Raw genomic sequence first — 144,179 nt, 5'->3', positions numbered from 1 at the left:
AGCCAAGCATGAGCTGGAGTTACTGATTGCTCTGTCTTCAGCTTCCTAGTGCTGGGACTACAGATGTATGTCACCATGCCTGGTTCAGTTTAATTTTGAAAGACCTCTACTCTGATTATAACAGCTGCAGTAGTTAACATCTTCATTAACAGGGAATAAGCATTTTTCTTTCCCTGCATCCCTCCCATCTCTGGTCATGTATATTTGCAATATAAATGTCTTTTGTGTTCAGATATCCATTTTTCTCTATATTTGAGAAATTTTCTGCTATAATTTATTGAATTGATTGTCTAAGCCTTAGGTTTTTATTTCAGCTCCCTTTCTATCCTATGGATCCTTAGGTTTTGTCTTTTGATCATCTCCTAGAGACCTGGAAGCTATGGTGGTGATGCTCAATAATTTTTTGTTTGCTGCTGTTTGAATGTAGTATTTTTTGACCTTGCCCCCCACTACTGATATCCTGCTTGTCAAGATTATTGGTCATTCTTTTCACTGTGTTTGTTCTTTTGATTCACTGAGTTTTCATTTCCAACATTTCTATTTTCTTCAGAATTCAAGTTTTCTGTTAATTTTCATATTTCATGTTGCTGACTTTTTGGTCCATATTTTTCACCCATCCTCTAATTTTTTTTCCCTCTCTGTTGCTGCCTTTCCTTTCTGGGTTGAACTCATGTGCATGTTTGTGTCAGGCATATATAAACCTCCCTTTGATGTCACTGATCACTTTTTTATAATAAATGTTTGATCTCTTCTTGCATTTTACCTATTTTAGTATCTTTGAGTTCAGTAGTTAAGACTTTCTGATCATTGGAGGAGTCATGTTATGTCCTGGTTTGGCTATTGCTTCAGTTTAAATACAGGTCCTCTCTTTGGGGAAGCCACCTTGTGAGGTCTCAATTCTCAGTACCATCCAGGGAACTAAAAACATGAGACCAACCAAAATATTGAAATACATTTAAAAATCAATGAGGAGCCAATAATACATCATCAGAAACCGTAAAATAGACAGTGGGAAAGGTGACACAGCATGTGCTATGTAGATAAAGCTATTTAGGATAAATGTGGAAATAGGACTGGAGAGATGACCCATGGGTAAGAGCTTGGCTGCTCTTCCAGAGGTCCTGAGTTCAATTCCCAGCAACCACATGGTGGCTCACAAGCATCTACAATGAGATCTGGCACCCTCTTCTGGCATGAATTCATACTTGCAGATACAGTACTTATACATCAAATAAAATAATCTAAAGGATGAAGGATGTAGACATAATAAATGATAGAGATAAAGGTAGAAGCCAGGGAAATGGGGGAAGCAGTCCAAGCTATGGGAGCAGAAGGAAGAGGCAGAGAAGAATGTTCTGGAGGGCAAGAGGAAACCAGGAAGAGGAGGCTCATGTCAATCACATCAACTTGAAGGTTAAGGAAGAAGGATACAGAGTCCAAGTTCAATCTGAGACCAGCCTGGCTGTATAAGAACCCTTCTCAGGAAAAATAACCAAACAAAAGATGAGCTCTGATGGCTCACACTTGTAGTCCCAGCACAAGGCCAAAAAGGGCTACATATGGGATCTTCTCTAATAATAAATAAATAAATAAAAATAAAGAAATGAAAAACAAACAAAACAAAATTGAAAAAAATAAAATTAAAGGGGCTGGAGAGATGGCTCAGAGGTTAAGAGAGCACTGACTGCTCTTCTAGAGGTCCTGAGTTCAATTCCTAGCAACCACATGGTGGCTCACAGCCATCTATAATGAGGTCTGGTGCCCTCTTCTGATATGAGGCAGACATGGGGGCAAAATGTTGTATACATAATAAATAAACAAATCTTCAAAAAAAATAAATTAAAATTAAAAAACCTCCCAACAACAAAAAGAGAAAAAGATTTACAAGAAATGAGGAAGTTTGAAAGTAAAATTAGATAAATATAAGACATTGCATGAAAAATAAAAACATGAGGGGGGCTGGAGAGATGGTGCAATGATTAAGAGCACTGACTGCTCTTGCAGAGAACATGGGTTCAATTCCCAGCACCCACATGGCAGCTCACAACTGTCCTTAACTCCAGTTCCAGGGGATCCAATACCCTGGTAAAGACATTCATGCAGGCAAAACACCATTGTACATAAAATAAAATAAATAAGTTAAAAAAAAACATGAGGCAGGAGAGATGATTTGGTGGTTAAGAATGAACATTCCTTTTCTAGAGGACTTGATTTCTATTCCTAGCACTCACATTGAGTGGTTCACAATACAAGTCTAACTCCTCCAGTCTGACACCCTTGATCCCTGTGAGTAGGGACACACATACACACACACCACACACGCGCACACACACACACACACACACCACACACACACACACACAGACAAATAATTTAAATCTGTGGCTGGAGAGTTGGTTCAGTGGTTAAGAACCCTTAAACATAATTAAAAATAATTTTTGGCTAGGTAGTGGTGGTACATGCCTTTAATCTCAGCACTTGGGAAGCAGAGGCAGATGGATCTCTGTGAGCTCGAGGCCAGCCTGGTCTACAGAGCAAGTTCAGGACAGCCTTCACAGCTACCGAGGAACCCTGTCTCAAAAAAACCTGAAAATAAATAAATAGATAACAATTTTAAAAATTATGAAGCACAGGTGCTAGAGAGTAGCTGAGTGGCTTCAACTCCAGAGGACTAAAGTTCAATTCCTGGCACCCACTGAATGGCTCACAACTGTCGGTAGCTGCAATTTCAGGGTTCTAATCCTTCTTGTCTCCTCAGGCATCTGACACACACATGGTGCACAGACAAACATGCAGGCAAAACATCCATACACATAAAATAAAATAAGACATACTTAAAAATCATACACACACATAAACAGAGGCTGGAGAGATGGTTTAGGATAGTTTAGTAGTTAAGAGCACTTGCTGTTCCTCCAGAGGATCGGGGTTCAATTCCCAGCACCCACATGGCAGCTCAAAGCTGCCTGTAACTCCAGTTCCAAGGGATTCATGGCACCCAGAATGCTTGTGGTGCATGAAGGCAAAATATCCATACACATAAGATAAACAAATCTCAAAAAAATAAAATAAAAACACAATACACACATGCACAAAAAATAAGATGACTAGGGTGTTGTAATTTAAGAAAAGCAACATGAGAAAGATGCCATGCAACAGGGTTCAAGCATAAGGAACTTTTTATTTTGTTTTGTTTTTTCGAGGCAGAGTTTCTCTGCATTGTTTTTGACCCTGTCCTGGAACTAGCTCTGTAGACCAGGCTGGCCTTGAACTCACAGAGATCAACCTGCCTCTACCTCTCGAGTGCTGGGACTAAAGGTGTGTGCCACCAACACCTGGCAAGCAGAGGGGTTTTTATTGGGGAAGGGGATCATAAAAAAGGGGAGAGGGGAGACCGGCCTCCAGAAACAGGAGTAGCAGGAGAGAAGAGAAAGGAAAGAAGGGGAGAGATAGAAGGGAACAGACAGAGAGAAAGAGAGAAGGATGGGAGGTGGGCAGGGCCCTTTTTTTTTTTAAATTAATAAAATATTTATTACCATTAGTAAATAAAATAAAATATAAAAAGAAGAAAAAGAAATCCTGAAATACTGATAATGTAAACAAATGGCAGCCTCAAACCATCAACCCAGAAGAGACAACAAATAGGAGCAATACTTTCAGTATTTGGTACCTAGATACAGATTTGAAGATGAAAAACCATGGCATTTATTGATGGTAAAAATGACTTTTCATTCCTTTATCTTTTTTTGTCTAGACATACTATGTAAAAATATGTACAAAGTAGTATTAGCTTATTTTAAGAATTTAAAATAACTTTTAAAAGGAATCAAAACACAATACCATCATAACATCAAGCGACAATTTTTTTAATTTAATTTATTATTTTACATGTCAATCCCAGTTCTCTCTCCCTCCCTCCCTCCCTTTTACCCTCTCTGCCCTCTCACATGCACCCTAACCACCCTCCCCTCTCATCCCCCCACCCCAATTCCATATGTAGGGGAATGCCATCCAGTTGGGGTCATGTAGATCTGACAGGTCATGTGAATTAGGGACTAGGGCTTCTCTCCTGTCTCTAGGTTAAGGTTAAGACAGTTATCCCTCCATGGGGGTCCAGGATAGCTAAAACAACCCTATACAATAAAAGAACTTCAGGAGGTATCACCATTCCTGACTTTAAGCTCTACTACAGAGCTATAGTTCTGAAAACAGCCTGGTATTGGCAGGAGAATAGACAGCTGCTATCCTGTTACTAGCATTTCTTGTTGGCTAGTTCTGTCTTAAATATTAACCCATTTCTATTCATCTAAATGTTTCCATATTAGCTAGGTATGGTAGTGCTCACCGGTATTCTCAGCACTTGGGAGGAGGGTCATGTCAAGTCCCAGACTAGTGTAGTCTTCATAGCAAATTTCAGGACAGCCAGGGCTACATAGCAAGATCTACAAACTAAAAAAGAAAACAAACAAAAAATTATACTGTAGAAGCTCAACATTTGGAGAATAAAAAATTGTTCACCCTTGACCTTGTTACTGAAGGGAACATGAACATGTATGCCTCTGGAAGGCCTTGCCTTTCTTCCCATTCCTTCTACCTTGCTAAAAACCATTAGATTACACTCCTAAAGTAAGCCATCAAGATTCACTCCCTTATTTGGCCACTTCCTCCTCCTGAGCATGACTTCCAAAGTTCAGCAATCTGAAGCCCCCTTTGACTCATCTAAATAACATGCCTAATTAAAATTAAATACTTCATCCTAACAGGGGTTTCCCCCTTTTCCTTTATTTATTTTTTGTTTTGAGACAGGGTTTCCCTGTGTAACAGTCCTGGATGGCCTGGAACTCGATTTGTAGAGTAGGCTGACCTCAAACTCACTGAGATCTGCCTGCCTCTGCCTCCCATGTGCAGGACCACTGCCTGTTATATGCAGCAAGAGGGACCTTGTGGATCCAACAGTGGTTGAGGGACGAATATGCCAAGCAGACAGAACTTATATGGGTTTTTTATTTTTTGTTTTAGATTAAGTGTATGATGTTCTGTCTGTATGCATGCCTGCCCAGAAGAGGGCACCAAATCGCATTACAAATGGTTGTGAGCCACTATGAGTGTTGCTGGGAATTGAACTCAGGGCCTCTGGAAGACCAGCCAGTTCTCTTAACCTCTGAGCCATCTCTCCAGATCCTACATGGAAAGTTTTATTGAGAAAAGGGAAAGGAGTGGGGGAAGGAAAGGGAGAGAGTTGAGAAAGACAGGGAAAGAGAGAGACAGGGAGGGAAAGAGAGAAAGGTAAAAACCTCTTCAGAGAGACAGCAGGAAAAAGAGAAAGCAGGAGCTTGTCTCTTAAAGGAACCTTTTGTGCTTGTGTAGAGCCAGTGTACTGCTTGCCATGTGCAAAGGGGTGACACACTGTGTCAGGTCCCCAAGGGGCTTGGCCAAGGTGTGCCAGGATGTTAACACCACCTGTCCCCCTTTTCCTTTATAAGCCACTATTTGCCTATGGGCCACGCATGTATCCTCTCTGTTCTGAGGCCGTCCTTTTTCTCTTCAGGACAAATATCCCTGCCCCCTTTCCTTGTCCCCTTCTGCTTCTCCCTTGTCCCGTGTCTCCTTACTACAGCATCCTAGTCCTTTCTAACACAGACCTCCCCTTCTTCTCAAGACTGACTCATGCAAGGTCATGTTGTTCTTCTGCCCAGGTCAGAAAGCAGCCACCTTAACTATCTATAAAAACACATGATTGGGTGTGGTTTATGCCTAATCCAAGGCCTAGAAGGGAGCCTCCACTGTGTGGGAGTCCTCTTCAGTTGCCTTCTTCATACAAAGCCTCTAGAAAAACAAAACAAAGCATACCTAGGCATAGGATAGTGACTTAATTCCCCATAATATTAATTTCAGAAGAATTTTAAGACTCCACAATTCTATTTAAAATGTTCTACTCTGGTACCTGAGGATATAGCTCTGTGGTAAAGTACTTGCCTAATGAAGACCTAGGTTCAGTCTCCAACACCAAATAAACTGAGCCTATGATCCCAGAAGCCTAGAGATGGAGGCAGGGGGTTCAGAAACTCAAGACCATTCTGCCTTTCACAGTGAGTCAGGTCAACTTGTCTCAAAACGGGAAAAATACTAGTGTGGAACAGAAGGTATACTTTAGTGGTATAGCATGTGCTTTGCATGTATAAGACATTTGTTGAATGTCCTTCCTCAGTAGGCTGTGGCAAGGGGCTCATAGGTTCAAGGACACACGGAAGAGCTCAGATCAAGTCTCAGAATAATAGGCAATGAGCTGGGAGCCTAGCTCATACAAGTATGTGTGACAAACCATGAGAGAGAGAAAGATTTTTATACTAGAAGATGGAAAAAGTTCTTTTTTTTTTTTCAAGATTTATTATGTACACAATCTTCTGCCTGAATGTATCCCTTCATGCCAGAAAAGGGCACCAGATCTCATTACAGATGGTTGTGACCTACCATGTAGTTGCTAGGAATTGAACTCAGGACCTCTAGAAGAGTAGTCAGTGCTCTTAGCTTCTGAACCATCCCTCTAGCCTAGAAAGAGTTCTTAAGACAGACAAGAGACACAAATGATAGCCATTAAAAATTGGTGACATTAACTTTTTTGAAGTTTGTTTTGACTTTGCTAACAAAAGACTCAATAAAAGACAGTTCATCAGGCTTGGTAGCACAAACCTGTAATCCCAACACCTGAGAGACTGATGAGGCCAGCTTGGGCTACACAGTGTACACTGGGCCATCCTTGGCTAAAGAGTGAGAACTTATCTCAAAATTTTAATGAATAATTAATAAAACAAAGAATAAAAAAGCACACATTGCCAAATAAGACAGTGGATGAGAAGCTTCCAACCAAGAATGAAGAACGGCTGGTGAAGTTGAAGGAGAAACCCTATGCCAGACATAGAAAAGGGAAGAGTGCTGGAAATTCACAAAAGCACTGTAAAACAACTGCCAAGTTGGGGGGCAGTGGCTAGGGTAGGGAGGCAAACAATGTACAGAAAGATGGCAAAGCTGAACACAGCTCCAGCCAGAGGGCTTCCTACAAGGATGAGGAGAAGCATAAGCCTCATCCACAAGGTAGACCAGATAGCTCTGGTAATAGATACTGGGTGTCCTATAATCAGACAAGCACTACCCCTCACCAGCCTCGAAGCCAGGCCTGAGTTTTGGGGAGATAGTGATTATTCTGGCAGATAGAAGAAGGAGGATATCAGATATGATCAATTTGAATGTTTAAAACTGAACAACCCCGGAGGACCTTAAAAGAGAGTCGGGAAGCCTGAATTTAACCCAGCACACCTCCAGGCCAGAGACAGCCCAGAGAAAGTACAAGCCAAAACAAGCAGGGGGCTCAGTTCAGATGATGCATTTATTGCATAATAATACAACCTCATTAGCTGAAAATGAGCCAGAGTAACTTTTGGTCTGGTTTTCAATGTATGGGTGCTCACAGGGTTCCTATGAGTGTGGAGACAATCTCAGGTGTAGTCACTTTTTTCTGTTCCTTTGTTTAATTCCCCCCATTCCCTTTTAAAGACAGGGTCTCACTATGTAGCCCAGGCTGATCTGGAAATCACAGAAACATGTCTGTCTCTGTTTCCTGAGTACTGGGATTAAAGGTGAGACTGAAAATGAAACAATTGCTGCCATTACAAAAGCAATACTTTCTAAATACTTTCTAGAGAGTAGACTGTGGGGGGGGGGTAATCACTTTTCTTGAATTAAAACTTTTTGTTGAATGATCATTTTTCTTTTTCTTTTCTTTTTCTTCTTTCTTTTGGTTGTTTGAGACAGGGTTTCTCTTTGTAGTTCTGGCTGTTCTGAAACTCACTCTATAGACCAGGCTGGCTTCAAATTCATAGAGATCCACCTGCCTCTGCCTCTGGGATTTAAAAGCCTGAACTACCACTACACAGATGGCTTTAAATCACTTTTAACTTCAATTCTTTTTTTTTTTTTTTAATGTTTAATTTTTACATTCCAATGCCAGTTCTCCCTCCCTCCTCTCCACCCACTCTCCCATCCTTCCCCCACCCCACCTCCCATCTGCTCCTCAGAGAGGATAAGGCCTTCCCTAGGATGTCAACTAAGTCTGCCCTATCATCTTTTTGAGGCAAGACCAAGGCACACTTCCCACCCCATGTCTAGGCTGAATAATTTATTTTTCCATAAAAAATGGGTTCCACAAAGTCAGTTTATATTGCGGTAAATAAGGATCAGGATAAACAAATAGGCCGAATAGATGTTTATTCAGGGAGAAATAACTTACAACCTAGACAGATGAACACCAGGAAATTCAACCCGATCCTCTCCTGTCCGAGTCACACCAGAAAGAGAGCGCCTTCCTGGCCCCCTCCGACCTCCTTCCTCAGGTCACCTCCGCCCATCGCTCCACCCCCCCAATGGGCGTGGTCAGTGCTACAGAAGGACTACCTCACTACAATTCCCCTTTTAGTCTAAAGAAAAGATTTAGGCTTAATACAAAACTATAAACAAAACAGTGAATAACAAGTGTGCTCTAAGAAAAGGAAAATCGAGAACAAAATGACCTACATATCTAGTCCTAGGGTGAGGGCATAATGGAGTTTACAATAGAGTTGTCCTAAGCTGGAAAACGTAAGTCTAGTACCTAATATATCTAACTAGGAAGAGAGAATAATAGTTGTGATAGTTTAATCTTCAACCTCATCAAGACCTGAGAAGGAAAATAACAATACTAGAGTAGACAGGAAATGCGGATGGACAACTTCCAAAAGGTGCAGCAAGGACAGAAACAGCAAGCCACCTGAACAGTCACCCTAGGTCTCACAGCGACGTTGGTACACCCAGATTTGGCTAAGGCCAAGAGAACTTGACAGACCACAACAACAGCAGGGAAATAGAATGGCTGTCTTACCCTGACTTGGCAAGGTCAAGCAGTCTTCTATATTTGTCTCCTGCAAGCACATAGGACTGCATGTCCAAATCAGTGGTCAAGGTGGGGGCAATTCTATGCCCAACAAGTTTATGCATTATAGTTAGATCTTGGTCCCACTGCTAGTGGGTTCACATACTGCCAAGTCACACCATTGTCATCTATATTAAGATATTAAGGGAGTCTAGTTGGGTCTTATGCAGGTTTCCCATTTGTCAGACCTGAGTCAGTGATCTCTTACTAGCTCAGGTCAGCTGATTCTATGGATTTCCCCATCATGACCGTGACTCCTTTGTTCATATAATTCTCCTCCCTCACTTCGATTGTATTCTGGGAGGTCAGCTCAATGCTTAGTTATAGATCTCCACATCTGCTTCCATCTGTTTCTGGAAGAGGAACTTAGTCTCTCTGGGGTTGTGGATTATATGCTGGGTATCTTTTGCTTTATGTCTGGTATTCACTTATGAGTGATATACTATATTTGTCTTTCTGGGTTTGGGTTATCTCACTCAGGATGGTTTTTTTTCTAGTTCTGTCCATTTGTTGCAGATTTAAAGATGTCATTATTTCTTACCATTGAGTAGTATTCTATTGTGTAAATGTTTAATTTAAATTCTAGGAGAGCTAATGTTCTTTTTTGGCTCCTGTGGGCACCAGACATACATGTAGAATACAAGCATACATGTAAATAAACATGAATACTCACTTTAAAAATCTTTTTAAACACTTAAAATATTTCCAAATATATTTATCTAGCACAGGTCTGGAAGTATAGCTCAGTTTGTGGAGTATTTTCCTAACATGCATAAACCTTTAGGTTCAATGATTAACCATGCATTAGACAATAGTTGTAATCAGCACTGGGGAGGCAGAGGCAAACAGATCTCTGTGAGTTCGAAGCCAACCTGGTCTACAGAGCAAGTTCCAGTACAGACAGGAGAAACCCTGTCTTGGAAAGCCAAAACCAAACCAAACAAGCCCAAACAAACCCCAAAACAGTAGCTGTAGTTTACCAATGTTGTCACAGCATTCTGGAGGTAAAACAAGGAAGGTTGGAGTTGAATCATTGGTTATCTTGTTGAAAATTATCTTAGTTAAGGTCTTTATTGTTATAATAAAACGCCACAACAAAAAGTAACTTGGGGAGGAAAGGGTTTGCTTCATCTTATAGCTTGTAGTCATCATCTAAAGAAGTCAGGGTAGGAACTCAAGGTAGTAAATGACTGATATTGGGGTTCAAACTGAAGATCAGAGAAGCAAAGCAGCTGGCCACTAGCTCTTACTGGCTGAAAGGGCTGTCTTGTCCTTAGTATGGCTGTAGAATAAATCTCCAAGACTGACTTTGCTACTTCCTTTTATACTTCTTACATCCTGGAATTAAAGGTTTGTAATCCCAAGGGCTGAGATCACCTTTGTGTGAGCTGTTTCTCTTTAGGACTGAATCAATTTTGTGTAGCTCAGTGTGGCCTTGAACTAACCATCAGGAAACTCCTTGGTGGGGCCTCTCGAAGGCCCCCATGTCACAGGTGTTCTGAACATTCCCAGTCACAGTGGAGGACAATCTCCCACAGGACAATTAGAAAATTCTGTGCCTATTATAAAAACTCATACCACTCTGGATGACAAACTAGTGACAGAAGTTGAATCAAACATGACAGAAGGAAATAAAAAATGTATATTTTGGCAAACCTCTATAAATAGTCAAAGGCCTAGATTGATAGTTAAGATGAATAACAGACTGTTTGATGGGATACTTGACACGGGGTGAACGTAACTATCATAACTAATAAATCTTGGCCTCGAAGATGGCCCCTGCATGAGATAAATGTTCAATTCTTAGGGATTGGAATCCTGTCTCAGGTAAAACAGAGCTCAAGATGGATTGAATGTATAGGACCAGAAGGACAGAGAGGAAGGTTGAGACCATTTGTGGCTGATGTAGTGATAAATTTATGGGGTCATGTTCTATTACAGCAATGGAATACACAGATTAACATTCCTCCAGTATTAGATAGGAACCATAAACGACCTCATGATTGTGGAAAAAATATTATAAAGTACTATACAAGACAGATACCAAATATCCAGAATACAAGTGCTGAATAAACAGAGGAACCAAAAGCCCTACCTTTAAAATGGCTAACAGAGGAACCTGTCTGGGTAGGACAATGGCCTATGACCTCTGAGAAGTTAGAAGCTTTAGAAAGCCTGGTTCAGGAACAGCTAAATGCTGGACATATCAAGGAATCAATCAGCCCTTGGAATTCTCCTGTATTTGTGATCAAAAAGAAATCTGGTAAATGGAGAATGCTTACAGACCTGAGAGCCATCAATAAAGTTATCCAGCCAATGGGCTCTCTACAGCCTGGAATGCCCTTGCCTTTTTTGATACCTAAAGAATGGCCTATTATAGTTATTGATTTAAAGGATTGCTTCTTCACTATACCTTTACAAGAACAAGATAAAGAGAAATTTGCCTTCACGGTACCTAATTACAATAATCCTCAACCGGTGAAGAGATATCAATGGAAGGTTTTGCCACAGGGAATGCTAAATAGCCCCACCCTGTGCCAATATTTTGTACAAAAACTGCTAGAAATAATTTGTAAACAGTTTCCACAATCCATAATCTATCATTACATGGATGATCTATTGTTAGCTGACTCTAAAGAAGAAATATTAGAAAAAATGTTTGAGAAAGTAAAGGAAGTTTTACCTCACTGGGGATTACAAATTGCACCTGAAAAAATACAAAAAGGAGAGTCTGTCAACTACTTAGAATATAAAATAGGTCTACAGAAAATTAGACCACAAAAAGTACAGATCAGGAGAGATCACTACCAGACTCTTAATGATCTTTAAAAATTACTAGGAGAGATTTCTCAACTGCGAACCATTATTGGAGTAGAAGGAGAGGAGAGCATCTGGTGGAACTTGCTGGTGTTCATCTGTCTAAGTTGTAAGTTATTTCTCCCTGAATAAACATCTATTCAGCCTATTTGTTTATCCTGATCCTTATTTAACCGCAATAGAGATCCATCTGCTTGTCTTCTGAATCCTAGGATTAAAGGTGTGTGCCAACACTGCCCAGCTCTATGACTAGCTAGTTTGGCTGATGGGATTAAATGTGTGTATCACCACTGCCTGACCTGTATGGCTTGTGGCTAGCTTTGCATTCTGAATCCTCAGGCAAGCTTTAATAAATCATAAATACTACTTTACCACAAAGTGATGCAGAGGCCATGAAGTAGTTCTGCTTGCTGGCTTGCTCAGCCTGCTTTCTTAGAGAATCTAGGACTACCATCCAAGTGGTGGTTCCACTCATGGTAAACTGTGCCCTGCCACATGAATCATGAAACAAGAAAATGCAGTTAGTGAGGGCATTTCTCAGTTGAAGTTCCCTCTTCCCAAATATGTCTAGGTTTGTGCTAGCTTGACAAAAGCCAATCAACACACACACACACACACACACACACACACACACACACACACACACACCTCCCTCTGTTGTGGAACACTGTCCTCCAGACATGACAAGGTCATTGTCTTCTCAGCAACTATGATTTCTTGCATAAATTCTTTACAAGACTGCTCTATAAATGTTCCAGCAAGGACAGGACAGAGGAGCACATGAGTTATTCTACCAAATGGGTATAAGAAGTTAACTGTTGTTGGGGTAAGGGATTTCCTTTTTTGTTGTTGATGTTACATTTTGGCAGGCATATGTGTGTGTAGGTGTGTGCTCATACAAGCCATGGTGCACATATGGAGGTCTGAGGACCACTGGATTTTAGAATCTTTTTGCTTCTTCTTCCATAATATTCCCTGAGCCTTGAGGGAGTTGTTTGATAAAGAAATCCCATTTAGGACCAAGTGTTCCAAGGACTCTCACTCTTTAAACATTGTCTAATTGTGGGTGTCTGTTTTAGTTCCCATCTATTTCAGGAGGAAGCTTCTCTGGTGATGGATGAGTGAGACCTGATCTATAGATATAGGAGAACATTGCTAAGAGTCATTATATTGCTATGTTCCCTTAGCAGTTCAATAATACTTGGTTTTCCCCTAGGTCCATGGCCTATTTACTCTCAGATTTTTGGCCCAAGACAGAGATGGGTGGATCTTTGTGTGAATTCAAGGTCAGACAGGGTTATATAATGAGTCTCTCTCTCAAAAATAAAGATGAATTCAAAAATGAACCAAGGTTTGAGATCTCTTTGAGTTTGGGGCCAGCCTCATCTATACAGCAACTTCCAGGCTGGCCAAGGCTACTTATCAAGATCTTGACTCAAAACAAAAACACCCAAGAAATGTCAGGCATGGGATCCATGTCATGGAGTAGGCCTTAAACCCAATAAGATAGTGAATGGTTACTCTCACAATATTTGTGATGCTGTTGTACCAGCATTACCACAAAGTCAGGTCACTATTGTATATCAAAGGGTTTGTTGCTGTGTTGGTGTTTGCCTTTCTCCTTTGGCAGTGTATGAGTACCTTCCAGAATTATGAACACTAGTCATTTGGGGTGAAGTCTCTAGTTAGGCACTAGCTCAACTTCCCTGTGTTCAATAAGATATGCAAGTATTGTCTTCAGCAATTGGGCCTTACCATCAGTTTGTGGAGAGCAACTGACAGGCTTGGAAATAGTCTGAGTTCTTTGGGGGTTTCCATGGGATCCTTTTGGCCAACAACTCAACTAGATGTAACACATTTCCTGGCACTGGAGGTTTTACTTGATGGCAAGAGAAGTATAATTGGAGCTTTGTCTCCCTATTATTTGGTGATTACATTTAGGTTTCCTTCATATATGTAAGTGTTTTGAGAAGCTTCTACTACGGTAAGTTTCCATATGACCCTTCTAAAGCCCTTTAGTTTTAGTTGTGCCTCCTGTATTCCCTCTTATCCCTCCTCACTCCTCCTTTCCATTTAATCCTCTCATTATAGTCCCCCCTCCCCAGTCTTTTTGTAACTAAATGTTTCCCTTCCTTGGAAGATCCTCCCCTCCCCTCATAGTCTCTTACTCTATGTACCTAACCTCTGTGTTTATACGGATTGTAGCATGCCCATAGAAAGCTTAACCACTAACATCTACATATAAAAATACAACCATATTTGTCTTTGGGGGTCAGGGTTACCTCACTCAAATGATTTTTTTTAAAGACTTATTATATATACTGTATATTGCCTCCATGTAAGCCTGCATGCCAGAAGAGGGCACTAGATCCCATTATAGATGGTTGTGAGCCACCATGTGGTTGCTGGGAATTGAACTAGGATATCTGGAGCCCTTAACCTGTGAACCATCTGTCCAGCCCCAGATGATTCTTTTCTAGTTCCATCCATTTACCTTTGAATTTCATGCTTAAAAAATAGTAATATTTCCTTTTTAACTATACCACACTTTCACTATTCATTCTTCAGTTGATGGGCATCTAGGCTCTTTCCAATTTCTGGCTATTATGAGTAAGCAGCAATGAACATGACGAGACAGTATCTCTGTAGTAGGATGTAGAGTTCTTTGGGTATATGCCCAAGAGTGGACTAACTGGATCTTGAGGTAATTCCCTTCCCAGTTTGTTTTTTGGTTGTTTGTTTGTTTTTCAAGACAGGGTTTCTCTGTTGGAGCCTGTCCTGGAACTCCCTCTGTAGATCAGGCTGGCCTCTAACTCACAGAAATCCACCTGCCTCTGCCTCCTGAGTGCTGGGATTAAAGGCATGTGCTACCACCATCTGGCCTATTCCCAGATTCTTGAGAAACTGCCACACTGATTTCCAAAGTGGCTGTGCAAGTTTGTACTCCTATCAGCATACCCTCAACAGAATGAGCTGTCCTCTCTTTTATTGATTTTAGCTATCTGACTGGTGTACGATAAAATCTCAATGTAGTTTTGTTTGCATTTCCCTGACAACTTATGATGTTGAACATTTCTTTCAGTATTTGGCAGTCTTTGTGTTTCATTTTTTCAGAACTATCTGTTCAAATCTATATCCCATTTTTAATTGGGTTATCTGTTTTCTTGATGTCCAGGGTTTTTTGGATTTTTTTTTTGGTATTGTTTTAGTTCTCTAGATAATTTATATATGAACCCTCTATCAGATGTGTAATTGGTAATGACTTTTTTCCTATTCTGTGATCTGCCGCTTTGTCTGAATGATGGTGTACTTTGACATACAAAAGATTTCTAGCATCAATGGTCTCATTTATTAATTGTTGGTCTTAGTGCCTGTGCTAATGGTGTTCTATTCAGAAAGACTTTTCCTGTGCCAATGAGTGCAAGGCTATTTCCCGCTATTTCTATCAGACTCAGAATATCAGGCCTTATGTTAATGTCCTTGATCCATTTGAGATTAAGTTTTGTGCGGGGGGGTAATAAATATGGATCTATTTTCATTCTTTTACGTGCAGCTGTCCAGTTTGACAAGCACCATATGTTGAAGATGCTGTCCTTTTTTCCTTCTATTCCTATTTGTGGCTTCTTTGTCTAAATTCAGTTGTCAATATGGTGTGTGGATTTATGTCTGTGCCTTGAACCCGATTCCATTGATTAATTGTATCTGTTTTTATGCCAATACCATGATGTTATTGATGTTTCTATATCCTGATGCAATAAATCAAATCAGGCCAAATTAAAGTCCAGGTTTTAATCTGAGCAAACCATTCCCAGGTGGTCTCAGGGGACGAGGAGAAATCACGAGGGAGAACCATGTGGCAGGTGGGACCAAATCTTAAATAGCCTGTAGGCCTGCTCTTGAGCAGCTCAGGGGGAGGAGCTGACCCTTGGCTGGCTTTCTCAGGGGCGGGGTTTGGAGAGGGCAGCTCTAGGGGAGGGGCATCGCTTGGGGCACTGTGGAGGGGTTTGGAGAGGGCAGCTCCAGGAGAGGTAGGTAGGTCCCCTACAGTTGTTATTACTATAGCTCTATATTACAATTTGAGATTGAGGATAGTGATGCCTCCTGCAGTTCTTTATTTTTCAAGATTGTTTTTGCTCTCCTGTTTTTGATTTGTTTTGGAATTTTTTGGTTTTTTTTTTTTCTGTTTTTTTGTTTTTTCTTTTTTGGTTTTCAAGACAGGGTTTCTCTGTGTAGCAGCTCTGGCTGTCCTGGAACTTGCTCTGTAGACCAAGCTGGCCTCTGACTCACAGAAATTTGCCTACCTCTGCCCAGCCTCTCAAGTGCTGGGATTAAAGGTGTGTGTCAGTAATGCCCAGCTTGTTTTTTTTTTTGTTTGTTTGTTTTTTTGTTTTTTGTTTTTGTTTGTGTTTTTTTTTTTTTTTTTTGAGACAAGTTTTCATTATGAAACCCTGGAACTCATTATGTAGATCAGGCTGGTCCCAAACTCAGAGATCTATCTGCCTCTGTTCCTTAGTTGCTGGCATTAAATTATTTATGGGACTACAATTATTTATATTTTAAACATGTACACACACATACACATATCTGATTCTACAGTTAGAATGATGGTAGGGCATTTTTAATAGTTTTTCTGTAACGTGATATTAGGCTTGTCCAATGATGCAGAAGTAAAAGGGCAGGTACATTTGAGCAAAGCAATCCTGGGGTGAGCAGTCATGAGACAGAGCTAAAGGAAGGAGCACACATACCCTTTAGGTGAGCCCCTGCAGCTGCCAAGAGCTCAGAACTGGTCTTTGGTCACCTTTTCTTTGTGTGGAGTCTCTGAGTGGGTGGGGTTTGGAGAGAGAAGAATGGGGCTTTCTGGATCAAGTAGGCGGGAGGTACAGGTTCCAGCAGAGCAGTTCTAAGTAAAGCTTTAGTTTTCTACCAGCTTACTAACCTGCACTCTTACCAGTGCAATACACATAGATGACCATACCTCTTTCCATGCCTTTCAGCAGCGCTGGTTGCTCATTATCTACCCTTCACCTCCCTTCTTCCTATTGGATTTGCATTCAGCTTCGTTGGAAATAAGGAATAGGTAGACAGGATGGCTCATGCCTGTGATCTCAGCACTTGGGGAGGCTGAGGTAGGAAGATCATCAAGACTTCAAGATCCAGCCTGAGCTACAGAGCCAAAAACACTCATCACAAGATAGCGTCTGTCACCCTGTCATTAGTCACTTACTCACATTCAAGTCTACATCAGTTTCAACCCCTTTTTTGGAAGGATACTTGAAGGATTTATCTCATATGTAGCCTTAGGTGAGAAATTTGGATTTTTTTTAAATGAAGAATTTTATAAAAGGAAAAGCTACCTATGGTGATGCTCACCTGTGGTTACATCATTTGAGAGACAGAGGCAGGAGGATAAGGAGTTCAAGGCAAGTCTTTGTTGGGTAGTAAATTCCAGGCCACCCTGGGATACAGGGGATCCTGTCCTGAAAAACAAAAACAGGGCTGGGTGTATGCTTTTAATTCCAGCACTCAGGAAGTAGAGGCAGGTGGATGTCAGTGAGTTCAAAAGCAGTCTGATCTACATAATGTGTCCAGGACAGCCACCCACGGCTATGTAAGAAAGACCATGTCTAACAACAACAACAAAACAAAACAAACAAAAAACAAAACAAAAACCCCCAAAAACCAAAACCAGAAAACAAAAAATGAAAATAAGTCAATCCTGTTCTCTAAGACAAAGTAAACAAACAAACAATAACAACAAAACAAAAACCAAATACTACTTTCAGGGAAATTATAAGAATGTAAGAAGTTGCCTAGAAGAAATTGCAGGCTTGCAGTTTGTCATCCAATAATTCTAGAGTGTAGGTCTTCCAAGGAAACTGGAGATGAAGATGGATTGGTAGTGTGCTTAATATTTTTTCTTTCTATTAAAGGTAATTTGTCTGCCAAAGGCCATCAAGAATCTCCCCACCTTATAAAGTTTTTACGCAAATCTTTTAAGGTCTCCAGCTTAAAAAAATCTCCCTGACCCATGGCGAAGCTCCCAACCCCTTCCCTCTCAGCAGACTTTGAGGTCAGACCCCAGCCAATATTGTCACCACCTACATTAGAAAAACAATCAAATGCACTTTCCTACCCTGGTGCTTTGATAGCCATTTGGATTCTGGCACACTCTTTTTGGAAAAAGAATTGCCTAACTCAGGTACTTTTGCTTTGTTTGTGTGTTCTATTTGTGCAACACTGAGATAATTCTTTGTTTCTAACAATAGGGCGAATGTTGAAGAACTTGGGAGCCCTGTGTGGTGGTATACCTTATAATCCCAGCATTCTTTTTTAAACTTCTCTTTTAAACTATTTTTTATTCTTTAAAAAGTTCACACATGCAGCCAGGCGGTGGTGGCACACACCTTTAGTTCCAACACTCGGGAGGCAAAGGCAGGCAAATCTCTGTGAGTTCGAGGCCAGCCTGGTCTACAGAGCTAGTTCCAGGACAGCTCCAAAACCACAGAGAAATCCTGTCTCGAAAAACAAACAAAACAAAAAATTCACACATGCACACAAAGTATTTTGATCATATCTACTTCCTGCTATCTTCCTCTACTTTGTATTGTGCATGCTATTTCTTTTTTCATGAGCAAAATTAATTTGTTGATGATTTTTTTGATATCAGAAACTTGTTGCCTAAAATTAAAGCTAACTCTTACATTCTTGAAGTGACTTTCTGTGGTGCCATTTTGTTTATGATCTAATAAAGCTTGCCTGAAGATCAGAGTGCAAAGCTAGCCACAGCCATAGAAGCCAGGCAGTGGTGGCACATACCTTTAATCCCAGTAGCCACACTAGTTAGCCATAGATGCTGGGCAGTGGTGGCACATGCCTTTAATGCCAGCACTATAGAGATACATAAGACAGGAGCAGGGTCTCAGAGCTGGCAATTAGTCTCCAGCCATGTTGAGGACAGGATCTACCCTGCCTTGGTAGAGGTAAGAACTCTCTGGTGACTTGACTGCTTTGCTTTTCTGAGCTTCATCTTGAACCCCAACATCTGTCTCTGGGTTTTATTATTTGTGCTACACTTTCCATGTGTTCTTCAGTAGCCACTGTCCCTCTGTCAGTCAATACAAAGTTCACACTTTCTCCACTGCCATTGCTGTCACCTGACAGGAGTCTACTTAAGCCTGTTCTTTTCCTGAACCCTCAGTGTGCTGCCACCACCCCAATAAAATGGCCAGAATTGTGTTCTTAAAATGTATAGAATATTGCATTACCTTTCCACTTAAAGCCCATGCTCATGAGTTTCCATGCACTACAGGAACACTCTGTCTATGGCAGGACTTGCAAGACCCCCAAAGCATAGGTGCCAATGCTTGTGAGCCCCTCGCAGGCCCTTCTTCTCTGTGGATATTCCTCCTTTCCTCCCATTTCTTTCTGCCCAGGCATCACTCCTCTGGTTTCTTCCAGTTGTTGATGCTTGTTATGTTCACCCAATTTTTAAAAATTTTTATTTTTAATGGTCTGTGTGTTTTGGGTGCGTACACACACACACACACACACACACACACACACACACACACACCAGAGTGCAGGTGCCTGCAGAGTCCAGAAGAGGGTTTTGGATCTTCTGGTGCTGGAGTTACAGGCAGTTGTGGGCCACCCAACTCAGGTGCTTAGAACCAAATTACCTAATTTGGTTCTGCAAGAGCACTATGTGCTCTTAACCACCAAGCCAGCTCAGCATTTCCAGATCTCCATTGTTACTCTCTGTAAAAGAGCTCTGTTTACTAAGCCCTCACACAGTTCACACCATTCGGTGTTCACCTGAAACTATAGTATTCATTTTGATGATTCTTTGTGTGTTGTGTGGTATTGCTTGTGGGTTGCAGTGTGGACAGGAATGTAGAGACTAGAGGTAGACACCGACTGTCATTTCTCTGTTGTTCTCCACCTTTATTGTTTGAATCAGAGTTTCTCACTGAACTGGAAACTCCTAAATTGGCTAGGCTGGCCAGCCAATGAGCTCCAGGGATCTTATTAGTCTTGCTCCTTGGATACTGGGGATGTGGGTTCCAGGGATCTGAACCCAGGTCCTCATTCCTGTGCAGTAGGCGTTTAACCTAATGAACCATCTCCACCAGGGATTTCTTTTCTTTTCTTTTTGGATAGTATGGTGAAACTATGTGATATGTATACTGTGTGGAGGTCAGAGGACAACTTTGAAGAATTGGTTCTTTTACGTGGGTTCTGGGAATCAAATTCAGGAGTCACGCTGACTCTGCAAGCTCTTGATTCTTTATCTGATGAGCCATCTTACCAGCCCCCCCCCTCTCATTTTCCTTGTTTTTGAGGCATGGTCTTACTCCAGCCCAGAGTGACTTACTTACTCTGTAGTTCAGGCTGGCCACAAACTCAGCAGTCTCCCTCCCTTGCCTGCAGAGTGCTGGGATTGCAGATGTGAGCCTCCACAACCAACTAGATTCTTTCTATTCATTGGTTGTTTGCACTGTTAGGGATTGAACCTAGGGTTTTGCATAGGCAAGTCCTCACCATGGAGTTGCATTCCTAGCACTTTATGATTCTGTTTATTGTCATTTTCTAGTCTAACAAATTCCATGAAACAAGGGACTACATATATGTTATCTACTGTTCTGTCGTTAGCACTTATATATCTAAAATAACGTAGATGTTCAATATTAGTAGAATGAATAGATAACAAAGCTCAGAATAAAAATCTACACTGAGTGGGAGCTGGAGAGAGTGGTTAAGATCATTGGCTGCTTTTGCAGAGGATCCAGGTTCAGTTTCCACGCATGGTAGTCCACAGTCATCTGTAACTCCAGTTGCAGGAGCTTGACACCCTCTTTTGATCTTCATAGACACCAGGCATGCACATGGTGTACATACATACAGATAAAACACTCATTCACATGAAATAGGTAAATATATGTGTGTGTGTGTGTGTGTGTGTGTGTGTGTGTGTAGATATATATGTACATATTTATATGCATGTAAGGAGTATGGGTTTTTCTGCCTGCCTCCCGGTCTTGTCCCACCGCCGCGCCAGCCCCAAATAATGCACAGAGACTCTGTATTTGATATAATGCTGTTGGCCTGTTACTTGTTTCTTATCGGCTAGCTCTGTCTTAAATATTAACCCATTTCTATGTATTTCCATGTGGTTTCACCTACCAGGGAGTGGGGCAGGCGTCTGTTCTCCCCAGTCTCTCCATGCTGACCCCTCCTTCCTGACCCTTCCTTACTACTTCCTCTTTCCTCCTCATCTCCTAGTCCCGCCTATCTAGCTTTCCTATTGGCCAACAGTGCTTTATTCATTAACCAGTATGAGAAACATATTTACAGAATCACATCTCCCATCATATGTATATATTCTATGTTGTGTTAATAGCAATTACTAATTGTTAGAATCACCATGCAAGGGCCTAGCCTGGAGAGATGGCTTAGTGGTTAAGAGCACTGACTGCTCTTCAATTCCTAGCACTCATGGTGGCTCACAATTGTCTAACTCCAGTTCCAGGGGATCTGACACCCATGGCAAAACACCAACACATATACTTTTTAAAATGTGTTTAGTTTTTGGTTTTTTGAGATATGGTTTTGTTAGGAGTATGTTTTTCCTGTTGGCCTGGGCCCACCATTGTCCCAGCCCCAAATAACACACAGAGATGCTGTATTAGATATAAGGCTGTCGGTCTAATACTAGCATTTCTTAGTCTAGCTCTGTCTTAAATATTAACCAATTTCTATTAATCTAAGTATTTCCACATGGTCTTATCTTACCTGAGAGAGGGCCCAGAATACTACCCTGTTGATTCTACATCTTGAAACTCCTCCCTACTACTTCCTGAATCCTCCTTGTCTCATTGTCCCACCTATCTTGCTTTCCTATTGGCCAACAGTGTTTTTATTCATTAACTAATAAGAGAAACATATTTACAGAATGACATCTCCCATCAGGTCCTCTGTAGCTTTTGAGCCTGTCCTGGAACTCACTCTGTAGACCAGGCTGGTCTTGAACTCAAAGAGATCCACCTGCCTCTGCCTCCCAAGTACTGGGATTAAAGGCATGAGCCACTACTGCCCAGCACATATAAAATTTAAAAAACAAGTTAATTAATTAAAAAAGAATCACCAGCCAGGCAGTAGTGGTGCATGCCTTTAATCCCAGAACTCTTAATCCCAGAACTCGAGAGGCAGAGGCTGGCAGATCTCTGTGAATTCGAGGCCAGCCTGGTCTACAAGAGCTAGTTCCAGGACAGCTTCCAAAGCCACAGATAAACCCTCCTGTCTCAACACCCTCCAACTCCCCCCCCCAAAAGAAGAATCACCATGCCAACATTTAAAGAATGATGATCAGAAATGGGATGAGCACATTTGCAATCCTTGGCAAAGTTTCAGGTAAGCACGGGGTAAATAAGATTCTGACTGTTAAAAAAAGAAGAAAGAAAGAAATATAATTCAATGTAGAATGACTTCCTTACTAGCACAGATGCAGTTTCTTAACAGCCTTTCCAATACAACCATTTATTTTGTCATACCACATAAGCAGTGTAAGTGTACCTAATGTCCCCTCTCCCTGCCTGTTCTCAGGTGCCAATTGTGTTGAATGTCACTTACCCAAGAGTGTGTCCTCAGATTTGACTTCTTACCAACCTCTTACTGGCAGAAGGCAGCTACAGTATGGTGCTCTTATTAAGATATATCTAACTTGGTTCTGCATGTATTTCTTCTTAAGGTCTTTCTCCCCTATCTATCTTAGTTTTCTATTGCTGTGATAGAGTACCCTGATCAAGAAAGCAACTTGAGAAAGAAAGAAGGCCTTGTTTCATCTCATATTTTCCAATCCATCATTGGGGAAGTCAGAGGAGTAACTCAGGGGCAGCAACTGAAGGAGAGACTCTGGAGGAACTTTGTTGATGGGCAGGCTTGCTCAGCCTGCTTTTTTATACTGTCATGCCCTCCTGCCTAGGGTGGACCTGCCCACATGAGTCATCAATTAAAGTGCCCTACAGGCCAATCTGATGGAGACTTTTTCTCAACTGAGATTCCTTTTCTCAAATGACTCTAGCTTGTATTGACTTGACTTGACAAAACAAACAAACAAAACCAACCAGGACTCTAACCAGCAAGAGCAAAAGGAGGATGATTATGTTTCTCTGGGACAATTTTATTTTTCTAAATATCACCAGTTCTTTACAGAATCTCTTCTTTACTCTATCCATGCCCATTAATGTCACATGACCTCAATGAAATACCTGTGGCAGCTAATTTGGTAAGGAACATCACAAGCTGAAAGGCCAAAGGCTGTGGACTCTAACAGGATCTATAGTGGATGGCAAGGCATGGGGTTAAGGAAGAAACCACACTAAAACAAGAAGCTAGAGCAAGACCTGGGTGGGAGGTGGTATATGGGAGGTCTCTGTCTTTCCTCCTTTTCTCCTTTGATTTTTCAAAACAGAGTTTCTCTGTGTAACAGCCCAGGTTGTCTTGGAACTTACTCTGTAGAACAGGCTGGTATTGAACTCCCAAGTGCTGGGATTAACTTACCTTAAACATATTTAAGCACAGTGCAATTTGGTGAAAGCCGCCCAGCTTCATTATTTATTTATTTATTTGGTTTTTTTGAGACAGGGTTTTTCTGTGGCTTTGGAGGCTGTCCTGGAACTAGCTCTTGTAGACCAGGCTGGTCCGAACTCACAGAGATCCGCCTGCCTCTGCCTCCCGAGTGCTGGGACTAAAGGCGTGCACTACCACCGCCTGGTGCTTCATTATTTTTTAAGATCATAAAATTTAATTGATTAAAAGGATCTCTGAAATAATCACAGATGGTATTCTCTTTTACACTGTGAGTCTGAGAAGCTAGAGAAATGGCTCAGCAATTAAGAGCACGTGCTGCTTTTGTAGAGAGGACCTGGGTTCAGTTTCCAGCATTCATGACCTGGCTTTGGTTTCCAGCAACCACATGGCAGCATATAACCACATGTAACTCCATTGTCCTCTCCTGGCCTTCACAGACACCAAGAATGGACACAGTATGCTTACATACATGCAGGCAAAATGTAACAGGCCCCAGGCTAGCACAACTGACTCCATGATGGAAGTACCATTCAGGTCATAAAACTCAGCATGGAGAAAACACCACCTGCCAAAACTAAAACAAAGACCTAATTCATCAAAGTCCATAGTTTGGGAAAGTCTCTAAATGTACTAATTTTGCTTTTTGACTTTTGTAGTTCTACTTCTGGGTAACTGTTGTTATTAACTGAACTATGTTAACCCAGAACATAGTTTTTGTTTTTTTAATAATTTAATTTTAACATAGTTTTTGTTTTCGTTTCTTTAATAATTTATTTAACTTTATTTTCTGTGCATTGGTGTGAAGGTATCAGGTCCCCTGGAACTGGAGTTACAGACAGTTATGTGCTGCCCTGTGGGTGCTAGCAATTGAACCCCAATCCTCTGGAAAAGCAGCCAGAGTTCTTAACCACTAAGCCATCTCTCCAGCCCCTCAGAACATGTTTTTTTGTGCTTAAAAGGTCATCTGAGAAAGACTTGGTGCTATCCTAGGATTGGGAACATTAGTTTAGTTGCTGACTAGCTAATAAAGACTTCTTATTGGCTTAAACTTGTATCTGATCAGTCTTCTCTGGTAGATACCCCATGACATTTTTGGAGATCCTGCTGAGATCCCCAGAGACCAGGCCTTGAGATACTGGGGTGGGGGTGGTGTGCTCAGGGCCCCTTGGATCAGGAAGACTGTGGTGGCCAAGGAGCTCCCATGGGGTCTACAACCTAAGCTCCAGGTTCCCAAGGCTCCCTTTGATGAAGCACTGCCTAGTGCTTTGGAGTAATCTGATACCTCTCTCCTAAAAGGAAACAAACAAGAAAGTCACCTGGTCTGTCACCTGTGGAGGAGAGTCTGGTTAAGACTCCTTCTGTTTGGACACATAGCAGAGGTCAGATGTGGCTACTGGTCCAGTGTCTGGGTGGATTCCCTCTGTCTGTTCAAGTGTGTGGCTGTGTGGTGGCCGCCCCAGGCTGTCTTTATTGTGTGTCTCTCTGTGTTTCTGTCAGCTCTGTTTTCTACTGACCTGTGGCTTTCTCTGGTGTGAGAACCCCCTGGCTTAAGAACTGTGCCCCTCCTGTTGGGGACCTGAATCCTTTTGGCACTGCCAGGTCACCCCAGAGAGACCAAACCAAACCAAACCAAACCAAACCAAGCCAAACCAAACCAAACCAAACCAAACCAAACTAAACAAACCTCCACTTGTCCCACCATGGGAGTAGGAATGCTTACTTGTTTCTTTGTTTGACTCCTGCTCAAGAGTCAGGTTTGGTCCCTATGTGGAAGTGGGAGGGACCAGGCCTCTCATCCTGGGCCACCTGCCATCTAAGCAGATTGTACACAGGTGAGCATCCCCCTCTGCTTCACTCCATGCCTGCTCTAAGCAGCCCCTGGGAAGGGGAAAGTTCACCTGAGCCTGAGGGAAAAGGGAAAGTTCCAGTCCTTTCTCTTTCACAGTTATGACTTCTTTTTAAGAGAGAGAGAGAAAATTATGTCTTCTTTTAAACTAATGATCCACATAACTAAAAACCATTCTTTAAAAAATGTCGAAAAATGCCGGGCAGTGATGGTGCACATTATAATTCAAGCACTCAGAAGGCAGCGGCAGGTAGATCTCTGTTAGTTCAAGGCCAGCCTGGTCTACAGGGCAAGTTCCAGGACAGCTAGGACTGTCACACAGAGGACCCTGTGTCAAAAAACAAACAAAAACAAAACAAAACAAAACAAAAAACAAAAAAACAAAACAAAACAAAAAAAACCCTGCCCCTGGGCTGGGCAGGGGGATTCACTGCCAGGCAAAGTAGCCTGGACAAAATGGATTGTCCCTTCTGTACAACATTGAATAAAGAGACTTAATTTTTTTGGGGGGGCTAGGTCCTTTTTAGAAGGATGAAAGATAGATGATTTGCCTTGACATCCAGTCGGCCCCAGATAGTGAAAAAAAATTTTAAAAATTTAAAAAAACTTAAAGATGTAATTAGGTTCCAATTGCTGGAGGTACTCAAAAGGTGTTTAACAACAGAAAATGGAAAGGGACAAGACCTTTTGCATAACCTCAAAGCCTCATCATCTTCTCTGATGAAGGGATATAGTCAGACTTACAGATACACTGCACAGTTTTGGTGCCTACCCTCTTTCAGAGGAGTATCTCCTAGCTGAGAGTTCTGCCTCCAAACAAAAGACACAATTGGTCTATCTCTCAGACTGACGACAAAGATTTCTGAGAGTATGGGCAGAAACCAATCTCCCAGGAGTGGCCCAACATCAAGGTCCTATGATTGTTTAACTAACCAGTTCAGCTACCCCATCCAGATTAAATAATACCCAATGATCCTGGAAACACAGGGGGGAAAAATTGCAGTGCACATTGCCTGGCTTGGAGAGACAGGCATCCTGGTGCCATGCCAGTCACTGTGGAGTACACCTCTCCTGCCTGTGAAGACACCTGGGACCTCTGATTTTCATGAGCCTGATTCTTCCAGAGACACAGGTGTCCACTGTCTTGAACCTGAAAGATGTGTTCTTCAGCCTCCCATTGGCAGAGGTGAGTCAACCCATCTTTGCTTTTAAATGGGCAGACCCAGATGTAGCATGAATTCTAATTGGTCTTAATAATAAAAACTCAAGAGTCAGCTATCAAGTGGTGAAAGATGATCAGAGAAGCAGAGTGGCCAGCCACTAGAGGTTTTTGTTGTTGTTGTTTTGTTATTATTTTTGTTTTTGTTTTTTGAGACAAGGTTTCTCTGTAGCTTTGGAACCTGTCCTGGAACCCGCTCTGAGGACCTCAGAGATCCACTTGCCTTGCCTCCCAAGTGCTGGGATTAAAGGTGTGTGTCATCACTGCTTGGTGTTTATGGCTAACTAGAGTGGCTAGTTCTGCACTCTGATCTCCAGGCAAGCTTTATTTGTTAGATCACAAACAAAACATCACCACACTCAGAGGGAGGGTACAGTGGGCAACTTACATGAACCAGCTTTCCCCAAAGATTTAAAATTCTTTAACCCTGTTTGATGAGCCAATAAATGCATACTCCTCCCTTTCTGTCAGAGGTTTCCCAGGAAAAGGATTCTAAAAGGGTCACTGAGGGATTGATGCAAGAGTTAAGAGACCTTGAGCTACAGAAGAGCAGCTAAGAAAGCCCAACTTTGTATATCAGGGGCTGCCTATCTTGGCCACCAGCTGAGGGGAGGCAAAAGAAACCTGTCTCAGGGTAGGATTACTGCCATCCTTCAGATGCCAACTCCAAAGACTAAGACACAGGTTCCTGAGTTCCTAGGTGCAGCTGGATATTGCTGCCTCTGGATACCAGCTTCTGTGGAAATAGCAAGGCCTCTGTATGTCAGCACAAAGGTGGAGGGGGCCACTAAGCCCCTGGTCTGCACTGAGACGGAACAAAAGACAAGAGGGGTTTTAACTCAAACTTTGGGACCATGGAAACACCCTGTGACATATGTGTCCAAATAATTGGACCCTCTGTGTAGCCATAGGATGGTCTACCTGTCTAAGAGCTGCGGCAGCTACTATTAGTTTCATGAGAAACAAACAAATGAGTTAACTCCGGGTCAAGATCTTATAACTTGAATCACTCCATGTCATTGAGGCCCTCCTCTGAGGAACACTAATACTGGCTGTCTAATGCCTATGTGACCCATTACTGGGCCCTACTCTTGGACTACTCTTGAGTCCGATTTGAGAAACCCACTGCCATCAATCCTGCTGTTCTCTTGCCTTATGACAACCAAGTATGTGGGACCTGCAGTATTTATTTGAAGTGATTTGGGCCTGGGGTGGTTTGAATAGGTGTGGGCCCCATAGACTCCTGTGTGAGTGCTTGGCTCACATGGAGTGGCACTAGTAGGAGGTGTGGCCTTGTTGGAATAGATGTGGCCTTGTTGGAGAAAGTGTGTCACTGTGGGGGTGGGCTTTGAAATCTCACATATGCTCAAGCTATGCCCAGTATGACACATAGTCTCCTGTTGGTTTCAAATCAGGATGTAAAACTCTCATGATGCCATGCTTCCTGCCATGATGATAATGGATGAAACCTCTGAAACTGTAAGCCAGCCCCAATGTGGCTATGGTGTCTTTTCACAGCCACAAAATCCAACTAAGGCAGGGACCAAGTCAGGTACTTCAGACCAGACAGCAGAGCAGATTGATCTGACCCAAGCTCTCAGACAGGGAAAAGTCAAGTCCACCACCATGTACGTGGACAATCTTTTTACTACTGGGTACATCCACAGTATTATAACCTGTAGAGGAAAGGACCTTCTCACTTCTGGAAAGAAAGAACATTAGGAAACCTCCTAGAGACCATTTGGCTTCCCTTGTGAATTTTTGTCCTCCACTACCAGCTGCTAACCTGGCCTTAAAAACAGTGGGGCCTATTGTCTCTGTGGTAAAGAATAAATGGACAGTTTAATCCCACACATTGATGGAGAAAACTAGAAGGAAAGACCATTCTCCTAGAAACAACTGGCAGGACTCTGGCAACTGACCTTCAGGCTGCACATTTGGGGTCCACAGAACTTTCTGAGTTGCTCAGACCAAGGTATGTTATAACTGTACTTGACAGCCTAGCACATAATATCTCAGCCAGATGCCAGATTTATGCTCAATTAATCCAAAACAGAGATCCCTTTAAGATTAACTTGCCAGAGTCAGGCCATGGTGATACATGCCTTTAGTCCCTGTGCTCAGCAGGCAGAGGCAGGTGGATCTCTGTGAATTCAAGGCCAGCTTGGCCTACAGAGTGAGTTCCAGGACAGCTAGGGCTATACACACAGAAACCCTGTCTCAAAAAAAATAAACAAAACACAAAGAAAAAAGATTAGCCTTCCTGGGGAGGATATAAGTACTTGCTAGTTTTTGTAGATACCATTTCCAGGTAGGTGGCAGCATTTCCCACTGTCTTAGTTAGGGTTTCTATTGTTGTGAAGAGACACCATGACCACAGCAACTCTTATAAGGAAACATTGACTTGGGGATGGCTTACAGTTCAGAGGGTTAGTCCATTATCATCATGGCGAGAAGCATGGTAGCATGCAGGCAGACATGGTCCTGGAGAAGGTGCTGGATTGGCAGACTGCAAGAAGAGAATGGGACATTGGCCCTGACCTGAGCATCTGGGACCTCAAAGCCCACCCAACCCCAGTGATACTTCCACCAACAAAGCCACACACACTCCAACAAGGCCACACCTCCTTCCTAATAGTGCCTATCAGGCTCATTTCATTCAAACCACCACATTCCACTCTCTGGCCTCCATAAGCTTGTAGCCACATCATAATGCAGAATGCATTTAGTCCAATTTCAAAGGCCCCGTAGTCTGTCATAGTACTAGCACTGTTTAAAAGTTCAAAGTTCAAAGTCTCTTTTGACTCACACCATCTCTTAACTGTAATCCCCTGTAAGATCAAAATGAAGAAGCAGCTTACATTCTTCCAACATATAATGTCACCCAATATACAGTATTTTCCCAAAGGGTCCAAAATGAAAAAAACACAGGACCAAAGCAAGACCGAAAGGCAGCTGGGCAAACTCTGCCCTCCCTATCTCTGTGCCTGATGGCAGTGCTCTTCAGGTCTCCCACCCCGTTCAGCTTTGTTGACTGTAACACACGTCTTGCCCTTGGACTGGCTCCACTCTCTGTTAGCAGCTCTCAGCTCTTCCACTGCTCTGGCATCTCCAGTGTGTTCCGGTCTCTTAGCCAATCCAGGCTTCACTTTCACAGCTTCACACAATGGCCTCTCTGGGCCTCCGTGCAAGGACACCCCTGACACATGCCTGGTCTCAGTGACTTTCCTTAGTTGCAGAGGGAGATTCTATAACCCCTTTCTTATATCCATGACTCTAAAGGCAGAATCATGTGTCTGAAGCTGCCAAGTTCTGCTGCTTGCTGGGGCCAGAACATGGCCTGTACCTGGGAACTAAGAAAGACAGCCACAGGGGAGGTGATACCAGATGTAGCTACAAAACAGTAACCCATATGCCATCTTGACCTTTACTTACTGATGCCCACTCTTTTAGTTAGGGTTTCTATTGCTGTGAAGAGATACCGTGACCATGGCAACTTGCAACTCTTCTAAAGGAGAATATCTAATTGGGTGACTTACAGTTCAAAGGTTTAGTCCATTATCATCATGGTGGGAGATGGTGACATGCAGGCAGACAGGGTGCTGGAGAAGAAACTGAGAGTTTTACATTTTGATATGCAGGCAATAGGAAGCGATGTGGGACACTGGGTGTGGTTGGGCATGTGTATGACCTCAAAGCCCACTCCCACAGTGACACAGTTCCTCCTGTAAGGCCATACCTATTGCAACAAAGGCACACCTCCTAATAGTACCACTCCCTGTGAGACTATGGGAACCAATTACATTCAAATTACCACATCCATTTTAAGTGTCTGGTTGTATCAGAGAAAGGAAAGATGCGGGAGTTAATCGTTTGAGATAGGAATACAGAGTTTATAATTCTATGCTGGGTCCCCTGTTGTCAGGAACAATGGAGTTCCCATTGCAAAAATTAGAGGCTTCCTGAAAAATTCCTTAAGAAAGATTCTGGCCTTTTGAAAATGGAAAACCTGGGGAATCAAATTCTATGCCACAGGAAGGGATCTTGGGAATAGAGTTAATCATTCCTAGCTGCAGGGCTGTGGTGGTACATGCCTCTAGTCCCAGCACTTGGGAGGCAGAGGCAGGCAGATCTCTGTGAGTTTGAGGCCAGCCTGGTCTATAGATCGAGTTCCAGGACAGGCTCCAAAGCTATAGAGATGCCTCAAAAAACCATTAAAATAATCATTCCTAGCCAATAATTGGCCAGGATTGCTGATTACATTGCCAGCCCACTGACTGACAAAACTCATTGTGACTAGGAAAAGCCCAAATTAAAGTAAAAGGACTTACAAGGGACTGTATGAAACTTGTCTAATATCCAAAACATTTCATCTAGGCAGTTCTCCTTATTCTGACCCCTGCTAATCCACTGTGTTGCTTAACACATCTGAGCAACAGCAACATTACTGGGCACCTGAGACTATATGGTGGGTCTGTACCAATGATCACTAAATGTGCCTCTTCAGATGCTTTCCAACTGGCTAACTTGTTAACTGACTATGTCAACCAAGGACATGCTTTGTGTGTGTGTGTGTGTGTGTGTGTGTGTGTGTGTGTGTGTGTGTGTGTGTGTGCTTCAAAGTGCACACTGAGAAAGTGCTATATTGCAATCCCAAACCCCCAGGCTAGTCACCAGCCAGGTAATAAAATCTTTATATTGGCTTAAACCTGTGTCCAAGCAATCTTCTCTGGTGAATACCCCATAACACAAAACATTCCTAAACATTAAGTAAATGTAAATAACTCTCTAAAAATAATAAGACCACAAAGAAGAAAAGGAAAGGATACTAGGAATAAGCTAGAAGGATGAGAAAGAAATGCACTGGGATCCACAGATGAGGACAGGTAAGAAACAAGGACACAGGATGTGTGATTCTCTCATTTAAGTGAAGAAGCTCAGGCTTCAAAAGATTTAGTTACTGCTAAAGTTAGAATGCTTTTCCTTTCCTTTAGAACTCAGGGTCGCCATGTCTGTCACTCAGGAAATAGAGACAGGACAATCAGGAGTTCAGGGTTGTCCTCTGTTATACAGTGAGGTCAAGGCCAGGCTAGGCTACATCAAATTTATTTTCAGAGACAGAGAGAGACGCAGAGAGAGACAGAGAGAGACAGAGAAAGAGCACCTCAAGTTTAAATTGAATTGCTATTGTGACAATACTAACAGGAGTTTCCATCATGGGGGTTCCCGAACCTTAAATATTTATTAGTGCCCTTATGGGCACTAGTTCCTTATCTAGGAGTGTGGCCACTTATGTGCTTTTTTGGGTCTCTGCTCATGTGTCTCTGTCCACATTGAGGCACAGGAAGGCTCTCTCCATCTGGCATCTTGATGAATTTCCACAAATCTAGAATGAACCAATAAATTTCCATTCTTTTTACATTTTATTTATTTTTATTTTATGTGCATTGGTGTTTTGTCTTCATGTATGTCTCTGTCTGTGAGGGTGTCAGATCTTGGAGTTAAAGACAGTAGTGAGCTGCCGTGTGGTTGCTGGGAATTGAATCCTGGTCCTCTAGAAGAGCAGTTGGTGTGTTTAACCACTAAGCCATCTCTCCAGTCCCCAAATTTCTATTTTTATAAAGTATGCAGGCTCTGGCATTCTGTCCAGAACAGACAGACAGCCACAGGGTTAACAGTCAGTGGTGTCAGCCTTGGCTTCAACTGTTGAGGTATTCTTCCAGGCATCCTGACTCTTGTTTGGAAGTATTTTGTTTGCTTTTGCTTTCACAGATAAAGGCTTGCTTGATTTCAGTCCCTGATTTATACTCACCCTGGCCACTGTGTACATACACAAGACACAAACTTCATTTCTTGCTTTCTTCCTCCAAACAAAAGGAATCTAAGGTGCCCTTCTTAGGCAGAAGGCCTCTTCTTCCTGATTGAGAACTCCTAAGCTGGGAGTTTCCCCAGGGGCCTTGTGGAATGATTAGAATGTTCAGTGAGGATCCCCTTCTGCTCCGTGAGCAGCTATGATACATGTGCCATTCCATCTTATTAGATTCATAGAATCTGAAGCCCACATAGGACCTCACCCAGATCACCTTTAGAGACATTCAAAGCCAGGCTGCAGTCTTCCCTTACCTGGGTTCCAGGGTCATCCTTCCCTGGAGCACAGGTGTTTTTATGGATACTTACAGGCTTGTGGATGAGCAGGTCTTATTGGATAAGATTCTGGATGCACTGGCAGAGTTGGCATTTGATTTCTTTGGTCTCACTAGAGATGAAAAGCTGGCCCTGATAGTCTCTGCTTCCCCCTGAAACTTTACAATCCAGACTTCCATCATCTGTACTGCTCTCAACATACCTTTCTTTCAAACTCTCACAACAGTGCTTTGAGCTCTGAACACTAAATGGCTTTTCCAGTTCAAAGTCCCAAATTCCTTCCACAGTCTTCTCCAAAGCAATAGGGTCAGGCCTATCATGGCAATACCCCATGGCAATGCTTTCTGTATGGTGCAGGCCTGGGGATCCAGCACTTGGGAAGAGGATGCAAAAGGATCAAGAGTTCTATGTAAGCTTGATTTGCCTGAGACTCTGTTTCAAAGAAAAGCAAAATGGAAAAATGAGACTTGACTGATAACTCTGGAAGCTGATGGATATGTACAACACTGGACTCCTTGACCGTTCCAACATTGTAAAGTAAGGGAGCCAGCCTTACTTTACAGTGGTCTTGCTTTCTAAAAAGCCATCCCTGAAAGTGCTCTTATACTGCAGCAATTGGTCTCAACCTTTGTAATGCTGAGACCCTTTAATACAGCTCCTCATTTTTGTGGTGACCCCCCAACCATAAAACTATTTTGTGGCTACATCATAAATGTAATTTTGCTACTGTTAGGAGTGGTAATGTAAATATCCAATATGCAGAATGGTCATAGGCAACCCCTGTGAAAGGGTCATTTCACAGGGCTTATGTCCCACAAATTGAGAACCACTTCACTACAGAGACTAGCATCATCCATTCATGAAAGTAGAACCTCCCATGGCTGCCTGCTTCCTCCTCTCACAAGGTCTTGTATAACCCAGACTATTCCTGAATTTACTATGTAACCAATATTGGCCTTGAATGCATAATTTTCCTTCCTCACCCCCGCCCCCCTCCCCCCCAGACAAGGTTTCTCTGTGTAGCTCTGGCTGTCCTGAAATTTGCTTTATAGACCAGACTGGCCTTGAACTCAGATTCAGTTGCCTCTGCCTCCCTCTCCCCTACTGGAATTTAAGGAGAGTGCCTCATCATTGTCTGGCTTGCCTCAATTTCTGAAGAGCTGAAATTACAGGTGTGTTTTATGAAGTCCAACTCAGGGATAGGATTTCTATGTAATAATCAGCCAAGTTAAACGTGTTTCAGTATTTCTTCTCCTACCTCACCCCTCTCAAAAGGGAACCATCTGGGTGGCTTTAATCCCAGTACTCAAGAGGAAGAGGCAAGCAGATCTCTGTGATCTACAGAGTGAGTTCTAGGGCAGAGAGGTCTACACAGAGAAACTGTGTCTCGGAAAAACAACAACAAAACAGCCAAAACCAGGCAGTGGTAGCTACTTCCTATACTTTGCAGCTCAATATCTTCATCCTGTTACCTTACCAGGCACATTCACTAGTGACATAAAACTTCAAATGAAGTAAAATAAGAATTAAGAATGTAGTTAGGAGTTGGGCAGTAGTGGCATCACCTTTAAACCCAGCATTTGGGAAGTAGACAGGTAAATCTCTGTGAGTTTGAGGCCAGCCTGGTCTATAGAGCAAGTTCCAGGATAGACTCCAAAGCTAGAGAGAAACTCCAGCTTGAAAAACAAAACAAAACAAACAAATAAACAAACAAAAAGAAAAAAGAAAAAGTACAGTTAGGGCTGTAAGATGACTCAGTATTGCAAAGATGCCTGCTGGGAAGCCTTACAAGAATGCAACCCCCTAGAACAGTGGTTCTCAACACATGAGTCTCCAGCCCTATAGGGGTTACATATCAGATATTTACATTATGATTTTTAACAGTAGCAAGATCACAATATATGAAAATATAATTTATGGTTGGGGGTAATCACAACATGAGGAAATGTATTTAAAGGGTCATGGCATTAGGAATGTTGAGCACCACTGTTCTAGAGAGAGGTACAAGGCAGAAAGTTATCCTCTCACCTCTGAAAACTAAAGAGTCGAATGCACATCTACCCTCATATGCACATAAAATCAATAAAAATATATCAAAAAATATACAATCATAGTCGTTCATGGATTTAATCCCATAAGGCAGGCAGACAGATCTCTGTAAGTCTACAAAGCAAGTTTCAAGCCAGCCAGTGATGGGAGATGTCATTCTGTAAATATGTTTCTCATACTGGTTAATGAATAAAGCACTGTTGGCCAATAGGAAAGCAAGATAGGCAGGACTAGGAGACAAGGAGGATTCAAGGAAGGAGTAGGGAGGGGTCAGCATGTAGAGACTGGAGAGAGCAGACGCTGGCTCCACTCTCCAGTAAGATGAGACCACGTGGAAATACTTAGATTAATAGAAATGGATTAATAATTAAGTCAGAGGTAGCCGATAAGAAACAAGTAACTGGCCAACAGAATTATATCAAATACAGAGTCTTTGTGTGTAATTGGGGCTGGGGCTCGTAACAAGCCAGGGCCTTGCAGACAGACCCTGTCTTGAAAAACCAAAAACCAACCAACCAACCAACCAACCAACCAACCAACCAACCAACCAAAAAAACAAAACCAAAAAACAAACCACCACCACACCAAACAAACAAACACAAAAACATGGCAAAACCGATTTGTGAGAGCATTCACTTTCATTTGTTCTCATTCCTAATGTGATTATTCCTCTATTTGGGGGTCTTGGCTACTTTAGACTCACCAATTAGCTAGGGAGACATAGCATCCCCTGAGTTCTTCCATGGTATGTCTTTCCCTTGTGCTATTTTTCTTGAAGACTTGGTGGTTCTGTTTCACCCAGTGCACAGCTGTAGGTTCCACAGCACTTGAGAGTTTTCACAATGCCGAGGCTGAGAAGTGATGGCACTCAGTGAAATCCTTTCCATGCAAGCATGGAGAGGTGAGTTCAGGTCTTCGGAACCCATGTGAAAAGTCAGGCCTAGTGTTGAGTATCTGCAGTCTTAGTACTTGGGTCGTGGAGACAGGAGGGTCACTGCAGTTCACCGGTTAGCTATTCCAGTAGTTTTTGGTGAGCTTTGTATTGGGTGAGAGACCCCATCTTAAAAAAAATAAATAAAGTTTTTGCCAGGTGTCGTGGTGCACCCTTTTGATCCCAGCACTAGGGAGCTGAGGCAGGCGGATCTCTATGTTCTCCTGACATGACTTAGTCCTTGCATTCTCAGCATCTGTAATTACTTGTGCAAGACCTGTGCGTGATTTGGCCCATTACTCTCTATCATATTAGCCGTAAGAGGTTTATAATCTCCTACCTGTCTAGATACATGGACAGTTAACAGTTGTTGAGGGGGGGCTCATGAAACCCTATCTCATCCCAAGAATATATAGCCTGTTAAAAGCTGGTGGGGAAGGGGTTCACAAGGGACCATGCCTTCCTAAGAAGTAGATAGTTAATAGTTTAATAGTTGCTGGGGAAGGGGCTCCAGAGGTGCTACTCTCCAGAAATAAAGTGTTCACAGTTGCTGGGAAGACTTTTCTTCAAAGAAGTTTTCTTCAAACACACGTTGTCTATGTACCTGTAAGCATTCATAATTAAACTCATTCATTCACCAAGTTCTACTTGTGTGGAGTCATTTCTTTGATTTGTCTTTACTACTCTACCTGGGATTAATGGGCTTTTGTTCCTCTCTCTAGGAAAAGTCCATGTAACATCTAGTTCAATCAAAATTTTTATAACTGGCTGGCTACAGTGGTATGCACCTTTAAGCTTAGCACTCAGCAGGCTGAGATAGAATTTCTGTGAGTTCCAGGGGTGCCTGGTCTACATATTGCATTTCAGGACAGTCAGGTAACACAGTGAGAGATTATCTTACAACAAAATGAAATAGAACTCTGATAAGTTGTTAAATTTTATGAACAAAGTATTGTATCTAATCTTCCACATAATTTTAATTTTTAAAATTATGTCAATGCACACACACATACACATGTACATGTATACATGGATGTTCTTGTAGTGGCACATATTTGTAATTCTTGAATTTAGGAGGTTTAGGAAAAGTCAAGAGTCCAAAGTCATCCTTAGCTAAAGTGTAAGTAGAGCAGCCTGGAGTGTATGAGGCATTTGAGCAGGGTACCTAGGCTCATGCTTCTACTTGAATTTGGGAGGTAGAGGCAGAAGGACCAAGAATTCAAGGTTTTCCTTAGGTACATATTTGAGTTCTATGCCATCTGGAGTGTAAGAACTTGTTTCAACTAACCAAATAAACACTTGAATATTTTCCAAGAAGAGTCATGCACACCTGTCTTCCACCGCATTGGTTCCAGGGATTGAGTTCAGGTTGTCACCAGAGATTAGTGAAGTATAAAACAGCAATAACATCAGGGAATTGATAGCAGTGTAAAGCTGTTCCCATGTGAACAGCATGTGGCAAACCAATCAGCCTACCATATGAAAACACTTTTAACCATCAATTCAGTGATGGCCCTAATGTCTTCATCAGATCCCTCCCTCAAGGCCCAGGGATGTATTCAGCAGACAACAGATTATAAGAGTTAGAGGTGGTGGATGACTCCAAGGAAACAACAGGAATGATAGATACACTTATGACCTCTCAGAGAGGCTGGGACAGAACTCATGGGACTTGTAGGGGTTCAGGTTCTGGCATTGTGAGGGGGAAGTGGGCCCTAGGGTCCCACTCCTAACCAAGAAGGTATTTGCAACTAGTAGCTGTTGGCAAATGGAAAATCAGTTTTCTCCAAGGGAGTGTCAGCGTACGCCAGGTGCCCAGGAGTAGTTGGCCACCACGAACAAACTCCATGCTTTTTTAAGTGGACCTTTTGTTCTGGCATGGTTTTTCAAAGACAGGCTTTCTCTCTGTGTGTAGTCTTGGCTGTCCTAGAATCTACTGTTACCAGGCTGTCTTCAAACTTGGAGATGTATCTCACAAGTGCTCGGATTAAAGGCATTTGCCACCATTCCTTGTCATGTTTTGACATGTTTTTGTCTTACTGGTTTCCTTATTTTTTTTGAGAAAACGAACAGGAAGTCAGGGTAGTGAGGTTAGGAGGCTCTTCAAAGAGGCAAAGGGGGGAAACATAATGAAAATATATTGTATGAAAACAGTTTTAAAAAAATAAAGGGATATGGCCCTAGATGGTAGCAGAAATAGATACTGCCACATTCTCAGCGAATTATATTTCTTCACATTTATTAACAGGATGTTCCTGTTGTGACAATGACATCTAGCATGCCAATGTAAAATAATATTGTGTAGTATGAAATTTCACAAGAATGTTTTAGTGTACTGAAAACAATTTCTTTTTATGAATTTCCTGAAAATTGTTCTTTGAAAACTTGAGTCAAATGCATGTAGGTCTTTTTCAAGTAGTAAAAGAGAGAAGTGGATGTATGGAATTTAGACACGGGTGAAAAGCACTTGGTTTAATTTTTTTATTGAGAATAAATCTCAATTTCTACCAGGTTATACTTTGTAAATGGTATCCACTAAAGTTTACACATTAGTCTTTAATCGATAATTCACCTCATTAAAAATTTTATGTTCATTATCATTCTGAAGAGCTTTAAAATGTAACGTCATATGTGTCATTAATAGGCAGTATTCAGAAACTGAGGTCTAATTCACTCATCCATTTGGCTGGGGAAGTAACCAACAGTATCAGTTGTAATCCCGCTAACAACCGCCAGGGCGAGGCGCATCTCGTAGGTCTTCACTGGAGTCCTGGAAATCCGGCACCATTACATCCGCCGAAGACGTAGGTGTAGACGAGGAACAAAAGACCCTCGTGCCTCCCTCCCCAGGCTCCGCTCAGAAGGCGTCCGGCGGGGCTCCCGGGCGAGAGTCGCTGCCCACGGGGCACGACGGGCAGGAGGGGCGAAGGGCGCGCGGTGGCCCGAGGCCCCGTCAACGTAGAGGACAGACGCCGGGCAGGCCCGGGAGCGCGCGCTCTGCCGGGCACCGACGGCCGAGCCCGCTCAGCCCGGGACCCGGGGCGCGAGCCCGCTAGGGGGCCCGCGGCTTCCGGCGGCTGCTCCTGGGCCCCCGCACCGTCGTGCGGCCCCGCGGCAACCTAGGCGCGCACGCCCTTAGCAGCCGAGCGCATGGCCGATGGCAGAGCGAGGTCGGGGTTGTCCCGGGCCAAGTTTCCCGGCCCCACGGGGTGCGGTTCTGATGGGCACCAAGTTCTCCCAACAGATCCCACAAAATGGAGGACGACGTCTCCTCCCGCCGCAGCCATGGCGGAGGTGGGGGGCCATTCCCACAGGCGAGGCAAGGTGGAAGCGCCCGCACGGCCGCCAGTGCCCTGCAGCCACGGCCCGTCCCGTCCCCTCGGCCCGCCGCAGGCACTGCGGGGCTCGGCCGTCTCCCGGGCCGTGGGGGCCTGGACAGGGGAGGACGCTGGGGCCTCGAGGCCGCGTCTGTCCTCGGACAGAGTCGCGGGGGACCGCGGCGACCGTCTGGAGGCCAAGGCCCGGTGTCCCGATCCCGGCCCCGCGGGAAGCCTCGACGGAGATCCCCCCGCCCCGAGGCCGAACCGCGATCCGTACTGCGGGCCTCGCCACTCGGGCTCCTGACCCGGGCGGACCCGGCGAGTGGGGGCGGGGCGGGGCGGGGCGGGGGCACCGAGGGAGGGAGGGAGGGAGGGCTAAGCCCGAGGCTGGCGGCAGGGGGAGGGAACGGCAGGCCCGAGGGCGTGGCGCACGTTTGACGGACAGTCTGTCCGACTACCTCACCGAGGAGGGTCCTGAAAGAAGGCCGACTGAGCCAATGGACATGCCCGAGGCGTTCCGGGCCGCCTTCGGCAGCAGCCAATGAGCGTGCGGAGGGCGGGGCGTGCCCGGGCTCCGCCGCGCCGCCGCCTCCTCTACCTCCTCCTCACCAGCGCTAAAGCCGGGACTGGACCGAGCGGAGTTGTGCGTGTCGCCGAAGGGGGGTGGGCCGGGGGAGGGGAGGTCCGCTCCGCGGAGCTGCAGCCAGAACCGGGTGAGGCTTATCCCCGCTGTCTTTCCTGTCGAGGGCCGCGGAGAGTGGGGGTGACTGGGAGCAGCGCAGCCTCGGGAGGAGGAGGCGGAGGCGGGGGCGATTGGGGAGGCGGAGATGGGTGAGGGCAGCCTCGGGAGCCTCCCACCGACCCGGGCTCAGCAGCCCGCGGCGGCCGGTGTCGCCGCTGCTGCGTCGGGCCCTCGGGGTGCGCTGGGGGCCGCGCTCATGTCCCGGGCGTCTTCGCGTGCGGCCCGAGGGCTGAGGGAGCGCGGGCGCGGCCGGGCGGGCTGGGTGAGGCGGACGCCGGGGCGGGGGGCGCGGGGGCTTGGGGCGCGGGCGTCGGCGGCCGGAGGTCGTGGGGTGTTTTCTTTTCTGTGCTGCGGGCGGGCGGGCCGGGGAGGGGCCCGTTGGTCCTCCCGCCCGGGGGCCGCACTCCCACCCTGTCTGCCTGACCAAGACCCCAAGTTTTCGAAGGCGAGGTGCGCCGCCTGAGTCTCGCCGGGTCCTCTTCGTCGCTGGTCTCCTCCCCGGCGCTGTGCTGCGCGGCTCTTGCTCCTCACGTATTGTTTGGCTGGGTCTCTAATGGCGGACGGGGAGGCAGCGCTGCCGGTCGCGGACTGCAGGGGGGGCAAACCTCGGGCCCAGGGCAACTGCTTGGGGCAAATATGGGCAATATCAGCCCAGCGCAGACAAGAACTGTTTCTTACCTGTAAATTGGTGCTGAGTTTTACTGCAATGACGGTGGCTGGTCAGATTTGTGAGGGAGTACAAGTCCCTGCTGGCGTCGGGGCAATGTTTGCCTCCTCCCCCCCCAAGCAAGCTTGATGCCCTCTGGTCCCTTCCCCAGCAGCTTGTGGCTTTCCCATAGGTTTTGGCCCCATATAAATATTTCACTCACTTGCATAGGAGTGGGCTGTTTTGCGTGGGCTGCGGGTAATAATAGAAAGGCCGAACCTCCTTGACCTCTTAGTCCCTTCTCTGCCTCCTCCTGGTGAAATAGACTTGGTGCTCCTACCAGATTGGGTGTTCATCCATTTTCCTCTCCCTTTTTTTTTTCTTATCCCAGGACCAGAAATTTCGTTCAACCCTATCTGGTACATCTTTGGGAGAAAGTGAGGAAAACAACCCCATTGTGAGTCCTTTGCTTCCAATTTGTTGCTTAATACAGAGGGCATCGTCAGGTTATAGGGGTTCAGCTATGGGACTTGGTTCTCCTGGTTGTTTTCAGGGGGAGGAGCCTTCGCTTGGGTGGCAGCTGCTCCCTGGGAGAAGGCCGAGTGATGCCTGGTGAGGCAGCTGGGAGTGGGCGCTGCTGTTTCCACCGCTGCAGACATCGCTTCTGCTGCTGCAATACCAACCTCAGCAACCAGACGACGGGCTTCTGCAGCTGCTCACGTTACCGGGGAGGAGGGGTGTTGTGAAGGAGGGCATATTTCTGGTGCCCTCTAGAGTTGCAAAGTAGGAATTAACGTTATTCCTTTTGAAGTGCATGCAACCATTTTTGCCATTTTTCTTGTCATAATGACTAATTGATCTAAGGTATTGAAAAACTAGAGAGAGAGCTGCTTAACTTTTAATGTCTGATTTAAATCGACAAAATTTGATCCTTACTGTGAATGGTTTTTTACATCTTATCTTTGGTTAAGAAAGGACACAATATCTGTTCCTTTAGCGTCTACTGTTCTACCTCTCCAAGTAGATGCTGCTCAGAGTTGTGTAGTCTTCCATTTAGTCTTTCATCTCCAGTGTTGACCAGCCTTCCATGAAGTCATTCTTTTTTTAATTGCTAAAACTTTTTATTGTGTGTGAGTACTTGATGTGTTTGTGTGGGTGCACATTCCACAGCACCAGTGTGAAGGTCAGGACAGGTTTTGGAATTGGTTCTACTCTTTGAGCTTACTGGGTTCCATGGAACCAGCTCAGGTTTGTTAGGCTTGTGCAGCAAGAACCTCTACCTACTCAGGTTTTGCCAGCCCTGTCACTTGTTTTGAGACAGGGTCTAATGTATCCCAGGTCGACCTTGAACTTTGGTTGTATAGCCTATGAGATGATTTTGAACTTGGTCCCTCTGCCTCAGCTTCTTAAGTGCTGGAATTATAGGTATGTGCCCTCTTGCCAGGGTTATGTGGTGCTGGGAATCAAACCAAGTGCTTCCTGCACCAAAGCAAGCACTCTACCAGCTGAGCTACATCTCTAGTCCACACATCTTTCTTGAGCCCAGTACAGCTTGTTTGTAATTTCTACACTTTCTGGTCAGGTTTGTTTTTTTTTTTTTTTTTTTTTTTTTTTGGAGACAGGGTTTCCTCTTTGTAGCCTTCACTGTCCTGGAACTAGCTCTGTAGACCAGGCTGGTTCGAACTCAGAGAGATCTGCCTGCCTTTGCCTCCTGAGTGTTGGGATTAAAGGTGTGCAACACCACTGCCTGCCATAATCTGTAGACTTTTAAAGATGTGTTACAAATATTGGTGCTTATGGTTTCTTTTGGTCTTTTTTATGTGTATGGGTGTTTTGCTTGCATAAAAATATGTGTGCAGCACATGTATCTGGTGTCGAAGCATGTCAAAAGAGGGTATTGGATCCTGTGGAACCAGAGATGGTTGTAAGCCACTGTGTGAGTGCTGGAGACTGGATCCACTGCAAGAGCAAGTGCTTTCCTTTAACTGCTGAGCCATCTCTCCAACCAGTGTTTAGCCTTTTTAAACGTGTATCAATTTAATACACAGGAGAATTTGATGGCATAGCTAATATTTTTCCCTTTTGAAATATTGTTTTCATTCCTAATTTACAGAGAAGTAAATGGGTATAGAAAGATAGGGAATATTTAGTAAAGCAAGGTTTGAACTGAAGCAGTGTGATGGAGCCCAACATCAGCAACTGTATTTATTATACTCATGACATCTCAAATCTGAAACTGAGTTAAAGTGATCTTTTCCTGTTTGGAAGGAGAAACAAATGCTTGAGTCTGTTGAATGAATTCTTTTTAAAAAAATAAGAGAATTCCAGGAATAGAAATAAGAGAATGCCAGGCATTAGTAACAAATGCCTTTAATCCCAGCACTCAGAAGGCAGAGACAGGCAGATCTCTGAGTTTGGGGCCAGTTATGGTCTATAGAGTGGATTCCAGGACAACCAGGGCTGTGCAGAGAAACCTGTCTTGGAAAAGATAAAGAGGTCAGGGGCACACCCACACTTAACTTACACTTATGTATTTATTTAATTTTAATTATGAGTATGGCCCAGGCTGGCCTTGAATTCACTGTGTAGCACAGGATGTCTTTGGGTTGTTCTTTCTGCCTCTCTTTCCTAGTTGGTGGTATTATCGGCATGTGCCACCATGGCCTACTTCATTTAAATATTTTTTTACTACCTCATCAGAAACAAAGCTGCTTGTATCAGAACTTTATTATTATTATTACTGTTACTATTATTTGAGACATTTTACTATATAGTCCTAGCATTCACTGTGTAGACCACACTGGCCCTGAACTCAGATTCATCGCCTTCTCAGCAGACCAAGTGCTGGGATTACAGGTGTTTGATACTATGCTTGGCTTGAATATAAACTTCTAATGACTGTAAAGCTCTTTTTAGGAATTAAGTTGTTTGGATACTACATTACAGGACCTTTCAAATGGATGATATTTATCATATTCTCATGAAAGATTGATTCATCTTCCCCGGCCCCTTTTTCTTAGGTTTATTATTATTATTTTCTTAGGTTTATTATTATTATTATTATCATTATTAATTAATTAACTTTTTGAGACAGTCTTGCTCATACCGGCCTAGAATTTGCAGCAATTCTCTCCACTTAGTCTTAGTGCTAGGGTTACAGGTGTACATCACCTGACATGGCCTGTTTGTGTCCCTCATTTGATTAGTCAGTTTTTTATCAATCACTTTGGTATTTCATAGAAGCTGACATTTCCAGCTTGCATAGATATGAGCTTGCCAGACCATAGATTTGTATAACTGGATTCATTTTGTAAGCTTTTACTCTGTTTTGCTTGTTTGAGGTACAGAAGCATACAAACAGTGCTTTGTGACAGAGTGCATCTTTGCCTGTAATAGGTTGCTCTGGTATTACTGTTATAGAAAAAATAGGGAGCCAGGGCATGTTGTCGTTCACCTTTAATCCCTGTACTCAGGAGGCAGAGGCAGGTGGATCTCTGTGAGTTTGAGGTCAGCTTCGTCTACTGAGTAAGTTCCAGGACAGCCAGGGCTATTTCACAGAGAAACCCTGTCTTGAAAAACCAAAAGGAAAAAAAAAAAATTAGGTATGAAATGCTGAAATTCTTTGTTGTCAAAAGTTGTGGCAGTTTTAATTTTGTCTCTTTATGCATTGATATGTGTCCCCATTTCATTGATACCATTAACATGTAGTTTATTGTGTTCAAGGGACTTCTTACAAGAGATCTTAGGCATATTTACTTCTGTGTGTCTTTAAGAACTGTAAGGAAAATTCAGACTATTATCCAGTCTGACTGAGTGCGAACATTATATGCTTATATGTGTGAGCTATTACAGTGGTAATGGGGTGTGTGTATGTCTGTCTTTCTCTGGAATATCTGTCATTAGGAAACAGACTCAATGCTTAGTAAATTTTAATTTTAGTTCATTAATTTTCTTCTATTACTAAGAGTATACAACAAGGATTTTAGAATTGACCATACTCAAACCTAAAAGCTGTGCAGATCACGATACATAATAATTCATAAAGTTGCTATAGAGAAAAAAACGCTGTTATATAAATGATGTTTTAAGTATGAGGTTTAGAGCAACAATTGAAGTTTATTATTTTTTGTATACCATCCAGGAAATTGTTTTACATGGTTGGAGTTGGAAATTTATATCTGTAGTAGTCCCATCTTTTTTGGCCAGTAAGAGGGGAATAACCTAAGTTCTCATGCTAGGCAAGAGCTCTACCAGTGAGCTACAACCTTAGCCTATTCTATCTTAGTTTTAAAACAACTGTCTTAATAGTTATTTATTTATTTATTTTAATTATAACAGTAGCAATAGCATCTTCACTGATGGTAAATTTGTGGTAAAAACATAGTTGATAACATTACAGTGAATTCAGTTGTGAAGAAGCCTTGTGCGGTGGCACATACCTTTAATCCCAGCACTTGGGAGGCAGAGGCAGGCGGATCTCTGTGATTTTGAGGCCAGCCTGGTCTGCAGATCGAGATCCAGGACAGCTAGCCATGGCTGTTGCACAAAGAAACTTTAATCTCGAAAAACCAAAACCAAACAAACAAATAAAAAAGGTAGTTGATCATCTCAAAGGGTGAATTATAACACACCTTTTATTTTGTTTAAAAACATAAATTTACAAATGAAGTTTAAGTAATAATAGCACTTTTGTTAAACTGTAGAATAAAATTTTTGTTACCCATTAAAAATCCCTTTTGACTTAGACAGTGAGGTAGTATCACACGGTAGTATCACAATCACATAGTGTGATTAAGTGAGGTAGTATTACACTTAATCACATGGTATGATTTGTGATTTTTTTTCATTATTTTTTTTTTTGAGATATAGTGCCCTAATTTGCTTCTCTGTTACTGTGATAAAGCACAGATTAAAAAAAAATTAGGTATAGAAAGGCTTTGTTTTACATTTCTAGGCCACGTAGTCCATCACTGAGGGAATTCAGGAGGACAGGAACTCGAGACAGGAACCTGAAAGCAGGAATGTAGAGGAATTCTGCTTGCTGCATTGTTCTCTTTCTCTGTCTCTCTCTGTCTCTCTGTCTCTCTCTCTCTTTCTCTCTCTTTTGCTTGCTGCATTGTTCTCTCTCTCTGTCTTATCTTTTCTTCTCTTGTCTTCTTATTTGGTTTTTTGAGACAGGGTTTCTCTGTGTACCTTTGGAGCTTGTCCTGGAATTCACTTTGTAGACCAGGCTAGCCTGTAACTCAGAGAGCAAGATGCCTCTGCTTCCCCAGTGCTGGGATTAAAGGCATAGGCTGCCATACCAGGTTTATTTAGTTTTATTAAACGGCCCATGTTGTGTGATATTTTGACCACATTCAGTCATTCCCAAGATTGCCAATAAAATTTGCTTTGAATCAGAGGGTGGAGATAGCTACTAGTGGACCAAATTAACCATAGAGATTTTGGAGGACTGAGGACAGAAAGACACAGGAAGTAGTAGGGTGGGGCTTAGAGAGGGTATTTCCCTTTTTGGATCAAGGAATAAGAGTGAGGGAGACAGACAGACAGACAGACAGACACACACACACACACACACACACACACACACACACACAGAGAGAGAGAGAGAGAGAGAGAGAGAGAGAGAGAGAGAGAGAGAGATATCGAGGAGCCAGAGATCACTGGCCACTTTTCTGATCATTCAGGTTCTTACCCCAATATCTGACTCCCAAGTTTTTATTGATAAAAAAATAATTAGATAAACCTTTAAGCCCAGGTCTGCCTGCCATAGACATGGTGTGTTGTTGCCCACATTGTGCTGGGCCCTCCCATATCATTCACCTGTAGTATTGTTCCCCAGACAGGGCATAGGCTAATCTGATTTGAGCAGTCTCAACTGCAACTCCCTGAGTTTACTCTGGGCTATGTCACATTGACAGTTGAAGGATATCATTATTGTCTCTGTTGTAAGTCCATTGCCAATTAGAAATAATAATTTCTTTCTTTGGCCAAGAATAAGCTTTTCTTCATGGCTATAAGTTGTTTGTATGTACATGTACGTTTGATAGTGTATACATACATGTGTGTACGTATGGAGTTCAAAGGTTGATGTTGGGTATCTTTCCCAATTGTCCTCCACCATAGGTTTTCTTTTTTCCTCTCCAGGTTTTTGAGATAAGGTTTCTTTGTAGCCATGGCTGTCTTAGAGCTCACTGTATAGACCAGGCTGGTCTTGAACTCAGACATCCACCTGCCTCTGCCTCCTAAGAGCTGGGACAAAAGGCGTGTGCCACTACTGCCTGGCTTCCACAGTAGTTTTTGAGGCAGTCTTTCACTGTTATTTTGGGTGTGGCGGTAGTTGCTTCCTATAGATATTGTGCTTAAAATTTAGTGTGTGAGATACTTAGAAAAGGTATCAATTTTGGGTGTGGCGACATAGACCTTTAATTCCAGAACTCTTGAGGCAGAGGCAGGTGGGGCTCTGTGAATTCAAGGCCAGACTGTTCTACCTGAGTTTCTGCTAGCCAAGGCTACATAGTGAGATCTTGGGTCAAAAGTAAATAAAAATAAAAACAAAAAGGCATTGTAAAGGGCCTGGAGAGATGACTCAGTGGTTAAGAGCACTTCTTGCTCTTTTAAAGAACCACACACTAAGCCATACTTTGACCCTTATACAACATACATAAATAAAAAAATCTTACCAAAAATATAACTTTGTTAGTATAATATTAAGATGGATGCTCATTAGAGTCTGTATTTGTATTTATTTAATACAAATGATTCCTAAATGTTTTGTTTTCTTTCCTTGGTAGCTACTGACCCCTTTCCCCCAACAGCAGGTAAAGGGCCTGGCTGTCCTGGAACTCACTTTGTAGACCAGGCTGGCCTTGAACTCACAGAGATCTGTGTTCCTTTGCCTCCTGAGTGCTGGGATTAAAGTCGTGCATTACCACCTCAGTAATTTTTTTTTTTTAATGTGTATGGGTGTTTTGCCTTCAAGTATGTATTGAGTGTCTTGTGTATATCTGGTATCAATAGAGACCAGAAGAAAGTGTCTGATTCTTTGGAGCTGGAGGATTACAGATGTGGTATGTAACAGTGTGGGTTCTGGGAATAGAATCTGGATCCTCTGGAAGAGTAGCCTAGTGTTATAGCTCCTGAGTCATCTCTCCAGCTCCCCTTGGTAGCTATTTTCAATAGTTTATGTTCATTTTTAATTGAAATATACTTTTGGTCTCTTTCCTGGTGTACTACTTCTGAAATTTATGAATCGCCAGAATGATGTTTATGCCAACAAGGTTTTTAGATGTTTAGAGTCCTTTGGTTTTAGAATGTAGGCGGGGCAAGGGGTTGGTAATTGGAAAGACTGAACTATAAGAAGGTTGGGATTTTTCAGTTTCAAACTGTTACCTCTCAGGAAGGGAAAGAGTTGATAGTTAACTTTATCATCAGTGTTCACAAACTTCTTTGAAAACCTAAAAGGAAAGAGAACTTTTGGTTAGATGAACTTTTAGAGAGCCCTGTAGGATTGCACCCTAGATGGGGCATGGGCTTTTTGACTCTTGGGTTCTTTTGATCTCTTCTTCTATAGACTTTAAAATGTCATTTATATAAACAGTTAAATGTAAATTCCAAATTGAATTTTATGGACACGCTTTAGCGAAGTTTGGGCCTAACTAGAGGATCTTGAGCTCCCAGTTTTAGAGCTGATTAATCAGAAACACAAGCTCAAACAAAGCTATCACTTGCAATCTGAAATGGAAGGTACATGAGTTCTCAACCTATGCCATATGATGTTGTCTGTAGATAGATGGTATCAGAGTTAAGCTGAATCAGGATATCTTGCTCAGGGAAATCTTTACTGATTTTTTAATGGAAGTATTGGAGAAACTTCAGTGTATCTTTCCCCCCCATGACTTCCACAATTCCTATAATGAAAATTTTAATTGGTGTGGCTTGCTTACAGTTTCAGAGGTTCAATGTATTATCATTGAGAGCATGGTGGCAGATGTGCTGGAGTAATAGCTGAGGGTCCTATATTTTACAGGCAGTAGGAAATTGACTGAGACACTGGGTGGTATCCTGAGCATAGAAAGCCTCAAGGCCTGTCCCCAGTGACAAATTTACTCTAACAAGGCCATACTCACTCCAACAAAGCCACACCTCCTAATAGTGCCACTCCCTATGAGTTTATGGGGAGGCCAGTTTCATTCAAATTACTTCATTGGTCACTCTGCCTCCCTCCCCCACCATGTAATTAGTTATCCTCCAGGTTTTCCCTTAAAAATTCCTGTGACAGCCAGGAGGTGGTGGCTCCCAGCACTTGGGAGACAGGAGGATCTCTGTGAGTTTGAGGCTAGCCTGGTCTACAAGAGCTAGTTCCAGGACAGCTTCCAAAGCCACAGAGAAACTGTCTTGAAACCTCCCTCCAAAAAAAAAAAAAAAAAAAATTCCTGTGACAGTGGGTGGTTGTGGTGCATGCCTTTAATTCCAGCATTTGGGAGGCAGAGCCAGGTGGATCTCTGTGAGTTCAAGGCTAGCCTGGTCTACAAAGTGAATTCCAGGACAGCTAGGGCTTTTGCATAGAAACTCTATTAAAAAAAAAATTCCTGTGATATTTAAAAAGATACTATTAATTAAAAAATTTTAAGGTTTATTTATATTTATGTGTATAAGTGTGGCTGGTTCCCTTGGAAGCCAGAAGAGGTCATTGGATCCTCTGGAACTGGAGTTACTGATAATTACCACAATGTAGGTACTGGGAATTGAAGCTAGATCTTCTGCAAGATAAAGGAAGATCGTAACTCACTAAGCCATCTCAAGCTTCTGTTTTATTATTTTTAATTATGTGTTGTGTGTATGTATGTTTGTGTCCGTGTGTATGTATGTTTATGTTTGTATGTACACAATGCCTTCAAAGGCCAGAGAAATCTCATCAGCCTGGAGCTGTTAGAGGTGGTTTTGAGCAACCTGATATGAATACTGGTTATTGAACTTATGTCATCTCTACTGAGCCACCCTCTTGTGTTGATTTAATGTGCTGGCTCACACCTCTAATCCCAGTACTTAGAAGGCTAAGGTAAGAGAATCACCAATGTTTGAAGTCAGCTTGGACTACATGTGAATTCTAGGCTAATCTGGGCAACAATTAATACCCTTTCTTAAGAAAATATAAGCAAAACAAAGTTACCTTTTGTTTTTGCTGTGGCAAAAATCAAGTTTAGGGCCTCATGCCTGTTAGGCAGGTAGGTAGGTACCCTACTAGTAAACAACATCTTCAGTCAAATTTCCCTAGAGTAAGTACTTCATCATTGAAATCATATAGTATTTTTTTTTTGTGTGTGTGGGTGTGTGTCTTTTGTTTAGCAAAAATATTTTCAGAGTTCTGTGTTGTATTTATAAAAGATTAACTCATTTTCAATGCTGAGTACTATTCTAAATATTATAAAACAACATTTTTGTTTACTTAAAAATTTGGTGGTGGACATAAATGTAAACATTGTTTCTACTTTTTGGTTCTTATGAAAATGTTCCTATGATTGTTTTTGTATTTTCCATTTGATTCTTTGCTTGTCTAGTACTGTTGGGGGATGTTTGACAGAAAGCTGTCAGACTCTTTTCCACCATGCTATAATATTTTACAATTAATTGGCATGCGAAAATCTTTAGTTTCAGGGTATTCTTGTTTGTACTGGTTACTTTACTTTAAAAAAAAAAAAAAACATTGACAGGCTAGAGAGATGATAGTTCAGTGATTAAGAGCATCAGGTTTGATTTCCCAGCTCCCACATGGAGGCTCACAACCATCTGTAACGCCTATTCTGGTCGATCCTACACCCTCTTCTGGACTCTGGGGACACCAGTCACGCACATTGCGTACAAATATACTTGGAGACAAAATACCCATACACATAAGATTAAAAAATATTTCACCCCTGTGGGCATCAGCAAAAGAATATTATCTTTCTTACTAAAGTTGATAATTTTTTTTTTTTTTTGGACTGGGTCTTGTGTAGCTTAGGCTTGTAACTTGTATAGCTTGCTGTGTAACTAAGGCTACCTCTACTTCCCAAATGCTCGGATTATAGACATGTTCCCCTTTCCTTTAACATTTTTAATTCTTATAAAAAATCCACATAGTAACCCTTCTACTGACCCTGGTGTTGGTGGCTCATGCCTTCAATCTCAGCATTCAGGAGGCAGAGACAGGTGGATCTATAGAGCTAGTTCCAAAGCAATCAAAAAACAAACAACAATTACAACAACAAAAATAGCCCTCCTGCTGGAGAGAACCCAGGGTCTAATGGAATGCTGATTAAGCATTTTATCACTGAGCTGCATGTATCCTAGCCCTATGTTTTGCCATCTCACTGTGTAGTTCTCCCAAGTCTGGAACTTGCTACATACCGGTGCATTGAAATTAAAGGTATATGTCACTCACTATATTTGGCTTAAGAGTACAGCTCAAACAAAACTTATACTGCTGGGTGGTGGTGGCAGCGGTGGCCGCAGCTCATGCCTTTGGTCCCAGTACCAGGCAGAGGCAGATGGATCTCTGTTAGTTGGAGGTCAGCTTTGTCTTGAGAGTTCCAGGACAGCCAGGGCCACACAGAGAAACCCTGTCATGAAAAAACAAAAACCCAAAACACAAAACAACAACAGCAAAAATCCCAAACAATCCTCACAAAAACAAATCTTAAAAAAAAAAAACGAAACAAAACAACAACAACCAAACATGTAAATCTAACACTTGGGAGGCAAAGGTGTGAGATGACCTCTCCCCCAAAACAAAAGCAATGCTGGAAAGTGATGGTGGTTGGTGGGATCGGGGAGGAAGGAAATGTTAGCAGTAGCTCTTCAGAAACTTTCTTTTGCTCTTGTAAAATCAGAACTAACATTAGTTCCACATATCGATCTCTTGTAGCAACCATTTAACTTTCGTTTAGATTAATCTGACCATTATAGGTGGGTCAAGTGAGATCATAGGCAGTTTGTCTTTTTTTTTTTTTTTAAGATACTCTAGTTCTGGTGCTTCTGTACTACAGCTTCAATATTTTCCCATTTTGTAGATATATTATATTTTGTTTATTCCTTGGTAGACATTTGTATCTTGGCATTTGGGACTAATACTACTATGAACATAGATGTACAAATGTAGCTTTACATTTCTACCTTCATGTCTTTGGACATATATCCAGTGGTACAATTGCTGGATCACATAGTAATTCAATGAAAAAAAAAAAATGCTTAGAGGGGCTTGGGCAGTAAGGTGGCTCAGCAGGTAAATGTACTTAACATTAAGACCTGCATGTTGAAAGGAGGGAACTGATTTCTTTGACCACTATATTGTACACACTGTATGCTTCTATGTGCACACATATCCATAGACACACACACCCATATATATGCACACTCCCGTGCACACATGCATAATACAACTGTTAAAAAATTGTTGAGGTTTCTTCATACTTTGAAATTTTTTAAAAAATTTTGAGCAGGATTTCTCGATGTAGCCCTGGCTGTCTTGTGTAGCTCAGGCTGGCCTGAAACCTGCTCAATTTGCAGAGCTGAGATTACAAATAACATGCCATCAAATTGAGATCTCTTGGTTTCATGTGCATTTGCCTAGTGACTGATAATGTTGGACCATCTTTTGATTTGGTTATTGGTTGTTTGTGTGTCTTTTGGCAGAGTGTTTTACTTAAGTATGGTGTTCAAATTTCCACTTACCTACCTACATTATTTCCATGTTGATCTTTGATTTGGAGGTATTTCCCTCTGCATTGTCTTCATTTCCTTATAATTCTTTGCACAAATACTGCAAATCTTGAGCAATTTAATATGTTGTTTTCTTCTCTGTGTTTTTGATGTCATCCAAAAAGTGAATGACAATCCAGTGGCATGAAGTTTCTCTTGTTTCCAAAAGTTTTAGTTGGCTTCTATTTAGGTCTTGATTATTTTTGAGATTTATTAATTTATTGTTCACGGTTTAAGTAACGGACTAGTTTTGTGAGTTTTTTTTCTTCAGGTTATCATTTTATTTTTGTTTTCATGTATGAAAGAAGGCATATGACCAGCTATGATTATTTTATTTAACATGATTTCCTCTAGTTCATTCATTTTCCTATAAATAGCAGAATCCCATACTTCATGCAGGAATATATTCTCTGTATCAGATATTCTTTATCCATTCATCTAGTTACTTCTCTGTTACGGACTTTTGGATCTGTCTTTGTTGTTTTTTTATGTGAGACAGGGTCTCTCTAGTCTTGGCTGTTCTTGAGTTTAATAGACAACTAATACTGGTCTCCAATTCACTGAGATCCTTTTTTCTCTACCTCTTAGAGTTGATGTTAAAGGCCTCTGCTACTAGGTCCAGCATGGATTTGTCTTTGTGAAGATTACTATAAATTGCCTGTGAAGTGTTTGCCAGAATAATATATTCAGGTAATTCTGGATTTAAAAAGGGAGTTTGGAAATGTTCCCCTTTTCATTATTTTTGGGAGAGTTTTAAGAATGGTTGTTGGTCATTTTGAAGTGTTACAGAATTCATAACTAAAGTTACCTATCCTAATTTTAATTTTTGCTGAGATGTTTCTGATTACTGACTTACTGGCTTAATCACTTTGCCTAATTTAGGTCTGCTCAGATTTCATATTCTTTGTGTGAATTTTAAGGATATTTTTCATTTCATCTTAATTTTCCAGTTTGGCATATAATGAAATTAATTGCTCATGGTAGTCTTTAAAAATTCTATTTCTGTAAGTTAATAGTTACATCCCCATTTTTAGTAATTTGGAGCTTTATTCTCTCTTCTCCAATTCTTTGCTGTGTATATATATGATATATACATATCATATATATATGTTATTTATTTGTATAGTATTTTTTTATTATTTCCTTTTATGAATTTGGTCTTAATTTTCCTCCACTTTATTTTTTCCCCTTTAAAAAATATATTTATGTATGTATGTATGTATGTATGTATGTATGTATGTATGTATGTGGTATTTTTGAGACAGGGTTTCTCTGTATTGCCTTGGAGCCTGTCCTGGAACTAGCTCTGTAGACCAGACTCACAGAGATTCACCTGCCTTTGCCTCCTGAGTGCTGGGATTAAAGGCATGTGCCACCACCGCTTTTTCACATTTTTTTTTTTTTGGTTGCTGTTTGGTCACTCTTTATTGATATAAGAGGTTTTGTTATTACTATTTTACTACACAAAGTTTCTTGTAGCCCAAGCTGTCCTCAAGCCCTCCTGCTTATAGTACATACAGTAATAGAATACTTTTATCCTTTAAACCTGAATTGTCTTTTTTCTTTTAATGACTTTATTATGTATGCAGTGTTCTGCCTGCATGCGTGCTTGCATGCCAGAAGAGGGTACCAGGTATTACAGATGGATGTGAGCCACCATGTAGTTGCTTGCTGGGAATTGAGCGTAGAACCTCTAAAGAGCAGCTATTCTTAATTTCTGAGTCATCTCTCTAGCCCACCTGGATTGTCTTTTAACAAGGGATTTAAATTAATGGGAAAATAGACGGGTAGTCACAAAAATCTCATGGTAACATAGCTTTACTTATTCTGACACCAAAGAGGTAAAATAAAGTTTAGAATGAAGATCTTCCATTACTAAAGCCCTGGGTTGATTTTATTTATTCTCATTTAGTGGGAATGATCAGGTTTCTCTGGGTATAGCCACTGTATTACCACTGTAAATCTATTAGCACTGCTGAACACTCTTGTTGTGTTGAGCTGTCGCTGTAAACTTTAGATTTCTTGCAATTAACAGTTACTCAGTTATAAATTTCCAACTATGTTTTGGAATAGTTTCTGATCATCAACTGTACATTTTTCTATTGCTATGTCTCTCTTTTCTTTTTTGTTTGGTTTTTCAAGAGAGAGTTTCTCTGTGTAGCTCTAGCTGTACTGGAAGTAGCTCTATAGGCTAAGTTGGCCTCCAGCTCAGAGATCCACCTACCTCTGCCTCTGGAGTGCTGGGATTAAAGATGTGTGCCACCATAACCTGATACAAGTGTCATCCTTCTTAAGGTTTAAAAAATGATGTATTTGAAAGATTTTCTAAAGCTTTTGATTTCTTTTTCAAGGTGGAATATTGTTTCTGTTCCTTACAAACTGCTGTTCTTTATTTTAACTGGTGCCATTTCAGTCATCTGGTCGTGTTTATAATTCTTCAAGGGTCTTCTGTTTTATCTTCATTATTGTACTCAGACTATCTCTGACTAGCCATTAGCCCTCTAGATAGTTGTTCTCAAAATTGCTTATTAAAGTCTCATGAAATTGTTTTCTTGTAGGATTCCCATAACTAATATAGACCATGACCGATTTCTTGTAGCTTTGTTACTGTTTTGTGTTGTGCTTTGGTTTTTGTTTGTTTTTAGACTAGGTTTCATTATGTAGTCCTGGGTATCCTAGAACTTTCCTCATAGACCAGGCTGGTCTCAGACTCACAGAAATTTGTCTACTTCTCTTTCCAGCATGCTGGTGTTAAAGATATGGGTGGGCCCAACCAAGCTCAGTTCTCTTACTGATTCTTTAAGCTCATAGACTTGTTGATACTCCTTCATTCTTTGTCAGTTGTTGAGAGCTATGATCCGCCCAGAGATTCTGCTGCACTGTCATGATCTCTCAGTCTTTCAGAATGGCTTTAGCATCTGCAAATGCTTTCCCAGTTGTGCTGCTCACTTCCAAAGGAATACCTCAGTTCCCAAAAAGAAGAGCTTACTGCTAGGCATCAGGTAGAGGAGGTTTCCACTTTCTCATTCCTTTCTTAGTCATGTGCTGATAACTGAGGCTTGAATGCCAAAGCCAAAAACAGCCTTTGTTTAATAATGGCTCTTCTGCCTTCTCATTATAGGTTCTGGAATTACAAGTGGGTGCTACTGCCCCTGTTTATGTCATGCTAGGGATTTGAACTCAGGATTTTGTGCATGCTAGGCAAACAGTCTACCAACTGGGCTACATCTTTATACCTCTTTCTGCTTTAAACATTTTAAATTTACAACCAGACATGATAGTTTACATCTGTAATCCTAGCCCATGGGAGGAAAAGGCAGGAGGATTTCCATAAATTCAAGATAAGCTTGTACTGCAAAGCAAGGCCCTATTTAAAACATAAAAGCCAAGCGCCTTCTCCCAATTACCTTAAAAAATGAAAATTATGTGATCCAAAATAAGAATGTGATAAACAGTGAACACATTCTCTACCCGTCACTTATGTCCTTTATCCTAGTAACTCTTTGTACTTTATGGTTTTAAGCCAGGCTTTTAAGATTTAACACAACCAGGGCCTGGGCTGATGGCTCAGATGAGAAAATAATCAGGACCTGAGTTCAAACACCCATAAGAAGCTGTGTGTGGTGATACATGCCTGTCATCCTAGCAGTGGAGAGGTAGACATAGCAGAATGTCTGAAACTCGCTAGCCACTCATTCTAGTCAAATTGGTGAGCTCCAGGTTAAGCAAGAGATTCTGTCTTAAAAATTAAGGTTGAAAGTGTTAGATGACTCAGTGATTAAGAGTGCTTGTTCTTCAGAGGATTTGAGTTTGTTCCTAGCATCCACTTTGAGCAGCTTACAACTGCCTGTAACTCCATCTCCAGGGAATCTGATGCCCTCTCTTGGCCCCTGTGGGTATCTACACACATGTGGCATGCACTCAGTACACATACACATAAATAAAAAAATATATTTTAGTAAAAAAAATAATGTAAAGAAGCCGGGTGGTGCATACCTTTAATCCCAGCATTTGGGAGACAAAGGCAGGTGAGTTCGAGACCAGCCTGGTCTACAAGTTCCAGGACAGCCTCCAAAGCCACAGAGAAACCCTGTCCAAAAAAAAAAAAAAAAAAAAAGTAAAGAGCTGTCTTAGGGTTTCTATTGCTGTGAAGAGACACTATGAACATAGCAACTGTTATATTTTTGATTGTGAACCTAGCCTTTAACAGCTGAGGCATCTCTCCAGCCTGAACATGGCAACTCTTACAAAGGAAAAACATTTAATTGGGGTGGTTTATATTCTCAGAGGTTTAGTCCATTATCATGGCAAGACATGGTGCTGGAGCTGAGAGTTCTATACCTTGATTGGCTGGCAGCAGAAGAAAACTCAGCCACTGGGTGTGGCTTGAGCATAGATGATACCTCAAAGCCTGCCTCTACAAGTGACACAATTCCTTCAACAAAGCCACATATCTTTATAGTGCCACTCCTTAAGAACTTATGAGGGCCAATTACATTCAAACTACCATAAGACCCATTGAGGAATAAATGCATGTTGACTTCTGGCCTCTGCACACATTGTATGCATGCCTATATATGTGTACACTCATGAATGTGCATACACACACAGACCAAAAATACCTGTATAGCTATTGTCTCCTGAAAATAAAATTGCCATCTATAAATCACTTCATTTTCTCCTGTCATGTCTACTTATAGTATATGCTTTCTATTCTTCCCCACTCTGCTTGGTCCACTGATGTCTTCTTCATCTCTTAAGATCTCAAAACATATGCTCAAGAACTTTGTCCTAGTATTTTTTTAAGCTCTGCCTTCTCTTTGGCTTCAGCATAGACATTATGTTAGGTATTCAGAGAATTTTAATTGGAGCTGGATGTGGTGGCTTGTGCCTATTAACCCAATACTTGAGGCTGAGTCAGGAGTATTGCCATGAATTTGGGTTATAGAGTGAGATCCTTTTCTAAAAGCAACAACAAATGAACAGAAATAGTTGAATGTAGCAGAGCAATTGGAAGGCCATGGACTCTTGAGTTTAGAAGCTTGTATATTCATACTATGTGCTTGGACAAATTAGCCTCTCTAAGTTACAGTTTTTTTTTTGAGAGAGAGAGAGAGAGAGAGGTATAAACTTTGTTATTTTTGATGGGCATAGTGGTAGATGCCTTTAATCCCAGCACTGGTGTACAAAGTGAGCCAGGGCTGTCATACAGAGAAATCCTGACTCGAAAAAACAAACAAAACAAACAAAAAATTTTTTTATATGTGGGTCTGTATCATGTATGTGGCCTGTTGTCTATGGAGACCAAAAGAAACCATCTGATTTTCTGGAACTGGAGTTACAGATGGTTGTGAACCACTATGTGGGTGCTGGGAATTGAACCTACATCCTCTGGAAAAACAGCCAATAAATTGCTGAGCTACCTCTCCAATCCCTAAGCTACAATTCTTTTCTTTTTTGGGGGTAGAGGTGGTTTACAGTGTTTCTCTGTGTAACTATGGCTGTCCTGGAACTTCTGTTGACCAGGCTGGCCTTAAACTCAGAGATTCTCTGCCTCTGCCTCCTGAGTGCTGAGATTAAAGTCATGTACCATCCCTTGGCCTTCCTTTATATATAAAGATATGGTTTTATTTTGTAGTTCTAGGTCACCTGGAACCCTATGTAAAAGCGGGTTGGTCTGGAACTCTTACGTGCCTTTGCTTGGAATTAAAGGCCTGTGTCATGTCTGGCCTGCAAATTCTTAATCATTATAATAGGATACCAATTATACCTTGATTAAATGTTGTTTGGGGAATAACTGAATAGAGAAATGGATTATTTGGGTTTCTTGGGGCTGCTGCAACAAACTACAATAAACTTGGTAGCTTAAAACAACAGAAATTTATCCTGATAGCTTTGGGGGCCAGAAATCTGGAATCATTTCACTGGATCAGATCAAGGTGTCAGCAGTGCCACACTTGCTTTGGAGGTGCTAGGACCTGTTAACCTTCTTAAATTGGATGGTTGTGAGAAATTTGTTTATAAAAGATTTCTGAATGTCCAAATAGCAAAAATTCAGTGAGTTCTAGATTTAGTGAAAGAATCCTTAAAAAAAAAAAAAAAAAGTTGACAAACCCGATGTTCATCCCTTTATAGTATCGTGTTTGTTTTGGATTTTCTATTGACACTTAACATTTACGGAGTAAATACTCCAGAAAGAAGGTGGTAATGGGAGTGTTGTACATATGATTACTGAGAATTGGCTGTGTTGATTGTTCCTCTGCATGTAGCTATATGGATATGTAAACTATAAAATGCTTGACCACAGAATATATTACCAGGAGTCTTATAACAGAAAATAAATGGATGTATCTTTAAAAATAATATTACATACTCACATTTATATTTTATTTTCCTAAACAGGTTCTTTGGTATGGACACAAGTTCAGTGGGAACATTAGAATTGACTGATCCAACTCCTGTTTTATTAGGAAGTACAGCCATGGCAACTAGTCTCACAAACGTAGGGAATTCATTTAGTGGTCCATCGAATCCTTTAGTGTCTAGGTCTAGTAAGTTTCAGAATTCATCAATGGAAGATGATGATGATGTTGTTTTTATTGAACCTGTACAACCTCCTCCATCTTCTGTTCCTTTGGTTGCTGATCAAAGAACCATAACATTTACATCTTCAAAAAATGAAGAACTACAAGGAAATGATCCCAAAATCCTTCCTTCATCAAAAGAGTTGGCTTCTCAGAAGGGCAGTGTAAGTGAGACAATTGTCATTGATGATGAAGAGGACATGGAAACAAATCAAGGACAAGAGAAGAATTCCTCAAATTTTATTGAAAGGAGACCTTCTGAAACTAAAAATAGAACAAATGATGTAGATTTCTCTCCTTCTACTTTTTCAAGAAGTAAGGTAAACACAGGAATGGGTAATAGTGGTATTACCACAGAACCAGACTCTGAAATTCAGATTGCTAATGTTACAACCTTAGAAACAGGTGTAAGCTCTGTGAATGATGGCCAGATAGAAAATACTGATGGGAGAGACATGAACTTAATGATTACTCATGTAACATCACTCCATAATACCAACTTGGGAGATGTCTCTAATGGACTTCAGTCAAGTAACTTTGGTGTTAATGTACAAACATACACCCCATCTTTAACTTCACAGACCAAGTCTGGAGTAGGACCTTTTAATCCTGGTAGGATGAATGTTCCAGGAGATGTATTTCAGAATGGAGAGTCAGCACCTCATCATAATCCTGGTAAGTAGTAGTAATCTACTTCATGTAAGAGAATTTAATATTAATTTTGTCCAATTTCTTTTTCATTGTAATAAGAGGGGCTGCCTTGTTTAATATCTAATAGAAAAGGTTTTAATTTTGTTGACATTAAAGTTCAAAATTTTAATGAGTTGTAAAACAATGTGTAGTATTTGTGAAGTAGAATATTAATAGCAGTGTGATTTTATGTTTAATAAGTTAAAAATAATGTGTAAATATAGCATCTAGTTATTGTTTTTGCTAATATGTATTGTTTGAATGTGTAAATTAGAAGAAAACGATTAATTATATCCTTAAAAACATTACATAATAAATAGCACTTATAGTCTCTTCTTTTTCTGCATAATTTTCATATGTTTATTAAAGAATTGACTAAGGTATCCTTTTATTTCCTATCTTTGAAGAAAGTGTTTTTTATTTTTAAACTATTTTGAGAGATGATTGACATGCACGCATTTACTATATTCAACTCAATGACTTTAAGGTGCTTGCTTGTGGTTTATTTGCTTGTTACATCTTTGTTCTTTTGAGCCAGGGTTCTCACCATGTAGCCTTGACTGGTTTGGAACTTGTTATATAAACCAGGCTGACCTTGGACTCACAGAGATCTGCTTGTCTCTGTCGCCAAAGTACTGGGATTAAAGGCATGTGATAGCACACATGCCTTGTGTTTGGTTTTGATCAGCTACCTCCTTCCTTCCTTCCTTCCCTCCCTCCCCCCTCCCTCCCTCCTCTCCCCCCCCTCCCCCCCTCCCTCCTCTCCCTCCCTCTGACAGGGTTTCTTGATATAGCTTTGAAGCCTGTCCTGGAACTCACCTTGTAGACCAGGCTGGCCTTAAACTTACAGAGATCCACTGGCCTCTGCCTCCCAAGCACTGGGATCAAAGGTGTGTGCCACCACCTAGTGTTCCCCCCACTCAGTGTTTTCAATAAGCACTTCATTTATTTTTGAAAGTTGGTATGGTTCTTGATTATTGGATGTCACTTTCTCTGAGCTGCTTTGTTCTTTGAAAAATATTAAAATACAGAGGTTATAATAACTGTGTCCATAGCTAGGTATAGTGGCACATACTTGTATTCCAGCACTTGAGAGAAGACAGAAAGATTAGGAATTCAAAGCCACCTTTTGCCAAATAGCACATTTGAGGGCATCTTAGGGCTACAGTGAGACACTATCTCTAAAAACTCTCCAAACCAGCCAACACATAAAACTGGCCTTTTCACAACAACAACTGTTTATATTCCTCTCCATGTTCATCTCATCTCTGCACATAGATATGCCTCTTCCTATCTCACTTCCTCTCTGTGTCTATCTCCACTTCATTATTTAGTCTTATTAGCAACCTTAACACCCTAGGAATTGTGGAGGATAAATTCGAGTTACTAAAATGAAGATGATAGGCAATGCTCTTTGATTTATATGCCAGTTATTTATTTTTTAAACTTATTTAATGTGTATGAGTATTTGCCTGCGTGTATGTATCCACACCATGAACTCAAGGAGGCCATTTTTATAGATGGTTGTGAGCGCCCATGTGGGTGCTGGGAATCTTGGGTCCTCTGGAAGTGCAGCCATTTACTCTTAATGTGTAAACCATTTCTCTAGCCTGTTATCTTTTGTTTACTTACTTAAGCATTAGTATCTGATTAGTAAAGAATGTTTGGAAAATCCATAAGGGACATTTAAGAATGAGGGACAGAGTCCCCTATACTAATGGATGTGATCATTGTTAAGTGCTCTTTGTAGTTATCTTTAAATCCTTTTTTAAATAATTAGCCTAGTTGAAACAACTCTGTATACTATTTTATTTTTTTAATATTATTGTTAGGTTTATTATTTTGTGTCTATGAGTGTTTTGCCTGCATGTATGTCTGTGCATCAAATGTGTGCCTAGTGCCCAACTAGGCGGCAAGCTAAAGATTTAACCAAGGCAAGAACAAGTGTTCTTAACCACCAAGCCACTTCTCCAACCCTTATGTTGTTTGTTTTTCCCATTTAATGTTATGCTTCTCACAACATGAACATTTTCTGTATGGTTTGTGGGGAGTAGTTGAGACGGGGCAGGTCCCACTTTCTATCTTTGAACTCATGGTGATCTTCCTGTTTCAGCCTCCTGAGTCTGCTGGGGTGCACCATGGCACCTAGCTCTATTTATGTGTGTTCAGGACTAATGGGGATTCGTGTCCATTTCTACTTTTGTGTTTTTCTATTTACCATATTTTGTTCTTATTTCTGGTTATTTTCTTAGCATATATTTCTAGAGGTGAAGTTAGGACATGGTTATCACCATACTTTTTAGTTTGGGGAAAAAAATGGAGCTGGTTGTAGTGCTGTATGCCTTCAATCCCAATACTTGTCAGTCAGAGGCAAGGCAGATTTCTGAGTTTGAGGCCACTCTGGTGTACAGAGCAAGTTCCAGGACAATCAGGGTTACACAGAGATACCCTTTGTGGGTGGTCAGTAAGTTATAATAGACCCCAACTGCTGTGATTGATTAAGGGTTGTATGCCACCACTACCTTGCTAAAAGAGATGTTTCTTATTACTCAATTTAGAGATTTGTTTCAATACCTTTTCCCATACATTATGCATTCGTGCATAATGTGTAAATACATGCATACATGAAGGAGGTGCATGCATATGAGTATTGTTATGTGTGTATTTATATGAGTTGTGTTTTTCACTATTCTGTTGCTGTGAAGAGACCATGACCAAAGCAACTCATCTAAGAAAGAATTTATAATTGTATGGTTTGTAAAGGGTTGGTCCATTATCATCATGGTGGCACACATGGCCCTGGAACAGTAGCTGAGAGCTACATTCTGATCCACAGGGAGAGAGAGGGGACAGACAGACAAATAAGAGACATTGGGCTTTGTGTGGACTTATGAAGCCTCAAAGTCCTCCCCCAGTGATGTACTTACTCCAAGAAGACCACATCTACTCCAACAAGTCACACCTCCTAATCCTTCTCAAATAGTGCCACCTCCTGGTGACCAAGTACTCAAACATATGAATGTACAATGGGGGATGGGCACCTTCTTAATGAGACCACCAGTGTCTGTGTACACATTCATTTAGAGGCCAGTGGTCACTGTTGAACCTGTTGTTCCCCAACTACTCTCTTATTTTTGAGTCAAGGTTTCTAAGTGAACCTGAAACATATGAATTTGACTAGGCTAGTTGGCCAATGAGCTTTGGGGGTCCTCCTGTCTGCCTCTCTAGTACTGGGATTACATGTGTACTTAACTGTACCTGGGTTGGTGTGTGTGTGTTGTGTGGTTGTGTGTGTGTGTGTGTGTGTGTGTGTATTTTAGGTGATGAAACTTGGGTCTTTATTCTTATGTGGAGAGTTCTTTACCCAGATCTATTTCTTTTTGGAGGTAGATTTTTTTTATATAGTTTATACTTGGGTTCAGTATGTAACTAAGGATGATCTTGATCTTCTAATTATTTTTGCTTTTAAAATTTTTGTGTTTAGGGATTACAGGGGTATGCTACCACCATGCTCATTTTTCTATTTTCTCCTTTATGGTAGGTACATGTTAGGAAAAGCCTTCAAAAAGAAAAAAAGAAAACTTAAACACACTCTTTGTCTCTCTCTCTCTATATATACATACATCTATGTGTATTTGCACGCATGCTGTCTTAATTACTGTTATATTGCTGTGATAAAACACCAAGACCAAAAGCATGAAGAGGGTGAAAGGGTTTATTTCAGCCTAGAGTCCTGATCACAGGAATAGAAGAAGTAAGAACAGAACTTAAGACTGGAATGTGGAGGCAGGAGCTGATGCAGAGGCCATGCTATACTACTGTTGGTTATTGGCTTACTCTCTCCTGACTTGGTCAACTTGCACTCCTACAGTACCCCAGGACCACCTACCTGTCCAAGAATGGCACCACTCCTAGAATGGGCTTAGGCCCTACCGTAACAGTTAATAATAACACTTGCCTATAGGCAGATCTTATGAAGGCATTTTCTCACTCAAGTCTCTCTTCTCAAATAACTTGAGCTTGTTTGTCAGGTTAACACAAAACTAGCCAGGACACAATCAAAACCATGTAGGAGTCAGGTTTTCTTTCCTTCTGCCTTGTTGGACCTAGGGCTTGTTGACAAGTGCCTTTCCTTCTGAGTCTTCTCACTTCTTCATGTTTAGGTTTTGCAGTGTTAGGGATCTGCTATACAGACTCTACTAAGCCATACCCCCAGACTGAGCTTTTTTGACTTATGACTTTGACTTATGGCTTGCCAGAACACTTTTTAAGTTTATACTCCCACCGGGTATCTGTTAGTATATTATTCTTTTTCCCCACCCTAAAGTCAGAGTTTCTTTGTGTAACAGCCCTGGCTGTTCTGGAACTTGCTCTGTAGATCAGGCTGGTCTTGAACTCACAGATCCGTCTGCCTCTATATCCCTAGTGCTGGGATTAAATATGTGCGCCACCACCACCTGTTTCAGAGTAGCAGTTTTTCTAATCATTATAACTATGTTAACAATATTAGTTTGAAGAAGCAAAAATAACATTTATTATCACCATTAAGAAGAATTAATTACTTTAGTAGGGCTACAAAGAGCAACCCTGTCTCAAAATAAGAGTGAATTAATTAATAGTATCTGTAATTCATAGAGTAGTAGGTATGGTTTTGGAATTTCTACACCATTCCTTTAAATACCTAACTTTTTCTTAAAAGGTTTATTTTTATTTATGTCTTTTGTGCCTGTTTGTTACATGCATGTGCGTATGCAAGTGCCTGTAGAGGCTAGAGGAGGCATCAGTTCTTTTGTAGCTAAAGTTATAAGGAGTTGTGAATTACTTGACATGGGTGCTGGGAACTGAACTACAGTCGTAGAAGAGCTGAGCCATCATTGAGCCCCCACAGTAATTCTTAAAGCTTGTCCAAGTCAAGTGTATTTGTATCAGTTCTTGTCTCTACTTAGTTCTAGTTTTTAAATTTAGTTACTCTCAAAATCTGTGCATGTATCTTGTTACACTTAGGAATATTGATGGGCCATAAAATTATGTACTATTTGTGTACTACCAACTTAAGAAAAATTTAGAGGCTGGCAAGATAACTCATGCAATCAAGCCATCCCTGGAATTCATGTGGTGGCAGAGGAGAGCTGATTCCCAGAATGAGAGAGCTGACTTCTTCAAGTTGTTAAACAAACCTATACAATATAATCAAACTGATGTGATTTCTAATTAGCTCTTGCATTTTGGGGCTGTTTTCATTTGTAATAAAGTATTGTGGTGCTAATCTGTATTCATAGCATTTGAGAAACTAAAGATAGGCATCAGTAATTCATTGCCAGTCTCAGGTACATAGAGAGTTGAGACCACCTTGACTCAAAAGAGTGTTATAAAAAGTTTGCTATTTATACCAATTATTCTACTGGTGTTATTTGGAAAAATGTAACTGTTATCCTTTATATGTTTATATAAAACTGAGGACTTAAATGATTACCATTCTTGCCTATTCCTAAAATATTTTTAAATAATGGAGGAAGTGAAAACCTGAATTAGGGGAAATGTTAGAGCTGATATGTAAAGAAAGGCATACATTATTTCTACAGTCATGAAGCCAAATAAAATCTTAAAAGCTCTGTTTTCCTGAAGTAAGTACAGAATAAATGCTCTTGTTTACAAAGTATGTGATCAAAAGATGATCCTATGACATTGAAAATCTTAGTGATCAGTATTTGTATTAAAAACAAAACAATTTTTGTTGTTTTTTTGGAGACAGGATTTCAAGTCTGCATTGCAGGATAGCCTGGAACTCTTAATATGCCTACCTTGCTCTGCCTTCTAGAACTTGGATTAAAGATGTGTGCCACAATACCTTTCTTTAAAATCCTCTTTTTTAAGTATAATATGCTTATGAATTTTGCCCTTATTTATTTGTTTATTTATTTATTTTTTTGAGACAAGGTTTCTCTATGTAGTCCTGGCTGTCCTGGATTTTACTCTGCAGACCAGGCTGGCCTTGGACTCAAGAGATCTGACAGACATGCACCATCACCGCCCAGTGATTTTTGGCTTTGTTAAAGATTTGTATTTGTGTATGTGTGTCTGTGTAGATGTGGGAATGCCTGAGGAGGTCAGAAGAGAGTTTATGATCCTATGAACTGGTGCTAGCTACATGTTGTTGTGCGTTTCTTGATATGGGTGCTGGTTCATCTGAAAGCAGAAAGTACCCTTAACCACCTAGCAATGTGTTCTGCCATATATATATATATATATATATATATATATATATATATATATATATATATATAGTATTTTTACCCATTTATTAAAATTGATCAGTTACCTTGATGTTATCAAGAAAACAGTTTCAGAATGTACTGTTCACTCTTTATATGTGTGTGTATTTTGAGACAGTCTGTCTGTGTGTTCATATGTATTCTCAAACTAGTTGAGATCTTGTATAGCCTACTTTTAATCTGTTAAAATGGGTCCATCTGTCTTAAGTCTCTCCTGTGTGGTGGAATGGTCAGGCATGCACCACCAAACTCAGTTTAAAGTTTTGATTTTGAAGATAGTATGTTGTTGCTCTGGGATAAAATACCACGAGCACAATCATCTTAAAGAAGAGTTTATTTTGACTTATAATTCCAGAGGGGAAGCTGTCTGTAATGATGGGGAAGGCATGGTGGCAGGAACAGGAAGTGGGATGAGCCTGTGAACTCTAAAGACCTGCCCCCAGTGATTTATTTACTTCAGGAGACTGCACATCCTACATCTCATAATTTCCCTAAACCGTCACACTAGTTAGGAACCAAGTCTTTAAATGCATGAGGGACATTGCTCATTCAAATCACCTATCACCCAGGGTTTCACATAGCCCTGGCTGCCCTCAAAATTTACTACGTAAAGGAATTTTTCTTTTATTTTTATTTAACATGAGTGAATTTTGCCTACATATTTGTATGTGTACCACAATGCATGCCTTATGCCATTAAGACCAGAATATGGCAGATTCCCTAGAACTGGTGGTTGTTAGCCACCTAGCCACCATGTGGGTACTGGGACCTGAGCTCTAGTCCTCTGTAAGAGCAGGGTTCTTAACTGCTGAGACATTTCTACAGCTCCATGATTCTTCTGACCCCACCTTTCAAGTGCCGGAATCATCAACTTGTGTTATTGTGCCTAGTTTTTTCTTTTGGTGCTGAGGACCTAGCCTGGGCTTTATGCATGCTTAGCAGGCACTCTACCAGTCATGCTACATTGCCATTTCCATTCTATTTTAAATTTAAGAGCACTAATATAGTTTAGTAATATAAAATCTGACTGAAAAAGTATGTAATTGCTTGAAACCATTGGGCTGATAGAACCAGTCCGAACCAAGAATTCACTCTTAAATGTTTTTATAGGTATATAGAAGTTTCTCCCAAGTTTTGGTACCATGGCTGCCTGGCTGGCGGTAGAGGCTGGCTTAATTAATGGTTTTTCAAGACAGGGTTTTTCTACACTTCCTATCTCATAATGGCATAATGGCTTTTTTTTTTTTTTTTTTTTTTTTTTTTAAGTGCTTTCTGTATGCTAGTCACTGCTTTGTATTATGTATTATCACATTTAATGTTTGGTGCTGTTTCTATTTTAAGGAAAAGCAAGATACATTTTTTTTTTTCTCAGTAGTATACCTATCTTAGAAGTGGTAGAATGCAAACTATTACTTTAAATTTATTTTTACTTACTGCTTTGTTCTGTGCATATGCATGGGCCTTTCAATAAGGTACATGTACACTCCTTTGGATGCCATAGGTTAATCTTGAGTCCTCAGACACTGTCTATCCTTATTCTTTGAGATAAGGTGTCTGGACATCACTAAGTTGGCAAGGCTGGTTGGACAGTGAGCTCTGGGGATCTATCTGTGCCTCCTCAGTACAGGGATTATGAGTGTGTGTACCAAACTTGGCTTTCTTTTCTTAAAAAAAAAAAAAAAAAAACTATTATTAGGTGTATTTATTGTGTATATAGTGTTCTGTCTGCATGAATGCCTGCATGCCAGAAGGTAGCACCAGATCTCATTATAGATGTTTGTGAGCCACTTTGTGGTTGTTGGGAATTGAACTTAGGATCTCTTGAAGAGCAGCCAGGGCTCTTAACCTCTGAGCCATCCATCTCTTCTAGCCCCTTGATTTGCTTTTTACAAAACAAAACAAGCAAACAAAGCAAAAAACAAATCCATAAGTTCTGTTGAACTCAGATTCTTATGCAGCAGGTATGTTCCAATTGAGCTATCAGATCCTTATGTAGCAAGTATGTTACCAATTGAGCTATGGTCCACCTCCATTCTTTTTTTAAATTTATACTGACAAATAGAAATAATATGCTTTTTTTCATGAAGAACATGTTGATGAGACGTATGTATACATTGTAAAATGGCTAAATCAAGTCTATCACATATTATACCATATAAGAACACATGAAATTTTTTTGTTTTGTTTTTTGTTGATAGCTCTGGCTGTCCTGGAACTCACTCTGTAAACCAGGCTGGCTTCAAACTCACAGATTCACCTTCCTCTGCCTCCCAAGTGCTGGGATCAAAGATGTGCACCAACACTGCCTGACCTTTTCTTGTCATTTTTAAGACTGTACTATATTGTTTCTAGAAAGCAGACAATCTTACCCACAGGCACTCTACCTCTGCAAAATTGCTGCTTCAAGCTTCATTAGCATCTGAGACAGGTTTTACTTTAGAGTTCAGGCTTGTCTTAAATTCATGCTAACCCTTCTGTTTCAGTTTCCCAAGTGTTGGGATTATAGACATGAGCCACCATGTGTGGCTTTAATTAGTATAAACTTTGGCAAATTGGAAAAGTAAAACTATTTCTCTGATAATAAATTTCAGTGTCTTTATCTATTTGATTATTCTTTCTGTATTTTCTCTTTTAAGATTCTTGGATCTCTCAGTCAGCATCATTTCCTCGTAATCAGAAACAACAAGGGGTGGATTCATTATCACCAGTGGCCTCACTTCCTAAACAGATATTCCAGCCTTCCACCCAGCAACAACCCACTAAACCAGTTAAAGTCACTTGTGCAAACTGCAAAAAACCTCTGCAGAAGGGACAGACGGCTTATCAACGAAAAGGATCAGCTCACCTCTTCTGTTCAACCACCTGCCTTTCTTCTTTCTCTCATAAACCTGCTCCAAAGAAACTCTGTGTTATGTGTAAAAAGTAAGACTAACCTTTCGCACAATTTCATGTGGTCCAACAATGTCATAAAAGTCTTTAGAAATTTCATTGAGACTCTTTGAGATGAATTCATGTTTTAAAATTATAGGTTGGACTTCCTATTTGGTCCCTTGTAATTATTTTGATTGATTTCCAGTGGATCCCGTGAATTTGAAAAGAATGTGAATATTTACATTTTTTTTAAACAGCACTAGGGATTAAGCCTAGAGTCTCACCTCATAGACGCTCTCTACTACTAAATGCATTATTAAGGATGCATTATAAGAATATAGCTTAATGTTAGACAGTTATGTATTTGTATTTATGATACAGAATATATATATATATGGTACATTCTGTATTAAAATAAGCTGCATTTTACACTGTCTTTGTTCTGTGGTTATTTTCAATTGGCAAATCTTTGGGTTTTTCAAGTATTTGTTTTGAATGTTGTCATAGTTTCATGACCCAGGTACCTTTTTTTGGGCTATTCTTAGAAATACAGTTTCTGTCCTATTTTAGATTGTTCGTAATGATAGCAAACAAAACTGGATGATATAATGTATTGCAGGGTCAGATCAGATGGATTTTTCTGTACTCCCTTGGAGCTGCTTAAGTCTGAGGCTATATTTAGGTATCAGACCTCTGGGTAGGGCTTAGTGCTTTATTCTTGAAGTAAATCTAAGTACAGAAACAGTTGTTCTATAGTGCTTAGATTATTATTTTTCTAAAATTATTTTTATCTTATGTGTATTGGTGTTTTGCTATGGATATTGGGTCCCCTGGAACTAGAGTCACAGACAGCTGTGAAGCTAGCTGCCTTGCGAGTGTTGGGAATTGAATCCAGGTCCTCTGGAATAACCCTCTCATCCATCTCTCCAGCCTGTGTTTAGATTATTTTATAATACACTTAAATACTGTAATGGAGAGTCTAGAAATAATTTCTTTAAAGTTTGTAGTGTCATATTTGTTATTTTAGTTTTTTTTTGGGGGGGGAGATAGATATTCTCTAGGCTATCTTAGAACTTTATTTAAGACACTCTGGCTTCAAACTTGTGACAGTCCCATTATTTCTCTCTAGTGCTGGGATTACAGGTGCATGCCCCCTTATTGTATTTACTCATCATTTTATTTATTTATACATTAATTAGTTAATTCATTCATTTAAAGACTTATGTTCCTACAGGGTCTCATGTAATCTAGGGTGGCTGTATACTGAGGACCTTGAACTCCCATTCCTTTTTACCTCTACCTTTTAAGTGTTTGGATTATAGGTGTGAGCCACCTGGCAAGCTTTTAAGTAGAAAATATTTCATGTAAGCCTGGTGGTGGTGGTGGTGCACACCTTTAATCCCAGCACTTGAGAGACAGAGACAGATGAATCTCTGAGTTTGAGGCCAGCTTGTTCTATGGAGTGAGTTCCAGGGCAGCCAGAGCTGTTACACAGAGAAACCCTTTCTTGAGCCCCCCAACCCCCCAAAAAATTTCATGTAGTCTTTTTTGATGTTAAATTCCTATAATCTAGGAATCTTATACTTACACCCATTAGTCAGGAAGAAGAATTGAACAGGCACCATCACTTGAAATAAATTTAACTTTAATTCCACGTAATTATGGTAATTTTATTTTTACTGTTTCCAGTATCTGAAAGCCTTGTTAGTGCATTTGAAGATAAATTATTAGTGACAGCATCAAATATTCTGACTGTTTAGTCTTTATTGCCAAGAGTTCACATTTTATACTAAAAGTGATTTCCTGAATCTAAAAATGGTGTTTGATTTCCATGAGTCAATTTGTGGAAATTAAAAATATCAGTTATAACCTTTATTTTTGGTTTCTTTTGAAATGGAACTTTGTAAGTTGTACCTCTTATTTTTCAGAGATATAACTACAATGAAAGGAACAATTGTTGCTCAAGTGGATTCAAGTGAGTCCTTCCAGGAATTTTGTAGTACGTCTTGTCTGTCTCTCTATGAGGACAAGCAGAGCCCTGCAAAAGGGGCTCTAAATAAATCAAGATGCACAATCTGTGGCAAACTGACTGAGGTTTGTACTTCTGTATTTTTTGCTTGTTCTCATGTGAGATCATTTTAGATGTTGACCCATTTCCCTCTACTTTTTTATGTGTGCATGTGTCATTAGAAGTGAGCATATATAAACTTTTAGAGTATTCCATTATATAATCCTAGTCATCAAGAAAGCTTATTCAGGAAAAATTACCTTGTTTATTTTATCATGTTGAGAGAGCAGTCACAGAGAGTCATAGTATTATGATTGTTCTTATTCTTTTTTAATTGATCTAATAATATGTTTATACAAATAGGCTAACTACACAGGAAAGATAAACACAGGTAAATAGAAGTGGAAGAGTTTTCAAAAATAAACATTACCTGTATATGCATACCTTATTTGAATTGCTTGTAGTAATGGCTTTTCTTCCTTGCCTAGTGCAGTGTATTTTATCATTTCTTTTGGAGTTGTCTAAAGATTTATAATAAATCTGTTTATGAAATGTAATGTTAATACTATCCAAATGTGGTTTTTCTGTCATTTTTAATCTATTTTTACAGAAGTTTGTAGTGATAATCACTATTGCCATTTATTGTTTTCAGTGCCATGCATGTGTGCGTATGTTTTGTATATAAACAGTTCAAAGACATAGGAAATGTATTTTGATTTTTCTTTTTCCTCAAATTAGCCTTCTTGTGGTATTTTTTGTTCCTGTTGGTTCAGCTTTTTAGCTACTTGAAAACAGATACACTCTTTAAAGTTTTCTTTGTTTTTCTTTTAGATTCGCCATGAAGTTAGTTTTAAAAATATGACTCATAAGCTGTGCAGTGACCACTGCTTCAATAGATATAGAATGGCCAATGGTCTGATAATGAATTGTTGTGAACAATGTGGAGAATATTTGCCCAGTAAAGGTGCTGGAAATAATGTTCTAGTGATTGATGGTCAGCAGAAAAGATTTTGCTGTCAGAGTTGTGTCAGTGAATACAAACAGGTAATTTATGTGCTAAAACACCTGAGATATTCTTTTGGGTGGGTTTAGAAGCATTGCAGTAGTTCTAATATAAGAGGATTTAGCCATATTTATCTCAGAATCTCATTTAATTTCATAATTTTCTTTATATAAAGATGGCCTACCTCAAATGAATCAAGAAATATATGTTGGTTGTTTGAAATTAACTTGTGATTTTACATATAATAGTAAATGCTACTTTTGAATTTTGTTCTTCTGGGGGGGGGTTGAAGAGGAATTTTCAAATTGTAAAGAGTTTGAGTTGGAAATGATTACCTTTATATTTAAACTTTAAGATTAATTTCCAATTTCACGTCTCTAGTTTGAGTTTGTAAATTTAGAAGTAAAATATGCATAATAAGATAAGCTTTAGTTTAGCTGCTAATTTGTTTCTCCTTGATTCTTATCCACTATTTGTAAGTAGTACTTTTTTAGTCTACCGTTTAGTGTGTATATTTTTTGAAAAATTAAGAACATACCTAACTCACTGTTAGTTTAACTTTTTCTTAAAGAGATGGTACCTTACTGTACGTATTGTTCTGTGTACAGTCTTTGAACTCATTCCCTATCAATACATGGATAGATCTTTCTCATTCTTATGGAAGTATAGTCCATTTCATAGTAATGTTATAAATCTAATATTAAAAATCAAATTTTGCCAGGCGTTGGAGGCTCAGGACTTTAGTCCTAGCACTTGGGAGGCAAAGGCAGGTGGATCTCTGTGAATTTGAGGCCAGCCTGATCTACAGAGCGAGTTCCAGGACAGGCTCCAAAGCAATACAGAGAAACCCTGTCTTGAAAAACCACAAAAAAACCACACACACACACACACACACACAAATCCAAAACTTTTTTTTGAAAAATTATGATTAGATTAATATTAATTTGTTTTTTACGGCTGCTATATATCACGTAATCATAGACTCTGACTTAAGTAGTAATTATTGACATTCTCACAGTTTTGGGGATTAAAGTCTAAGTCTCTGGTGCTGCCCCTTCTCTACTTCCTACTCTACAGCTGTCTTTTTTGCCTTGTCAGAATATGACCTTTCCCTCTTCTCATGAGGAAACCACCCTTATGATCTTGTTTAACCTTAATTACCTCTAAAAGATCCTGTCTCCACCTAACAAATTGCAGGTTAGAGTTTCTTCAAAGTGGGAAAGGAGCACACAGTTCATTCTATAATAATAAAAGCAAAGATACTCAAAAGTTCTTACTACATTATCTTTTATTTTGTTCTGTTTTGTGACAGAATTCTTGGTAGCTCAGATTGGCCTTGAACTTGATCTCCTGCCTCAGCCTCCCAAGTACTGGGATTGTAGTAACATGTCACCATTCCTATGTTGTTTATTACATTTTAGTTTTCTGTGCTCTTTAAGTTATTTATATTCATTATATTTGTATGCTGGAAGTACTGTATATATAGTGGTGTGCCTGCCTGTGTGTATCTCTTCTTATTCTATGATCAGCTCCATGCTAATAAACTTAATAACTCACAGAGATCCATTTGCCTTTGCCTCCTGATTGCTGGGATTAAAGGTGTGTGCCACCTCCCTGCTGAAGGAGATTTTTTTTTTTTATATTCTTAGTGTATTGGGTCTTTTTATTATAAGAGGGTGTTAAATTTGGTTTAATATTGTTTCTGTTCTTTAGAGATTATTATAAAAAAAAAACCTTTATGAGGGCTGGAGAGATGGCTCAGCAGTTAAGAGCACTGGCTGCTCTTCCAAAGAACCTGGGTTTAATTCTCAGTATTGACATGGCAGCTCACCTCTTACACTCTCATAAAGACATACACCAAATACAAAATAGTGAACATAAAAATTAAAATGAAAAAATTAGAAAACCTTTATTGTAGCATGTAGATTGATTTCCTTTTTTTTTTGAATGCTCTTCATAGGGATAAATCTGATTTGAATAGTAATATATGCTTTTCTTCAACTAAGCTTACTTGCCTACTCTGATTTTCTTTTGTTGTCTGTATCTGTTGTAATGAGGGCAATGCTGGCCTCATGGAAAGGTTGGTTGAATTGCCATATCTCTTAGTTTTCGAAGAGATTGAGAATTCTTGTTAATTCTTTGAACGTTTATGGAATTTAGTAGTGACACTGTCTATTCTTGGCATTTTCTTTGCTGATAGTTTTAGTCTTGAAATAAGGTCTTGTTATGTTGTCCAGGCTGGCCTCAGGTTATCCTCTCCCTACCTTCTGTGTGCTATGATTACAGGTGTATACCATCATGCCAATATGGGGAAGTCTTCAGTGACTAGTAAAGTTTCTTTACTTAATACAGTTCTCTTGATACATTCTGGGGTATTTTTGTGTCTGTTTTGGAAATTTGTATATTTAGAAATTTATTTGTCCATTTCATCTAGGTTGAATTTGTTTTGTATAACTTTTTATACCATTTCTTATACATCAAAAATATCACATTCATGTATTATGTTCTTTCTGTCCTTTTTGGTTTATAACATGTATGCATGGTTGGATATGTGTGCATGTGTATAAGCCAGAGGTCAACCTTGGGGTGTCTTAATCCAGGTGCCAGCCACCTGATATATATCTATATATATCCCTATTTTTTTTGAGATAATGGAGTTTTACTGGCTTGGGGCTCACTGAGTAGTCTAGGCTGCTGACTGGCAAGTGAGCCCCATGGAACTACTTGGTTCTGTTATAAGTGTGCCTGGCCTTTTTTTTTAATGTGGGTACTAGTGGTGGAAATTGGGTTATCAGGTTTGTATATCTAGGAGTTTACTGACTGAGTTATTTTGTGTCTTTTGTTAATTTAGCAATAGGTTTATAGATTTTTTTCCTTAATATTATTTTTCCTCCCTTTCTTCCCCTTGGGTCCCACACATGCTAGGCAATGTTTTCCCACTGAGTTGTATCTCCATCCCTTTTTCTATGATTTCCATTTTTCATTTTGATGTGTTTTGGGGCTGGAGTTGGCATGGGCATATTGTGAGTGTAGGGGTACTTGCAGATAATGTATGTAAGTATGTATGCCATAGGTCAATCTTGAGCCATTCTTTAGTCACCTTGGTTGTTAAGGTAATGCTTTATCCTGTTTTTTTGTGCCTTATTCTTTATTTCCTTTCTTTTCTCTATTGTAGAGTTATAGTGATTTGCTGGAACTCAGTAGTAGAACATTTACCTTTTGTTTGCCTGTTTTCTTTTTCTTTGTTTTGTTTTTCAAGATAGGGTGTAGTCCTGGCTGTTCTGAAACTCATTCTGTAGACCAGACTGTCCTGCCAGGCTTTTTTTTTTTTTTAAGGGAAGTTGGAATATTGATACTGAGAGTTAATGAATGAATGACAAATAGGAACCATAGTGTCTCAAATAGGCATTCTTCCTGTCTCATTGAGCAGCAACTAGACTTGTGTAAAAAAGCACATGTCTCAAACCTAGCATTTGTGGTAGCCATTGATTATTGTTGCTGCTGGTCTCCACCCTCTCCTTTGTCCCCGTTTGTATTGCTGGCTGAGCCTGAACTTGCTGTGTAGGTGAAGAAAACTTGAGACTGGTGGATCTCCTATATCCACCTTCCAGGTGTTCATATGGTTCTGGGGCTTTGCTCAGGTTCATTGTAAGCACATTCCTTCATGATACACCTCTAAACCCCTTTGTGTTTCTATTTTAGTTTTTGAGGTGTAGCTACTTTCTCTCTAATTTAGGTATTGGTCAGACCACTTTTGCAGGATTTGGGGTAAGAGTAGTTGGTGGTTAAGTTTTGTTACTGTCTGGGAAAGTGGAAGATTTGGTCTTTAACATAATAGTAGCTGGAGTGGGGAACTTAGGAGAGGTACCTTACTACTGAAGAGTAAGGTGGAAATCTAGACTCTATGTTGCCTTTTTTTAGTGTGGGTGAGACTAGAGTAGAGGGGTGAATGTTTTGTTTCTCTCTGTTGCCTTTGTGTTTTAGTTGTGTTTCCTTTATAAGTGCTTCTGTTCCTAATTTTAACATTTTATTCTTGTCTTTAATTTTAACACATTGTTGATGTTTCAGTTTTTTTTTTTTTGGTCTGGGCAGGAATGAAGTTAATCTAGGATCTACTCAGCTTTTATCTGTAGATTAAGTCTTCTGCTTGATATGACTGATATGAGGCATCTTCAGGAAGTATTTCTTAGAGAAATCTTTTTGTCTTATCCTTCTAGAGCTCCAAAGATAGGAAGTAGTACACTTTCTATTTATAGTCTTAACAATTCTCTGATTCTTTAATATTTTCCATCCATCCATCCATCCATCCATCTATCCATCCATCCATCCATCCATCCATCCATCCATCCATCCATCCATCCGAGACAGGGTCTTACTATGTAGCCTTGGCTCCAGCTTGAACTTCTAACCCTCAGTCTCTCAAGTGCTGAAATTAAAGGTGTGTGTGCAGCACCACACCTCCTCTATATTTGGTTTTAAGTTGAGAGTTTCTACCTTATTTCTTTTTCAAGGTTATTATAATTATTGAAACATTTTTATGAGGGCTTATGAAATCTTTGTTAATTCTAACACTTATAATTTGGATTTTGACATCTATTGCCTTACTAATTTTAAAGTATTAGCTTTTAGTGATGAACATTGTTGTTTTTAACTTAAATTGTGACTTTGTAATCTAGGGCTCTTTTTTCACTTTTTTGTGTATCTGTATGTGTATACATGCATTTTTGAGATAGGGTTTTTTTTTTACTGTGTCCTGGAACCTGTGCTGATTTTCTCTTGTTTCAGTTTTTCAAGTGAAACTTTGTGGATGTTAGTTAAGCATATACCCTGTAACTGAGCTTCACAGCCCTATCATTATTGAGTAAAATGAGCATTTTCTTGAAATACTTTTTTTTGAGCTGTTATTTTCATATATGTAATTCATAAATAAGTAGATAGGAGTACATGCAGGCACTTTTATTGATCACAGGACTTAATCAGACAGGTCGAGGAACTCTTCATGAAATATTCTAGTCTGGACAATGTCTTTTTGAAGTTTAGGAACTAAAGTTACATAACCCTTAAACTTTGTCCCTATGATGGTAAAGTTGACGATTTAATTTGTGTTCTCGTTGCTCAGTTTCTGGAATCCTGATTCACTTAATAAAACTAGATCATGGCAGTGCATACCCTGGGATGCGTAGTTGCTCTTCAGTAGCTTTCTACATCTATCATATTTTGACTTTCATATCACATAGGAAGCTATCATTTTAAACTTACCGTTTAGGAGAAGGATGCACATTTTTATCTATTAGAGAATATTGTAAATACTTTAAAAGGATTCTCAAAACAACCCATTTTTCAGATAATGCAAATTTAATCATTTATTACATTACTTCTGAGATTTCATTACAGTTAGTACGTTTTTTTGTTTTTTTGAGATAGGGCAGTGTAACAGTCCTGGCTGTTCTGGAACTCTTTTTGTAGACCCTGCTGTCCTCAAACTCACTGAGGCTTCTGCTTCCCAAGTGATGGGATTAATGGCCTGTGCCACTACTGTCTATCTTACATAGAGTTAGTATGTTTTTAACAAGATCTTAGAATATGCTAGGTATCTAAGAGGAACAAGTAATTTTTCTCAAAGGTGACATTAGTGTGGTTCAGTGCTGTAGAACTGTGATCTCAGCTACTCAGGAAGCTGTGTAATTCAAGGTTAGTTTGAGCTAGGCAGTGTGAAGCAAGCCTGAATAACATAGTAAGTCCATCTCAAGACTCAAGTACATCGCTGACTAATCTGATGATCTCACCTATGCAAGAGTGAGGGCCAGCATTTGAATTCCTTAGAACCAACAAGCAAAACAAAGTAGCATGTTGTCTGTTATCCCAGTGCTCCTACACAGGATGGGAGACAGAAATAGGACATCCCTGGAATCCCATGGGCCAGCCTCCTGGTATGCCTGACAAATAGGAGACCCTGTCTTAAATAAGATAAATCAGGACTGATGTCTAAGGCTGTCCTCTGACCTTCATACATGTGTGATTAAAAATGTCAAAAGTGTAGGTTGGATGAGATGGTATGTACCTTGAATCTCAGTACTCAAGAGGTAGAGGCAGAGAGGGATCTCTAAATTTGAGACTAGTTCATTCTACATATCAAGTTCCAGGCCAGCCAGGGCTATGTAGTGAGCTCCAGTCTGTTTAAAAAAAAAAAAAATACTGGGCGGGTGGTGTAAACCTCTAATCCCAGCACTCAGGAGGCAGAGGCAGGTGGACCTCTGTGAGTTCGAGACCTGTACAACCAGAGCTAGTTCCAGGACAGGCTCCAAAGCTACATAGAGAAGCCCTATCTTGAAAAATATTAAACTAAAAAAAAAAAAAAAAAAAAAAAAAAAAAAAAAGCCCCACAAAAGATCAAAACTACAAAGAGGGATAATAGTAATCTCTACTATTAAGATCTATCTTATTATCTTGGCAGGTGTGTTGACTTATCATTTTAACTTTAGTACTTGAGAGGGCAGAGGTAGCCAGATCTCTATGAGTTTGAGGCCAAGCCTGTTGTAGGACTATACAGTAAGTACCAGGATAGTCAGGACTACACAGGGTGTGTGTGTGTGTGTGTGTGTGTGTGTGTGTGTGTGTGTGTGTGTGACCGAGAAAGAGAGAGAGAGAGAGAGAGAGAGAGAGATCTTAATACTAGAGTGTTGGTTCTTTAATGCTGCCAGAGTGTGGAGAGATGAATCAAAGGTCTTGTTTTTTCTTTCCCACATTGCTAATGTTTTATCTTTGTATCACCCCCCCCACCCAACAGTGAGCACAGAACAGAATATGTACTTTTAAAAAAGGAGATTATAAATCAGTCAATAATTGAAGCAACTTTCATAGACGATTCATTTAGTTTTCAGTCTAACAGCTTTTCTTTATTTACAAAATCTTTTCAAATGTTTTAGGTAGGTAGCCATCCGAGCTTTCTGAAGGAAGTTCGAGATCACATGCAGGACTCTTTCTTAATGCAACCTGAGGTGAGCAAGAATATTGGTGAGATTGAAGACCTATTTAAACTATAAAAATATTTATTACATGTATATATGTGTGTGCATATCTATCTATCTATCTATCTATCTATCTATCTATCTATCTATCTATGTATGGGATTATGCATGACTTGATGGGTGTGTGAAGGTCTGAGGACAACTTGTTGGAATTAGTTGTCTTTTTATACTATGGTAGGTTATTGGTGTCAAATGTACATGAAAATCATATCCATTTTGAAGCATTAAAATGTATTTTAGCATAATAGTTGTTTATATTAAAATTTATTCTCTTAAATTATATCACATGATAGATGTTTCCATTTTCTCTAAGAGATAGATTCTTCAATTCAGCTAAATGTTACATGTCTTTTGTTACCCAAATTAGTAATACCTCTCTGATACATCTGCCATCCTGCTTTTAATGTTCTTAGCCACAGAGGATACACACACACACACACACACACACACACACACACACACACTATAATTTTTTCTTCTCCACATGGTTTATTTTACAGCATGTTTTTTGTTGTTGTTGATGCTGCATCTTTTTTGAGACAGAGTCATATCATGTAGCCTCGCTCGCCTCCTGTCTCAGTCTCCAACATGCTGAGATTGAGACATGCAGCACTACTACCATCTCTTGTCATGTCTCTGTCTCACACATGCACACTTTTTGAGATACCTGTGGTTAGATAGCTGTAGTTCTTTTTTGTGCAGCTCCCTTTATACTTTTTATTTCTAAATTGTAGTTGTCCAGAACTTCATCTGTTTCCTCAACTCAGTAAAACTTCTGGGCTCCAGAACCACCTCTAGGCAGTGAGATTTAGTAGCCACAGAGCTTGCTTTGTTCTTGTTTCTTAGAGATGTAGTCTTGAACATAATGCCAAAACCTTTGTACACACACAGAAAAGGTACTATGCCTTTCCTAGATTTTCAAATAATTATAGGCAAAATCATTGTTTTTTTTGGAGAGTTAGATGATGCTGATTTGTTAGAACCTAGTTTAGTTGGTGGCACAATTAGTTTTCATCTGGATGAAAGCAAATGCTTTGAGCCAGGTATGGCATGTGTCTGCAATCCCAGTTCTTGGGCTAAGGAAAGAAGGGCAGAAGTTTTGAGGCTTGCTTGTGCTCCATAGAGAGCTCTATCTTTTGCTCTTCAAAAAATGCTGTGTTGAAATTAGTAGTTGAATATGTGTGTGTCTTTTTTTAAGATATCTTTTTATGTTCAAATTTTAGAAATATGGAAAACTGACAACTTGTACTGGTTGCCGAACACAGTGCAGATTTTTTGATATGACTCAGTGCATAGGTCCTAATGGATATATGGAGCCATATTGTTCTACTGCTTGCATGAACAGTCACAAGACAAAATATGCAAAATCACAAAGTAAGTTTCAGGTATTTGGAAAGTTTAATGACATAACTGTTTATTGAAGGTAACTGATGTTATTTTTATATAGTTTGAACTGTGTTTGTTTTTTTTTTCATACTGAACTTCTTTTGCTGTAAGCCCAAAAAATTATTTTGATGATTGCCATACTTTTTAATTTTTAAGTTAGTGAGGTATTATTTGTATCTGAAATTCTTAGCCAAAACTATGTTATACCCATAAATATCTAAAACATTTTCATGTGTCCATTAGTAGTAGTAGTCCATTTAGTAGACATTAGTTTCTTTTATTAAATATTTATTTTCATTTTATATGTATGGTTTGTGTGCACTTGTGTGCATCTGGTGCTCACGGGAGTCTGAAGAGGATGAAGGGTCATTTGGAGCTGGTGTTATGGGTGGTTGGTTGCCTTGTGGGTGCTAGGAACTGAGCTTTTGTCCTTTGCAAGAGCTTTAAATTGCTGAGCCATCTCTTAATCCTAGCAGGATTTTTTGAAGATGTAAATAGTCTTGAAAAACTTCAGGTACAAATATTATGAGAATAATTTATAGATAGACTCATTTAAAAAAATCAATCAACATTTTAAGGAAACCCTCTTTTACTTTATATAGAAGTCAGGTATGTATCTTTTTTTCTTCCAGGTTTGGGAATTATTTGCCATTTTTGTAAGCGAAACTCTTTACCTCAATACCAAGCCACAATGCCTGATGGAAAACTTTATAACTTTTGCAATTCCAGCTGTGTGGCTAAATTTCAGGTTTGTTATCTGTTTTTCCCCCACCCCCATAAAATGCATATATAAAATAATTAGTATAATATGCTTTATGCTACTTTCTACTTAATTTGTTGAGGGCCTAATTAGAGGGTGGAGATGATATCATGAGTCACAAAAGGCCTGGCTAAACTTTTGTACAGATTGGATATGGTAGAGAGGTTAAAGGGAAATCAATTTTAATATGGTTTAATTCAGTGTTGGATGTATAGTGCTCTTCTTATTAGTTTGAGTAGTAGTGCTCTGTAATAAGTGAATGAAATTATAAGTATCTTTAGCCTGTAAATATTAAGCATATGTGTTTTCAAAATTAAAAATGAACCTTGTAAAGAAAGGATTTAGATTTCTTATAGTACACATTAACTTAGTATGGGATACATTTCAGGGTGGCATTTTTGATTTGGTAAATGATATGAGCTGTCTGACATAGTTCTTCAAAGTTGGAGCATGTATAATCTCAGAAGATAATGTTTTAGAAAATGTTGAGACTTGACTTGGTTGACCACTCTGAAGGAATAGTTTAGAGGGGACTTAAGCATTAGGTAGTACTAGTTGGTTTGTTGTATGTGAAAATCAAGCCTTTGAAGGCTCAAACTAGTGCAGAAAACCATGATTCATGAGTTAATTCATCCAACAGTTCTACTTTATTCCAGGTACTGTGCTCTATGTTGATTTATTTAAACTGAAGCTATAGGTTTTTAAATATGCTACAGTAGTTACTACAACAGTTACTACCATTTATATTGAGTTGTCAAGTGAATATTGTTTTCTTGAGTTATACCCTCATTGAAGTTAGAGAATAAACTTGTTCAAGACTATAAACTTGTTGAGTTGAAATCATGTCCATTGATAGATTCATGGCCATTGATAGATAAGTTCTTATAGTGAGTGGTTCATAATGTTTTATGTTGTTGGTTTTTCTTTTTCTTTTTTTTTTTTAAAGATTTATTTATTCATTATATATACAGTGGTCTGCCTGCAGGCCAGAAGAGGGTACCAGAACTCAATACAGATGGTTGTGAGCCACCATGTGGTTTTTAGGAGTTGAACTCAGGACCTCTGGAAGAGCTGAGCCTTCTCTCCAGCCCTTTTTGGTTTTTCTTAAACTAGACATAAAGGAATAATTAATTTGTGAAGAGAAGGATAGTGATGATGGCCTGTTGCTTGTCAGTTATTAAAACTACCTTTAACCTGTCTGATGTTAAGTGTATGTGACAGGTAAAAGATAATGTCTGACTACTTTATTCTCCACTCTTGGTTTTGAAAGTGTTTAAAACTATAGTTCAGGCTGGCCTAGGACTGGAAGTCATTTCCCTTTCTCAAACTTTGAAGTGCTGGGATTGCAGGGTTAAGCCACTATGGCCAGCTTCACTACTTTTTCCATATACTTAAAGCTTGTCTTGGCTGTTTTGATGAGGCTGTGTATATGTACATTAAACATTTATAAGAAACAACTTTGAGTAACACATCTAGATAAGGATATAAATATCCATCCTTATCTAGTCTCATTTATGTACAAATAAGACAAAGTTGGAAAATAGGCAATATTTTTGATCTCTCAAGCAAGGTATATAATTTGAACTTTTTATCTGTATTAGGATATTTTTCTTTTAAAAGCAAGATAATATGACTGGAGAGATGATTGGTTAAGAGCCCAGGGTACTCTTCCAGAAGATATGCATGAGTTCAGTTCCTAGCACTCACATGGCTACTCACAGTTGTCTGTAACACCAGTTCCCAGGGATCTGGCACCTCATACAGATACATATGCAGGCAACTCACCAAAGCACATAAAAATGAATACATCTTTTTTTTTTTTTTTTTTTTTAAAAAAACAAGACAATAGAATACTACTCTTTTTTTCTCTGTAAGCTGTTATAAGAAAGTAGCTTATAAGCAAAATTTGCTAATTTTCACAGTTTAGGAACTTAGGAAATCCAATATGACTTTTGCAAGTTTGTGACTGAAAGGTCCTTTAAGCTTGACAAGATGAAGCTGGATGAGGTAGTCCAGAAGACCTATAACATTTTTTAGTCATCTGATAGTAAATCTGTCTTTTTCAATTTTTTTTTCTGTTTTCAACAAACTTTAATTTTATTGTACTATGTGGTACTTAGGAATATTTATGTTTAACCCATATATATGATACAGGATATACTTCAAAAGAATGGTAAATACCAAGTACTCAGGTTAAGATTCAGGAAAAAACAGCTTCGCGTGGTTATTGCTTACCTCTTTAATCCTAGCACTCAGGAGGCAGTTCGGCATAGCTAGTTCAAGGACATCTATATAGAAACTTCTTACATAAAAAAGTCATTTAAAAATCAAATCTATGTATGTTTATGTATTTTATCTTATTCTGTTAATTATTCCTGATAAGAATACCAGCTTTTAGTTTTTCTCTGCGTAACTCTGTAGAATAATTGATTACTTTTTCCCCCCTTCTGAGATAGGATTTCTCTGTATAGTCCTAGCTGTCCTAGAACTTGCTTTGTAGACTAGCTTTGAACTGACAGATCTGCCTGCCTCCCAAGTGCTGGAATTAAAGGCATGCACCACCACTGCCTGGCTTTATTACCTTTTTGAAAGGTAAAACGTGCTTTCTTTCTTGATGAGGACTTGGTGTGAGAATTATGGGAGTGAAGTAGTGGGTGAGTCATTCATAATTTACTATTTGATCCTTGGGGAGATCAATATAGGTTTTTTGTCTCCTTCCTGCCTTTCCCCTGATTCCCTCCCTCCTTTCTCATCTCTCTTCTTTGCTTTTATCTGTATTTCGGAACGTCAACAACTAACCTTACTATGATCATTTTCTTCAACTGAAGTAATTGAGTTGTAGTTTTTCCTTTTCATATTTTAGGTAGTTCTTGGTAAACATTTCAATTTGTAAGGCTGATAGTACTTTTTTAAAAAATATTTTCTTTCAGTACTGGACATTGAAGCTAGGGCCTTGCACTTGTAAATCCCACCACTGAGCTATATCCAGCCCTTTGACACAATGTATTTTAAAAGCAAAATTAAGAGCCAGGCGTTGGTGGTACACGCCTTTTAGTCCCAGCATTTCAGAGGCAAAGGCAGGGGGATCTCTGTGAATTCCAGGCCAGCTTGGTCTATAGAGCAAGTTCCAGGACAGGCTCCAAAACCCTGTCTTGAAAAACCAAAAATAAGAGAAAAAAAAAAAGAAAAACCAAAAATAAAAAACAAACAAACAAACAAACAAACAAAAGCAAAATTAAGAATTGGTTCATGTAGTAAAGAAATAATTAGCAAAGAAACTATTGCTTTCTGCATCTAGTAGACATTTGATAGAACTTAAAGGTAGAAATTCTAAATATAGACATAGACTAAGTATATTTTGTTCTTTATTTCAGGCTCTAAGCATGCAATCATCTCCAAATGGCCAATTTGTAGCACCCAGTGATATTCAATTGAAATGCAACTACTGTAAAAATTCCTTTTGTTCAAAACCAGAAATCTTGGAATGGGAGGCAAGTCTTATTTTCTTTTTATGTGTTACCTAATGCTGTGATGAGAATCTAATAACTGACATTTCTGTTTGGAAACCTTTCTTATTGGATAATGAATTTCCATATTTTGTGTTGGTGTGTGTACTTGTGTGGAAATGAAATCAGGATCGATTTTAGGTGGAGCAATTTATTGAAATCATATGCACAATAAATAATAACACTTGTAATAGAATATAAAGTCTTTTCATACATCTAGAGTATCTGTTGACTATTTTACTATTTTCTCATTATCATTATCTGTCAACTATAAATAGCTTACTGCTCGATATTTGTAGAATTAGAATTTGTAAGTCAGATACTGTGCTGTTATTTAATCTTATATTTTAATAAGAGAATAGTAGAAGCCTGTGAATCTAGTTAAGTTTTTCCTTAGCACTCTTAACCTTTTTTTTGTTCTAATTTACTTGGTCATGTTCTTTCTTTTGTTATTGGCACCTCTGAGCAGTGAGTTTGTTTCCATAAGAGGACAGTAATGGATAGATGACCCAGGCTGTTCATTGCTATGTTGAACAGTGTTTACTTTTGGCTCTTCTTTAAACTTTTTTTTTTTTAAAAGGTGGATTGGGTGGGTGGAGTGTAGAGCAGGAAATATATACTTAAAAGATATCACTTAAAGTGTAATGCTCAAAGAGTTACTCTATGATTACTAAACAATTTGGAAATCTGAGGAAGATGTTTTTTAGTGTGTGTAAGATTCTGTAGTTTATTATTTTGTTTGGTGTCGTCTCCAATAATTAAACAAGTCATTATTTTGAGACTCTTTGATGGCATCCTGTCATGAGTTTTAGACTAACAACTACCTACCTAATAGCAGAAATAATACTGAATTCCTAGCATGAGAAAATAAAGCAATTCACCTGCAAGCATACAAATAGTATCATATAGGAAATATGTGCCCTATAATAAACTGAAATTGGATAATTTTAGATGAAAATCATTGTTACCAAGATTTTGTAGTGACATAGTATTGCTTCTGTTTACACAGAACTTTAGTGTTAGATACCATTAAGAGATACTGGCCTTATTAAGTGAGAATCTCCCTCAGGAGACTGAGTTTAGGCCCTTTTTTTCAGTCCATGATTAGCAGTTACAATTTCTTTGTTTTCTTTTGTATGTGTGTGTTTGTGTGGATATGTGTATGTGCATGTATGCTCACGCTCACTTCTGCTTTTGTATGAGTCTCTGTATCCTCCCCAGTGATTTTTTTTCCTATTGATTACTTATTTAACTACTTGAGTTGTTTCCTGTATTGTTTTATTTCCTTATTTTATTCTTCAGATATCTTTAATATGTATTAAGTTGATGATTTAGACTTTTAAATCTACATATGCCATAACTTGGGAGAAAAGTTACCTTCCTTTGAATTTTAGTTCCTGGCTCACTGTTTAAAAAGTAGGCCTGACAGTTACGGCTTTGAAGCCTGGACAAATAATAACTAACCATTTTCAATTTAAGGAAAGTAACCTAATCTCAAGTTTTGCATGGATGCTGTAGAATAGCACTAAATTGAAAACTTTAGACATAATGTTTTTATTAAAATGTCTTAGGGAATGTCTTTTAATCTACATGTTTGTTTTCAACAAAAAGTATCTTGCGTTGACTAAAAATGTGATGTTATATTTCTGTAGCTTACATAATATTTTTCATTATTTCCTTTTTGTTTCTCCAATTCAGTTAGCATTTTTAGATTGATACTTTGTTAGTGATTGTTCACCTAGTCACAGAGTAATTTTAGGCTAGTTAATGATGCTGAATTTAGTGGAGTTATGTTTAGTGAATTGGTTAGCTTAGGTGTCTGTGGCCTGTAGGTAATGTGTCTATAAGGATCAGCATTAAATAGATAAGTGATTTAACTTACTGTAAAAGTGGCTTGTTTATTTTTTAAACTTGGTCTTGAGATGGTTCTCATACTTACCGAGGTTCCTATTGTGCATTTAGAACAAAGTGCATCAGTTCTGCAGCAAAACTTGCTCAGATGATTATAAGAAGTTGCATTGCATAGTTACATATTGCGAATACTGCCAAGAGGAGAAGACGCTTCATGAAACAGTAAATTTCTCTGGCGTTAAGAGACCTTTCTGTAGTGAAGGCAAGTGTATACATAGTGTTTGTTGTTCATAATTTTTACTATATATAATGTCTTTTCCCAAAATATTTAAAGAATATGTAATTATAGATGTCCAGAATAGGTACAATTTTAATAAGGCTGAACAAAACATTCCTGCTGAATTGTTTTTTTTTTTTTTTTTTTTTTTTTGTTTTCACATGTATTTTTAGACTTATGAGCTTCAAAGTTTCATCTGTAGAAATTGGGATAAAATAAAAGAAAGCATTGTCATACCATGTCATCTCTAAACTTGTACGTTGTGGCTTGAAAGCAGATTTTCAAGAGCAAAGAATATTTTGTGTAGCTCCATTTCCCCTACAAGCTTGATGCCTACCTACAGATGGTTAGATTGATCATCACTGATTTCAAAATCTGAAAGCCATGATAGTCTAGAAGTTTCAGGTTTTGCATTTTTAGGTTAAGGGAGCTCAGTAAAATGCATCTGTTTAAAATAAACACCCCCCCCAAAGTTGAAATTCATCTGACCCCAAGCATTATAGATAAGGGTCATTGATGGAGAGGTGGGTGGAATTATGTGCAGTGACAACTTTAGTAGGTACATTTAGGGTATAGGATTTCTGGGCACATTTGTTACAATATATTTACAAATGTCCTTTCTGCTTAAAAGTTTGCTCGTCCCTTATCAGAAATCAGGTAATAGACATGATCTCTAGTTTTAAACTCACTTCTCTAGAGAGAAAAACAGGATTGTAGCTGTGGGCTTGAGGTGCTTGTTAAGAGTATTCCCAGTTGTAACATTTTTGCTCTAAGCTGGCTTTCACCCATCTATTATTTTCTAGTGAGGACTCTTTGTCACTTCTAATTTTTTTCTGTGCATTCTTATAGCAAATTTGGGGCAAGAGAAAAGTTGAATAATACTAAATGTCATCAGTCAATGACAGAAAAATCATATGTACCAGTTTGTTTAATTGGTATCTCCATACATACTTCTCATATGCATTAGAACACATATGTTAGAAGGTGTTACTTAACAAAGCAAGACTTTTCTACTTAGTTGTAATTGGTATATTTTACCTAAAACCATGATGCTTTATTATTATTAAGAGCAAAGTTATAGTGAAAATGACAAATTTTAAGAAGGTAAAATGATAATACTGAGTTGATTTAGCCTATCACTGTTTTTGTACAAAACAGTCTAATTTATTCCTGTCTGTATGTATTAATTATTAATATATATTTCAGTGATCTTGTAGCAATTACATTTCTGTAAATTTAAAATGGATTTTTATTAAATAGTTGTTTTACTAAATAAATAGTTAATTGATAATTAGATACATAATTTTCATGGAGGAAGACTTAAGTTTTCAGATGGGTAATAAATTGTTATAGATGTGAATTTTTATTTTTTATTATTAAATGACATTTTTAAAACACTGTTACTCAACTTAGTTTTCTGCTGCAACTTATAAGTAACAAAATGCCTAGTGTTACCATCAATCATATCAAATAATTTGAAAAGTCTAGATGTGTGCTGTCACACATTTAATCCCAGGACTAAGGTAGATGGATACCTGTGAGTTCCAGGACAGCCTGACCTACATTTTGAGTTCCAAGACTGCCAAGGATACACAGAGACCTTTAAAAAAACCAAAACCAAAAGATACCCCACGACAGCACCAGCAGCAGCAACAACAACCAAAAAGGAAAAAAAAAAAGAAAAAAAAGAAAAAACAAACAAAAAAATAAATAAAATACAACAAAACAAAAAAATCAAAAAAGATATATATTAAAAAATATTATTAAAATATTGTTCAAGTACTGATCATGGCTCAGTGTCAGACGTGCTAGGCCTGGGGCGTCAGTTTGATTCCCAGTGTCCATGTGATGGAAAGAAGTACTGACTCAAGTTGTCCTCACTGCCGTGTGTATGCTGTAGCACGATGAGGACACACAAACATATTTACATATACAAATAAATGAGTGCAATTTTAAAAATAAAATATGGCTTACAGTAATTAATTGTGGGATGGGACACAGTGATTTATAAAACTTTATAATTTTAAAAGCTGTACAGTTAGGTATGGTAGCAGTTGCCTGCAGTCTTAACACTCAGGGGTTTGAGGAAGGAGAATTGAAAGTTCAAAGCCATCCAAGCTGTAGCTCAGGATAATGATGAGACCCAGCAGAAGATGCATAGATAGCACAAAGCATTTAAGACATTTAGGTTGATAACATTGTATATTGTACAATTATAATTTGAGCTTGTTAAAGGGTAGATATGGTTTCTATAGTTAGTAGCAGATTATTCTACTTACATGAAATGGTATGAGTAAGAATATAGAGGCCTGTTTAACTTCAGCGGTTATGGATGGTAAATTAGACATGTGAAAATACTTGACACATTTTTGCAATAGATAGAGAGGTATTTCATTAAAGGAATTGATAGCATTTTTTCTAGATAAGCCATTAAATCAGTTCTATTTCCTTGAAGAATTCCTGTATGAAAATAGGCTAATAGGAAGAATCTAAACTGCTTGAGTATAATGCCTTCTAAATACGTCTGTAAGTCAGGCAGTGGTGGTGCTTGCCCTTACCTTAATCTCAGCATTTGGAGACAGAGGTAGGCAGATCCTGTGAGTTTGAGGCCAGAGTTCCAGGACAGCTAAGACTATATAGTGAAACCCTGTTACAAGGAAAATAAAAAAAGAATGTCTATTAATTAAGGTATAATTTCTCAACAGTCTGTGTTCATTTTTCTAGCATACTCATTTGTTGTATCCTTGTGATTTTATTTAAATAGAACAAAGAAAATAGTTCTGAAGTACTACCAGATTTTAATGTCTTAATAGTATTGTTTGCATGTTTTTTTAATATAATAATTCATGTTCCGTTCATGTTTTTAGAGGTTGGTGTGATCTCATTAGAGTTAGTATTTCATAGGGCCTGGGGAAAATGTTCCATTAGTAAAGTGCTTGCTGTGCAAACATGAAGCTTGAATACCTGTGTTTGTTCTCTATTATCCATGTAAAAGTCGTGTATGGTGATCTGTAATCCCAGCATTGGGAGTGGCAGAGACAGGAGATAACCTTTGGGGGCTTGTTGGCTAGCCAGTCTAGCTTTAGGTTCAAAGAGAGACTTTGCCTAAAAAATAAGGTGGAGAGCAATTGAGGAAGACAACTGTCTTGAAGCTCTGGCCTGCACACGCACCTGAACATATACATAAGACATGTAAGTTTTTAATCAGAAGGGAAAGTGGACTTTATATGTGGATATATTGGGCATTTTCTGAAACTAATAACTAGTTTTATAAGATCTGTTTGATTTTAAAGTTTGTCTTTTTATGTGTTCTTTAAAAAAATGTAACATTTTTCAGGCTGCAAGCTATTATACAAACAAGATTTTGCAAGAAGATTAGGATTAAGATGCGTTACATGCAACTATTGTTCTCAGCTGTGTAAAAAGGGAGCCACTAAAGAGCTTGATGGGGTTGTGAGAGACTTCTGCAGTGAAGACTGCTGTAAAAAATTTCAGGAGTGGTACTACAAGGCAAGTAATAACATACTCTGATTGCAACAACTACTTTGGGTAGTCTTAAAATTCTTGGTAGCGATTATTGAGTCAGTAACTCTTATTAAACTTGGCTTTTAAACTTGAATACTTTATACCTAACCCTGATTCTGCTGTTCATTAAGATGGTTTTTGTCTTTTCTGCTTGTTTTTGTAAGTTGAAGTGGAATTATTATTATTTTTCTTTAGAATTTAGAATTCAACCAATAGGTTACTTATGTATTTTCAGTGGTAGCTTTATAAAATGGATAGTTCTCTGATTTTTATTTTATTGACTGTTGTAGCTTGAAGTATTTGGCTAATGTTTTGTAAGTCTTTGCTTTTATGTGTGTGAGTTCACAGGTAAATGTCTCTTTGTGGAACAGGTGTGGAACAATGGTGCAATGAATCTTATAAAAGGCTTAAAAGTCAATACAACAATGTCCTTTGGCCCATTGCATTAACTACTTTTTTTTTGGAGACAGATTTTCACTGTGTAGCACTGGCTGACCTTGATATCACAATCTTTGCTTCTTGACTGCTGGGCTTAATTGTGTACCACCAATCCTGGCAACTTACGTTTTTAGATGAGAAAATAAAGATAAATTTGAAGTTTGTATCATCAGATGTTACCCAAGGAAAAGTTAGATACTACACAAGAAAAGTTATGAATTTTTATGTTGATAACATGGAAAAGTACCTCACTGGTAAAAGCTTCATTATGAATAGTTTTAAAGCATGTGATGATAGATATCATGACTCCCTAAATTGTGAGATAGATGAAGTTTGAAGAATCTGACTTAGTTCATTCAAAATACAAAGTTTAGAAATATAGCATGGACACACATTGTAACATTCCTCACATTTTCATATTTTAAAGTCATGCTTTGTTGTGTTGTATATTAAGAAATTTCCCCTCCCCCAATTGTTACTTTGATCATATTAATGCTTATTTTTTGCTTAACACACACAAATACACTGTTGCCTTCATCTTAGGTTTTACTATTTATTTACTTATTTATTTAGGTTTTTTTTTGGGGGGGGGTAGGGTTTCTCCGTATTGTTTTGGAACCTGTCCTGGAACTCGCTCTGTAGACCAGGCTGGCCTTGAACTCACAGAATTCTGCCTTCCTCTGCCTCTGGAGTGTTGGGATAAGAGGCATGCTCCACTATCACCTGGCAATAATAATTTCTTTATAATTATTTTACTGTTTAAGTTTCTGCCTAATTGGGAGCCTAAATTTTATTTTTTTTTGGAGATTTTGCTTTTTGTTTGTAGAATAAATTCATTTTTTGGATTAGCTATCCTCTCTGTGTCTATTCTTTTTTCCTCTTGTGTGCTCCTCCCCACCTCTTTTGAATATTCATGTTCTTTGTATTACTTATAATGAAAATAGAGAAATCTTGTAGTTTCTATGTTCTTTGGTTGCCAGGAAAGATGTGCTGTTTAGTAAAAACCCACACTGTTGTGTTATGTCCCTTTTGTTACTTTAGTTTTCATAGTGCTGGGGGCTGAATCTAAGGCCTCACACATATTAATTGTATGTAGTGCTCAGTCCTGACAGTTCATGAAGTAGTACATTTCAGAATGTGTAAGATCTCTGCATATTTCATATTTGCTGGTACAAATTGTTGAAGTTTGTTGTTTTAGATTGAAATATGTTCTTATATAATAAATATAGTTATATTTCTCATTTTAGTGCTCATTTTCATTTTCTGTTTTTGTTTTGCTAGTGATTTACTACTTGTTACTTATACTATGGAAAGTATGTTAGACATTAAGCAGTTTTGAGTGATTTTCTTACTCAAATTCAAAGTGAGTCATAAAGTGACAGAGGTAACTTGAAAATCTTCAAGAAGGTGTTTGGCCCAGGAGCTGCTAGGAAACTGTTCAGTGTGCATTGTGATTGTTTAAGAGATATTGCAAAGGAGACTCTTTAGCTTTGAAAATAGGGAGGATAGGAATCAGTCATTGTAAGTTGACAGTGACTTTATGAAAGTAAAGCTGATCCCCTTACAACTACATGAAAAGTAGTCAAGGGACATTAGGCATTTGAGACAAGTTGGAATGGTGGTACTGAGAAAAGTGGCTGCCTCATAAGCTGAAATTGTGTTTTATTTTATTGAGACAGGGTGTCTCTAGGTAGCTCTGGGTGTCCTGGAGCATGCTTTGTAGACCAGGCTAGCTTTACCCAAAAAGATATACCTGCCTTCACCTCCTGAGTGCTGGGATTAAAGGTGTGTACAACCACTGCCTGGCAACAAACCATTTCTGAATTGTAGTGGCTGGAGAGTTGGCTTCATAGTTAAGAGCCCTTGCTGCTCTTCCAAAGGACCTGAGTTCATTTCCTAGCGTCTAAATCAGGTGGCTCATAAATATCTGTAACTTTAACTCCTGGGAGTATGACACCCTCTTCTGGCTTCAGCGATGGCAGCTACATACAAGTGGCATATAAACACACAGGGACATACATAAATATATAAGTTAAGGTTTTAAAAATATGGATTGTATACAACTGGCAGTTGGCAGTTTAGTGCTGTCCTGAGAACCACCTCTAAAGCAATTCCCAAGGTCAAACATTCACTGAAAAATAGCCATGATCATTGTTGGGTTGTCTGCTGTCTTGCCTGACTCACTGTAGTGTTCTGAACCCTAGAGAAATGTGCTCAGAAAACCCATGAGATGCACTGAGAACTGCCAACTTCTGTATCTGGTATTGGTCAACAGAAGGACCACAACACCCACCACTACTTGTTGTACCACTAATGCTTCAAAAGATGAGGCAGGTTACTATCCTGACCTCTTGCCAATGAGGTACTAGTTTTCAAGCACTGTGACAACTTTTTGAAGGGAAAGTGCTTTCTAAGAGTTCATCAAATCCCAAAGCATAAACATTTCTCATTTCCCCCAACGGTGATAATTGTAATGGTTCCTGTTTTGATGAGTAAAGATGTGTTTGCTCCTAGTTACAATCACATAGACACACACCCATACATAAAAATATAAATGTATGTTTAAAATTCCCAGCCCAAATTGTTGTTTCTTTTGCACCAATATAGTTTTTTTTTTTTAAATTTTGGTTTTTTGAGACAGGGTTTCTCTGTATTGCTTTGGAGCCCTCCTGGAACTAGCTCTGTAGACCAGACTGGCTTTGAACTCATAGAGATCCGCTTTCCTGTGCCTCCTGAGTCTTGGTACTAAAGGCGTGTATTACCAATGCCCAGCTTCATTTTCTTTAAATTGAAAGAAAATCTGGTGTCTAGTTAAGCATAGAAATATGCTTATTATAGGAACTGGTCAAGATTATATAATTGCTAGAGATTTCTTGTTATGATTATGGCCCTCAAAAATTGTCTTATGCTATTTGCTTTAAGTTTTTTTTGTTTATTTTTTGAATCAGGAACTTACTATGTAGCCTAGTCATGCTGTGTAGCTCAGGGTGGCCTCAAATTCGCCAGTTCCCTGCCTTAGCCTGCTGACTGTTGGAGTAGTAGGTATGCACCACCATGTTCATTTTCAAAATTATTTTCAAGTAAATTCTATCAATTTTGCCTAATCAGGTTCATTTAATTATTTTCTCTTAAAAAAAAATGGTTTGTGTGTGTATACAGGTGCACATGCCTGCATATGATGAATACCATAGGAAGGTATGAGATTCTTGAGAAGTGGGTTTATGGATGTTTATGGGAAACTCAGTTGCTTTTAGGGGTGCTAGAATCAGAACCCCAATCCTAATGATTGCACCGCAAATACAAGAAAGTGCTGAGCCATCTCTCCAGCCATTATTTTTTCTTTTTGACTTTGGTAATACAGGATTGGATTTTGTCAGTATGTATTATACATTTGGTTTTCATGTATGACTTCCCGTTTTATTTTTCCTTTATACAATTTCAGCACTTTCTCATCATTTTTGTCAGCTAATGTGTATGGTATGTTAAATCTTTTCATTTGAAATGTCTGAATACTTTCCTTTTTTATTAAGGCTGCAAGGTGTGACTGCTGTAAATCTCAAGGCACTCTTAAAGAGCGAGTGCAGTGGCGTGGGGAAATGAAACATTTCTGTGATCAACACTGCTTACTACGTTTCTACTGTCAGCAAAATGAGCCCAACATGACAACTCAAAAAGGACCTGAAAACCTACATTATGGTATGTAATGTGGCCATTTAAACTCTTTATATTCTTTATTTTCCCAGTTTTAAATCTCAACCATTGATACTAAGTAGTTGAGTTGAAGATAACTATTAAGATTGGGGCACAGCACAATGCTAAAAGTGAGGACCATAGGTTAAATATGACTCTAGTAATCCTCTCCATGAAAAAAGTCAGGCCTCTCATAGTTTATATCTATATGGAAAATAACTGAAATAAATTAAACACCATACTTTCCCTAGGTTCAAGTCCCCTGTATGATAATGTGTTTTAGATATATTGCTTATTTTATTCCCTCTTAAAAACCTGTTCGCTGAAAAATATTGCACATTGTTAGAGAGAAATCAAACAGAATTAAAAGAACAGTTTAAAAATAATCTATCCTGTGAAATCTAACTTCAAATAAGAAGCTTTCTTAGATTATGTACTAGTTGTGGCCTGGAAGAAATAACAAAACTTTTTATAAGTTGTGGCCTTTTATTTTATTTAAGCATTAATTCTTAGAATATAGTGTTACCCCAAAGTACTCTGTGTGTTCAGAAAGGACAAAGGGGAAAACCAGTTAATTACTCATTTACCTCCATAGTTTTATACTGTCTGCTTAAATTTGTTATTCTTTCTTAAAAATAGTTTTTCAAAATTGGTAAAATTCAATGATAAACAGGGATTTAGAAAATGTCAAGAAAGTGTATTTGTCTTATTTTAAATGTTTATGTTTTTTAGATCAGGGCTGTCAGACGTCCCGAACCAAAATGACAGTGAGTATTTTCTCAGTTTAGTGGTGTGATGTGGTTTGAGTGAAAAATAATTAGGCTGAGTTAATATGACCGTCATGAAAGTTTTTTATTTTGTTGAAACAGTGGAAACATTCAATTTACTTACTATCAAGTACTTTAGTACCAGAAGCTGTCAGACAAAACAGGAATGTAAAAGTGAATTGATGATAGCTTCTATACACATGGGGAAGATAATATATGGTTTTTGAATTGACATAGCAGTGACTTTGAGATGATTGCTTTTTCTCTGTCTTTGGAGAGAGTCATGTCTTTGGATGTGTCATTGGTTAACAGTCAGTAAAATGTTGCTAAGAGGAACAGCAGAGGACAGAGTGCATGAGTACTTCAGGTCCAAACTGATACAGATCTTTGAGAGAGTAAGGGAAGTGAAGCTAAAAGTGATTTAAAGATCTCTTAGATGTCTGGATCACTGAGTCTTTTAAACCTGAAAGATATGTACACGATATGCTCTGGTCCTTTTTTGTTTAGTCCTTTTTTTCTTTCTTTGGTGTAATGCAGCAAATTCTTAATTATCATTTTAAGAATTTTATAGGTTGATAGCGGCCATTTACACGTAATGATTATTAGAGATCATAAGTAATGTTTTGACGTAAATTTGAACAGTGAGGCATTGACTGCCTTCAATATGTTGCCTCTTTTGGAGTTTTGGCATCCCTGTTCAAATGAAGATCTGTGCTTCAAGGAATTGTTAATTGGCATCATAAAAAAACCTCTGGACTAGCCCTAATTTGGTAACAATTATGATGATGATGATCTGTAGTTACTATTTTCTAGCTCCAACAAATATCATAGAGCAGGTTTTCAGAATTGTGTGATATCTAGGCTCCAAGGCTCCAACTCAGAAATTGTGGTTTAGAAAGGTACTGGGTAGTTTTAATAAAAGCAGAGAAGATTATAACCAAGAAACATACAATCTTTATATCCTTGGGTTAGGATGCTATTATGGCTATTAAGACCTATGTCTTACAAAGCTATTTTCTCTGCATTGTGATCTTTTAGCTCTCTATCCATAGTCAAAAGACTAGCTTATCAATTTTTTTTTTTTTTTTTTTTTTTTTTTTTTTGAGACAGGGTCATACTCTGTATCTCTGGCTAGCTTAGGGCTTGGCATGTAGGCCAGGCTGGTCTCTTAAACAGAAATCTGCTTGTCTCAGCCTCCTGAGTGTTGAGATTAAAGGCGAATGTCACCATTAGCTGGATTATTTACTTATTTATTTGTTTGTTTGTTTTTTGGGTTTTTTGGTGACAGGGATTCTCTGTCCTAGAACTCACTCTGTAGACCTAGCTGGCCTCAAACTCAGGGAGATCTGCCTGCCTCTGCTTCCCAAGTTCTGGGACTGAATGTGTGTGCCACCAACCACGCGGTCTAGCTGGATTATTTTAAGCAAATATTTCACTATCTTTTAGTTTTCTATTTATAAAATAAGGTTGAATATGATACCCTCTTCAAGTTTGTTTTGCTTTTAGAAATGGGGTGTCATTATTCTGCCCTTGGTTGGCCTGGAACTTACTGTCATCTTCCTGTTTTAACCTCTGAGATTTTGAGTATGTGCTTCATCTGTCTGGCTTTTCACATAGTGGGTATGAAACACATGGTAGTTTTTTAGTTCCAGTTATGTAGATGGTATATATGGTAGTTAGAATACAGGCTTTGATATAAGATGAAAATGTTTGCATTCTAACTGCATAACTCTTTACTTCCTTGCCTGATTATATACTTCTAAATCCTTACTGTTTTCAGCTGTGAAACAGTGATAGAAAGACCTAGCTCTTGTATGGAGCATGAAAAATGTGTTGCTTTATGTAGTTTTTGCACAGATTATTTTCCCAACAGGATGGCTAATGGCTTTGTTTAAAAAAAAAAAAAAATTAACATTTATTTTTTGAGAATTTTATGCAGGAAGTTTGTAATTTTTATTACAAATACAAATATTGGGTCCTTTAGTATCAGCGTAAATAGCTATAGATCATACCTGTTGATTAGCAGACAAACATTCTAAAAAGTTGGGAGTCATTTGTAGGCTTACATTATGGCATAGTTAATTGACATCATGTCATGTTTACAGAATAGGGAGAGGTATAGCATGAAGTAATTGTTTGTGATTTTGGATTATTGGGAGGGTATCCTCATTAGGGTTACTACTACTGTGATGAAACACCATGATCAAAAGCAACTTGGTGAGGAGAAAGGGTCTATTTCATTCACAGTTCATCCTCAAAAGCAATGAGCACAGGGGTTCAAACAGGGCAGGAACTTGAAGGCAGGAGCTGCTTACTGGCTTGCTCCTTATGGCTTGTTCAGTCTGCTTTCTTATAGAACCCAGGACTACCAGCCTTGGAGTGTTCTACCTGTAGTGGATTGGACCCTTCCACCATCAATCACTATTTAAGGAAATACCATTCATGCTTGCCTGCAGCCCCATCTTAGGCATTTATTTTCTCAGTTAAGGTTCCTTCCTTCAGATTATGGTAGCCTGTGTCATGGTGACATAAAACTAGCCAGCACAGGGGGATATCACAGTATTTTCCAAAGTTAACATAGTACCTTCTAATAGTAGATACTCTCTGCTAAGTTTTTTCTTGATTATATATTTGCAGAGATTGAGGTATAAATTGATTTGCCTGAGGTTACAGAGCAGATAAGAATCAAGTTCTTGTTCTGGAGTCTGTATTTCTGATTAGTTTGTAGCTTGGAATCCATTGAATCTAGACTAAGTTTATCTTAGTACCACCCTTTATGACCGTATATATTATTTGTAACAAATGAGAACTCCCCCACCCCCCCGCTCTTTTTGGAGAGTGGGTTTCTCTGTGTAGTATTGAAGTCTGTCCTGGAACCTACACCAGACTGGCTCATAGAGATCTACTTGTCTCCTGAGTGCTGGGATTGAAGGTGTGTGCCACCATTGTCTGGCTGAGTCAGTCACACACATACCTAGATTAAGTTTGAAAATACATACATACATACATACATACATACATACACATATACACACACACACACACACACACACACACACACACACACACACACACCCCTTCTAGAACAAGTTTGGAAGTGGCCTCATGTTCTGCCTGATAATTTTTTTCTGTCTCGTAGGAGTCTTGATTCATTAATTATAAAGGAAAATTGACAGAAGGGGTTGGGATACAGTTCACTTAAGAACTACTTTCCTAGCCCTTGCAAAGCCCTGGGTTTGGTTCTTAGTACATATACTTTCTTTCCAGAAGATTTTTTTTTTCTCAGATAAAGTTTTTAGAGCATTGCCAGTCTTCATTATTTGTAGATGTTGTCTTTATAAATTCACTCCCCCAAACTTACCAAATCTAAATTGGTACTTATTAAGAAGTATCTTTACCACACAGAGTGTTCGAGTCATCTGAGGTACATACTTCTTGTAAATGAAAACAGTGCTGTGATTTTAGTGTTTTCATGTTCATTATGGAAATTGGAAATGTGTTTTATTTATTTATTTATTTATTTATTTATTTATTTATTGCATTATACTGTGTTTTTACATTTTTATTAAGGACTTTGCTGCTTATATGGGCCCACAAATGTGGTGCTGAAGTGCTATTTCTTGTTTTTTGCCTACAAGAAAGATAATCTGTATTAGTTAAACCATTAAGCTTGAGTATGGTTTGTGTGGATTTAAAATTAGTAACTCAGTTGTAGATGGTGGTAGATGTCTGTGATTTTGAGGCCAGCTTGGTGTATACAGAGTTAGTCTAGAACAACCAGAACTATAGAGTGAAATCCTGTTTCAAAAGTAAATAAACCATAACACAACTAGAGAAAGAAAGGAAGAGGCTACTACAAGAACTGACATAACAAAGCAAAATTGTGGATTTGCAAGATTATGACTTATTTACAGAAAGTGTAATGCATAGCCATTGTTGGGACACTTTCTGCTTACAGCACAACAATGAAATGGTTGCTTGCCCATTTGATATGTTGAAAAAGTTGAACTTGAAGGGGCCAAGTTATGTAGATCAGGACACTGGAAGAATCTGGAATTTGTTTTACAAGATAAATTATATGAAGAATATGTTTGTAGACCTGACAGGATTATCTGGTGTTCTCAAGAGCATTGGCAAACTTACTAATAATTTTCAGAATACCTAGTTTTAAATAATTCATTTTGTGTAGCCTTGCCATTGTATTGATGCCTAAAACAACTTTACAAACTCCTAATGACAGTGCTCAGAATCTGTGAATACTTAGAAAAAAATAGAACTGTATGTCATTATATTGGTTATTGGCTAAAAAGCATAGGGATGTCTAAACTATTCTGGAAGTGCTCCTACACTGCATCATGCTAGAAGGGAGATAGAGAACTTGGACTTTGGAGTTGTTGAAGAATTAATCCATTCATTAGGTTGGAATCCTCAGGTTCTAATAATTTCTGGGGCATAGAATGTGTTTTACTTCTCTCCCAGTCAGTCAGTCTAACAAAATTGAAAATTAAGGCTTGATGTGGCATGGACTTTTAATCTCAGGTACTCTGCAGTTGGAGGCAGAAGGATCCTTTATGACCAAGTAGTCTACAGAGTTAAGTTCAAAGCTCAAGCCTAGCCTAGAAAACCCTGATTTAAAAAAAAAAAAAAAAAAAGATTGTTGTTTTTAAGTATTAGAAGTGCACTGGCCTAGCATGTACCAGGATATAAAGTCTTTCTTTCTTTTGTTTTTTAAACTATCATAGCAGACCACAAACTTTCCAGGCATACTGTAGGAGGAAGATGTAAAGCTTAGTGTCAACAAAGAAACTACCATGATGGACAACTGGTCATTAATATTACATTAACACAGCCTGGGACAGCATCAAATTAATGATAACCAATTGATGGGAAAGTATTGGTTTAGGCCAAAAAAAATCTGGAGGCTTTGAATTTTTGTAACAGAAAATACAAATGTTAAAAACATAATTTAGGGGCTCAGCAGTTAAAAGCACTTACTGATCTTTAAGAAGATCTGGATTTGGTTCCCAGCACCCACGTGGTAGGTAGGTCACAACCATCCGTAACTGCAATTTCAGGGGACCTGATGTCCACTTCTGACCTCTTCAGGCACCAGGCATGCAGATGGTGCACATACACACAGGCAAACACTCAAACGCATGAATTAAAGATACATAGTTTTTAAAACCCATATATTTGTTGTTCAGGCTTTGTTGACATGAAAGGAGATGGTACAGATAGAACAGGTGTCTTGAAAAAACTCAATAATATGGAAAAATATGACCTTATGCATAAAATGCAGCATCAGAGTTAAGCACCACATGTGTGTATGCTTTGTACCAAGATGCCTAAAAGATTGGAGGGAGGCACATGAGCCAACCAGACAAAGCTGAAACAATGTTGGCTTGGTAGGGAAAAATCTCTGGTGCTGCCAACAAGTCACAGGCCTTGGTGCCACTAACCTCTCCTTTGCTTTTTAAGAATTTCATCAAAGTTAAAAGATGAAGTCAGTTACTATACCATGACATCATAGATTCTGATACTCTATCAGAGTAAAACTTATTGTGTTTATAATTAAAATTTCAAATGCTGAATCTTTGTTCAGTGTATTTTCAGAACTTTATATTATGTAGTGCATAATTGTTTCTATGGTTTTGTGCTTACTGTGTGATTTCTATGTAGCACGTATGTGCCATTAGTGACACATGCTTGTACAAATGATATGTAAGTGCTGTATTTTGAGTGCTATACAATGTGTGATTATTGTATCTGTACTGTGTGTGTGTGTGTGTGTGTGAGAGAGAGAGAGACAGAGAGAGATCTAGTCTCAGTGCAGTGAGTTGATTACACAAAAATTCTGTAACTGAAAATTTATAAAAAATGTATAGCCAGTGTATCTCTTAAAACAAATGGGGAGTTGATGAAAATGTAACCAGAGGTTCACAGGAATCCAGCCCTGTGTTCATCTTAGAAGCCATGTTCTGTATTGGTTACTTCTTTGTTCAAGGAAACTGCATGTAAAAGAAAGTATCTACTTTAATTGTTAAGGATTGACTGAATTTGTATTGTGTATTTAGTTAAATTCACCTATTAGTAGTAGAGAGAGTATGTCTCTGTACAGTATAGTAAGTTGTAATGTTAGGCATAATACCTGTAAGAATTCTTTTCATAAAATAGATACAAATGAGTCAGTTCTTTAACAGTTGATTTCATTGATACTTAAGAGATAATTATTTTGTTATTTTTTTCTTAAAACATGCTTATTTATAGAATCTCCTGAAGGTGACACTTCTCTGCAGAATGAATTCCTGCTGCTCACCATTGTTTAGAATAGATGCACATTGACTCTCCCAGATTAAGACTGGTAAATTAGTAGTAATAACATTTGGTTTTACTTTCCATCTTTTTGTGGAAATAAGTCCCCTAAGGTCTTGGAAAATGGACAATGAGCTGGGCATGGTGGCACATGCCTTTAATTATAGAACTCTGGAGGAAAAGATAGGTTTGAGTTTGAGACCAGGTTGCTCTACATACTGAGCCAGGCCAGCCAGAGCTACATAGTAAGACCTTGTCTCTAGAAAGAAAAGAAAGAGAGAGGAAAAGAGGAAAGAAAGCAGACCATTGGCACCAGGAAGTTATAAAAATTACAAAAATAAAATGTTTCTCTTTGCTTCTCTGTAGGGCTCAGCTCCACCCCCTTCTCCTACACCAAACAAAGAGATGAAGAACAAAGCAATTCTCTGCAAACCTTTAACAATGACAAAAGCAACTTACTGTAAGCCTCACATGCAGACCAAATCTTGTCAGACAGGTAACTTAGGAACTTTTGAATTATACCTCCTTCTACTTAGACTTTACTGAATTAAAATGCATGCTTTTCTAGAGGGAAGGGTACAGAATAGATTTGTTAGAGCATTGTGCGCTTTTCTATTGAATTCTACCTGTGATTTTTTTTTTTTTTTTTTTAAATAACACCTTGGGAATAAAGCATATTGTTTAAATTATTTGTCATCTGTTAATAGCTGATTAAAGGCTTTAGAGTATAACTTGTTAAAACTACACAATTCTGTAAAAGTTTCCTGGTGAGAAAACATTTTATCTGTGATCCATAACAGTGATAGTTCTGTTTCCTCCTGGTTAGAGAGATACTAAGTAATTTAGATACTTATTTTACATCCACAGCATTAACTGTTTTTGATCTTTGTTTTCTTTTGATTTTGTGGGGTTTCTGTCTTGCTATATACAGTTTTGCCTTGAATACAATCCTGAGTACTGGGATTATAGGAGTGGTTTACTGTGCAGCTTAATGTTTGCTGCATTTTAATTGGTTAAGTAAATATACCGAGGGGAACTGCCAGAACAGTCTGCTGGATATAGACTTCTATTTTTAAAGAACATATTTTTTTTTCCAATTTTTTAAAGAAGTGTAAGTTGATTTTGTTCTAAGTTAGAACAGGTGTTGTAGAAAACAACAGAAAATTTTACTGTTTGAAGTTTATTAAGTCTTATAGAAACTAGAAATTTCTCTCTTTTTGTTTTTTTTTTTTTTTTTTTTGTTTGTTTGTTTTTGAGACAGTTTCTCTGTGTAGCAGGTCTGGCTGTCCTGGAATTTGCTTTCTTGATCATGCTTCCCTCAAATTGAAGAGATCTGTCTGTCTCTGCCTCCCAAGTGCTGGGATTAAAGGTGTATGCCACCACCATTGGGCTAGAAATTTCTTTTAAATGAGTACAAAGTTATTTTCCTTTGTTGTCGAGTTAAGTTCATTATGAAACCAAATAAGCAAAGAAACAAAGCCATTGTGAAAAAAAATCGTGCTTGTTGGTTTTATGCTTTTAATTGTCCTACTGGAGAGGCAGAAACAGGAGGATTTCTATGAAATTAAGGCCAGCTTGGTCTACTAAGCAAATTTATAAAAACAAAAAGTCATCATAGTATGTAATGCCAGGATGTAGGAAGTTGAGGCAGGAGAATTGCCAAGAGTTCAAGGCTGGCTTGTACAACATTGTGAGATTATGTCTCAAGAGAAAGAAAAGCACATGTTCTTTTTTTTGCCTATGTCTTGTTTTTCAGATGAGAATTGGAAGACAGAATATGTCCCAGTGCCTATTCCTGTACCTGTATATGTCCCTGTGCCTATGCACATGTACAGCCAGAATATTCCTGTCCCTACCACAGTTCCTGTTCCTGTGCGTGAGATTTTACCTTCCCTGGAATTGTAGTGTTTGCTCGCAGTTTGGGAAACTTGTTTGTAATTACTAGATTGGTAATACTGGTGAAGCTGTATCACTTACAGTTACTGAGACAAAAGTGACTTAACCGAAAGAGGAGATTTATTTTAGTTCATGATTTAGGAGGGAGGGCATAGAGGCAAGAGTATGGGGGAGCTACTGGTTTTACTGCATCTGTATTTAGGAAGCAGACAAGATTATAGGTTATAAAACCTCAAAGCCTATCTCAGGTGACCCATATTTTCTCCAAAGGTTATTCTATAACCTTCCAAAACAGCACCAGCAGCTGAGGACCAAATGTTCAAACACATGAGCATATGAAGAATGACATTTATACTCAACAGAAGCTATCTTTTCTGTTCTTCCACAGTTAGTTTTTTTTTTTTTTTTTCAACTTCTTGTTAACATGGTGATGCTTTTTGTTTGTTTGTATGGACATCCCAGAGAGTAAGTTGAGCAGATGGGTATATGTGCTGTGCCAATATTATTATATTTTATATTTGAATTCATCGTCAAAAGAAATGTTTTGTGAAAGCATAAGGTTTAGAACTAAAACATAGACTAGAGGTTTTTTTTTTGTTTTTTTTTTTTTTAAGTTTTATTCATTTATTATAGTACAGTGTTCTGCCTGCATGTATGTATGCAACACCAGAAGAGGGCACCAGATCTCGTTAAAGATTGTTGTGAGCCACCATGTGGTTGCTGGGAATTGAACTTAGGTCCTCTGGAAGAGCAGTGAGTGCTCTCAATATCTGAGCCACCTCTCCAGCCCAAGTGAAGGTTCTTAAAATGTTCACTTTGTCACAGATCACCTGTAATACATAGAATACTACATTTGAGCTTGCCTTATTTTCCCTTAATTTTTTTTAAAGTTTATTGTTTAATATACCTAATATCAAATGCTTTGGTTAATTAGGTGCCCGTTCCTGTGTTTCTGCCTGCTCCATTGGACAGCAGTGATAAGATTCCCACCTCAGTTGAGGACCTAAAAAGCAAAGTTTCTACAGATCCTCTTGATACAGAATTGCTTACAATGACAGATATGGTGACTGAAGATGAGGGGAAAACAGAGACATCAGACGTCAACAGTGAGCCATCCTATATCATAGTTTGTCAATAAGTGGTTTGGGGGAGGCGGGTTTTAGGTATTGTCATTATTACAGTACTTGAAGGCATACTCTGTAGCAAAGCTTAATACGGGAATAGGAAAAAGAATTATAACAGAAGTATAATTTATATTAAAGAGATGCACACTTTGGCTTATCACTTGCTGTTGCAGAAGACCTAGGTTTGGCTCCCAGCACCCACATACTTACATCTGTTAGTAATCCCAGTTCCAGAGGTTCTCATGCTCTCTTCTGGCTTTCACAGGCATAGGTCATGCAAGTGGTACACAGATATACATGCATGCAAAACATGCAAAACACCTGTACACATAAAACAATAATAAGTATTTTTAAAAAGAGAGATACACACCCTTCCTTAAGCCAGGTATGCTTTATTTCTAAGCTTGATCTCCAGTGAAATGACTTGTTTCATTTTTGTTTTATCTTGAGATGAAATCTTGGTATATGCCCTGGGCAACAAACTGTTGGGCTCAAGAGGTCCTCTAGCCTCATCCTCTTAAGTAAATAAGATTGTTTTTGCATACCACTACACATGTACGTAAGTTATCAAAACAAAACCAATGTTTTTAGCTGATTTATGTGTTTGAGAGTTGCAACATTTGTGTGCTTGCTACCTGTGGGGGTAAGAAGATGATGATGTATCCTTTGGAGCTGGAGTTATATAAGATGGTAAGTTACCATGTAGGGGCTGGGAACTGAACCCAGATTCTCTGCAACAGTAGCTATTTCTGATCACTGAGCCACTCACTCCCCATTTTTTAATAGTAGGATGTGATTTGAACTTCAACTCAGTTCTTGAAGTTTTCCAAGATGTTATTTTGTACTATATAATTTCCTGTATTAATTTGTTTCTTACATTAATCAAATATAATTTTTTTTATCTAAATCAGAATTTATTTCACTTTCTGTTAGGACACTGTTTGCTATATAGTAGCATGATTTAATATGAGTGTTTTTTGGATGGTTCTGTTCCTTGGAATATTCCACTTCTAACCTTTTGGTTAGAATCTGCCTGATTGTAGTAGTGGTTTTGCAGTGCTGTTAGGGAGCTGTGAAGTTTAGTAGATTATATCTAGTGGTATGGTTTTTGTTTTTAATTAAAAACCAAATAGATACCCATTAACTTGTTGTGCTCAGGACACTGAGACAGAAGGAGGGTGAGTTCTAGGTGTTTCTGCTCTATAACATAGCAAGACTCCATGGAAAAAGAATGGGGAACAATATCAGAAATAGTTCATAGGAAGGCTATGTTTTGTGGGCCCTTTATGTTCTATTTATTTGTATGAATTCGTTTTATTTTTATGTCCGGAGATCTACCATCACTCTGCAGTGTATGTTGGGTAGAATGCATTTGTAACTATACAACCACAAAAAGTTAAGCAGCTGATCAAAACAAATATGTTAATTATAAACAAGTGTATATGGAATGTGTGGAAACTTGGTCAAAATTCAAAAGGTTTGTTTGAAAAGTTTAGTTATTTACCTTCATATTTCTGATGAAGAATTGCTTTTTAAGAATATTTACCTGTGGAAAATGGCTCATTCGGTGAAGTGCCTGCCACACAAGTGTGGGAACCACAATTCAGATCCTCAGAACCCATTTAAAAGGGTTATGCCTATAACCTTAGTGAATGGAGAGGGCAGAGTAAGGAGGGAAGGTGGGTCCAGTAAACAAAGGAAAACACATCAACCTCTGGTTTATACATTCATGCCCATCTAATGTGGAATTGTGCATGCCACACTAGCAAGTACATACCTCTCTGTTTCTTATTCACACACACACACACACACACACACACACACACACACACACGTGTCAGGAGAGATACACTCTAACATGGAAAGTGTTTTAGTGTTATAATATTTATTTACTAATTTTTGAAAAGGGATAGCCAGAATGCATAGAAATTTCCAGTTATAGTTATGAATTTTCTAGTAGTTTACATATTAAGATTGCTATGTACTTTTTCCTTTGGCAAATTAAGTACAGATACTGAGTTTTTTGTAAGTTTGATTTCTAATAAAATTATTTCTTGTTACAGGTGTAATTATTGAGACTGACATAATTGGCTCAGATCTCACAAAGAACTCTGACTCAGATATACAGTCCAACATGCCTGATGTACCATATGAACCAGATTTGGATATCGAAATAGATTTCCCCAGAGGTACTTAAATATACTATTTTATCATTGTTAAATCATCCTGTAGAGTTGTACCTAAAATAAATAATCATCAGTGTTGCCCTTTGTCTCCATAATTCTTTTTTTTTTCTTCTTTTTTTTGGTGTGGAATTGTGGAGGATGTGCTTTTCCACATAGATATCCCCTGCTTTTTCTTTTTCCAACTAAAACTTAATTCATTACAGGAACTTTAGATACTATACTAGAGAAGAATACAATACTTGCTTCTTTTCTATTAAAGGTATTGATAGTGTTGGGGTGAAGGTAGAGGTCAGTAGGGGTCAGGGTAAGGCTTTGCTCTATGTTTTGGGCTGGCGCCTCATTCACCTCAGTTCTTGCTTCAGCCTCTTTAGTGCTTGGATTATAGGTCTCTCAGCATTTCTAGCTTGGTAATGTTTTTCTTAATGTTTTTGGAAGTTATTCAAATGGAAAGAAATATAGTGAGTTGCTTTTTAAAAGTCATACTTCATTGCTTCTTGGCTGTTTAGCTAAGTTCCCCAGTCTAACAATTGAACGATGGCAGAATTGGAGTTAAAGGGTAGCCCCTGCTATGTATCAGGATCTGAGGTCAACCCGATCTTATGAGGACCAGTCTCAATAAAAGCACAGAAGTGTTTCAAAGTCTCATGTTATAGTACACACATACCTATAGTCTTGCTAAGGCAGGAGGATGGCAAATTAGAGATTCTAAAAAGTGAGTTCCAGACCATAAACAGAGAGAGATGAATGTGTTCTTTCATTTCCCCCCCAATTTATGAATCCCTAAATCGAATGAAGTGTAAAGCATTTCATGAAAAAGACTTAATGGATTAAATTGGATTGTCACTTTAGATCTTGTAACTAAATTTTTAGTTGTTAGCTTTTTCTGGTATCATAGTTCTATGAAATTTCTATATTGATACGTGTCATATATGGTTTTTTAGAATATGAACAGGGTTTATCCAAACTTTGACTGTGTTAACCTCAAACTTATCCCCATTTTTGAATGATGATCATTCATGTCATGTGACTATTTCTTTATTGGATTTGTTTATGTAACGTAAGCCTGTACTGTTTTATTTAAAATAAAAGATTTTTTTCTAATTTGTCAGCTGCGGAGGAGCTTGATATGGAAAATGAGTTTTTATTACCACCTGTTTTTGGAGAAGAGTATGAGGAGCAGCCCAGACCACGTTCTAAAAAAAAGGTACAGAATTTGTTAATTGTTTTATGTTTTGTAGTCACTCTTAGTATCTCTATACTAGCATCTCAGACAAAGAAAGATGCATTGGTGTGATTTCTTAGGCCTGACAATATGGGAAGATAGATGTTAAAATGTATTTTAATACAAGGTCAAAACAAAATATTTGACAAAAAAGGGAAATTCAACTCTATCAACTTGAGTGAGCATGGTGGTATATAACTATAATCAGGAAGATTGTCTCAAAAAGGAAAGGAAAGGGGGAAGGAATTGATTAATCAATAAAGTGTATATGTATATATGTGTACATATATAACGTACGTATGTATGTATGTATATTGTTTGACACAGGGTTTCTCTGTAGCTTTGGAGCCTGTCCTGGAACTTGCTTTGTTGACCAGGCTGGCCTCGAACTCACTGAGATCTGCCTCTGCCTCTGAGTGCTGGGATTAAAGTCGTGCATTACCACTGCCTGTTGGGATAATTTATTCTTAAGCATGTCAACAGAGAGAGAAAGACATGTTGGGAACTGGAGATGTTGCTCAGTGGTAGAATGCTTGCCTACCTTACAGGAAGCCCTGGATTTGATTCACAGCATGACATAAACTGGCTGTGATGGTATATGCCTGTAATTCTAGCAGAAGATTAGAAGCTAAAGGATCAGAAATTCCAGGCCAACTTGAGATAAATGATACACTGTTTTACACATCATAAAACAAAACAAAAGCAACAAAATAACATGAAACAATAAAACAAGAAGAAAGGAAAACTAGATATCTGTTAGGTAGTTTGATCATTCACACATACAGATTCTAAATTTGTTTAATATTCTATCAGATAACTTGATTTCTAACTTGCAACACAAGGTAAGATCAAAAGACATTGTAGGAAAATGGCTTTCACAAATATGTCTCAAAAGAGGAAGAAAACTGAAAAGGGAGAATCCATAGTAGGATAAAAGTAAGCTTTTATTTGACATCATACACAGCTATTAACTCATGGGTCATAGTATTAAATGTTAAAGCTAAAAGTATAAACTCTTAGGACTAAGTCTTCATGACCTTGTGGGCATAGTGAGTTTGAGACCACCTAAGTCAAATAAGGATAACCTTTCTCCAAAACAACCAACCAACCAACCAACTAACCAACCTCAGCACCAAACATTAAAAGTAAGGGACTGAAGTTGTGACTCAATGGCAGATGCTTGCCTAGCATGTGCAAGCTCCTGGGTTTGCTCCTTAGCACTAATAAGAAAAGAAATGAAACAGAAACAGTGAAAACAAAGTAAAGAGTAAATTTTTTTCTTGGGGGTAGGGGGAACTTGTTTTTTCAAGATTGTGTTTCTCTGTGTAGTCCTAGCTCTCCTGGAACTTACTCTGTAGAGCAGGCTGGCCTCTATACTTGAGATCTGCCCGCCTCTGCCTCCCAAGTGCAATGATTACAAATGTGTGTCATCACTGCTTGGCCAAGAGTAAATCTTCCCTCTCCCCACCCCTAGGGTTTGACACTGGTTTCTCTGTGGCCCTTGGCTATCCTGAAAGTCACTTTGTAGACCAGGTTGGCCTTGAACTCTGAGATCTGCCTGCTTCTTCCTTCCAAGTGCTGGGATTAAGAGGTGAAGTTATTAAAAAGTTCTACAGTGTCAACTTGAGATTTAGAATCCTATTATTATTATTGTTTATCTTTCATTAATTCTGATTTTATTATACAAAGTGGTTTGTATAGAAATATTCATGGAGTTAGATTTCAAGAAATAATATGGATAACTATCATTAGTGCTCAGAATACCAGGCAATTTTAACACAAATAAGTACAGTTCTTTTTTAGTTGCTTCTCTTCAAAGATAACTTGATAGAATTCATGGGATAATGTAGACTCAAAGGAAGGATTTACAATGCTATTTTATTGCCAGGGAACAAAGAGAAAAGCTGTGTCAGGATACCAGTCTCATGATGATAGTTCTGACAACTCAGAATGCAGCTTTCCTTTCAAGTATACATATGGTGTAAATGCATGGAAACATTGGGTTAAAACTAGGCAGCTCCATGAAGATCTTCTGGTGTTAGATGAGCTAAAATCGCGTAAGTGTTTTGGTTTTATTATCCCATGTTCTGTTTAAAAATCTGTTTCTGTAATTAATTACCTTTAGTATTTTTCTTTAAGATTTAATTTAGTTTTCCCCTTAAGATTTATTATTTAATGTGCATGAGTGTTTTGCCTGCATGCTGGGTGCCCACCAAGGCCAGTGATGGTGTTGGATTCCCTGGAACTAAAGTTACAGACAGTTGTGAGCTGCCATGTGTGTTCTGGGAATCAACCATCTGTGGAAGATGGGTCATTGCTCTTAATTGCTTAGTCATCTCTCCAACCTCAGGGTGTAATTTTATTTATGTCTGATTATATTCTGTATGTGGCATCAGAGTTAAAGCTGGAGTTAAAGTCAGTCATAAACTGCTCAGCATGTGTGCAAAGACATAAGTTACTGACTATTTTATTTCTTTTTAGCTAAATCAGTAAAGTTAAAAGAAGATCTACTCTCTCATACCACAGCTGAGCTCAACTATGGGTTAGCCCATTTTGTCAATGAGATCCGACGGCCAAATGGAGAGAATTACGCACCTGACAGCATCTATTACCTCTGCCTTGGTATACAGGAGGTAAGTTTTTTAATATAAAAGTTATGGTAGGGCTTTTAGATATATAAATGTGCCTCTGAAAATTTAAGAGTCATTTTCTAGACCTTTAAAAAAGTTTCTGTGTAATTTATGTGTGTATGTATGTGCGCACATTTGTGTATGAGTGCCCACAGAGGCCAGATATCTTGGCAGGTGTTTGTGAGCTGCTTGATATGGGTGCTGTATTTGAACTCTGATCTTCATTATTGAGCAGTATTCTTGGGTGAGACATTTCTCCAGTCTCAGGTTTCTGGAATTTCTATTGACTTACCAAGAAAGGTAGAATTTAATCCCTTTTATACACTATATCTGGGGTATATAAAAGATACCTAGGGTATATAAAATATTTTCCTAGATATTTTGTACCAAGACCAAAAAAAAAAAAAAAAAAAAAGCGCCACCCAAAAACAATTGACTTAACTCAGCTGTGCCCCTCCCCCCTTTTGTTTTAAACAGGATCTTACTGTATAGCCCTGGCTGACCTGGGACCCACAGAAACCCACCTGCCTCTGCCTCCTACATTCTGGAATTAGTACATGCATCACCTGTGAGGAGTTTTAACAGTATTATGTGTTTGGGGATGTCATAAGTTTTTAGTAGTTGTAAGTAAATGAATTCATAGGCAGCTACAGAATTCGCTTTAGAGTTGCTTGTGTACTTAGATCACATTAGCAATGCTAAGTAACTGTATGTGCCCTTTGATTCAAGAGACAAAGTTTTTGACCATGCAAATGTAAAGATCAACTATTTTTCTGTGTAAAACAGAGCCCTGGGGTTCAGTGGGAAAAGAGAGTGTTTTAGGCTTTTCTTATTTTAATCCAGGTCTGTATTTTCATTATGTTTTAGAGTTTATATAAAATTTTACTTAAAAGTACCTTCTAAACATATCCTAAAAATGAGCGTGTAGTTTTTTTGGTTGCTTGATTGTTTAGTTTTGAAGATTTGTTTGTTGTTGTTGCTTTTTATTTATTTTTCCTACTTTACATATCGATCCCAGTTCCTCTCCCTCTGTCTCTCCCTCCTTCCCATCCCCCTCCCCCACTCCACATGTAGGGTGATGCCTTCCTGGAGGGGTCTTCTGAATCTGTCAAGTCATTTGGAGTAGGGACTAGGCCCTCCCTCCTGCCTCTAGGTTAAGGGAGTGTCCCTCCATGGGGATGTGCCCTCAGAGTCCTTTTGTGCACCAGGGATACATCCTGGTTCCACTGTCACAGGTCCCTTAGACTGTTCAGGCTTTCTAACTGAGACCCATGTTCAGGGGGTCTGAGTGGGTCCAATGCTGGATTCCCAGCTATCAGTCTGGGGGCCTATTGTTTGTTTTTAATGTTTTCATTCTTTGAGTATTTCATAGTATATTCTGATAGATTTCTCTCTCCAACTCCCTAGCCTCCCTAGACAGAAACTTGACATCATCCAGAATTTATTCTTAGATTTACCTTTTGAGTATTTTAGAGGTAGAAATGTAGTAAGATTTTTTTAAAGCTTTACACTATGTTTATAAATGTAAGAAAGAGTAGAGCAGTGGCTTGTGTAGTTAAGTTTTTGTTGTTGGAGTTTCTTTCCAGCCTGGTCCCACAGCTAATTAGCCCCAAATAAACACACAAAGACTTATATTAATTTATGAACTATTGACTGATGGCTAGCTCTCTCTTAATTATTAACCCATAACTACTAATATGTATTTCTACATGGCCTTATCTTACCAGAGAACCACTGGTGCATCCTATCTCCCTGGTCTCTACATGGAGTCTCGCTTGTGGCTTCACTCTCTGCCCTCCTCCTCCTTGTAGTCCCGCCTATACTTCCTGCCATTCATTTGGGGCTGAAGGGTAGCAGGACCTGACAGGACAGAAATCTCCATCTTCAAGTTCTATACAAATGAATAGTTTTCAGTAATTGCTAAAATACATGCAACCAACTTTTCTTTTATTCATGAGGCTTTAAGACTGCAGCATTTATTATATACTATAAAAATATTTATAATATTTATGAAGTGATCTTGAGTTTTGCTAATCCTTCATTTAAATATTTCCTGTTTACTGGACATTGATGTGCATACTCATGTTGATAGATACATTTACTTATTGCTAATATTTGATTTTCTGTATACCCAAGCTAAGCATTGGATGTACCTATTACTATTTTTTGCCTTGTTCCGATGAAGAGATATGCAATAAATAGTAGCTTGCCCAAATTACGTAGTTCATAAGTTTTGAATCTGGGCTGAGTATGGTTAGCATAGTACTTAGGGGGCTAAGGCAGGTAGGTTCATGAGTGTGAGGTCATCCTGGGTGCTACATTGTGAGTTCTTTGCTTGTCTAGGCTACATAGCAAGACCCTGTCTCAAAAAAAAAAAAAAAAAAAAAAAAAAACCAAAAAACCCAACAACAAAAAACAAAGATGACCCCCCCCCCCACAAAACACACACATCCCACCACCACCAACAACAACAACAAAAGAAAAAGTCAGATAGAATCTGATCAGTTTGACTTAAAAAAAATCATTGCAAACCAGGCATGGTACATGGCACAAGTTAGTGTATGTGAGGCAGGAGATTTTTAAATTTGAGGCCAGCAAGGGCCCTGAGGGAGACTAGCAAGGGAGGCCACTATCATATGGTTTGCTCAAGGATTTGAAGTATTTATATGGTGCTCTACCCAAGGAGTATTTGCAGCACAGTTTTGGGGCACATAAATTCTAAGTATCTCAGTAAAAGGTAAAACAGTAGAGCAAGGATATGACTCAGTTGGTGAAGTGTTTGCAGTACAAGCTTGAGGTCCTGAATTTGGATCCTCAGCACCCACAGAAAAAGTCAGGTGTGGTGATATTTGCTTGTAACTTCAGTTCTAGGAAGGAGGAGATGGGGTTCCCTAGGGCTTCCTGGCCAGGTAGTACCTGAATCAGTGAGCTCCATGTTCAGTGAGTCTCTCTCTCCCTCTCCTCCCTCTCTCTCTCTCCCTCTCCCTCTTCTTTTCCCTCTCTCTCTCTTTCTGTCTCTCTCACGCACACGCGCATGTGTGCGCACACACACAAATTGAGAGGCAATTCATATCTGGTCTCCACATGGCATGTGTATGCACATGTATGTTGTACAGGTGTATACATAGCATGAAAGACTTCAAATTGGATTTTTTGAAATACAGGTAGAAATTTCCTAGTTAGAAAGGAAGAGAAGAGAACGGCATCCCTAGAAGACAGAGTCAGACAGTTTCCCAGCAACCATGTTTGACATGGCTAGATGTCAGGTATGAAGTGTAAAGAATGATGGTAAAGCCATACCATAAAGGGCCGGGATTCTTCTATAAATAATTTAGTTTTCAAATGAAAAGATTGTTCCTGTTTTGATTTTTGCTATACTGGAAATAATGCCCAGGCCCTTGAGCACACTAGACAGGTGCTCCACCCTGGTTAGGTTCTTGGCATTTTCAAAAGCAACAACCATGTACACATGTACACACACTTTTTTGGCAGGGGAATGAGAGAGCACAATTAGCCAGTTTCTCAGTGTTTTTCTTTAATCATTAAACTTTAAAATTATTTTCTCCATGTGTGATATAGACTAGAGTCATTCTATATTTTGTCCGACAGACTAATGAGTGTGTGTGGGGGGGTGTATGATGAACTCTGGTGCATGCATGCCACACTGCACAGATGGCAGTCAGGACAGTATTGTCAGGCTCTTGCATGGCAAATGCTTTACCTCCTAAACCATTTCTATGGCCTAGACTAATGATTCTTATCCAATATTTACATCCAGGATTTTGTGTTATACTTTCCAGCTTTGCATGTTTTAAGCAGCAGGTTAATTGGTAATTTATAGTTTTTCAATTTGTACACACATACCTATGGTCAGTAATCGCTTGTGTTTATTAGAATCCTTGCTTTTCTTAAACATAAAACTTTTTCTTAAGAAATGAAAAGTGTAATACATTGACTGCTTATAATTAGCTGGTTTCCTCCAATAATTTTTTTGTAGTACTTATGTGGTAGTAATCGAAAGGACAACATATTTATTGATCCAGGATACCAGATGTTTGAGCAAGAATTGAGTAAAATACTTCGAAGTTGGCAACCAAGCATCCTTCCAGATGGTAATTTTTAAAAAATATGTGTTAATAGTTGATAATGGAATTGTTGTTTTTTACAGAAAGTATGTTAAGTATAGTTAGGAAATTATTTTAATTAGAATGTAAGAGCTTGTACCCATGAGCTCATGTGCAGATAAAGAGTCAGTAACTAATGTTTTTGAAGAACTTTGTAAAACATGTGACCTACTTTCTTCAGAGTGCAAGGATAGATATTTATGTCTTAAGACCTACAATATATAGATTCTGATGTGAAGAAAATGTATTTGTTTATGAGAAGCACATATTTTCAAGAATTATACATACTTTAAATTATTTTCTTATCATAATGTGTTTGTCTTACTGAAGGACAGAAGCAGTATCCTGTACCTTATTCTGTGGATGGTAGTTCCATAGACTGTTCCCAAATCTTTATATTGTTAAAAGAGATAGTATCTAATTTTGAGGTTCATTCACATTGACCTAATGTGAATAGTGGATTGGCATTGGTCTGTTTTAAGTTTACTTTTATTTCTAGATGGTTAAGTTAAAACTGTTGTATTTATAATTCTTTTAAAATAGTTCTCTTTATTTAAGGGTCAATATTCTCTCGGGTTGAAGAAGACTATCTCTGGAGGATAAAACAACTAGGATCACACTCTCCAGTAGCTCTTTTGAATACCCTATTCTACTTTAACACTAAGTATTTTGGCCTGAAAACAGTGGAACAACACCTAAGACTTTCCTTTGGCACCGTATTTAGGCATTGGAAAAAAAATCCTTTAACAATGGAAAACAAAGCATGTCTTCGTTATCAGGTGTCTTCCTTGTGTGGAACAGACAATGAAGGTAGTAGTGTGACTTCTTTTAATATCAAAATTTATCTTTTAGTTTTCTCTGTTTTGCCTGCATGAATGTATGTGTGCACCACATATATGCAGTGCCTGAGGGTGCTGTAAGGGTGTTAAATCCCCTTGAACTGCAGGTATGAATGGTTGTAAGATACCATTCAGGTTCCTGGGACTGAACTCAGGTCTTCTGCAAGAGCAGCAAGTGTTCTTAATCTTTGTGCCATTACTGGCACTGATAGTATACCATTTTTATTTGGAGATTGTGGTGGACATATTCGAACTTTTTCTTATTAAAGTCTACCTCAGCCAGTCATTAAGAGCCTAAAGACAATTACTTCCCTAAAACACAACAAAATGTGTTGTGTGCCCCCCCCCTTTTTTTTTTTTTTTTTTTTTTTTTTTTTTTTTGCGGTATGGTCTCACCTCTGTATCCTGGGCTAGTCTGGAACTCCCTGTGTAGACTAGGAGGACTTTAAACTGTATCTTAAAATGTCTTGCTGCTGCTGCTCTTCCTCCTCCTTCCTCTTCCTCTGCTTCCTCTTCTTCTTTCTTTTTTCTTTTTTTGTGTAATTTGTTTTGAGATCAGAGTTCTAATTCAAACTGGACTTAAACCATAAAGCAAAGAATGACCTTAAAACGGTGTGATCTTACTTCCTTTGCTGAAACTACAGGTATGAACCACTCACTGCACCAACAGTGGTTAGCTGGGGTTCAAACTCAGGCATCAGGAATACTAGCAAGCATTCTACCAACTGAGCTATAGCCTTAGCCTCTCAGTTCCCTTTGTTGGAAAATTATACATTATTAAAACCTACCACACAGAAAACTCTGAAAAGAACCTAATCATATGTTAATAAAACTGGTGCTATGGGTCAATAGTAATTTCTTTACTCAGAATTTTTGGTAAGTAAATCCAGTGAGTAAAATCAGTTGCTGCACAAGTCTTGACAACTTGAATTGGAATTCTGGAGCCCGGATAAAAATCCAGATGCATTAGGGTGCATCTGTAATTTCAGCACCCCATGGGGAGAAGAGAGGCAGATGGGAGAATCACCAGGAAGCTCATAGGCCAGCGAGCCTGCAGTATTTAGTGCAGAAGCAGAAAGACCCTGCCTCGTATGGGTGGAAGACAAGAACTGACTTTCAAAACTCCTCTGACTGTCACATATATGCCTTGGCACACTGTGCTCACATTCATATACATAAGACGGAGAAAAAGACTGGTTTTAGGAGGCTTACTTTTGCTATTGTTCTTTTTAAAGATAAAATTGCTACTGGAAAACGAAAACATGAAGATGATGAGCCAGTATTTGAACAGATTGAAAACACAGCCAACCCTTCTAGATGTCCTGTGAAAATGTTTGAATGCTACTTGTCTAAAAGGTGAACATTACTGATATTTGACTTTTATTTTGTAGTACTGGGATATTGAACTTTTGGCCTCATGCATCCTAGATTAAGTGCTCTACCACTGAGCTACATGCTCAGCCTGATACTTGACTTTTTAAGATGTTTGTATAAGTTGGTTGGATCTAACACCATTAAGAAGTGATGGTTTTGCAGGGCAGTGATGGCATACACCTTTAATTCCAGTACTCAGAAGGCAGAGGCCGGCAGATCTCTGTGAATTCAAGGCCAGCCTGGTCTATAAAGAGAGTTCCAGAACAGTGAGGGCTACACAGTGAAACTCTGTCTTGAAAAACCAATATATAACACACACACACACACACACACACACACACACACACACTCATTAAGAAGTGACAGTATTTGTCAATTTTTGAGATTTTTTTTCTATGCTCAAATAAAAGTTTATATTCCAAAGTTATATTCGACTTTAGAGTCATCTTGTAAAAATACCTAGCATATAGGCTTTATTTAGGCTTCCTGTCCATGTTAAGCAGTCACTCTATTAAAAATATCACTCTACTGTTGTCTTTTTATATTAGAGAAGTAGAGCAATTCTGTTGCTTGCCAAGCAGGGGCAAAAGTTTCTGTTTGGAGATAACTATTTTAGGTTTCTGGTATTTAGTTTCTATCTACGTGATTGTCCTACTACAGCTAGAAACTTACTATATAATAGTAAGTTCACGGTACATGGCTTTATACAAACTGGTTTGTAAACAACTTTTCACATCATAGTATGGTTTCCAGGGTGTTTCTCGAGAACTTGTTTTTAAAAAAAGTACGAAATTTACCTCTAGCATGCCCATGTTTGTAACTGGTGTAAGGTTAGGTTTCTTCTGATCTATTCTGGATCATGGAGCATCAATTTAGTTTTATGGATTTCAGTGTTGGTAGCTATTTGCCAGATGGGAGTTCCTTTCTCACTATTGTCTTGTTGGTATCTTTTTCTGTTGTTTAATGTTGTAAGGCTTTTTATTGTGTTGCATATTTTCATCATTTTAAGTCATATTTTTTGCATTTCCCTTTTCCTGTAATGGACATGCACTGTTAAATTAATGTATTTGAGATTATAATTGGTACCATGATAAAAAAAATAACTAAAATAATAGTGTATATATTAATGGAGTCTTGGATTCTATGAAATATAGGATTTCAGTTATAGTAGAGAGCTCATGCTTTTTTTGCTTGTTTTTCAAGACAGGGTTTCTGTGTGCCTTTGGAGGCTGTCCTGGAACTAGTTCTTTTGTAGACCAGGTTGGTCTCAAACTCACAGAGATCTGCCTGCCTCTGCCTCCTGAGGGAGCTCATGCTTTTATCACAAAAACTTAGAGAACAATTTACTGATTTACTGATAAAACCTTAATGCAGTTAGTGAGGCAGAAGGCACTGAGCATATCTCATGCTGGGGGCTGAGTTGTTCTTGACAGAAATAAAATTATTGGGAATTTTGTTCTATTAACATGAAATTGACCTTTTCTCTCTCTTCCTTCAAAGTCCACAGAATCTTAATCAGAGAATGGATGTTTTTTATTTGCAACCAGAATGTTCTAGTTCTGCAGATAGCCCTGTGTGGTACACATCTACTTCCCTGGACCGGAATACCCTGGAAAATATGCTTGTACGGGTTCTTCTAGTAAAAGATATTTATGATAAAGACAATTATGAACTGGATGAAGACACAGACTAAAAAGGACCGTTTCAAAAGCAGTGGGATAACACAGCATTAGATAGTCATGCTGCTAGATCTTTACAAGAAACATTTCAAGTTTACTCCTTCTGTTTTGAGTTTTGTAGCAGTGTACCCACACTGGGTATTACCATGTAAATAATCTGTGAGTGAAAGTTGCCATTATTCTATGTAGTGGTTTTAGGATACTTAACAAATACATCAAATTCTTTTTTATTATTATTTATTTGGTTAGGTATGTTTGTAACTTTTTACATCACAAAATATGAAGAGAATGTGCCATGTATAAGTTTTCTTGTTGCACTGCTCTACTTTGGCAAAGCTCCCTCCAAAGGGCGTGCTTTTACTGCATTCTTGACCAGACGGTTGTATGGGTAGCACTACTCAAGTTTAGAACTTGCAGTGTCTTTCAGAATTTTAAAAATAAACTGTAAACTAATAGGCTGGGTTTTTTTGTTTTGTTTGGGTTTTTTGTTTGTTTGTTTGTTTGTTTTATGTTTTAGTTACTGAAGCCTTACCAGGTTATGTAGAGAGATACCATCTTCTGTACCAAAAATAGACGAGAATGCTGTCGATACTGGTGTTCTGTAATGTGAACCTATGCTGGTGAAAACAACTCTATGTTCCCCTTATTAAAACTTAGTGTCCTTTTCTCACTTGTGACTTTCTGCATCACCCCCTCAATAAAAAAGTATGTATATATGTATATATATGTAAGTAGAGACAGAGAGTGACTGTAACTTAAAAACAAGATTAAGACATTTTTCTTTGTAAAATGTCTGGTGACAGTGTAGGACTGTTTTCTTTTTCCATGCCAAGCATTAGTATATGGCCCCACCCCAAGGTACACAGATCATGCTGCATTGCAACTGGTATAGCACTCTCAGTTTTACCACTCTCATGAGAATTCTTGTGCCTGCTTCCAAAAGTGACTGATTGTGCAGGGCAGAGTTATTTTTAGAAATTCCACTCCTGAAATAGTCATTTTTAGAAAGTCAAGCTACTTGAAGGGAGATAGTCACAGTTTGCTACAAAGATACCAGAATGTTGAGTAATTCAGATGATTGAAGAGAAGAAACTGGTGGATTAAGTCAGTCTCTGAGGAAATCATACTTGATGTTAGATTGTTTGGCTTTGAAATTTTAATTACTTCTTATAGAAGATGACATTTAAAATAGCAGTTTATCTGTTCATGATATTTGGATTAAGGCAGTTTACTTCAGTTACACTCTAAGACTGAGTGAAATGGTAGCTGACTTTGTATAGCATGTGTGATGTTACTTTATTATTTCTGAATCTTGAATCACCATGGTGATTAGTTTTTAAAATAGTTCTGAGGGAAATTGGCTTGTTTTCCATAGTGAGTAGACAGTATCTACACAGCCCTTGCACATTTCTCCCTCCCTTAGGATAAAGTTTAGCTCACTAAAGAAATTTTATCAATCATGATTTTAAAAATTTCACATGTATAGCCACTGGTCATTTAAGCAATAACTATCCAAAAAAGTTTTTTTTTTTTTTTTTTTTTTTTTGTTTTGTTTGGCATGAAAATTTGCAGTGTACTAAATTTTTTTAAGTTCAGATAACCAAGTCCCTTGGTTTTATATTTGAATCATCAGACTGACAGTAGCAAATCCAGTACAAGTTAATTTACTAAGATTGATCCCCAATTTGCCTGTTGAATGACGCTGGAAACACTTAAAACAGAATGCAAGTTACTTGGCTTTTCAGCACTCTTTCTGAAACACTTACTAGAAATGCATATTGTGACTAAAGGCTGGTTAATCCTAACCATCTTTTATTCCTTAGAGTGGTGCTATAGCCCATCAAAAAGCAATAAACTTACCCACAAATGTCACATGTATATTTTACCAAATACCATAAATTATTAAGCACCGTGTCTTGCTATTTAGTTTTTATCATTTGTACATTTTAGCTTTTCTAAACAGAAATTCCTACAGAATTTTGATCTTACATGATAAAAGAGTTAGAGCTTGTCTTTGTCTCATGCAATCCAATGATTGATCTACTTGATTCTCAGGGGGAAAGAAAAAACTATTTTATGAGAGTTGTTCTGGGGAATTTATTTCACCTGGAACATATTTCTTTGGTTCTTGGCGCTCTTTAGTGTATGGCCATAGCCTACTGCTGAGAGAAAGGACAATGAAATGATAGTTTATTTTTGCTTCTTGGTGATTTCTGATTATAGACAGCATCCTGTAAATATAACTTTATTGTCTTGAGATGTCTATTGAAGATAATATATTTTTCTGTTCTGAACGATTTTGCTACTTAAATCGTTCAATTAAAAAGATGACTAGCCATTCTGAGGCAGATGGATTTCCCATGCAAACTGAATCAACGAATTTCGAAAGGCTTTTACTGTATTAGGTAACATGAGATATTAAAGGATTTTTCTAGGCAAGACGCTCAGCCTTTTTTTTTCCCCATAAAAATACTTTTTACTCAAACTGTAACTCATGTTTTCTTTTCATGCAATGGAGTGGTCACCAGTGTGTTAAATACTGAATTAGGAGGAGGGTGCATACTGTGCTGTGCTTTCTATGTATACCGTTTTTTCTGGCTTCCCTTTGTCCTGGCCAATTGTGACTTGCAAATCAGGGCAACTCATTTATACATGTACCATAAATGACTGTAGTGATGGGAGTATAGAAAATGCCAAAGTGTGAATTTGCATTGTATCATAGGATCACTTAGTCTTCAGTCGTCAATATCTTAAATACCCTAAATGTAGTCTAGAAATCACGGAACATTAGTTTTCAGAGCATATCATTACATGACTCTGCCTTTGTTCAAAGTACCATTGACTGTATATTACTTTAGTTTCCCTCAAAATAGTCACAACTTTCATGTCTCCGTGAAAGATTCTTAGAGAATGAATTTCCTTAACTGAGTTACAGAATTTTCAGTTTTACCCTTCCACGCTACTAATATTTAAGAGTAGATTTTGAAGTTTGCTACATTGCACCAGTTTCAAAGCGTAACCAGCATGGAAAATTAAGTCCACAACAGGTTAGCTTCTCCATTCAGGGTCTAGGAGTAGAAACAACTATTCCACTTTATACCATTGGCAAGTTGGGTGATTGCAAGGGTAATCTAGTAAATGTTAGTGATTCCCACATGAGATAACTGGACAGGAAAATGTCCCTACAATAAAAAGCAGGGAATTTGCCCAGTAACTGAATTATAAGCGTTCTGAAAAGGAGATCAAAACATAAGGTAAGATTTAACTTGTAAATAGTAGTGACAAAGGTGAGCTTTCCTAGTTTGAAAATCTGAAATCTACAATGGTCTAAAATCCAAAGATATTGAAGAGTTTTTATGACAATAGTCAGATTTTGGGTGTTTGGTGGAGTAGTCAAGGAGGCGTTACAGACCCCCAAACTGACACTCTGGTGCCAAATGTTTCAGCCTGTGTATGAGCTTACATCCAAACTGACCATGTTCCCCAATGCAGTGTACTGACAAGAACAGTGACAGCTTCAGGTATATAAAACCCAATATTGCCTGGATTTCTGATTCTGGAGTTGCAAATTGAGCTTGGTAATGGTATGCACCATTGGGTTATAGTGTCCTTGTGATTCAATTAGAAACATGTTTTCTTAGAGGGAAAATGTCTACAACAGCTTTAATAGCTTTAAAACCTTACCAAGATTTTTAAAGTCCAACTCAAAACTACATCAGTATTAACACAAAGTTTGTATATTACACATTTTATTTTTTGTTTGTTTTTGTGTGTGTGTGCTTTTTTTTTTTTTTTCCTTCTTCTTCCGAGACAGGTTTTCTCTGTGTAGCCCCTGGCTGTCCTGGAACTCACTGTGTAGACCAGGCTGGCTTTGGTGATTCACCTGCCTGAGTGCTGTGGCTACTACATACTGTCTTTGTGCCACAGAACTGCTGCTCTCCAGAGAAAAAGATAAGTGTGTTGAAGTGTAGTTCTAAACAAGACACCACATTTAACTGCCAGGAATGCACTCTCCACCTTTAGAAGGCTGTGATTAGTCTAGAAGTACTCCCAAAGGCTGCTGCTCTGCTATAGGTTTGTTGAAGTCATCACTGCCCGTGAATGATGTACATTAATTCCTGTGACTGACTGCAGTTGGTTGTTAGCTATAGTGTCAAATGGTCAGTGATGGTGTCAGCCCTGGTACATGAGTAGTTAAAATATTTTAGTTCTCAACTACAGACCTGGAGTGTTCTCCATGGATCAGTCAAGTCTACAAGAGCCTCAGCTACAGTGAATCAAGAGCAATCCAGTTTCTAGGTTCTGTACAGTAAGTAATGGGAACATAAAATGTCAAACATGTTAGAGGTTATTTTAAGAATTCTCCGTTGGTAGATTTTTTCCATGGCAATTACTTTTGAAATAAACTCAACTCACTAAGTTATAATGTGTTCCTCTTAATTCTATTTACAGTAGAAAGCATCCCCACTTTGATCACGTAGTCGTAGTAGTTTGTTTTTGTTGTTGCTTATTTGACAAAGCCTCTCACCTACCTATCAGAATGACCTCCAACTATTCTTGCCTCTCCCTCAGATGCACAGTTTGAAGTTCCAAGTTCCTGTCAGCAGGTGGCAGTAGTGCACAATATCAGTTGCTTTTATGGTATAGGTACTATATTTAAAATCCCTGAGGGTTTTGGAATGCAGAATTTTCAAAGGTGGATTATATGCTGTAGATCTATGTTAGTGAAGTTGGGGCAGCACCTAGCTATTAGACATCAGTTAAGAAACAGTATGTGACTGGTATAAGCTATGTCTTACACAGTGTGAGTCAGTTTCTGTCACAAACTTGGAGAAATTATTTTTCAAAGAGAATTAATTATTGGTAAGGAATTGGTGTTGGGAAAAATAACAGATTGGTATTTTTAGTAAAATAGCTTTTTTCTTTTTTCTTTTTTCTTCTTTTTTCTTTTTGGTAGAGATAAAAGGTAAAGACTTGTGTTTATATTTTGTTCTGTTTTGAGTCAGGGTCCTACTATGCAGTGAGCCGTGGCTGTCTTGGAACTCACTATGTAAAATAGGCTGGCTTCTAGCTTATAGAAATCTGCCTGCCTCAGGCTCCCAAACGCCTGAACTAAAGGTGTGTGCCACCATGCCTAGCCCCATTCAGATTTTAAGAATGTACAAATGTCTAGAATACACAAGTGATTATTTCAGGCTCACCATTGGATTCTAAATCTCTGAAAAATAGTATTCACCCTCCACCCTTTGGACATTTGTAGCTTATATACAAAAACAGTACACCTTTGTGGAGGGCTACACTTCTGTGGAGTGAATTGTTTATACAAGTTGACCATCCTTCAGGTACCTTATTCATGTGCTAATAACCCGATGGGACATAGAGCCCAGCTCCTCTCCAGGATATGGACTATAACTGAGGGGACTCAGCTAAGATGGTCACTTCCTATTCCAGGGACATACTCAGAGCAGATCCAGGCTTCTCTGTTGGCATGCTTCCTGTTCTCTCAAGAGGGAGATAGATGGGAAGTGCAAATAGTAGAGGACAGGCTTTGGGAATTTAGTCTTTAGAGATTTAGTCATGCATGCCTGTTCATTTGTTTTTAATGTCTGCTTGCTACGAGAGCAGAACATGCACCATACTTGGTGATGATGTAATGGAGTAAGATTTGCCTCCTGTATCACAAGTACCTCACCTAGGACAATTCTGGCATGTTAATGTTGAATGAAACAATGGTTCTAAGCACCTTTAATTGAAAACCCGAAGTCAAAGGAACATTGGGAACAATGCATGATAAAGTGCCTGTTGGGCATGAACCTCTGACCATCTATATCATATGGGTCTCTCCTTACCTTGAATATTGCTGCTTTCTGAGTCCCTTGGCCTTCCATTTCAATAGCCGGGGAGGTGGGGTACAGGGTTAGATGTAGGCATTTGGCTAGTAGTCTGCATGGGCTCTAGAGGAACTGTATTTGTAACATTGGTTAAAAACCTAGTCAAATTAAGCTACAAATCCTTAGAGGAAGAACAGGCATGTAGGTAGAATGTGATAAAGGCATTCTTGACAAAACCTCTTTTAACCCTTACTGTGCTGGATGACATACATACTTTTATGTCTGAAGGTCCTACCCTTGGGTTTCAAAGGAGGTGATCTGTGTCTACATTTCTTTTTTAGATACTTTTCTACACTGAGCTTCACCGGGGCCATTTAAAAATATTTTAATTAGTATTTTTTTTTTCATTTATTTTACATACCACAGTTTGTCCTCCCTCCTCCTGTTCTCCTCCCCACCCACTCCATTCAGAAAGGGACAGGCCTCCCATGGGCTTGAACAAGCATCAAGAGATAGGACTGAGCTCCCCTTGCATAAAGGCTGAGTGAAGTAATCCATGGGGAATAGGTTCCCAAAAGCTAGCTAAGTGTTGGGGACAGGTCCTGATCTCACTGTTAGGAGCCTTATAAAGAGCCCAAGCCATACAACTGTCACATACATGCAGAGGGCCCATGTAGGCTCCTTGTTGGTTCATAGTCCATGTGCTCCCACCAGCTCAGATCAGCTGTCTTTGTGGGATCTCATGTCATGACCCCCTGGCTCATACAATCCCTCTTCCTTTTCTTCAGAAGGACTCCTGGAGTTCAGTCCAGTGCTTGGCTATGGATGTCTATCTACTTCCACCCGTTAATGGATAGAGGCTCTTTTCAGGCACCCTCTCCACTACTGCTAGGAGTCTTAGCTGGGGTTGTCTTTGTAGATTCCTGGGAATTTCACTGGCACCAAGTTTCTCCCTAACCCTGAAATGACCCCCTCCCATCAAGACATCTCTATTGTTGATTGTAGGTTGGTTATTCCATACTTTACTCTTAATATCCATTTACAGGTAAGTACATACCATGTTTCTTTGTCTTTTTGGTCTGGGTTACCTCAATGATTTTTTTTTTCTAGTTCCATCCATTTGCCTGTAAATTTCATGAGGCCATTTGTGTGTGTGTGTATGTGTGTGTGTGTGTGTGTGCGCGCGCGCGTTTAGCTGAGTAATACTCCATTGTGTAAATCACTTTTTCCTTATTCAATCTTCTGTTGAGGGGCACGTGGGCCATATTTATGCTGGAGTGGAGTGTTTGAATCAGACTTTGATTCTATTTACCCAAAGTGTGAGCTCACTGGTCCCAGCAAAAATTCCTGTGGGATTAAGAACTGTCTTAATTCTAGTGTCTTGTGTGGACCTATAAAGTGATGACATTATCTACCATTTAAAGACCTGTGTCACACAAGCAGATGGCAGAACTAAGGTCTGATTGGGGTTTTAGGCATGTGCAGTTAGTTCTGCCTGGTGTGAAGCAGGACATCCAGATGACGAAAGAACTCAGAATCTCTTCGTGCTATGAAATGGTAAGAGAGCATATGCCAAGGCAGCGGTAGAGAAGTGTGCAAGAAGGCTTGGAAGCTAAGAGGCCACAGCAGAGCCATTAACTACTACAGCTCAGACACTGCCACAGCTGCCAGTACCTAGGGCACAGTGCTGCCATCTGTAAACTGTAAATTTACTAGAAATTATGCTAGGTTCTAGGAACAATGGAAAGCATCGATGATACTTAGAATTTCCACAAGTTTTTTACTGACAAGATGTTAATTTACAGAAAAGTCAGTATTTGCAAATAAAGTTCTAATGAGAGTAGGTGCCCTTTTTTTTTTTTTTTTTTTAAGAGCACTCATTCTGCTTAATTGGGCTCCAAAGCCAGTAATTCTTCATCCTCAGAAGTGGCTGCAAATGTCATCTTTAGTAATGTCTTCTCGAATGGGTAGGGATTGCTGAATACCAACAAGTCACGAATTAATGTGCATTTCTATCCTGGAAGGCAATAGTACAATTCCTCTATGTTTTAGTTGAGAGCATTAACCTCTTAACATATTATGTTGCAGATTAATCCTGTTCCATCCAGAGTCCTATGGACTGGTTGCATCATCAGCTGTCAGGTTAATGTTATTTTTTTGGGAATCACCCTCCTGCAGGTTGTTTTATACTGCAGCACTCTCTGCCTTGTGTTTTTTGGCTTGCTCATTAAGAAACATCACTAACTCGTAACAAAAAAAAAAAAAAAAAAAATTCAACTTGTCCCTGAGTGAAAAACATCACAGTAAGTTAAGTGTTAAGCCTTTGAGCTTAGCTGTGTATCGAGACCAGTAGGGCTGGTCTTCAGGGCTGTGCTTCCCTGGCAAAGTCTGTGGATCCAGGGTCCAGGAAAGTGTACCGTGCTGGAATGGCGCTGCAGGTTCAGTCATGGGTAGACTCGGGCATGCTTACAGCGGGACTTGCTGAGGGTTACCAGCTACCATCAGCTCCCACCATTTCAATCTCTGCCAAGTCATCTCAGCATCATCTACTTTCAGTGGATATTTCCCCATACAATCTATTGATAGAAGTTTAATTGTAAGGCTGGTGGAGCTCTGTGGCAGAGTGCTGGCTTAGCACATACAAGGCCTTGGGTTCTGCCTTTAGTACTGTGAGAAAAGAGGAGCAAAGAAAAAGCTGACTCTTCAGTCATTTTAATCTGCAGTGACTTCTTAGAAACAATGAAGGTGTATCAGTGAAATCACCGGACTTAAAAAGAGTGAAGAAAAAGCTAGGTGTGGTGATTGGACACCTGTAGTCCCTGTACTTAGGGATCTGAGGCAGGAGGATTGAGAGGTTGAGGCTAGCTTGGGCTATAAAGTGAGAGTTTTGTTTTACACATATATCCTCCCATCCCCCGAGAAAAGAAAAAGGAGGGTGGGGGGTGTTATTCAATGATGTGGAGCTTAGATGATCCCATAACCATAAGCCTGCAAATCACAGCTACTCTGGCAAAAGATGCATGGTTGAGTGTGTGAGGAAGGACTTTTGCTGCCTTTGGTGGCCTTAGCTTCTCTGCTCCAGAGCTCTGCCACAGTGATGTCCTGTATTCAGCAAGAGCATTGGGTGGGGCCAGGCCCAGCCTGTCAGGGTCAGACAAGGTGCCTGGGGGCATCCCTTACTGCCACATACAACATTCTGCTAGTCCTGCAGCAGGAAGGATGCTCCCTGGAGGGCCCTGGACTTGGTGTTCTGTCAGCCTTTTTCTGACCCAGATCTGAAGGCAGCAGGTGTCTTTAGAGACTGTTTTTCACAGGGCTGGCCTTGCCCACTTCGTTCTCTGTGTCTCACTGATGGAGTGTGTAGGGTTAAAACATTTAACTGTCTGGGATTTTGAGAGACAGAGCATGGCAGCTATTAAGGACAAGGGATTTAGGTACTGATTCCCAGAACTGTCTTTCCAGCCACAACTCAGCAGCAGCCCACAGTGGAAAGGAAGGCAGCACCATTTTTGCAAGTGCGGGGAGTGGTGCTGGTCATGAGTAGGGTTAGTGGCTAAGCTGTTTCTTTAGATGGTACTCCTTAAAATCACATTCATGATGGGTCAGTGAATAAAGGTGCCTATTACATGGGAAATAAGATTCCGGGACATAATATTGGCTGATGGATGTTTATTTGGGGAGAAATCACTTACACCAGAAACAGATGACCACCGCAGGTTCTCATTCCAAGGATGCCTCCTGATACCCTTTGTCTCTGACCAGGAAGTAAGTGAGCGAGCTGGGGTCCGGGACCCCAGACCTAGATCCCACAGGTCACACCTGCACCTGACCCCACACCCCAGTGGGCGTGGTGAGTGCAACAGGTGCAGGTGGGGTGAGTATCTCACTGCAGGTGCCTGCCACAAAAATCTGATGACATGACCTAGTTCACTTGGGCCCACATGGTAGAAGGAGAGAACCAATGCATGCAAGTTATCCTCTGGTTTACACCCCCTCCACTTCTGATCCCCACATAAAAAAAATGTAAAACCAAGTTTCTCATCATATATCCAATTTTTACTAAATATTTTTACTAAATGAGGCTGATCTGGATCAGTGGATGTGAATCAGGAGGCTTGGAGGGGAGGTTCAGGCTCTGGCGGGTGGTCCTTAAGGAGTTTGCTCAGGTACCCATTCCATTAATCAAAGGCCCAGGACCTGTCCCTCCCCCCAATCCCCAGAAGATAGAATCTGGGACACCATTTGTGTTAGGTAGCACTGAGGTCTTCCCTTTCTGCTCTAAGGTTCAGCAAAAGCATTTCTTCTCTCCCCACTTGGCACTCATGGAGTCCAGGGAAGCCAGGCCATAGCTCTGTAGGGATGCTGCCTCAGGTTCAGGGCAAGTGCTGTAGCTGTTGCTATTACAGGAGCATGACTTATCAGCTCACAGGTTTCCCTAATTGAACCTTTGCAAGAACAACTGCCCTTTAGCCTAAACCCAAAGTTTTCTATCATTTGAAATGTATTTGATGCTGTCTTCTGAGCCCTCTGAAACAACTCAGGCTGGCACCTTGGGCTAAGAAAGTGGTTCTGACTCAAGTTGATGAATCAGAAGAGGTTTAGAGCTTCACACCCTCATGCTGGTGCCTGTGTGTGTCTGCCATGGATTCTTTAGCACTATTCCCCACACCCCCATGTGGAAGGAAGGAAAACCTTTAGCTTTGGCCATAGTGGATTCCTCTGAGTCATGTTATTAGAAGGTGGCACAGAAGAAAAGAGAAATGGTTTTATGTTCTAACCAAAATCCCAGCTGTGGTACATTCTAGAGGCTTTTAAAAGTGAGGTAAATTTTACTCAGACATTTCTACAGAGAACCAAACCTTCCTAGATCAAAGGTGATTATTCAAAATTTCTTCTTTCCCCGGAGTCTGATGATGTGGCCCAGAACCTTCTCTGTCCTGTTGAATGAAATGTCTGAGACTGTCATGTGGCCAAGCTTTCAATGAAACACAACAAAGAGCTGCAGCCAGATACGGTCACGGCGTCATGAAAGGCTGATGGAAACACATTCTGGGGAACCACAGCATGTCAGGGATCTGAGGCAGAAAGGAGATCACTGAGGTCGGTGACAAGGACAGCAGGAATTTAGGTTCCAAGCAATGGCTTCCAGACAATTCTCATTGAGATTATCAGTAAAATATTCTACTTTAGATTTTCTGAGTCAGTGTTTTGTTAATTTTTAATTAATTAATGAAATTTGCAGATAAATAAATGGAACTAGAAAAAAAAATCATCCTGAGTGAGGTATCCCAGACCCAGAAAGACCACTATGGTATGTATTCTCTAATACTTGGATGTTAGCTATGATGTTAAAAACAACAACAAAACAAAGCATTAGTTTGGTGGTGGTGACACATGCCTTTGATTCCAGCACTCAGGAGGCAGAGACAGGTGGATCTCTGTGAGGTTGAGACCAGCCTGGTCTACAGAGATAGTTCCAGGACAGCTAGGGAGGGCTGTTACACAGAGAAATCCTGTCTTGGAAAACAAAACAAAACAAACCCTTAAAAAACACAACAAAACAAACAAAAAACAAGTGCTGTGTTGAATAGGTATGTAAAAAGTAGACAAGGAAAAGCATTTTTCCCTGTGTCCCCTCCTTCATCACTCCCTCCTCTCCCCTCCTCACTTGATGCTCCTATTTTACCCCCCATCCATCCATAACTATCTTGACTATTTCCCTTTCCTATGGAGATCTATCTGCTCTGCCCTAGTCCCTTTCTCTATACCTACCCTCTGTGGTTCTATGGGTTGTAGTTAGCTTATCATTGGCTTCACAGATAATATCCACATATAAGTGAATATATACCATAGTTGTCTTTCTGGGTCTGGCTTACCTCACTCAGAATGACATTTTTTCTAGTTCCATCCATTTACCTGCAAATTTTATGATTTCATTTTTCTTTCTCTCCTTTCCTTTCCTTTTTTTTTTTTTTTTAATAAATGAATGACATTTTCTTCATTTTTTTGTTGAGTGACATCTAGGTTGTTTCTGGCTATTTTGAATAGAGCAGCACTGAACATAGTTGAGCAAATATGTCTGGTAGGATGAACCATTCTTTGTGTATATGCCCAAGAGCGGTATGGCTAGATCTTGAAGTAGCCTGATTGCCATCTCCCTGATGAGCTCACACTGATTTCTGTAGTGGCAATCCACCAGCAATGGATGAGTGTTCCCCTTACTCCACATACTCTCCAACATGAGCTGTCACTTGTTTTATTGATCTTAGTCTGCTTTGTCTGAATGACAGTATACTTTGCCTTGTAGAAGCTTTTCAGTTTCATGAAGTCCTATTTGTTAACTGCTGGTCGTAGCACCTGTGATAATAATATTGTGTTCAGAATGGCTTTTCCTGTGCCAACGAGTTCAAAGCTATTCCCCACTTTCTCATCTAGCAGGTTTGGTGTATCTGGTTTTATGCTAAGGTCTTTGATCCTCTTGGAGTTGAGTTAGTTTTGTATAGAATGATGAGCAAGGATCTATTTGGATTCTTCTGTATGCAGCCGTCCAGTTTGAGCAGCACCATTGTTGAAGATACTGTCTTTTTTTTTTTTTCCACTGTGTACTTTTGGCTTTATCAAAAATCAGATGACCATAGGTGTGTGAATTTATGTCTGGGTCTTCAACATGTCTGTTTTTATGCCAATACCGTGCTGTTTTTATTGCTCTGCAATAAAAAGCTCTATAGTACAACCTGAAATTGAGGATGGTGATATCACCAGCAGTTCTTTTATTGTTTAGGATTGTTTTAGCTATCCAGTGTGTGTGTCCATATGAACCTGAAAACTGTCCTTTCAAAGATCTATGAAGAATTGTGTTGTAGTTTTGATGGGGATTGCATTGAATCAGTAGATTTCTCTTGGTACAATGGCCGTTTTTACTACATTAATCCTACTGATTAATGAGTATGGGAGATCTTTCCATCTTCTGATATCTTCTTCAATTTTTTCAGTATCTTAAAATTTTTATTATGCAAGTTTTTCAGTTGCTTAGTTAGAGTTACCCCAAGATATTTTATATTATTTGAGGCTATTGTGAAGGGTGTTTCCCCCCTTATTTCTTCCTCATTTGTATATAGGAGGACTCCAGATTTTTGTGTTAATTTTGTGTCCTGCTACTTTGCTGAAAGTGTTTATTAGCTGTAGGAGTTTCCCCCCTGGATTTTTAGGGTCACTTAGGTATACGATCATGTTATCACTTTGACTTCTACATTTCCTTGATCTCCTTCGGTTGTCTGAGTGCTCTAGCTAAGACTCCAAGTACTATTTTCGATAGGTATGGAAATAGTGGATAACATTGTTTTGTTCCTGATCTTAGCAGAATTCTTTTGAGTTTCTAACCATTTAAGTTGATGTTGACTGTGAGATTGCTGTAAATTGCCTTTTTATGTTGAAGTATGTCTCTTGTAACCCTAATCTCTTCATGGTTTTTTTTTTTTTTTTTTTTTGTTTTCGAGACAGGGTTTCTCTGTATTTCTTTGGAGCCTGTCCTGGAACTAGCTCTGTAGACCAGGTTGGCCTCAAACTCACAGAGATTCACCAGCTTCTGCCTCCGGAGTGCTGGGATTACAGGCATGTGTCAACAATGCCTGGCTTCTTCGTGGCTTTTCATAATGAAGAGATGCCGTATTTGCCAAAGGTCTTTTCTACATCTAATGAGATAATTATGTGGTTTTCATCTTTCAGTCTGTTTATATGGGGGATTACATTAATTGATTTACATATGTTGAACCATCTGTGCATCTCTGGGGTGAATCCCACTTGATCATGGTGGGTGATACCAGGGAATTGAGCTGTAATTTTCTTTTTTTGTTGGGTCTTTATGTGATTTGGCTATTTGGGTAACTGTGCCTAATATAACAAACTGAGCAATGTTCCTTCCATTTCTATTTTGTGGAATGATTTGAGGAGTATTAGCATTAACTTTTCTTTAAAAGTCTGGTCACTAAAACCATCTGGCCCTGGACTTTACTTCTTCTTCTTCTTTTTCTTCTTCTCCTCCTCCTTCTCCTTCTTCTTTTTTTTTCCTGGTTGACTTGTAATGACTATTTCTACTTCATTAAGGGTATAGGTTTGTTTAAATTGCTTACTTGATCTTGATTTAAGTTTGGAAAATTGCATATATTGAGAAAATTATCTATATCTTTAAGATTTTCTAATGTGGTGGAGTACAGGTTTTGAAAGTATGTCCTTAACAGTTCTCTGGATTTTCTTGGTGTCTGTTGTATGCCCTTCTTTTCATGTCTAATTTTGTTAATTTTGATATTCTTTATCTTCCTTTTAGATAATGTGGATAAAGATTTGTCAATCTTACTGATTTTCTCAAAGAGTCAACTGTTTGCTTCATTGATTATTTGTTTTTCTTTTTGTATTGTTATTGTTGTGTTTCTGTTTTATTGATTTCAGGCCTGAGTTTGATTATTTCTTCCTGTAGACCCCTTCTGGGTGCGATTTCTTTCTTCTTCTTTTTCTTCTTTCTCTTCCTCCCCCTCCTCCTCCCTAGATCTTTCAGGTGTGCTGTCAAGTTACGAGTATGAGAACTCACTTCTTTTTTATGTAGATGCTTAGTATTGTTATTAACTTGCCACTTTGAATTGACTCACTGTGTTCCATAAGTTTGAGTATATTGAGTATTAATTTTCGTCAAATTATAGGAAGTCTTAATTTTTTCTTTCTTAATTTTTCTTAATCTTTCTTAATTTTTGTCTTGACCCATTTTCACCCAGTAGGGAGTTGTTCTGTTTCCATGGGTTTGTTAGTTTTCTGTTGTTGTTGACATCCAGCTTTATTCTGTGATGGTCTGATAGGATACAGGGTGTTACTTCAATTTTCTTGTATCTATTGGGACTTTTTTTGATTCTGAGTATGTGATCAATTTTGGAGAAAGTTCCTTGAGGTTCTGAGAAGATATATTCTTTTGTGTTTGGGTAAAATGTTCTGTAGATATCTGTTAGGTCTATTTTGCTTTATAACATCTGTTAGCTCCAACATTTCTCTATTTAATTTTTTTTCCCCTAGGTGTTTCACCTGTCTATTGGTGAGAGTGGGGTATTGAAATCTCCCTCTCTTAAGTGTATTCAGGTCAATATGTGATTTAAGCTGTATCAGTGTTTCTTTACAATCATGAATGCCCTTGTGTTTGGTGCATAGATGCTAAGAATTGCAATGTTCTCTTGGTGGATTTTTCCTTTGATGAATATATAGTGTCTTTCCCTCTCTTTTGATTAATTTTGGATTGAAGTCTATTTTGTTAGATATTTAAATTGCTACATCAGGTCTCTTGTTAGGTTTATTTGTTTGGAATATTTTTTTTCAGCCTTTTGCCCTGAGGTGATGTCTATCCTTGATGTTTAGATGTTTTTCTTGGATACAGCAGAAGGATGGATCCTGTTTTCATAACCATTTTGTTATACTGTCTTTTTATTGGGGAATTCAGACAATTGATGTTGTGAGAAAATACCAACGAGCAGTGCTTGCTGATTCCAGTTATTTTGTTGTTGTTGTTGTGGTGGTGGTGGTAGTAGTAGTAGTAGTAGTAGTAGTAGTAGTAGTAGTAGTAGTAGTGTGTGTGTGTGTGTTTGTAGTTCTCTCTCTTTTTTTTTTTTTTTTTTTTTTTTGATTTTCTAGTCTGAGATTATTCTTGTGTTGTAGTTAACCTTAGGTTGAAACTTTCCTTTTAGTACCTTCTGTAGGGCTAGATTTGTAGACAGATATTGCTTAAGTCTGGCTTTATCATGGATTATCTTATTTTCTCCATCAATTGTGATAGAAAGTTTTGCTGGGTATAGTAATTTGGACTGGCATCTGTGGTCTCTTAGAGTCTGTAGAACATTTGTTCAGTCCCTTCTGGCTTCCAGAGTTTCCACTGAAAATTCAGTTGTAATTCTAATAGATCTGTCTTTATTAGTTACTTGGTCTCTTGGTTTATGTTCTTTTTTTGTTCTACACATTCAGTGTTTTGATTGTTTATGTCTCCTGGGGACTTTCATTTCTGGTCCAGATTATTTGGTGTTCTGCAAGCTTCTTGTACCTTGATAAGTACCTCTTTCCTTAGGGAATTTTTCTTCTATGATTTTGTAAAAAAACATTTTCTGTGCCTTTGACCTGGGTATCTTCCCTTTCCTTTATTCCTATTATTCTTAGCTTTGGTCTTTTCATGGTGTCCCAGATTTCCTGGATGTTTTGTGCTAGGAGTTTTTGGATTTAGCAACATTTTCTTTGACTGATACATCCATTTCTTCTATCACATCTTCATTGTGATATATCCTCTCTTCCATCTCTTGTTTATGTTGGTAAGGCTTGTCTCTGAGATTCCTGTTTGAGTTCCCGAAGTTTTCATTTCCATATTTCCCTCAGTTTGGGCTCACTTTCTTGATTCACCTTTTATTTTCAGGTCTTGAACTGTTTTATTTATTTACTTCCACTGTTTGTGTTTTCATAGAATTCTTTAAGGGATTTATTCATTTTCTCTTTGAGGACCTCTACCATATTCATAGGGAACCTCTATCAATTTTTGAGGAATGCTATCATTAAAGTCCCTTTCTTGTGTTTGAGCTATGTCACAGTACTCAGGGTTGCTGGGCTCTAGTGGAGACATATTATTCTGGCTATTATTGATTGTATTTTTATGCCAGCACCTAGGCATCTGGGTTTGGGAAGATTGTAATTCTAGGTGCTGTTATCTGGTCTTGTCTTTGTTGGTGGGTATTTTGTTCCTTGGTTTCTGTTGCCTTCTCTGGTTCTTAGGAAGATGTGATGGCTCTGTGTTGCCTGGTAGGAAATTCTCCTGGGGTTCTTATAGGTATTGACACTGGGGGATCCTGGTAAAATGTGGTTTGGGGTACTGGGATCTGACACTTAGGAATGGGAATGGGCTTGAAGGGAAGGCTGAGGGGTACACAGGAGGAAAGCAGGGTGTTCCACCAGGTTGTTCTTAGTCCCCTGGGAATGGGGGCAGAAAGTGAGGAGCGGCCACATCAGGTCTGCTACAGAGATGGGGATGAGACTGGGGGATTGGACTTGGAGAAGTGGAGGGAGAGGTGAAGAACTGCAGTTAAAACCTTCCTGCTTGGCTGGTCAGAAGGATCAGCAAGTTCCCAGGGAGTGCCTGCTGGGGTCAGGGGCAGGAATAAAGCAGTGAAGGGGAGGGGGAGGGAATAAGGGGAGGGAGATCTGTGTGGTCCACTGGTGATGGAAGCAGGTGTGTGTGTGTGTGTGTGTGTGTGTCTACAGTGGGTGGTCTGCCATGGAGTTGGGGATAAGACTGGCAGATTTTGGGGTATCTCCTGGCCTGGCCACTGCAGGCAGTTTGACTCGTCCCCGATGGATCAAGTCATCCAGAGTCTGCTGACATTGAAGTGCTAGACCTGCCTTAACCCACTGGGAGAGGGAACCTCTCAGACTCGCCTGCACCCATAGTGAGACCCATCGCAGTATTGGACCTGCTTAGAAGAGGAAGAGACCGCACTTGCACCCACTGGAAGAAGGGATGGGAAGATGACAATATAAGAACACATTTAACAGCAGAATAAAACAATATGATGCCACCAGAATCTAGGGACTCTTCACCAGCAAGACCTGAACATCCCAACAAGATGAAACAGAAGAGAATGGCCATAAAAACAACTTCATGAAGATGACAGAGACCCTAAAAGAGGAAATGAAAAAATCCTTTAAAGAAATGGAAGAAAAGACAAACCAAAAATTGCAAGAAACAATTCAAACAGTGCAAGGTTTGAAAGCTGAAATACATATGAAAACAACAACAACAACAAACAAACAAACAAAAACACACACAGTCTGAGGAAATGTTATAAATAGAAAAACTGGGTAAATGCAAGCATAGCCAACAGAATACAAGAGATGGAAGAGAGAATCTCAGGCGTTGAAGATACACTAGATTCAACGACCAAAGAAAATCTTAAGTCCAACAAATCCCTAACACAAAATATCCAGGAAATATGGGACACTGTGAAAAGACCAAACCTAAGAACAATAGACATAGAAGAAGGTGAAGAAACCCAACTCAAAGGTGTAGAAAATATATTCAACAAAATCATAGAAGAAAACTTTCCCAACCTAAAGAAAGACATGCCAATGAAAGTTCAAGAAGCTTACAAAACACCAAATAGAGCTGACCACAGAAAAAGTCCCCTTGTCACATAATAATCAAAACACAAAACATACAGAATAAAGAAAGAATATTGAGATCAGCAAAGGAAAGAGGCCAAGTAACAGTCACTAATCTAGCCCTACAGAAGTATTGGAAGGAAAACTCCAACCTAAGGAAGAAAAAGTAGAATAAATCTACACACAATACCACCACCACCACCAAATCCAAAACAAATAATAATTAACAATAAATGGATCTTAATTTCCCTCAATATTAATGGTCTTAACTAGCCTATAAAAAGACACAGGCTAACAAAATGGATACGAAGACAGAATTCATCTTTCTGCTGCATACAAGAAACACATCTCAACTTCAAAGACAGACATTACCTCATAGTTAAGAGCTGGGGAAAGATTTTCCAGTCAAATGAACCTAAGACACAAGCTGGTGTAGCTATCCTAATATGTAACAAATTAGACTGCAAACTAAGATCAATCAAAAGAGATGAAGAAGGTCATTTCATATTCATCACAGGAAAAATTCATCAGGATGAAGTCTCATCTATGCCCCAAATGCAAAGACACTCATGTTTTTGTAAAAGAAACATTACTAAAACTCAATTCTCACATAAAATCTCACACACTTATAGTGGGAGACTTCAACACCCCACTCTCATCACTAGACAGGACCACCAGGCAGAAACTTAAAGAAACCAAAGAACTAACAGAAGTTATGACCCAGATGGATTTAACAGACATCTATAGAACATTCCATCCAAAACCAAAAGAATATAGCTTCTTCTCAGCACCACATGGAACTTTCTCCAAAATCGACCACATACCCAGCAACATAACAAACCTCAACAGATTCAAAATAATTGGAATACCACTCCCCCACCCCCCTGTAAATCATCAGACCACCATCCCTTAAAGTTAGAATTGAACAACAACACAAACTGCAGAAACCCTACAAACTCACGGAAATGGAACAATGCACCATTCTTGGGTCAAGGAAGAGATAAAGAAAGAAAGACTTCCTAGAATTTAATGAGAATGAAGACACAACATACCTGAACTTATAGAACACTTTGAAAGCAGTGCTATGAGGAAAGTTCATTGCCTACATGAAGAAATGAGAATGGTCACATTAGAGAATTAACAGCACAACTGAAAGCTCTAGAACAAAAAGAAGCAAAAACTCTGGAGGAGTAGATGCCAGGAAATAATTTGAGGACTGAAATCACTAAAGTAGAAACTAGGAAAACAATACAAATAATCAATATAACAAAGAGTTGGTTCTTCCAGAAAATCAACAAGACAAACTAACCAAACTAACCAAAAGGCAGAGAGAGAACATGCCAATTAGCAAAATCAGAAATGAAAAGGGGGACATAACAACAGACACTGAGGAAGTCCAGAGAATCTTCAGGTCATACTTTGAAAACCTGTACTCCACAAAATTCAAAAATTTAAAGGAAATGGAATTTTCTGGGTGGATATCACTTACTAAAATTAAATCAAGGACTCATAAGCAATTTAAACAGACCTATAACCCCTAATGAAATAGAAGCAGTTATCAAAAGTTTCCCAACCAAAAAAAAGCCCAGGGCCAGATGGTTTCAGTGCAGAATTCTACCAGAAATTCAAAGAACAGCTAATACTAATACTCCTCAAAGTGTTCCACACAATAGAAGCAGAAGGATTAGTGCCAAACTCTTTTTATGAGGTTACAATTACCACACAAGAACACAACTAAGAAAAAGAACTACAGACCAATATCCCTCATGAACATTGATGCAAAAATACTGGCAAATGGAATCCAAGGACACATCAGAGAAATCATCCACCATAATCAAGTAAGCTTCATCCCAGGGATGTAATTCAACAAACTGAAAAAGAAAAACCACAATCATCTCACTAGATGCCGAGAAAGCCTTTGACAAAAATCCAACACCCCTTCATGATAAAGGTCTTGGAAAGACTAGGGATAACAGGAATGTGCCTAAACATAATAAAAGCAATATGCAGTAAACAAACAGCCAACATAAAACTAAATGGAGAGAAATTCAACGTGATTCCTCTAAAATCAGGAATAAGACAAGGCTGTCCACTCTCTCCATATCTCTTTAATATTGTATTTGAAGTTCTAGCTAGAGCAATAAGACAACAAAAGAAGATCAAAGGATTACACATTGAAAAGGAAGAAGTTAAATTTTCACTATTTGCAGATGATATGATAGTTTACATAATAAACCCCAAAAACTCTGCCAGGGAACTCCTGCAGCTGATAAACAACTTTAGCAAAGTGGCAGGATACAAGATTAACTAAAAAAAAAAAAAATTAGTAGCCCTACTATATACGGATGATAAATGGACTGAGAAAGAAATCAGAGAAGCATCATCCTTTACAATAGCTACAAACAACATAGAATATCTTGGGGTAACACTTACCAAACAAGTGAAGGACCTGTATAGCAAGAATTTTGAGTCTTTAAAGAAATTAAACAAGATACCAGAAAATGGAAAGATCTCCCATGCTCTTGGATAGGATCAACACAGTAAAAATGGCAATCTTGCCAAAAGCAATCTACAGATTCAATGCAATCCCAATCAAAATACTGGCACAATTCTTCACAGAACTTTACTGAATAATTATCAACTTTATATGTAAAAAACAAAAACACAGGATAGCCAAAACAACCCTGTACAATAAAGGAACTTCTGGAAAAATCACCATCTCTGACTTCAAGCTCTATTATTGAGCCTTAGTTCTGAAAACAGTTTGGTTTTGGCACTAAAACGAACAGGTGGACCAATGGAATTGAATTGAAAACCCTGATATTAATCAACACACCTATAAACACCCGATTTTTGACAAAAAAGCTAAAATTATACAATGGAAAAAAGAAAGCATCTTCAACAAATGGTGCTGGCACAACTGGATGCTGGTGTGTAGTAGACTGCAGATAGATCTGTATCTATCGCCATACACAAAACTTAAGTCCAAATGGATCAATGGCCTCAACATAAATCGAGCCACACTGAACCTCTTAGAAGAGAAAGTGGGACATAGCCTTCAACAAATTGGTACAGAAGACCACTTCCTAAACATAACACCAGTAGCAGAGACACTGAGATTGACAATAAATGGGACCTCCTGAGATGCTTCTGTAAGGCAAAGGGCACAGTCAACAATACAAAATGCCAGCCCACAGAATGGGAAAAGATCTTCACCAACCCCACATCTGACACAGGGCTGATCTCCAAAATATACAAAGAACTCAAGAAACTAGTCACCAAAGCACAAAAAAAAAAAAAAAACCCTATTAAAAAGTGGTGTAAAGAACTAAATAGAGAATTCTCAACAGCAGAATCAAAAATAGCTGAAGGACACTTAAGAAAGTGCTCAACATCCTTAGCCATCAGGGAAATGCAAATCAAAACAACTTTGAGATACCATCTCACTTCTGTCAGAATGGCTAAAATAAAAAACACCAATGACAGTTTGTGCTGGAGAGGATGTGGAGAAAGGGGTACACTCCTCCACTACTGGTGGGAGTACAAACTCATACAGCCATTTTGGAAATCAGTATGGTGGTTCCTCAGGAAAATGAGAATCAGTCTACCACAACATCCAGCAACTCTACTCTTAGGCATATACCCAAAAGATGCACATTCATACAACAAGGACATCTATGTCCTATGTTCAACTATGTTCATACCAGCATTATTTGTAATAGCAAGGATCTGGATGCAACCTAGATGCCCCTCAACTGAAGAATGAATAAAGAAAATGTGGCACATTACTCAGCAGAAAAAACCAATGGGATCGTGAAATTCGCAGGCAAATGGATGAGGAAACCCAGTCACAAAAAGACAAACATGGTATGTACTTACTCATGTATGGATTGTAGACATAGAGCAAAGGATTATCAGCTTACAGTCCACACTGACAGAGAAGCTAGGAAACAAGGAGGACCCTAAGAGAGACATACATGGTCCCCTGCAGAAGGGGAAAGGGACAAGATCTCCCAATCAAATTGGGAGCATGGGGGGAGGGGAGAAGGAGCTAGGAGGAAGAGAATGGGAGAAAAGGAGGGGAGAGGAGGACATGAGAAAGCAGGAATATTGTGTTGGGGGAAGAATAAAGGAGAGCAAGAAAGGAGATACCATAATGGAGAGAGCCATTATAAGGTTAAAGAGAAATCTGGCACTAGGGAAATGTCGAAAGACCACAAGCATGACCTCAACTAACAATCTAAGCAACAGTGGAGAGTCTACCTTAAATGCCCTTCCCTGCTAATGAGATTGACGACTACCTTAAATGTCATCCTAGAGCCCTCATCTAGTAGTTGATGGAAGCAGAAGCAGACACCCACAGCTAAACACTGAGCTGAACTCATGGAATTCAGTTACAGAGAGGGAGGAGTGATGAGCAAAGGGGTCAAGACCAAGCTGGAGAAACCCACAGAATCAGCTGACCTGAACAAGGGGGAGCTCATGCACCCCAGTCTGATAGCTGGGAAACCAGCATAGGACTGATCCAGACCCCCTGAATATGGTGTTAGTTAGGAGGACTGGGCAGTCTATGGGGCCTCTGGTAGTGGACCAGTATTTATCCCTAGTATATGAATGGACTTTGGGAGCCCATTCCACATAGAGGAATACTCCCTCAGCCTAGACACATGGGGGAGGACCCGGGCCCCGCTTTAAATGATGTGGCAGACTTTGAAGACTCCCCATGGAAGGCCTCACCCTCCCTGGGGAGTAGAAAGGGGATGGGGTATGGGGTTGGTGGGGGGCAAGGGAACAGGGGAGGGAGAGGAAACTGGGATTAACATGTTTTAAAAAAAGCTAATTTCTAATTTAAATAGAAATAAAATTAAAAAAATAAGAAGACTGGCAGAGTTTGGAGGAGCTGAGAGAGAAATGAAGATCTGCAGTTGACCTACATGCTTCTCCACCTAGACTCGAGGAAAAACATACAGCAAGCATATCTCCTCCATGGGGGATGTGTCCACAAGGTCCTTTTGTGCAACAGGAATACATCCTAGTTCCACTGTCTGAGGTCCCTTAGACTACTCAGTCCTTCTGGCTGAGAACCATATTCAGGGGGCCTGAGTCAGTCTCATGCTGGATTCCCAGCTATCAGTCAGGGGCCCGTTAGCTCCTTCTTGTTCAGGTCAGCTGTCTCTATGTGTTTCTGCAACTTGGTCTTGTCCTCTCTCTGCATCTGGATTCTAGTTCCACTCAATGTTTAGTTATGGGTGTTTGCCTCTGTTTCCAACAGGTACTAGATGAGGGCTCCATGATGGTGGATAAGTTAATTGTTGATCTCACTATCCGGGAAGGACATTTATGGTAGCCTTTCCACTGTTGCTCAAATTGTTAGTTGGAGTCAGTCTTGAAGGTCTCTAGACATTTCTTTAGGTTCAGTTTTCTCTTCAAACCAATAATGGCTCCCTCTTTTATGTCCTCTCTCTCTCTCTCTCTCTCTCTCTCTCTCTCTCTCTCTCTCTCTCTCATCTTCTCTTCCTACCCTGATTCAATCTTCCCAGTCGCACATGCTTTCCTCTCCTCTTCCTCTCCTCCTACTTCTCTCTCCATTCACTGCCTTCCCCACTTCCTCTGTGCTCTGGGGGACTTGCCCCTTCCCGCTTCTGTGAGGGACCTTATATGAATCTCTTAGAATACACCTTGTATCCTAGTTCCTCTGGTGGTATGAATTATAGGCTGGTGATCCTTTGCTCTAGGTCTAAAATCCATATATGAGCGAGTACATACCGTGTTCCTCTTTTTGTGACTGGGTTCCCTCATTCAGGATGGTTTCTTCAAGTGCCATCCACTTGCCTGCGAATTTCAAGATTCCATTATTTTTCTCTGCAGAGTAGTATTCCATTGTGTAAATGTGCCACATCTTCTTTATCCATTTTTCAGTTGAGGGGCATCTAGGTTGCTTCCAGGTTCTTGCTATTACAAATAATGCTACTATGAATATAGTTGAGCACATGTCTTTGTTGCATGGATGGGGATCATTTGGGTATATGACTAAGAGGGGGATTGCTGGATCCTGTGGTAAACTAATTCCCATTTTCCTGAGGAACCACAATACTGATCTCCAAAATTATGGAATACCTGGCTCCTGTCTGAAGATACCTGGTAGAGCTTATTGTCTACCAGGACAGACTCCTATCACATTGGGTAGCAGGAGAGATGTGTGGCGAGCTAAACTATCTTGTGTACAGAAGACCGAGGCTGTGTTTGTCCAGGGTCATTGAGATGACAAGATAGAGAGATTATACTAGAATCTGGAGTTAGAGAACTGCAGGGAAGTTAGAGAAGGCCAGAGAGAGGCTTCATATTGCCAGGATGAACAAGGTGAAGTCATCGAAGAAGGGCTGTGTTAGGCACATGGGAACAGTGAGGCACCTGGGCCAGCTGACGTGCAGAGCTCTTGTGGAGACTGGGAGACATAGGACTGGGAGACATAGGTTGGTGTTAGTCAACCGTTTGGAGCCAGATTATGGAGAGTCTTGCATTTTACCTAAATGGTTTATTAGTCAGCTTTCTTTTCTGCTACTGTGACAAAATACCTGAGGAATCCCTAAAAAGAGGAAAGGCTCACTTTACTTCCTAGTTACCGGTCCAGGGTCATTGGGTTCTATTACTTCCCATGACACAGTACATTATGATGGACGCATGGTGGAGGGAACTGCTCCCTTCATGGTGGCCAGGAGCAAAAAGAGAAGAAGGTCAGTGTCTTGGTAACATCCTCAAGGGTGCACTCAATGGGCTAACTTTTTTTTTTTAACCCATTTCCTGAAGGTCTTACCACCTTCTGATGATTCTAAGCTGACACCAGGATTTTGGGCATATGGACATTTGGGGGTCCTTTAACATCCAAGCCACAGCCCCTGAGAATTCCCAGGTGGCTTTTAGGGAGGTGTTAGTTACCACCCTCAGTGCTGTGACTAAATGGCAATGAGAAGCAACTTAAGAAGGAGAGTTTAACTGGGTGTGGTGGCACACACCTTTGATCCCAGAATGGAGGCAGAGGCAGGCAGAGGCAGGCAGAGGCAGGCAGAGGCAGGCAGAGGCAGGCAGAGGCAGGCAGAGGCAGGCAGGCAGAGTTTGAGGCCAGCCTTGCCTATAAACCAAATTCTAGTATGGCTGAAGCCACATAGAGAAACCCTGTCTCAAAAAGCCAAAACAACAACAAAAATCAAACAAACACAAAACAAGACATAACAGAAAAGAAGGAAAGCTTGTTCTAGCTCAGAATCCTAGGGGGTCATCATGCTGTGGAGGGGAAGACAGGGCAGTAGTGGACAGTGGCCACAGGTCACATTGCATCCACTGGGTTGGGCTCCCAGTGATTTGCTTCCTCCAGCAAGGCTCCACAACTTACATGTTTCCTAACCTTTCCAGGCAGTGTCACCAGCTGGTGACCAAGAACCTTGGGGAATTTCACATTTGAACCACAGCACTGAGTAATTTCAAATTGTGTCCTTAAAATATGAGCCCTGGCAGCTTGTTCAAGACAGGCTGAAGAGAGGACAGTCCATAGACAGAGAGTATAAGACTAAGGAGACAGAAACAGGGAGCTGGGAGGATGGAATTTCAGACGGTAGGTTTGATATTACAGGCTTGTGCTAAAAGCTTGGTCCCCTACGCGTGGTGCTATCGGAAGGTGGAGGAACTTTTATGAGGTGGGACCTAGGTAGGTCATTGAGGGTAGACCCTTGAAAGGGAAATGGAAACCCTCGCCCTCCTTGTCTCTGTTTCCTGGCTGCAGGAAGATGAACATGCTTGCACCACAATGTTTTGTGCCGCCACAGTATCCTGGTGATATGGTCCAGTGACTATGGACTGAAAAACCTTTTCTGTCTTTAGAGTCTCTCGGAAAATGTCACAGTAATGGAAAATTTAACATGGTGACACTTGAGTTTTGATACAAGCTCCCACCGACACTGTGTCCAGGAGGAAAAGGCAGTGCAGGTGGCCCCTGGGTCCAGCTTCTGGGCATGTGGGGTTCGGAATCCTGGTAGCAGAACAAAGCTCTGGGGAAGGGGAAGAGGTGGGAGCTGATTTCAAAAATGGGATCTGGAAGAAGGTGAGCTCTGAGGAGCATATTTAAAGACAAGAATGA

The 144,179-nt window shown here is 39.3% G+C and overlaps 1 protein-coding gene across 1 annotated transcript; it reads left to right on the top strand.

The window, feature by feature from the left end:
- The first annotated feature begins 39,694 nt into the window (after positions 1-39,694).
- Positions 39,695-120,488, top strand: Zmym2 (zinc finger MYM-type containing 2). The gene is given in 27 exon segments (XM_051195622.1): positions 39,695-39,711; positions 40,660-40,725; positions 58,410-59,266; positions 68,190-68,475; positions 70,353-70,379; positions 70,381-70,421; positions 70,424-70,518; positions 71,264-71,476; positions 78,362-78,433; positions 79,687-79,837; positions 80,482-80,597; positions 83,984-84,100; positions 86,078-86,228; positions 89,581-89,753; positions 93,737-93,902; positions 94,629-94,663; positions 101,342-101,471; positions 102,732-102,847; positions 103,806-103,977; positions 106,059-106,184; positions 107,291-107,385; positions 109,292-109,460; positions 109,885-110,036; positions 114,031-114,145; positions 114,716-114,967; positions 116,232-116,352; positions 117,871-120,488. Coding segments are annotated over 25 exon segments (4,131 nt in total). The 5' UTR covers positions 39,695-39,711; positions 40,660-40,725; positions 58,410-58,419; the 3' UTR covers positions 118,064-120,488.
- Positions 120,489-144,179: the final 23,691 nt, after the last annotated feature.

Source organism: Phodopus roborovskii, unplaced genomic scaffold (genome assembly GCF_943737965.1).
Source record: "Phodopus roborovskii unplaced genomic scaffold, PHOROB, whole genome shotgun sequence".
NCBI classification, from domain to species: Eukaryota; Metazoa; Chordata; class Mammalia; order Rodentia; family Cricetidae; genus Phodopus; species Phodopus roborovskii.
Note: the sequence above shows the minus strand (reverse complement) of the source record. Positions and strands in the feature narration are given on the sequence as shown.